General features: G+C 46.5%; 4 protein-coding genes across 6 annotated transcripts in view; 2 read left to right on the top strand and 2 right to left on the bottom strand.

The window, feature by feature from the left end:
* The window catches only part of kcnd3 (potassium voltage-gated channel, Shal-related subfamily, member 3), a 272,005-nt gene extending 222,946 nt beyond the window's left edge, over window positions 1-49,059 (top strand). Inside the window, 6 exon segments of the mRNA XM_078420887.1 lie at window positions 13,945-14,107; window positions 16,212-16,313; window positions 18,235-18,333; window positions 28,261-28,320; window positions 32,460-32,710; window positions 40,444-49,059. Coding sequence (XP_078277013.1) covers window positions 13,945-14,107; window positions 16,212-16,313; window positions 18,235-18,333; window positions 28,261-28,320; window positions 32,460-32,710; window positions 40,444-40,654 — 886 coding nt within the window. The 3' untranslated portion in view covers window positions 40,655-49,059.
* Window positions 49,060-87,509: 38,450 nt separating this feature from the next.
* On the bottom strand, window positions 87,510-92,810 carry LOC144605228 (5-hydroxytryptamine receptor 1A-beta-like). The gene is made up of 2 exons (XM_078420328.1): window positions 91,743-92,810; window positions 87,510-87,677 (listed from the first exon to the last, which is right to left on the bottom strand). Exons 1-2 carry the CDS (start codon window positions 92,808-92,810, stop codon window positions 87,510-87,512), a joined length of 1,236 nt encoding a protein of 411 aa, XP_078276454.1.
* A 3,720-nt stretch (window positions 92,811-96,530) lies between these two features.
* Window positions 96,531-138,053, bottom strand: ddx20 (DEAD (Asp-Glu-Ala-Asp) box polypeptide 20). 2 transcript variants are annotated; one of them, XM_078420883.1, is made up of 11 exons: window positions 137,935-138,053; window positions 125,140-125,234; window positions 123,299-123,467; window positions 121,388-121,502; window positions 115,601-115,743; window positions 112,160-112,298; window positions 111,172-111,230; window positions 108,873-108,955; window positions 102,777-102,882; window positions 100,343-100,444; window positions 96,531-97,943 (listed from the first exon to the last, which is right to left on the bottom strand). In XM_078420883.1, exons 1-11 carry the CDS (start codon window positions 137,957-137,959, stop codon window positions 96,586-96,588), a joined length of 2,394 nt encoding a protein of 797 aa, XP_078277009.1. In that variant the 5' UTR covers window positions 137,960-138,053; the 3' UTR covers window positions 96,531-96,585. The 2 variants fall into 2 exon arrangements, with proteins under 2 accessions (XP_078277009.1, XP_078277008.1); XM_078420882.1 differs by lacking the exon at window positions 137,935-138,053 and adding an exon at window positions 126,507-126,725.
* Window positions 136,758-143,272, top strand: inka2 (inka box actin regulator 2). Of its 2 annotated transcripts, none has more exons than XM_078420884.1 (2): window positions 136,758-136,793; window positions 141,969-143,272. In XM_078420884.1, exons 1-2 carry the CDS (start codon window positions 136,758-136,760, stop codon window positions 143,004-143,006), a joined length of 1,074 nt encoding a protein of 357 aa, XP_078277010.1. In that variant the 3' UTR covers window positions 143,007-143,272. The 2 variants fall into 2 exon arrangements, with proteins under 2 accessions (XP_078277010.1, XP_078277011.1); XM_078420885.1 differs by lacking the exon at window positions 136,758-136,793 and adding an exon at window positions 137,005-137,076.
* Window positions 143,273-144,179: the final 907 nt, after the last annotated feature.

Below are 144,179 nucleotides of genomic sequence, written 5' to 3'. Positions count from 1 at the left end.
CACATTCAGATAAAGCTTTGAAAGGGAATAGAAATCTCTGACACCTATCTCAGGGAATGTGTTGAAATGGACAGCGTGGGGTGGACCACTGTCGTTCTGGTGAACTTTACTTTAGACTTTAGGGATACAGCGTGGAAACAGGCCCTTCGGCCCACCGAGTCTATGCCGACCAGCGGTCACACTAGCACCATCCTACACACTGTGGACAAGTTACAATTTTACTGAAGCCAATTAACCTACAAACCCGCACGTCTTTGGAGCGTGGGAGGAAACCGGAGCACCCGGAGAAAAACCCACGCTGTCACGGGGAGAACGTACAAACTCCGTGCAGACAACATCTGTAGTCGGGATCGAACCCGGGTCTCTGGCGCTGTAAGGCAGCAGTTCTACCGCTGCGCCACCATGCCACCCACAACCCTGTTTGGAGAGGAATATTAAAATTAACATTCACTGGGCAATCTCTACTCTAACGAAACCAATTCCAGAATCTGCTACACATTATAAGATGATTATTAGGGAGACGTATCCAATCTATTTATCATTTAACAGAGAGGACTGGGACATGGCCAGCCTTCACAATTGTATCGCTTCAGATATTTGTTATGGTGTGCACATCTTCTCGTGCGTTGGCAAGCAGCCTCATGTACCCTCAGCCCCGGGCATCTCACATAGTCCTGCCTCCACCTCCTCCCTCATCTCCACTCCCCAGCCTGACACCTCACCTTCGCCCTCCTGCCCACTCCCTCACCTTCATCCTTGTGTTTCTTCTCCCCCTCCTCCACCTCACACCTCACTCCTACCCTTCCCCCTCTTATCCATCTCTCCCAGTTGCAACCCTCTCTCTCCGTCCCTCCTCCACCCAAGTCGTTGCTCTAGCTTCCAAGTCGTCTTGTTGTGTCTCATTGTCTGTAACTCGTTTTCACCTAGCCCACGGCTAACATTGGCCTCTGTCTCCTTTATCATCGTTACTTTTTTGCATATCTTTCATTCATTTGTTCTCTATCTCTCTATATCACCGTCTATATCTCTTGTTTCCCTTTCCCCTGACTCCAGAGATGCTGACTGACCCGCTGAGTTATTCCAGCTTTTTGTGTCCATCTTCGGTTTAAACCAGCATCTGCAGTTCCTTCTTACGGCGCTACTGGCCTGGAATCTCCAGTGAATTACTCACCGGGCTTTAGACTGTAGAGTTTAGCAAGACAGCGTTGAAACACAGACCTTCAGCCCTGCGAGTCCGTGCCGACCAGCGATCACCCCGTACACTAATTATACCCTACACACTAGGGACAATTTGCAGAAGCCAATTACCCTACAAACCTGTAAGTCTTTGGATGGTGGGAGGAAGCCGGAGCACCTGGAGAAAACCCACACGGTCACAGGGAGAATGTACAAACTCCACGTGGACAGCATCCCATAGTCGGGATCGAACCAGGGTCTCTGGCGCTGTAAGCGCTGTAAGGGACCAACTCTACCGCTGAGCCACCATTCAGCCCAGAGACTGAATGAAAAAAGCCTGCTAATCCCCTGAAAGTCAAATATGCAAAGCACCAGCACGAAAGCTTCAATCCTTTTGAGTGATTTCCAATTCTAATTACTTTAGAGTCATTGGGCCAGAGAAGATGAGACCTGGACTGCCCAATGTGCTAGAGTAATGTCGGCACCACAGGATGGGTAGGAATGTCTCTGTCAATTGGGGAGGAATGCAATCAAGGGAAAGTGATAGGACTGCATCTTCAGATAAGGTCTTTCCAGCCGCGGCAAGCTGAATAGAAAAATAGAAACATGGAAACGTAGAAACATGGAAACATGGAAACATGGAAACATGGAAACATGGAAACATAGAAACATGGAAACATAGAAACATATAAACAATGAAACATGGAAACATAGAAACATAGAAACATAGAAACATAGAAACAATGAAACATAGAAACATGGAAACAAGGAAACATGGATACATAGAAACATGGAAACATGGAAACATAGAAACATAGAAACATAGAAACATAGAAACAATGAAACATAGAAACATGGAAACAAGGAAACATGGATACATAGAAACATGGAAACATGGAAACATAGAAACATAGAAACATGGAAACATGGAAACATAGAAACATGGAAACATGGAAACATGGAAACATAGAAACATAGAAACATAGAAACATAGAACATAGAAACATAGAAACATAGAAACATAGAAACATGGAAACATGGAAACATAAAAACATAAAAACATAGAAACACGGAAACATAGAAACATAGAAACATGGATACATAGAAACATAGAAACAATGATACATAGAAACATAGAAACATGGAAACATGGAAACATGGAAACATGGATACATAGAAACATAGAAACATGGAAACATGGAAACATAGAAACATAGAAACAATGAAACATAGAAACATGGAAACATAAAAACATAGAAACATAGAAACATAGAAACAATGAAATATGGAAATATAGAAACATGGAAACATGGAAACATGGAAACATGGAAACATGGAAACATGGAAACATGGAAACATGGAAACATGGAAACAATGAAACATGGAAACATGGAAACCTGGAAACATGGAAACATGGAAACAATGAAACATGGAAACATGGAAACCTGGAAACATGGAAACATGGAAACAATGAAACATGGAAACATACATACATAGAAACATAGAAACAATGAAACATGGAAACATGGAAACAATGAAACATAGAAACTTGGAAACATAGAAACAATTAAATATGGAAATGTAGAAACATGGAAACATGGAAACAATGAAACATGGAAACATAGAAACATAGAAACATAGAAACATGGAAACAATGAAACATGTTAACATGGAAACAATGAAACATGGAAACATAGAAACAATGAAACATGGAAACATAGAAACAGTACCCCGTTCCTGCTTTCTCTCCATATCCCTTGATTCCGTTAGCCCAAAGAGTTATATGTAACTCTCCCTTGAAAACATCCAGTGAATTGGGCTCCACTGCCTTCTGTGGCAGAAAGTTTCACAGATTCACAACTCTCTGGGTGAAAAAGTTTTTCCTCATCTCAGTCCTAAATGGCCTACCCCTTATTCTTAAACTGGTGACCCCTGGTTCTGGACTCCCCAACATGGGGAACATTATTCCTACTTCTAGCATGTCCAATTCCCTTAAGAATTCAATATGTTTCTATAAGATCCCCTCTCATCCTTCTAAATTCCAGTGAATATAAGCCCAGTCGATCCATTCAGTCGATTCAGGTGAACACCTGTGTGAAGCTGAATGCCTTATTGCATTAATACTGCACAGCCATGGGAGGCGTTTAACAATCGAGGTGGCCCAGTATTTCCATGAAACCAAGGCCAGTGGAGATCAATAATAACCAGGCTTTGGAAGATTGCAGGAACTGATCACCACTAACATTTCTTACATTTGTATTACTATTTATTTTACCGATATTCGCATTTTCATTGCTTAACAACCCTCTACTTAGATTTTTTTCCCCTGTATAATTAGGTTTAGGTTTATTTTTGTCATGTGTACCAACGTACTGTGGAAAAGTTCATGTTCATAACTCGTAGAAGCAGAATTTGTCCATTCGGGTCTACTCCACCATTCAATCACGGTGGATCTATTGTTCCCTCTCAACACCATTCCCCTGTCTCCTCCCCTGGTCTTTGTGTCCTTAATTATCACCCTCCTGTAATTCTATCCCCTTCACCCTCTCCCCCCTTGACATGGGTTAATCTGCCTAACATTCTACATCACTCCTCAGTTCAACTATCACCTACCGACCCCTGTCTCACCCCACCTTCTTTCATAAGTTCGCGTTCATAAGTTCTAGAAGCAAAATTAGGCCATTCAGCCCATCAAGTCGACTCTGCCCATTCAATCATGGCTGATCTGTCTTTTCCTCTCGAGCTCTTTCTCCTGCTTTATCTCCATACCATTGATACTTTTACTGATCAACAATCTGCCAGTGACCGCCTTGAAAATACCCAATGACGGCCTCCACCGCCGTCTGTGGCAATGAATTCCAGATTCACCACCCTCTGGCTAAAGCAATTCTTCCTCATCTCCATTCTAAAGGTACGTCCTTTTATTCTGGGGCTGTGCCCTCTGGTCCTAGACTCTCCCCACTTTGTGCTCTGTTTTTGCACGCTATCCAAACAGATCTGATATATCATAAATAAATACAATCAAGTCAAGCTCAAGTTCAGCACACAGATCAAAAGGCAAGATGCAGAGTGCAGACTATAATTCACAGCACTGTAGCACATCAGTTCCATAGACAATGGGCAACATCGATGGAAGACATGGACAGGCAACGTTTCGGGTCAGGGTCTTTCTTCAGACTAAGTGCAGTGGTGGGGAAGAACACTGGAAAAGAGATATCGGGGTGAGACAAAGCCAGGCAGGTGATAGATGGATAGACACAAACTGCTGGGGTAACTCAGTGGGTCGGGCAACATCTCTGGAGACAAGGTAATGGGTGACGTTTCGGGTTGGAACCCTTCATCAGCCTGCAATCTGAAGTCTGAGAACGGTCCCGACCCAAAACGTCACCCATCCTTTTTCTCCAGAGATGCTGCCTGTCCTGCTGAGTTTTTTTTTTAGTTTAGACACACAGAGCCGAAACTGGCCCTTCGGCCCATCGAGTCTGCAACCGACCAGCGATCCCCAAATTGGAGGAACAGCACTTCATATTTCGCCTGGGCAGCTTGCAGCACAGTGGTATGAACATCGACTTCTCCAACTTTAGATAGTTCCTCTGTCCCTCTCTTCCCCCCCCCCCCCTCACCTTCCCAGATCTCCCTCTATCTTACTGTCTCCACCTATATCCTTTCTTTGTCCCGCCCCCTTGACATCAGTCTGAAGAAGGGTCTCGACCCAAAACGTCGCCCATTCCTTCTCTCCCGAGATGCTGCCTGACCTGCTGAGTTACTCCAGCATTTTGTGAATAAATGCCTGCACATTAACACTACCCTACATACACTAGGGACAATTTACAATGACACCAGGCCAATTAACCTACAAACCTGTACTCCTTTGGAATGTGGGAGGAAACCAAAGATTTAGAAGGATGAGGGGGGATCTTATTGAAACATATAAGATAATTAGGGGATTGGACACATTAGAGGCAGGAAACATGTTCCCAATGTTGGGGGAGTCCAGAACAAGGGGCCACAGTTTAAGAATAAGGGGTAGACCATTTAGAACGGAGATGAGGAAGAACTTTTTCAGTCAGAGAGTGGTGAAGGTGTGGAATTCTCTGCCTCAGAAGGCAGTGGAGGCCAGTTCGTTGGATGCTTTCAAGAGAGAGCTGGATAGAGCTCTTAAGGATAGCAGAGTGAGGGGGTATGGGGAGAAGGCAGGAACGGGGTACTGATTGAGAGTGATCAGCCATGATCGCATTGAATGGCGGTGCTGGCTCAAAGGGCCGAATGGCCTACTCCTGCACCTATTGTCTATTGTCCCACCCCCACTGACATCAGTCTGAAGAAGGGTCTCGACCCGAAACGTCGCCCATTCCTTCTCTCCCGAGATGCTGCCTGACCTGCTGAGTTACTCCAGCATTTTGTGAATAAATGCCCGCACATTAACACTACCCTACATACATTAGGGACAATTTACAACTACACCAGGCCAATTAACCTACAAACCTGTACGCCTTTGGAATGTGGGAGGAAACCAAAGATCTCGGAGAAAACCCACGCAGGTCACGGGGGGAGCGTACAAACTCCGTACGGACAGCACCCGTAGTCAGGATCGCACCCGGGACTCTGGCGCTGTGAGGCGGCAGCTCTGTCGATGCGGGAAGCATTGGCGGCTCAGGGTGGCACGTCACGTTTCACCCGCGTGAGCGATGAGAGAAATCATTCCAACCGAAAATAAATTTTTGTTCCGATTTTTCAGACATGATGTCGACTTTGCTCTGCGTAAACATTAATTAAACTGTGAGACGGATCAACGCAGAGGGAAGGCATTACAAGCTGATCAGTATTCCACAGCTGCAAGCGTTCAGGGATGCTCAGCGTCAACAGATGGTGGTTTTATCCACACTGGTACTCTCACCAAAGGGATGAGCTCACACACCCCTTCTTCGGGGCTGCGTTGCACCCCTGTTCATGGTGGCAGTGAAAATTAAAAAGTAATACGTTTTGGACAAAATTAAAAAAGGAAAGAGAATGACAGAAGGAGAGGGTCTCGACCCGAAACAGCCACCTCACCTGTTTTGTGCGTCTCCAGCTTGGTTGTTTAAATTCTCCACAGTCCTACCCCAGAATTATCTTTCTCCTCATTGCCACACATATCTCCAAGATTCAAGATTCAAGATAGCTTTATTTGTCATCCAATATTGGACGAAATTCAGTCACCCACAGTCCAACAATAAAAGCATTAAATAAGCATTAAAATTACAGTCCAGTCTGTTGTTTGTGCTTTACTTCTTACTGTGGAGTGTACACATCCCCTCTGTGTATATCTCCATAGAAAGCATCTCAGGAGAGAAGGAATGGGTGATGTTTTGGGTCGAGACCCTTCTTCAGACTGAAGACCCGAAACGTCACCCATTCCTTCTCTCGTGAGATGCTGCCTGACCTGCTGAGTTACTCCAGCATTGTGTGAAATAAATACCTTCGATTTGTACCAGCATCTGCAGTTATTTTCTTACACTTTCCATAGAAAGCTATACTGTAGATATATGTTCCATTGACCAATGCTGCCATTTGTTTCGAGAGGGCTTGTATCACAAGGCTCTGGTCAGGCCGCATTATTTTGGGCACCCTATCTGAGGAAGGATGTGCTGGCCCTGGAGAGGGTCCAGAGGAGGTTGACAAGAATGATCCTAGGAATGAGTGGGTTAACATATGATGAGCATTTGACAGCACTGGGCCTGTACTCGCTGGAGTTTAGAAGAATGAGGGGGGACCCTCATTGAAACGTACAGGATAGTGAAAGGCTTGGATAGAGTGGATGTGGAGAGGATGTTTCCACTAGTGGGAGAGTCTAGGACGAGAGGTCACAGCCTCAGAATTAAAGGACGTTCTTTTCTGAAGGAGATGTGGAGGAATTTCTTTAGTCAGGGGGTGGTGAATCTGTGGAATTCTTTGGTCAGTGGATATTTTTAAAGCAGAGATAGATAGATAGATTCTTGATTAGTACAGGTGTCAAGGATTATGGGGAGAAGGCAGGAGAATGGGTTTAGTAGGGGGATATACTGTAGATCAGCCATGATTGAATGGCGGAGTAGACTTGATGGGCCGAATGGACTAATTCTGCTCCTAGAACTTATGAACTTATGAGCGCTGTGCATTAAACTTGCCTAGCACCACAGAATATTGACATTCAAGCCACTTTGGTCGGTTCAGTTTAAGATTTTATTAAAGATTAAAATTGCATTTATAAGCTAATTTCTCGACTGAATGCTCTCGGAATAGGTTGTGGCTCGAGCTGGAAAATTATGACCGCACACACCTCGATTGTCCAATTGTTTAACTGAATCCGTGCAAAACTGGGCTGATTAGGCAATCGGCCCCGTGTCACCATATCCTTCAAGCACGATGATTCATGTGTGGCTTCCACTGAACGTTGGACATGCCTTAAAAAAGAAACACAAAGTGATACAGTGGGTTAGGCAGTGTTGGGTCAGGCCGGGCAGCACGGTGGCGTAGCGGTAGAGTTGCTGCTTTACACTGCCAGAGACCCAGGTTTGAACCTGACTACGGGTGCTGTCTGTGCGGTGTTTATACGTTCTCCCCGTGACCTGCGTGGGTTTTCTCCAGTGGGTCGAAGGGCCTGTTTTCACACTAGCTCCAAATTAGACTAAACTAAACTAAAGATAGACACAAAATGCTGGAGTAACAAGGCGTGTGTGTGTGTGTGTGTGTGTGTGTGTGTGTGTGTGTGTGTGTGTGTGTGTGTGTGTGTGTGTGCGCGTGTGCGCTGCGCGTATGTGTTCGTGCACGTGGGCGCGCGTGTGTGCGTGCGTGTGGGCGTGCGTGTGTGTGGGCGTGCGTGTGTGTGGATGTGCGTGCAAGTGCATGTGTGCTTGTGTGTGTGCGTGCGCGTGTGCGTGTGTGTGTATTGGTGTGTTTGTGTGTGTGTGTGTGCATGTGATTGTGCACGTGTGTGTGTGCATGGGTGTGTGCGTGCGCATGAGTGTGTGTGTGTGTGGGTGTGAATGTGCGCGCACATGTGAGTGTGTGCATGGGTGTGTGTAGGTGTGTGTGTGGGTGTGCAAATGTGTGTGTGTGTGTTTGCGCGTGCGTGTGTGTATGTAATGAAGTTCCTAATTTAACAGCATGGCGACTTGCAAAGCCAGCTACATGCGTCCATTGTTTATAAGGAACTAAACACAGCAGAACCTCACTAACGAGGATGAAAATAAAAAAAACTGCAGGTGCTGGAATTCAGAAATAAAAAGGGAAAATGATGGGCACACTCGGTAGATCAGGCAGCATCCAGTTAACATTTGAGATATTAGACTCTTCAAGATAAAATGTAAACTCTGTTGAAACATAGAGATATAGAAACAGAGAATAGCAGATGCTGGTTTATACCAAAGATAGACACAAAGTGCTGAAGTAACTCAGCGGGTCAGGAGGCTCCTCCTTCCAAGCGCAGGCTCGGCGATCGTTTCGCTGAACACCTTCGCTCAGTCCACCTAGCCCGACATGATCTCCCGGTCGCTAAACACTTTAACTCCCCCTCCCACTCCCACACTGACCTTTCTGTCCTGGGCCTCCTCCACTGTCAGAGTGAGGCCCAATGCAAATTGGAGGAACAGCACCCCATATTTCGCTTGGGCACCTTACAACCCAGTAGTATGAATATTGACTTCTCTAACTTCAAGTAACCCATGCTTTCCCTTTCTCTCCATCCCCTCCCCCACCCTAGTTCTCCGGCCAGTCTGACTGTCCTCCTGATTAAATCTTACTGATTGTATGCCTCATTGTCACCTTCCCCTCAGCTAATAATGATCTATTCTATGTTTTCCTTGCTCAACATCCCCTTTGATCTCTAATTTTCACACCTTATCCTTCCATATCCCTGTGCCTCCCTCTCCCCTGACTCTCAGTCTGAAGAAGGGTCTCGACCCGAAACGTCACCCATTCCTTCTCTCCAGAGATGCTGCCTGACCTGCTGAGTCACTCCAGCGTTTTTGGTCAATCTTATGGATAGGTGACGTATCGGGTCAAGACCTTTCTTCAGACCGGATGGAGTTCTTCTGTCATTTCCACCTCCGGGTCTTTCACCTCCCAGTCTCTAACATTCCCCCTCCTCTTGACTTGATACGTGCTGATCCTGGATAATCAGTTCAGTTCAGTTTCAGTTCTGTTTAATTTATTGTCAGGGGTACCGCAGTACAGTGAAAGGCTTTTTGTTGCGTGCTAACCAGTCAGCAGAAAGGCAGTATATGATTACAATCAATCCATGTACAGCTTACAGATACATCAAGAGTCAAGAGTCGTGTTTTATTGTCATAGTAGACCAAGTGGACCCGTTGGGCCCAAACCTCTCCTGTATTGGTACAGCACCTCTACTCCCCCGTTCCCCTCTCCCCCCCCCTCCTCCCCTCCCCCTCCCCCCCTCCCCTCCCCTTTCCTGCTCCCTTCCCCTCCCCCCACTCCATCCCCCTCAACTCCCCCTTATCCTCCCTCAACCCCCCTTATCCTCCCGCCTCCTCCATCGCTCCCTCCCCCACCGCCCTCCCTCCCTCCCTCCCCCCTCCCTCCCCCTCCCTCACTAGGAGATAGATTTACACTTTAAAATGTGAATAATTAAAAATATAACACCGATTTCAATGAAACTTCTTCCATTAGCACCAAAGGGACGACGGTGAGTACGCTGGGCCTAAAATTGTCACGCTGTCGTGTGCCGTTTTGGCTGCAGTTCAGGAACAAACAAACAAACGATAGTTTTAGTATATAGACTTCCCAGATAGAACAATGAAATTCGTACTTGCTGCAGCATAACAGAATATGTCAACAGTACACTGTAAATAATAATAATAATAATAATAATAATAATAATAATAATAATAATAATAATAATAATAATAATAATAATAATAATAATAATAATAATAATAATAATAATAATAATAATAATAATAATAATAATAATAACCATCATCATCATCATCATCATCATCATCATCATCATCATCATCATCATCATCATCATCATCATCATCATCATCATCATCATCATCATCATCAAGGTGGCGCAGCGATAGAGTTGCTGCCTTTCAGCGAATGCAGCGCCGGAGACTCAGGTTCGATCCTGACTGCGGGCGCCGTCTGTACGGAGTTTGTACGTTCTCCCCGTGACCTGCGTGGGTTTTCCCTGAGATCTTCGGTTTCCTCCCACACTCCAAAGACGTACAGGTTTGTAGGTTAATTGGCTGGGCAAATGTAAAAATTGTCCCTAGTGGGTGTAGGATAGTGTTAGTGTGCGGGGATCGCTGGGCGGTGCGGACCCGGTGGGCCGAAGGGCCTGTTTCTGCGCTGTATCTCTAAATCTAAATCATCATCATCATCATAATAATAATCATAATAATAATAATAGTCGTTTATTGTAGTTCTGAGCTTATTTGAGGTTGTAGCGTTTAATAGCCTGATGGCTGTAGGGAAGAAGCTATTCCTGAACCTGGACGTTACAGTTTTCAGGCTCCTGTACCTTCTTCCCGATGGCAGTGGTGAAGTCAAGTCAAGTCAAGTCAATTTTATTTGTATAGCAAATTTAAAAACAACCCACGTTGACCAAAGTGCTGCACATCTGATTAGGAAAAAAAAAAAAGAAACATACTGTGAGTGTGTGGCCAGGATGGTGTGGGTCTCTGATGATGCTGGCATCATGATGATAAATGATAAGGGAATAACGTTCAGTGCAAGGTAAAGCCAGCAAAGTCCGGTCACGGATAGGCCGAGGGACATCAAAGAGGCAGGTAGTAGTTCAGCGCTGCTCTCTGGTTGTGGTAAAGGGATTCGGTTGCCTGACAACAGCTGGGAAGAAACTGTTCCTGAATCTGGTGTTGTGCGGGTTCACACTTCAACGTTGAACTGGGTACGGCAGAGGTTAAAAGAAGTCAAGGGATGCCGCTTTGCACAGTCAGTCTGTGAAGAACAGCACTCAACTCAAGGAGCAGATTAGTCCCACACCCATGACAGCAAAGCAGTTTTGAAGAACTGTTGAAGAGGTATCAAATGAACCAGATGCGAACCTATCCTGACTGAGTGATGTGCTCAGATGGTCTCTGTTAAGAGATACTACCGCATTGTTGCACACACAAGCTCCTCTTCACAGCCGTGATAAAGAGAGGGGACTTTTAAATAATGAGACTGTTATCAACGAGAAATAGGATGCTGGAATTGGTTATTGGAATTGGAATTGTGGACGCAATCCAGACCATCACACAAACCAACCTCCATCGACTCATTTTACACACATGCTGCCTCGGCAAGCCCACCCCGGCCTCTCCCTACAATTAACCTACAAACCTGTTCTTTATCATATCATATTATATCATATATATACAGCCGGAAACAGGCCTTTTCGGCCCTCCAAGTCCGTGCCGCCCAGCGATCCCCGTACATTAACACTATCCTACACCCACTAGGGACAATTTTTACATTTACCCAGCCAATTAACCTACATACCTGTACGTCTTTGGAGTGTGGGAGGAAACCGAAGATCTCGGAGAAAACCCACGCAGGTCACGGGGAGAACGTACAAACTCCTTACAGTGCAGCACCCGTAGTCAGGATCGAACCAGAGTCTCCGGCGCTGCATTCGCTGTAAAGCAGCAACTCTACCGCTGCGCTACCGTGCCGCCCTTTAGTCAGAGGGTGGTGAATCTGCAGAATTCTTTACCACAGAAGGCTATGGAGGCCATGTCAATGGATATTTTTAAGGCAGAGATAGATAGATTCTTGATTAGGACGGGTGTCAGAGGTTATGGGGAGAAGGCAGGAGAATGGGGTTAGGAGGGCGGGATAAATCAGCCACGATTGAACGGCGGAGTAGACTCGATGGGCCGAATGGCCTAATTCTGCTCCTATCACGTATGACCTTGCGTACGTCTTCAGAGTGTGAGAGGAAATCGAGGCACCCAAATGCTTGCACTTTTTTAGCCTGTGTTTTTTCTTTAACTGTAACACTATTATCCTGTGACACAGTGTTCTGCACTCTTGTGTATTTTTCTCTTTGCACTACCGATTGTACTTGTCTATGACATAGTTATACTCATGTCTGGTACAATAGATTTGGCTGGATAGCACGTGAACAAAGTTTTCGCTTTATCTCGGTACGTGTGGCAATACTAATAGACGGTGTCGGTCCTTTGCTTATTAAGGGAATCAGTGGAATGAGGGGTTAAGGCTGAAGTGAAAGATTAGCTCTGACTTTATTGAACAGAGAGTCAGAAGAGGCTGAAAGGCCAACTCCTGTTTTTTAATATTTTCTTATTGTGATCTTGCGAGAAACCTTGCTAAGATCCAAGTAAGGTGGTGAATCTGTGGAATTCATCGCCACAGACGGCTGTGGAGGCCAAGTCAATGGATATTTTCAAGGCGGAGATTGGCTGATTCTTGACTAGTAGGGGTGTCAGGGATTTTGGGGAGAAGGCAGGAGAATCCCCCACACATTAACACCATCCTACACACACTAGGGACAATTTACTATCTTACCAAGCCAATTAACCTACAAACTGAAGAAGGGTCTCGACCCGAAACGTCACCCATTCCTTCTCTCCCGAGATGCTACCTGACCTGCTGAGTTACTCCAGCATTTTGTGAATAAATCACCCTTCAAACCTGTACGTCTTTGGAGTTTGGGAGGAAACCAGAGCTCCCGGAGAAAACCCACATGGTTACAGGGGGAACGTACAAACTCCGTACAGACAGCACCCGTAGTCAGGACTGAACCCGGGTCTCTGGCGCTGTAAGGCAGCAACTCTACCGCTGTGCCTCGATGCTGCCCTACATTGCACATTGAACAAGCTCGAACTTTTCTGATTTTACATTTTGATCGGTTGAAAGTGTTTTCATTGGATTTTAGTTTAGTTTAGTTTGGAGATAACAGCGAGGAAACAGGCCATTCGGCCCACCGAGTCCGTGCCGACCAGCAATCCACTAAGGGCCTCATTCTGTTCCTATGACTTATGAACCTATGAACATGTGGCAATAGAGCATATTCCAATGTACTCCAGACTGATATGGATTTGAGTAGTTACGGCATAACTATCTTCAACAGACAGATGGACTATCTGGAACAGCCTCGACCCGAAACGTCACTTATTCATGTTCTCCCGAGATGCTGCCTGACCTGCTGAGTAACTCCAGCACTTTGAGTCCTTTTGTGAATTAACCCGCATCTGCAGTTTCTTGTTTCCAGATAGAGTATATTTCCGGATCGAAATGAGTGATATATTGAAGACATAATGAAGTGCAGATGCTGGAGTTTTGAGCAAAACACAAAAGTGCAGGAGCAGGTCAGACAATTGTGTGGGAAAGAACTGCAGATGCTGGTTTAAATCGAAGACAGACACAAAATGCTGGAGTAACTCAGCGGGACAGGCAACATCTCTGGAGAGAAGGAATGGGTGACGTTTCGGGCCGAGACCATCCAGTCCGAAGAAGGGTCTCGCCCAGAAACGTCACCCGTTCCTTCTCTCCAGGGATGCTGCCTGACCCGCTGAGTTACTCCAACATTTTGTGTCCAGGTCAGACATCTTCTGGGGAGGGAATGAGTAGGCAATGTTTCTCCTTGTCATAAGGTCATAAGGAATAGGAGTAGAATTAGGCCATTCGGCCCATCAAGTCTACCCCGCCATTCAATCGTGGCTGAACTATCTCTTTCTCTCAACACCATTCTCCTGCCTTCTCCCCGTAACCTCTGACATCCCTGACGCCCATACTAATCAAGACTTGTTTCTCTTGTAGCTATGGCGATATGGTACCGAAGACGATCGCTGGGAAGATCTTTGGCTCCATCTGCTCCTTGAGCGGAGTGCTGGTGATCGCTCTGCCCGTCCCGGTCATCGTTTCCAACTTCAGCCGGATCTACCACCAGAACCAACGGGCGGACAAGCGCCGAGCACAGAAGGTAAACGTCCTCAATCAGCCCGTTCCCACGGCAACTCCCACCTCTCCCTCACCGGGGGGTCTACGAGCATTGAGCAGATCAATTAAAAGTCACGACGGTCACATTTGTCCCCACCCCCCTCCTCCCCCCTCCTTCCTCCAGCCTCTGCTATCTTTAAGGCAGAGACAGACAAATTCTTGATTAGAAAGGGTGTCAAGGGTTACGGGGTGAAGGCAGGAAAATGGGATTAGGAGGCAGGGAGCAGCCGTGATTGAATGGCGGAGTAGACTCAATGGGCCGAATGGCCTAATTCTACCTCTATAACTTGTAAACTTGTCAACATTTATAAGATTAACCCTCACCCTCCTGCGCTTAGGATTAGGAGGCAGGGAGCAGCCATGATTGAATGGCGGAGTGGATTCGACGGGCCGAATTGCCTAATTCTGCTCCTATAATTTGTGAACATGAAACCGAAATGAGCACCATTCTATCCTTCCTAGAGGTGGCACGGTGGCGCAGCGGTAGAGTTGCTGCCTTACAGCGCCAGAGACCCGGGTTCGATCCTGACTACGGGCGCTGTCTGTACGGAGTTTGTAGGTTCTCCCTGCGACCGCGTAGGTTTTCGCCCGGTGCTCCATTTTTTTTCCCGCATTCCAGAGACGTACAGGATTGTGGGTTAATAGGCTTCTGTAAATTGCCCCGAATGTGTAGGATAGTGCTAGTGTAGGGGGCGATCATTGGCCAGCACGGACATGGTGGGCTCCCAGAGGAGGTAGTTGAGGCAGATACTATACCAATATTTCAAAGGCAATGGACAAATACATGAATAGGAATGCTTTAGGGGGATTTGGGCCAAACTTGATGGGCCGAATGGCCTAATTCTGCTCCAAGAACTTATGAACCTAGCAAGAAGCACAGAAGCCATTAAAAAACATTTGCCCAGTATTAATGCACAATACTACCCTGTCACTTGTGAATTTATGTACTTATGAAACCAAGAAATCCTGTGAGAAAATTGGTATTGGTACTGGTACTGTTTCATTATTGTCATGTGCACCGTGAAAAGATACAGTGAAATTGTTTTGAATAGGATGAATGTAATGGGCATATTTTTCACAACAGCAAAGATGGAAATTTGGGATAATATTTCAGGAAGTGTACCGGAATGTACCTGGCATAGTACACTAGAAAGCTAGTAGGTAACGATATTAATGTTTAAAGGGTGATCGTAGTATAAGCATAAATTGAGGAAGATGAGAAGTGGTGTGTGTGTGTGTGTGTGTGTGTGTGTGTGTGTGTGTGTGTGTGTGTGTGTGTGTGTGTGTGTGTGTGTGTGTGTGTGTGTGTGTGTGTGTGTGTGTGTGTGTGTGTGTGGGTGTGTGTGTGTGTGTGTGTGTGTGTGTGTGTGTGTGTGTGTCCACATGTGCGTTTGTGTGTTAATGTGTGAGTGTGTGTGCATGTGTGTGTACATGTGTGAGTGTGAATGTGGGTGTATGTGGGTACATGTGTGTGTGTATACATGTATGTGTGTGCATGTATTTGTCTGAGTATGTGCGTGAGTGGGAGCATGTATACATGTGTGAGTGTGTACATGTGTGTGTGTACATGTGTGCGTGTGTGTTCATGTATATGTGCATGTGGCTGTGTGAGTGTATGTATGTGTGTGAGTGTGAACATGTGTGTGTGTGCATGTGTGTTCATGTGTATGTGCATGTGGCTGTGTGAGTGTATGTATGTGTGTGTGTGAACATGTTTGTACATGTGTGTGTTTGTGTTCATGTATATGTGCATGTGGATGTGTGAGCGTATGTGTGTGTGTGTGTGTGAGTGTGAACATGTGTGTGCGTGCGTGTGTGTTCATGTGTACGTGCATGTGGTTGCGTGAGTGTGTGTTCATGTGTACGTGCATGTGGTTGCGTGAGTGTGTGTATGTATGTGTGCGAGTGTGTGTGTGAGTGTCAGCGTGTATGTGTTAGTGTGTGTGCACGTGTCAGTGTGAGTGTGCTAGCCCTTTTCGTTGTGCACCAGGATTGTACCGAACACGCAGAGCGAAAGTGCGAGAGGGAGAGACAGTTGTAATTGATGTGGATAATTATTGCTGAGACAACCTTGTTTCTCTTCACAGAAAGCCAGGCTTGCGAGGATAAAGATAGCGAAAACTGGAAACGCCAATGCCTATCTGCAGATCAAACGTAACGGATTGATGAATGACCCATTGGAGCTCACAGTAGGTGCAACGTTACATTGTTCAGAGGTTCAGGGAAAATGGTAAAGAGCTCTTCGAAATGATTGAACTCTTTATATTGGAGGCCAATTTCACAAGAACGTAAATTGCGTGTGCCTGTCCCCTGTTTACGTCACTGGTGGGCAGTTCCTGGACGCATTCAAGCTCAACCAAGTACCCTTTCATACCTTTCATTCATTTGTTCTTCCTACCTTTTCATATCTCTAGTTTCCCTCTCCCCTGACTCTCAGTCTGAAGAAGAGTCTCGGCCCGAAACGTCGCCTGTTCCTTTTCTCCACAGATGCTGCCTGACTTGCTCCCTGACCCCGCTGAGTTACTCCAGCATTTTGTGTCCGTCTTCGGTGTAAGCCAAGACCTGCAGTTCCTTCCCATGCATATCCTATACTTTTATTGTGTAGGAAGGAACTGCAGATGCTGGTTTACACTGAAGACAGGCACAAAATTAACAGACAGACAGACAGACATAAAAACAGCTTTTTTTCCGCAAGTAGTAGCTCTACTCAACAACCAAAAGTCTGTAGTCTCTTTGTGCTCTGGTTTATTTCACTCACACCTTTAAACCCGTAATGATGTTTTAATGTTTTATGGTTTATTCTTAATTGTTTACTGTATGTTCGTGTTGTTACTTGCGGGCGGAGCACCAAGGCACATTCCTTGTATGTGTACATACTTGGCCAATAAAGGTATTCATTCAAAATGCTGGAGTAACTCAGCGGGACAGGCAGCATCTCTGGAGAAGAAGGAATGGGTGGCGTTTTGGGTCGAGACCCTTCTTCAGACTGAGTCGGGGGAGAGGGAGGCATGGAGATATGGAAGGGCATATCTCTAGTCTCCCTCTCCCCTGACTCTCTGTCTGAAGAAAAGTCTCGGCCCGAAACGTCACCCATTCCTATACTTTTATTGTTTGATTCTGCCATATATTACTTGATTTGGAATGGTAAGTGTTGACATATACTATCTATGGAGGTGTACACAGACAGGATGTGCACACTCCGCAGTAAGAAGTAAAGCACAAACTACAGACTGGAAATGTGTGTAGCAATGAAGAGAAAGAGAAAGAGAAAAGAGGAAGAGGCCAAATCGCTGGATGTTTTCAAGATAGTGTTAGATTTAGCTCTTGGGGCTAAAGGAATCAAGGGCTATGGGGGGAAAAGCAGAAACGGGGCACTGATTTTAGATAATCAGCCATGATCATATTGAATGGCGGTGCTGGCTCGAAGGGTTTATACCGAAGATAGACAGAGTATCTCAGTGCCAGAGTATCTCAGCTGGTCAGGCAGCATCTGTGGAGAAAAAAAGATGGGTGATGTCTTGGGTTGGGTCCCTTCTTCTGAAGAAGGGTCCCGACCCGAAACGTCACCAGTCCTTTTTACTCCAGAGATGCTGCCTGGCCCGCTGACATACTCCAGCGCTCTGAGACTGTCTTCAGCACTATTCGATCTTCGATATTCTGGGAAGAGCCTTGAACTCATAGCTTTCTGATTCTGAGGAAAGAGTTCCAACCATTGGTCCACAGGGAAGAGGACAAACGTTGATGAAAAGAAGTCCTGTCACGTAATGTCTAAAGCAGTTGGCTGCATTTTCATAGAAACAAAGAAACGTAGAAAATAGGTGTAGGAGTAGGCCATTCGGCCCTTCCAGCCAACACCGCCATTCAACTTGATCGCGGCTGATCATCCAGAATCACTACCCCGTTCCTGCTTTCTCCCCATGTCCCTTGATTCCGTTAGCCCGGAGAGCTAAATCTAACTCTCTCTTGAACACATCCAGTGAATTGGCCTCCACTGCCTTATGCGGCAGAGAATTCCACAGATTCACAACTCTCTGGGTGAAAAAAAAGTTCAGACCTTTCAACAAATGATGCCTGTTTTAATTTTTTTTCTTAACGTTGCTCTTCTTTCAGGAATCGGGCGAGAAGGAACAGCAGCAGTTCCCCAACGGAGCAGGCGCGGCCGTGGCCAGGCAACATCACCACCTGCTGCACTGCCTGGAGCGCACAACAGTGAGTTTGCAGACATGCAACCCCCCCCCCTTGGCTCCTTCCAAACCAGGGCTGTGGAAGCCCAGGGCGATGTGAGCATTGATGCAGGGCCGAAGATGGAGTAACTCAGCTGGACAGGCAGCTCCTCTGGAGAGAAGGAACAGGTGACGTCTCGGGAGATGCTGCCTGTCCCACTGAGTTACTCCAGCTTTTTGTGTCCATCTTCGGTTTAAACCAGCTTCTGCATGCAGTTCCTTCCAGGGCCTCAATCCCCTGCAGTTGAGCCACTGCAGCAAGCTCCAGGGGGCAGCACTGCGCCGCAGTGGTAGAGTGCGTTGGAGTGGGGTGCGTTGAGATACGTTGAGGGAGATGGGGTGAGTGCATTTAGATGGTTGGGGTTAGGATGGAGCAGGTGGAGGTAGGTGGCGGAAGAAGGTGGGTCAAGTTGCGTGGAGTAACAGGAACTGAACTGACGTAGGAACTGCCTCTACTACTTGATTTGGAATGGTAAGTGTTGACATATACTATCTATGGAGGTGTGTACACAGAGGGGATGTATGCACTCCACAGTAAGACGTAAAGCACAAACACCAGTGCATTGATGCAGAGCTTCCATGAGGATGGAGTAACAGGAACTGGTCTGGGGCGGCACGGTGGCGCAGCGGTAGAATTGCTGCCTTACAGCGCCAGAGACCCGGGTTCCATCCTGACTACCGGTGCTGTCTGTACAGAGTTTGTACGTTCTCCCCGTGACCCATACGCACTCTCTCCAAATACCCCAGTTTCCTCCAACACTCCCAAGACATGCAGGTTTGTAGGTTAATTGGCCTTCTGTAAGTGCATAGGATAGAACTAGTGTGAATGGGTAATCACTAAGAGTACCTAGGTGTGGTACAGTAGCACATTGGTAGAGTTGCTGCCATACAGTGCTAGAAACCTAGGTTCGATCCTGACTACGGGTGGTGTCTAGTTTAGTTAGGTTTATGGTCACGCACGTTTCTTGTCTTGTATGTTCACCCTGTACTCTCTCTCGTATGTTTTATTGTCTTGTACGTTCTCCCGGTGACTGTGTGGGTTTTCCCCGGGTGCACTGGTTTCCTCCCACACTCCAAAGACGTGCAGGTTTGTACGTTAATTGGCTTCTGTCAATTGTCACTAGTGTATAGGATAGAACAAGTGTACAGATGAGTATTGGTTTGCATGGACTCAGTGGGCCTGTTTGCACACTGTATCTTGAAACTAAACTAAACTAAAATCGAGCTTCACCTTCTCCCAAAACGTGTCTCAAACGTGCACTCATAGCTTTGAGGTGAGTTTAGGTTTAGGTTAATTATTGTCATGTTTACCCAGGTACAGTGAAAGGCTTTGTTTTTGCATGCTATCCCATCAGATCTTATAATACGATAGACTTTAGAGATAGAGCGCGGAAACAGGCCCTTTGGCCCACTGAGTCCGTGCCGACCAGCGATCCCCCTGTACACAGGCACTATCCTACGCACTATGGAGAATTCTACTGACGTCAATTCACCCACAAACCTGCACGTTTTCGAAGTGTGGGAGGAAACCGGAGCACCCGGAGAAAACCCACGCAATCACAGGGAGAATCTACAAACTTCGTACAGACAGCACCAGTAATCTGGATTAAATCCGGGTCTCTGGAGCTGGAGGGCAGCAACTCTACCACTGTGCCGCCCCTAATACCAGACCACAGAGAAAGATACAGGATATAGTTCTCAGCATTGTAGAGTAACAGTGCCAAAGACCAAGTCCAATATCCCCAGTGAGGTAGATTGAAGAATTGGGATAGTACCCTAGCTTATGGAAAGACCGTTCAGAAGCCTGACAAGAGATGGGGATAAAATGGTGATAGACACAAAATGCTGGAGTAACTCAGGAGGACAGGCAGCATCTATGGAGAGAAGGAATGGGTGACGTTTCGTGTCAGGACCCTTCTTCAGGCTTAGACCCTGGTGGGGTTTGCTTTCAAACTCTGTATCTTCTGCCAGATGGGAGGGGGGAGAAGGTGGAATGCCCAGTGGGAAAGGTCTTTGGTTATGTTGGCGTATTAGAAACATGGGTTTTGTAAACCCTTCCAACGTAACAAGCGGTCCTTCCCATTAAATATTATTTATGGAGACTTGCACCACCAGATGTGATGATGGCAGATTAGGTCCTTCAAATTAATGTATTTAGCACATTAACAAAGCAGCAGATTCTTTTGGAATTGTGTTAATATTCAGCAGACTAGCTACTGTTCTCCTGGGATATGCAACAATGAAATGGTAGAGTTAAAAATTAATGGAATAGAGGTAAATAAAAATCCCATTTACAACTGGAAATGTCCCTGAATAACCTTTCTGTGTTCACTCTATTCAATCTAGACTTAATTTAATGTTACTTTATTCAACCTCTCCAATTTTCAAGCTTTAATAATCAATTCTCACCTTCCTCATATTTATATTCCACTATTCAAATTATTTAGAGTTTTTCTTGCTAGAGTTCGATATTCGCAAAAGGTCAATGTTCTGATCTCGTACAATGAGCTCCACCGAAGGTCTGGTTAGAGTGGATGTGGAGAGGAAGCTTGCACTTGGGGGAGTCCAGGACCAGAGGCCATAGTCTCAGAATAAAAGGGCGTACTTTTAGAAAAGAGATGAGGCGGAATTTCTTTAGCCAGAGGGTGGTGAATCTGTGGAATCCATTGCCACAGACGGCTGCGGAGGCCAAATCAATGGATATTGGATATTGACAGATACTTGATCAGTCCGGGTGTCAGGGGTTATGGGGAGAAGGCAGGAGAATGGGGTTGAGAGGGAAAGATAGATCAGCCATGATTGGATGGCGGTGTAGACTTCATGGGCCGAATGGTTTAATTCTGCCCCTAGAACTTATGAATATGTTTGTGCATGCACATACATGCATGTGTGTGCTTGCACACATATGTCCTTGCATGTGCCCTCCTGTGCAGTGGGAGAGGACAGAATGTGCTCAGTTGTGGGACTATCACTGACAGTTACAAATGAAAGATGCTTCTTTGAATGAGGTGTTGGAAAGTGCATTGAGGTCATGTAGCTAACACCCCCCACCATGACCCTGCATCTTAGAAACATAGAAACATAGAAAAATAGGTGCAGGAGTAGGCCATTCGGCCTTTCGATCCAGCACCGCCATTCAATATACTCATGGGTGATCATCTAAAATCAGTACCCCGTTCCTGCTTTTTCCCCATATCCCTTGATTCCTTTAGCCCTACGAGCTAAATATACCTCTCTCTTGAAAACATCCAGTGAATTGGCCTCCACTGCCTTCTGCAGCAGAGAATTCCACAGATTCACAACTCTGGGCGAAAACCTTTTTCCTCATCCCAGTCCTAAATGGCCTACCCATTATTCTTAAACCGTGACCCCCTTGTTCTGGACTCCCCCAACATCGGGAACATTTTCCCTGCATCTATCTGTCCAATCCCTTAAGAATGTAATATGTTTCTATAAGATCCCCACTCATCCATCTAAATTCCAGTGAAGACAAGCCCAGTCGACCCATTCTTTCATCATATGTCAGTCCCGCCATCCCGGGAATTAATCTGGTGAACCTACACTGCACTCCCTCAATAGCAATAATGTCCTTGCAGATGCTTTCTCCAAATGCTACTTTCATAAGTTCATAAGTTGTCGGAGCAGAATCAGGCCATTCGGCCCATCAAGTCTACTCCGCCATTCAATCATGGCTGATCTACCTTTCCCTCTCAACCCCATTCTCCTGCCTTCTTTCAGGCACTTCCCTCTGGAAGGCGACTCCGGGCGGTCAAAGCAGCCACAGCCAGACATAAAAACAGCTTTTTTCCACAAGTGGTAGTTCTACTCAATAACCAAAGTCTGTAGTCTCTTTTTTGCTCTGGTCTGACTAAAGAAATTGCTTCCTCCTGCATTTTCGGGAGAAATAGAAGTTCAAAAGCGAAATATCAATTATCATCGTGTTGTGACCTCTGCACTGTTTAGTGGTAGTTTTGTTCTGTACAATTTCATTCTCAATTAAAAAGGCATTAACATCCATTTTCTGCGATAAAGAAGAAATGTTTTTGCCTCGCTGAAATGGACTGAACATTCTCAGGGGAGATCACTATCTCCACCAAAAGGTCTCCTCAATAATTCAATGTTCCAGCCTCGGCTTTTATAACATCCGCAAATAGTGGCGAGGCAGTGCGGAGAGCTTAACGTGTTGAAAGCCATTAACATGAATTATTCTGCAGTTTCTATTAAGCCACACTGCACCCGACGGAATTTGCCCACGACCACCGCTGAGCAAATTTTGCGTTCAACAATTGCCCCGAAACTATTAACTCTAACGAGAGAGTTAGAGTTGTAAATTTGTCATTTCATATTTGCTGCACGCTTGAGTGGGCTGCACCTCCAGGTAATTAAGTGTAAAAGGCATTTGCTCTGCAATGAGTGTGGACTATCACCGAGCACCTGGCACGACCTGAAATAACAGGCGCATCCAGCGCAATTTAAACCACTTGCCCAATTTAAAAGTATGGGAGGGTGATTTAATCGCAGGGCCCCTACACAAGGGGCGTGTAATTGCAATGGACCGCATCAGTGCAGACTGCAAACCTCTGAAACAATCAATCTGCAGTCAAAATACAGGAGTCTTACTCTTGGGGAAAGTCACAGATGTCCAAGAATTATGAAAATCAAATTATCTAGGAACATAAAACAAACTGGCGAAATATTCCAAAGGCTGATAAATGAAAGCAGGGAAGTCCCACTCGAGGTGGAGTTGCCGCCTCACAGCGCCAGGGACCCGGGTTCGATCCAGACCTTCGGGTGCTCTCTGAGCGGAGTTTGCATGTTCCCACTGGTTTTCTCCCACCTTCCAAAATACACAGGTTTGCACTGTAGGTTAGCTGGCTTCTGTAAGATTGTAAATTGTCCCTGGTGTGTGTGTGTGGGATATTGCTGGTGTTGTAGGGGGTGATTGCTGGCCGTCGTGGACTAGGTGGGCCGAAGGGCCTGTTTCCACGCTGTACGTCTAAAGACTAAAATGGTACCAAATAAAACGGATGCATTTACGACAGAAGAACCTGAGGGAGAAGGGAACGCAGGTTTCTGGTGGAGCTGGATGAGGAGGGTTTGGAAGAGATGGAACTAGAAAAGAAAGTATCAGGTGACTGGGCCAAAATACTTTTTCCTGCATTGTGTTTCAAAACCACCATGAAAACTGTCCCCAATTTCAAACACTTGATTCTCTGGATGCTTTCAAGAGAGAGTTAGATAGAGCTCTTAAAGATAGCGGAGTCAAGAGATTTGGGGAGAAGGCAGGAACGGGGTATTGATTGTGGATGATCAGCCATGATCACAGTGAATGGCGGTGCTGGCTCGAAGGGCTGAATGGCCTCCTCCTGCACCTATTGTTTATTGTCTATTGTCGATTGTCATTGATTACTATCACTGCCAACATAGAAACATAGACATAGAAACATAGAAAATAGGTGCAGGAGTAGGCCATTCGGCCCTTTGAGCCAGCACCGCCATTTAATATGATCATGGCTGATCATCCACAATCAGTACCCCATTCCTCCTTTCTCCCCATATCCCTTGATTCCGTTAGCCCTAAGAGCTATATCCAACTCTCTCTTGAATACATCCAGTAAATTGGACTCCACTGCCTTCTGTGGCAGAGAATTCCACAGATTCACAACTCTCTGGGTGAGTAGGTTTTTCCTCATCTCAGTCCTAAATGGCCTACCCCCTTATTCTTAAACTGTGACTCCTAGTTCTGGACTCCCCCAACATCGGGAACATTTTTCCTGCATCTAGCTTGTCCAATCCCGTAATAATTTTATAGGTTTCTATAAGATCCCCACTCATCCTTCTAAATTCCAGTGAATACAAGCCCAACATCCATGGGCGCTGCAATAAAAACTAAACTCAACATTCTTAGTGAAAATCGAAGATTGCAGATGCTGGAAATCTGAAATAAAACAGATGCAGGAAAAAGTCAGTAGTTAGCAAGTCTATACCCTGCACATTATTTATTTGTGTTCCATACATTTACCAATTAATTTCTTTTGACATTATGCCCAGATAATTCAAACTAAAAGTCACCTATATCTGTTGATAAATTTGCCGAGAAACACTGTACGTGGCTGTACACGCCATTTGGCCCTCAGCTAGATTGTGGCTGAACTGCATCTGAACACAATTCCCCCACTTTTGTTGAAGTCTTTTGCTTCACAATTTGGCTTAGCTTAGAGTTCCAGCATGGAAACAGGCCCTTCTGCTGACCGTGTCCACGCCGACCGTTGATCACTTGTTCACACTAGTTCTACGTTGTCCCACCTTCCCGACATGTGAGGGGCAATAAACAGAGGCCAATTAACCTACTGACCCGCTCATCTTTGGGTTGTGGGAGGGGAACCAGAGCACCGGAGGGTCACAGAGGGAACGTGCAAACTCCCCTCCCCTGACATCAGTCTGAAGAAGGGTCTCGCCCCGAGACGTCGCCCATTCCTTCTCTCCCGAGATGCTGCCTGACCCACTGAGGTACTCCAGCATTGTGTGTGTCTACGTGCAAACTCCACACTTGGGTCCCATGAAGGATTCCGGCTTGAAGAGTCAACCGTTCCTTCTCTCCAGAGATGCTGCCTGGCCCGCTGAGTTACTCCAGCATTTTGTGTCTGTCTTCAGAGAGATGCTGTCTGATCTCAGTTGTACCATCGCGTGTCACTTACGGTCCGAACATGCCTTGGAATCGAGGGGAGCTGTTCCTGAAACTGGGCTCTGCTTCCACTGACACACAGGGCCGCGGTGAGGTCTCGAGGCGAGGTTATCCTGTCAAAATGCAAATGGAGGACGGGTGGCCAAGTTATTGATGGGCTGTGTGGTTTGGTGGTGCAGTTAATGACACTTTCCATCACTTTACAGTGAGGATGCATGACAGCTGAGTAATTGTCCAGCTTATGTCTGCCTTGACTTCTATCTTTGTGGATTGAGCAATTTGTCACGTTATCAGCTAGATGCCAGTTTCACAGCAGCAAAGGAATAACTTTTCGAAGGGAAAATGATTGGGGCTGGGGGGGGGGGGGGGGGGGGGAGGGAGATTTTAATTTGCAAATCCCCTAATTTGCAATGGGGGGATGTGGTTGTGTAGGAAGGAACTGCAGGTGCTGCTTTACAAGGAAGGTATACACAAAATGCTGGAGTAACTCAGCGGGGTCAGGCAGCGTCTCAGGAGAAAAGGAATAGGTGACGTTTCGGGTTCGAGACCCTTCTTCAGATGTTGTTAGATGTGACAAAGGAAGAACATAACGGTGGGCGGCACAGTGGTAGTGCAGCTGCCTCACAGCTCCAGAGACCCGCTTTCAACACTGACCTCGGATGCTGTTTGTGTGGAGTTTACACGTTCTCCTCATGACCAGGTGAATTTCCTCCAGTTCCCACCCACATCCCAAAGACGTGTGGGTTTGTAGGTTAATTGGCCTCTGTAAATTTCCCCTCGTGTGCAGGGAGTGGATGCGAAAGTGGGATAACATAAAACTGGCGGGAAAAGATTTTGTTTAGTTTAGTTTACTTTATAGAAACAGTGAGGGAACAGGCCCTTCGGCCCATTGAGTCTGGGCCGACCAGCGATCCCCATGCACTAACACTATCATGCACAAGGGACAATTTACATTTCTACCAAGCCAATTAGCCTACAAACCTGTACGTCTTTAGAGTGTGGGAGGAAACCAGAGATCCCGCAGAAAACCCACACAGGTCACAGGGAGAACGCACAAACTCCGTACAGACAGCACCAGTTAGTATAAGAAAATAACTGCAGATGCTGGTACAAATTTATTCACAAAATGCTGGAGTAAATCAGCAGGTCAGGCAGCATCTCAGGAGAGAAGGAATGGGTGACGTTTCGGGTCGAGACCCATCCTCAGACTGATGTCAGGGGGGTGGGACAAAGGAAGGATATAGGTGGAGACAGGAAGATAGTGGGAGATCTGGGAAGGAGGAGGGGAAGAGAGGGACAGAGGAACTATCTAAAGTTGGAGAAGTCGATGTTCATACCACTGGGCTGCAAGCTGCCCAAGCGAAATATGAGGTGCTGTTCCTCCAATTTCCGGTGGGCCTCACTATGGCATTGGAGGAGGCCCATGACAGAAAGGTCAGACTGAGAATGGGAGGGGGAGTTGAAGTGCTCGGCCACCGGGAGATCAGTTTGGCCAACGCGGAATGAGCGCAGGTGTTGAGTGAAGAGATCGCCGAGCCTGCGCTTGGTTTCGCCGATGTAAATAAGTTGACATCTAGAGCAGCGGATGCAATAGATGAGGTTGGAGGAGGTGCAGGTGAACCTCTGTCAGCACCAGTGGTCAGGATCTAACCTTGGGTCTCTGGCGCTGTAAGGCAGCAACTCTACCGCTGCGCAACAATGCAGCCCATTGATGGTCAACGTGGACTCGGTGGGCCGAAGGGCCTGTTTCCATGCTGTCTCTTTCAATCAATCATTCAAAAACCATAAAACATTGAACAGTGCAGCACAGGAACATATCCTTGAGCCCACCATGTCTGAACAAGTTTAAAACGTCTAAACTTTAAACTGGCCTTGCAGTATTTAAAAATTAGGTGAGATTCTCTGGTGGAGATAATAAGAATACAAAGCCACCTACCTTCCCTCTCCCATCAGGCAAGAGGTCCAGAAGTGTGAAAACGCACACCTCCAGATTCAGGGACAGTTTCTTCCCAAGCCTGTTATCAGGCAACTGAACCATCCTCTCACCAACTAGAGAGCAGTCCTGACCTACCATCTACCTCATTGGAGACCCCAGACTATCTTTAATCAGACTTTACTGGACTTCATCTTGCACTAAACATTTTTCCCTTTATCCTGTATCTCTACACTGTGGACGGCTTGATTGGTGCGGGTGTCAGGGGTTAAGGGCGAAGGCAGGGGAATGGGGTTGAGAGGGAAAGATAGATCAGCCATGATTGAATGGCGGAGTAGATTTGATTGGCCAAATGGCCTAATTCTGCTCCTAGAACTTATGAACTTATGAACCGATTACAGTGCCGTCCATAATGTTTGGGACAAAGACCCATCATTTATTTATTTGCCCCTGTACTGCCCTGATATGGGGGGACTATGTATAAACACTGATGTAATTACTGCAGGGTGAATCCAAAATGTATAAAAATGACCTTTATTGAAATCTGACAATGTGCACTTTAACCACATGTGATTTTTTTTCTATTACAAATCTCACATTGTGGATTACAGAGGCAAATAAATAAATGATGGGTCTTTGTCCCAAACATTATGGAGGGCTCTGTATGTATAGTCTTTCAGGGAAGATGGGAGAGTGGGGGGTAGGGAGGGGGGGGCCATAAGGGGGGTTGAGGGTGCTACACCAATACAGGAGAGGCTTTGGGTTCAGGGCTCCTCGGTCACACCCTTTCCCCTTCCCTGTACCGCCTTTCATTGCGCTCCCCCTCCCCTGGTGGAGCACGGCACCACAGTGAAGGAGAAAGAAGATGGCCGCTGGCAGGACGGTGTCAGTGGCTCCCTCTCCCCTTTCCCCTCCCGCACCCCATTCCCCCCTCCTCACCCACCCTTCCCCTCTCCACCCCCCCCCCACCCCCCCCCCCCACCCTCCTCCAACCCCCCCCCCCCCCCCCTCCCATTGAGATTCTTTTCTTTTTTTTTAACAGACAATTTATTTTAAAGGAAAAACGCAATTTCCCCAGGTCGCAATGGAAACCCTATGAGGAATGGGCCCAATTTGGTCTAATAGTAACTAAAACTAAACCTTGGGATGAAAAGCAGGGTCATTAAATATGATAGCAAAATATATCACTCCTTGCTCTTCTTCGAGTTATGTCAGAATTACAATGTTTAAACTATTACATGGAATTTAAAATTGCACAGATAACGTATATTGTTTCTCTTCTGTTGATCTCATAGGGATTGTCGTACATGCTGGACGATCCTCATTTATCGGTCCGGACATCAACTTCCACCAAGGTGATTCTTTGCTTCTCTCTCTCGGTCGTCAGTGCCTCTCTCTATTTTATTTTTACAAGAATGTTCCCAGGAATGATTAGACCAACGTATGATGAGCGTTTGTCGACATTGGGCCTGTACTCGCTGGAGTTTCAAAGAATGAGGGGGGACCTCGTTGAAACGTACCGAATAGTGATAGGCCTGAATAGAGTGGATGTGGAGAGGATGTTTCCACTAGTGGGAGAGTCTAGGACTGGAGGCCATAGCCTCAGAATTAAAGGACGTTATTTCAAGAAGGAGATGAGGAGAAATTTCTTTCGTCAGAGGGTGGTGAATCTGCGGATTTTTTTGCCACAGAAGGCTGTGGAGGCCAAGTCAGTGGATATTTTTAAGGCAGAGATAGATAGATTCTTGTATCTAGTACAGGTGTCAGAGGTTATGGGGAGAAGGCAGGAGAATGGGGTTTGGAGGGAGAGATAGATCAGCCATGATTGAATGGGGGAGTATTCAATCATGGCTGATCTATCTCTCTCTCCAAACCCCATTCTCCTGCCTTCTCCCCATAATCTCTGACACTGTACTAGATACAAGAATCTATCTATCGATGGGCCAAATGGCCTAATTCTACTCCTATCACATTACCTTATGACCTATATATTTCCATCAGGTCTCCCCTCAGCCTCCGAAGCATTAGAGAAGACAATCCAAGTTTGTCCAACCTCTCCTTCTGACTAATGGCCTCTAATCCAGGCCATACTCCGGTAAATCTTCTCACCAACTTGTCACATCCTTCCTATAATGGGGCAAGCAGAACCTCACACAATACTCCAAATGTGGCCTAATCAAAGCACTGTAGAGCTGCAACATGACGACTGCAGATGCGGTCTTGCCCGCTGACGTACTCTGACGCACTTTGTGTCAATCTTTGGTGTAAACCAGCATCTGCAGTCCCTTGATTAGGTTCACCAGTTCTACGCTCTCCCACATTCTCATCCACTCCCCACACATTACAATTTGCAGAGGCCAATGAAGCTACAAACACACATGTCTTTGAGATGTGAGGGGGAAGCTGGAGCACCCAGAGGAAACCCACACGGTCCCAAGGAGGCAATTAAGAACATGAACGTGGCACGGTAGCGCAGCGGTAGAGTTGTCGCCTTACGGCGCCAGAGACCCCGGATTTAATCCTGACTATGGGTGCTGACAGTATGGAGTTCGTACGTTCTCCCTGCGACCGCGAGGGTTTTCCCCGGGTGCTCCGGCTTCCTCCCACACATCACAGACGTGGGGGTTTGTAGGTTAACTTGGCTTCGGTAAAGATTGAAAATTGTCCCGTCTGTAGGATAGTGCTCGTGTGCGTGTGCGGGGATCGCTGGTCGGCGCGGTCTCGGTCGGCCGACGCCCCGTTTCCGCGCTGTATCTCCAAACTGAACGTGCAAACTTCACATCGACAGCACCCAAGGTCAGGATTGAACCCCAGGTCTCCGGCGCCGAGAGGCAGCAGCTCTACCACTGTTCTTGGACCACTGTTGAAATATCTCCATTTAAATGAATAGGGAACCACGAGCCTTCACCAAGTAGAGCAGAGTAACAAAAGATCCATTGTCTATCACTCCTTTCACACAAGCTTACAGTCAGTCTGTGTAAATCCCAAGGTATACATCCTAGGAGGTGCCTCCTGTAAGTTGCTGAAATGACGGCCACTGACAATTCTTTTCAGCTCATTAAATCGTTACATTAAAAAATACTCTCATCTCTCTCCTGATTATTTTGCCAATTTTGTTCAGTACCCTTAAAGGGATATATTATTACAAATCAAATGAATTGCCAAAAGAACATTTAAAATACATAATAAGGAACAAGTCTTTAGGGAGTGATAAATACTCGAAATCATCTTCTAAACACATTGATAAAAATATTAAGTCTATTACAACTTTTGACTTTTCTTCGGGTAGGAATAGCACACATTCCGTCCAACCGGCTAGCTTTAATACCTTGATTCAGGTTCCGCGTTGATGGTTAGATCCTATGGGATTCAAGGAGAGATAGCTGGAAAATATTTATACAAAGTCATGTGAGGAATTGATCGGGTAGACGCACAGAGTCTTGCCCGGAGTGTGGGAATCAAGAATCAGAGGACATAGGTTTTAAGGTGAGGGGGGGAAAAGATTTAATAGGAACCTGAGGAGTTGGTGGTTTGTGGGTGTATGGGATGAGTTGCCCTTGGAGGTAATTGAGGCAGGTACTATCACAACGTTTAAGAAACTTTTGGACAGGTACATGGATAGGATAGGTTGGGAGAGATATGGGCCAAACGCAAAGCATCCTGATGCCCTTTGACCTGGAGCTGGAGCTGGAAGGTGACCTTTGCCCCCTGTCAAAAGTGATAACTCTCTGATATTTAAAATTCATGTAAATAAAGTCAAAAGTGAAATTATTTAAAACGATTAAAGAACGATAAGTTTGTGGGTTAAATGGCTTTGGTAAAATTGTAAATAGTCCCCAGTTCACAAGTTCACAAGTTATAGGAGTAGAATTAGGCCTTTCGGCCCATCAAGTCCACTCCACCATTCAATCATGGCTGATCTCTGCCTCCTAATCCCATTTTCCAGCCTTCTCCCCATAACACTTGACACCCGTTCTAATCAAGAATTTGTCTATCTCTGCCTGAAAAATATCCACTGACTTGGCCTCTACAGCCCTCTGTGGCAATGAGCTCCACAGATTAACTACCCCCTGACTAAAGAAGTTCCTCCTCACCTCCTTTCTAAAAGAGTCCCCTTTAATTCTGAGGCTATGACCTCTGGTCCTAGACTCCCCCAGTCGCCCAGGTGTGTCACAAGATCACAAGTGATAGGAGTAGAATTAGGCCATTCGGCCCATCAAGTCTACTCCGCCATTCAATCATGGCTGATCTATCTCTCCCTCCTAATCCCATTCTCCTGCCTTCTCCCCATAACCCCTAGCACCCGTACTAATCAAGAATCTATCTATCTCTGCCTTGAATTTATCCATTGACTTGGCCCCTACAGCCTTCTGTGGCAAAGAATTCTACAGATTCACAACCCTCTGACTAAAGAAATTTCTCCTTATCTCCTTCCTAAAAGAACGTCCTTTAATTCTGAGCCTATGGCCTCCAGTCCAAGACTCTCCCACTAGTGGAAACATCCGCTCCACATCCCTAGCGTATGTAGGATGGTGTGGGCGTATGGTGAGATCACTGGTCAGTGTGGACTCTCCGGTCCGAAGGGCCTGTTTCCACACTGTATCTCTGAGCTAAACTAGACTAAATTAAATAATCTTGCCTCCGATCCCACTCCAACTCCAGTGGTGTAGCTTCATGTGAACGTAAATTATTCGCGATTGGGACATTAAACCTTCTCTGGTTCTGTCTGAAGAAGGGTCTCGACCAGAAACGTCGCCCATTCCTTCTTTAGTTTAGTTTACGGATACAACGCGGAAACAGGCCCTTTTAGCCCACCGGGTCCGCGCAGACCAGCGATCCCCGCACATTAACACTATCCTATATCCACTAAGGACAATTTTTACATTTATCATATCATATCATATCATATACATACAGCCGGAAACAGGCCTTTTCGGCCCTCCAAGTCCGTGCCGCCCAGCGATCCCCGTACATTAACACTATCCTACACCCACTAGGGACAATTTTTACATTTACCCAGCCAATTAACCTACATACCTGTACGTCTTTGGAGTGTGGGAGGAAACCGAAGATCTCGGAGTAAACCCACGCAGGTCACGGGGAGAACGTACAAACTCCTTACAGTGCAGCACCCGTAGTCAGGATCGAACCTGAGTCTCCGGCGCTGCATTCGCTGTAAAGCAGCAACTCTACCGCTGCGCTACCGTGCCGCCCTTTACCAAGCCAATTTACCAAGCCAATTAACCTACAAACCTGTATGTCTTTGGAGTGTGGGAGTAAACCGAAGATTTCGGAGATAGCCCACGCAGGTGGAACGGGGAAAACGTACAAACTCCGTACAGACAACACCCGTAGTCAGGATCGAACCCGGGTCTCCGGCGCTGCATTCGCTGTAAGGCGGCAAGTCAACAGCTGCTCCACCTTCTCCGCAGAGAAGCTGCCTGTACCACTGAGTCACTCCAGCTTTTTTTTTGTGTGTCTTGATCTTCGCCAGAACCACGACTTCCTCGATGAGCCGGCCTTCGAGCAGAACTGCCTGGAGGGCTCGATGAAGAACTGCCCGTCCACCCACAGCCCGTCGCTCTCCTCCGAGTCGGGCACGGCCAGCACCTGCTGCTCCCGCCGAAGCAACAAGAAGTCCACCCACCTGCCCAACTCCAGCAGCTCCGCCACCAACCTGAGAAGCATGCAGGAGCTCAGCACCATCCACATCCAGTGTGGAGAACAGATATCCTTTAACACCAGGTAACGCCTGGTCACGTACTCCAGAGAAAAAATGGTTCCCGTGTTACAATAGGCAATAGACAATAGGTGCAGGAGGAGGCCATTCGGCCCTTCGAGCCAGCACCACCATTCAATGCAGTCATGGCTGATCATTCTCAATCAGTACCCCATTCCTGCCTTCTCCCCATACCCCCTGACTCCGCTATCCTTAAGAGCTCTATCTAGCTCTCTCTTGAAAGCATCCAGTGAATTAGACAATAGACAATAGGTGCAGGAATAGGCCATTCGGCCCTTCAAGCCAGCACTGCCATTCAATGTGATCATGGCTGATCATTCTCAATCAGTACCCCGTTCCTGCCCTCTCCCCATACCCCCTGACACCGCTATCCTTCAGAGCTCTATCTAGCTCTCTCTTGAAAGCATCCAGAGAATTGGCTTCCACTGCCTTCTGAGGCAGAGAATTACACAGATTTACAACTCCTTGACTGAAGAAGTTTTTCCTCATCTCCGTTCTAAATGGCCTACGCCTTATTGTTAAACTGTGGCCTCTGGTTCTGGACTGCCCCAACATTGGGAACATGTTTCCTGCCTCTAGCATGTCCAATCCCTTAATAATCTTATATGTTTCGATAAGATCCCCTCTCATCCTTCTAAATTCCAGTGTATACAAGCCTCTAGTCGCTCCAGTCTTTCAACAGTCTATGACAGTCCCTTCATTGGGGGAAGTCCAGGACCGGGGGAGGTCACAGTGTAAGAATAAGGGGTCGGCCATTTAAGGACTGAGATGAGGAAAAACCTTTTCACCCAGAGAGTTGTGAAACTGTGGAATTATCTGCCACAGAAGGCAGTGGAGGCCAATTCACTGGATGTTTTCAAGAGAGACTTAGAGCGCCAGAGACCCGGGTTCGATCCCAACTAAGGGGGCTGTCTGTACAGAGTTTATACGTTCTCCCCGTGACTTGCGTGGGTTTTCACTGAGTTTAGTTTAGTTTAGAGATACAGCGTGGAAACAGGCCCTTTGGCCCACCGAGTCCGCGCCGACCAGCGATCCCCGCGCACTAACACTGTCTGCACACTAGGGACAGTTTTACCAAGTCAATTAACCTACAAACCTGCACGTCTTTGGAGTGTGGGAGGAAACCGGAGCTCCCGGTGAAAACCCACGCGGGTCACGGGGAGAACGTGCAAACTCCGTACCGACAGCACCCATAGTCGGGATTGAACTCGGATCTCTGGCGCAGTAAGGCAGTGACTCTCCAGCTGCCTGCGTGGGCAAGTTGGGCCGAAGGGCCTGTTTCCACGCAGTAAGACTCTATGACTCTATGACTCGACACACAGGTAAATGGGACTAGCTTGGATAGACATCTTGGTCGGCATGGTTGAGTTAGGCCGAAGGGCCTGTTTCTGTGCTGTGGGACTCTTTGACTCTAAGGAATGGTAGAAGCAAATTCAAAAGCTGCTTCCAAAAGGGAATGAGATGAATATTTGAAGAGAAAGCAGTTCTCTGGGGCGAAAGACAGTGAGATTAATGGATGGCTCTTAGAAAATGCCAGCACTGGAAAAATAGTCCAGGCACCATTCTGCTGTGTAGTAAGATCTTGTGAGCTGATCTGATTAGTTTTCCGCAGGGATACGAATACCTTCAAGGGACTCAAGGGAGTCCACATTATCGCCATTCTACAACATGTCACCTAACCCATGCAGTTTTGACATCAGCAATCTAAGCAAAACAAAAATAAACACAGCCCAGGTGTTCAGTGGCATCTTCAAAGGCACCACAGTGGCACAGCAGGTAGAGCTACAGCCTCACAGTGCCAGAGACCCAGGTTCAATCCTGACCACAGGTGCTGCCTGTGTGGAGTGTGCACGTTCTCCCCGTGACCGCAAGGGATTCTTCTGGATGCTCCGGTTTCCTCCCACATCCCAAACTCGAGTGGGTTCTTAGGTTAAAATTGCCCCTCCTGTGCAGAGAGTGAATGAGAAAGTGGGAAAACATAGAATGAATGAATGAATAAATTAATAAGTTTATTGGCCAAGTATGTGCACATACAAGGAATGTGCCTTGGTGCTCCGATCACAAATGACAACACAAACATACAGTTAACAATTAAGAATAAAGAATAAACACATCAAAACAATAAGGATACAACATTACGGTCTAAACATGTGGGTGAAAATAAACCAGAGCAAAAAAATAACTACAGACTTTGGTTATTGAGTAGAACTACCACTCGTGGGAAAAAGCTATTTTTATGTCTGGCTGTGGCTGCTAGAATTAGTGCAAATGGGTGATCGATAGGCAGCGTGGACTTGATGGGACGAAGGGCCTGTTTCCTTGCTGTGTCTCTACACTACACTAAAAACACAGTGAAATTATTTGTTTCACATTCAATTCAGTGAAATCACACTATACATAAGCACAATCGTGCCTCAGTATTGGACAAGCTTGGATGGGCATCTTGGTCGGCATGGATGAGTTGGGCCGAAGGGCCTGTTTTTGTGCTGTAAGACTCTCTGCCTCTTCGGACTGGTAGAAGCAAATTCGAAAGCAATTTCCAAAAGCGAATGAATGGGAGTGCAACGATTATAATGTAAGAATATTATAATGCACATTGACACAGCGATAGAATTGATGCCTTGCAGTGCCAGAAACCCGGGTCCGATCCCGACTATGTGCGCTGTCTGTATGGAGTTTGTACGATCTCCCCGTGACCGCGTGGGTTTTCTCCGAGATTTTCGTTTTCCTCCCACACTCAAAAGACGTACTGGTTCGTAGGTTAATAGGCTTGGTATAGGAATAAGTGTAAATTGTCCCCAGTGCGTGTAGGATAGTGTTATTGAGCGGGGATCGCTGGTCGGCGCAGACTCGGTGGGCCAAAGAGCCAGTTTCACTAAACTACCCAAAACTAATAGCAGTACAAAAAGAGGTGTATCTCTAAACTGTAACCCACACTAACACTTGATATCTGATGCTCATTACTCACAGAAAGTAGTTTTCTTAATGAGGAAGTGGTCAATACCTTAAGTGGCATATTGTTCAGAAGACCGTTTCCCCTGGGTTGCTGCTTTTGGTATAATGGATACGTCCATGCATTTTTCAAGACCATTGTAACACCAAGTAGTTAATGATTGCTTTAATATCGACAGGAAGATGTGAAGAAATATGGATAAATACCGTGCTGTTTAATTGGCCAGAAAAAAATTATCACTAAAAATGACACCCTTGAAAATTTCCATTACTGAGGATGGTGCAGAAGACAGAGCAGAACCATTGAAAGGCTGACACAAATTGCTGGAATAATTCAGCGGGTCAATAGACAATAGACAATAGACAATAGGTGCAGGAGGAGGCCATTCGGCCCCTCGAGCCAGCACCGCCATTCAATGTGATCATGGCTGATCATTCTCAATCAGTACCCCGTTCCTGCCTTCTCCCCATACCCCCTGACTCCGCTATCCTTAAGAGCTCTATCCAGCATTCAGAGAATTGGCCTCCACTGCCTTCTGAGGCAGAGAATTCCACAGATTCACAACTCTCTGACTGAAAAAGTTTTTCCTCATCTCCGTTCTAAATGGCCTACCCCTTATTCTTAAACTGTGGCCCCTTGTTCTGGACTCCCCCAACATTGGGAACATGTTTCCTGCCTCATGTTTCAGGCAGTATCTCTGGAGAACATGGATAGGCAATGTTTCCGCTGATCAATGTTTGGGCTTCCTCATATCTGAGGAAGGATGCACTGGCTCTTGGTGAGGTTTACAAGAACGATCCCAGGAATGAGTGGGTTAACCCACGATGAGCGTTTGACAGCACTGGGCCTGTACTCGCGGGAGTTTAGAAGAATGAGGGGGGACGGACCTCATTGAAACTCACCAAATACTGAAAGGCCCGGATAGAGTGGATGTGGAGAGGATGTTTCCACTAGTGAGAGAGTGAGTCTAGTACTAGAGGTCATAACCTCAGAATTAAAGGATGTTCCTTTAGGAAGGAGATGAGGAGGAATTTCTTTAGTCAGAGGGTGGTGAATCTGTGGAATTCTTTGTCACAAAAGACTGTGAAGGCCAAGTCAATGGATATTTTTTTAAAGCAGAGATAGATAGATCCTTGATTAGTATGGGGGAGGCAGGAGAATGGGGTTAGGAGGAAAGAGATAGATCAGCCATGACTGAATGGCGGAGTAGACTTGATGGGCTGAATGGCCTAATTCTGCTCCTATCACATATGACCTCATGACCCAGGATCTGTCTTCAGACCGAAGATGGACACAAAATGCTGGAGTAACTCAGCGGGACAGGCAGCATCTCAGGATAGAAGGGATGGGTGACGTTTTAGGTCGAGACCCTTCTTCAGACACAGAGTCAAGGGGGGATGGAAGCACAGAGATAAAGAAGTGTAAGGTGCGAAAATGAGACATCAGAGTTGAGAAATCAAGGAAAATGTAGAATAGATCATTGTTAGCTAGGAGAAGGTGACAACAAAGCAAACAGAGATTAAATGTAATCAGGGACTGTCAGAATGGTCAGAGAACTGGGAAGGCGGAGGGATGGAGAAAGGGAGAAAACAAGGGTTACTTGAAGTTAGAGAAGTCAACGTTCAAAGCACTGCCCAAGCGAAATATGAGGTGCTGTTCCACCAATTTGCGCTGGGCTTCACTCCGATAATGGAGGAGGCCCAGGACAGAAAGGTCTGTGTGGGAATGGGAGGAGGAGTTAAAGTGTTTAGCAACCAGGAGATCAGGAAGGTTTAGGCGATGTCAAGTCAATTTTATTTGTATAGCACATTTAAAAACAACCCACGTTGACCAAAGTGCTGTACATCTGATTAGGTACTAAGGAAAAAAAAATGAAACATACAGTAGCACGCAAACAGTTCACAGCGCCTCCTCAATGAGCCTCAAACGCTAGGGAGTAGAAATAGGTTTTGAGCCTGGACTTAAAGGAGTCGATGGAGGGGGCAGTTCTGATGGGGAGAGGGATGCTGTTCCACAGTCTAGGAGCTGCAACCGCAAAAGCGCGGTCACCCCTGAGCTTAAGCCTAGACCGCGGGATAGTGAGTAGATGTGAGCGAAGCTGTTCAGCGGTGTCTCAGCCTGAAGTGTCTCGACCCGAAGCATCACCCATCTGTCAGATTTCCTTGTTTTTCTTCAAATAATGGAATGTTCCTTAGGCACTTATTGAAGTTGTAAAACTCCATAAAGGTTTAGACTCTATCATTACAAACTAGGTTACACTTTACACGGAGTGATTGCTGTATTGACCACAGTTTTATTACTCAAAGAAAGCACCAACATTGAGAGTGATTGATTTTAAAAGCTTTCCAAATGGGGGGGGAAAAAAACACATACACGCACACACAAAGGCCCTGGAAATCTGCAGCAAAACACAAAGTACTGGAGTAACTCAGCAGGTCAGGCAGCACCTGTGGAGAGAATAGACAGTACATGTTTCAGCCCAGGATATTTTCCTCAGTTTGAATACCTGTCATTTTTAGACATATATATTGGCCTCCAAATCCAATATATTCTTCAGAGAAGAGTTAGCCAATTCAGGTGGGAAATGAGGAAGCCATTTTCTCATGCAAAAGGGTGATGGAGATTTGAAACGCTTTTACCCAAAACAATTCCAGGGCCTGCAGTTTTCAACATGAAGACGTGGGATTGTACGAAGGAAAGTGAGGGTATGGGTCCGCAGAGGTAGAGTTGCTGCCTTAGAGCGCCAGAGATTCAGGTTCGATCCTGACTACGGGTGCTGTCTGCAAGGAGTTTATACGTTCTTCACGTGACCTGCGTGGGTTTTCTCCGGGTGTTCCGGTTTCCTCCCACACTCCAAAGTCATACTCCAACACTACAAAGTCATACTCCCACACTCCAAAGTCAAAGTCAAGGGCGTGCAGCGTAGGTTTACTAGGATAATTCCCGGAATGGCGGGACTGTCATATGTTGAAAGACTGGAGCGACAAGGCTTGTATACACTGGAATTTAGAAGGATGAGAGGAGAACTTATCGAAACGTATAAGATTATTAAGGGGTTGGACACGTTAGAGGCAGGAAACATGTTCCCAATGTTGGGGGAGTCCAGAACAAGGGGCCACAGTTTAAGAATAAGGGGTAGGCTATTTAGAACTGAGATGAGGAAAAACATTTTCAGTCAGAGAGTTGTGAATCTGTGAAATTCTCTGCCTCAGAAGGCAGTGGAGGTCAATTCTCTGAATGCATTCAAGAGAGAGCTAGATAGAGCTCTTAAGGATAGCGGAGTCAGGGGGTATGGGGAGAAGGCAGGAACGGGGTACTGATTGAGAATGATCAGCCATGATCACATTGAATGGCAGTGCTGGCTCGGAGGGCCGAATGGCCTCCTCCTGCACCTATTGTCTATTGTCTATTGTCTATTGTCTATTGTCTATTGTCATACAGGTTTGTAGGTCAATTGGCTTCTGTAAATTGTAAATTGTCCCTGGTGCGTTAGATAGTTCTAGTGTGCTGGATAGATCGCTGGTTGGCACGGACTCGATGGGCCGAAGGACCTGTTTCCACGCTGCATCTCTAACATAAAGTCTAAAGTTAAAAGAGAAAATGGCAAACTCAGAAGGTGAAGTGAGGGGTTAAACAGAGTTAAACAGTATTAACTTCAGACTTCTAGCGCCAGTGCTATTGGTAGTCGATTGGTGAGAAGGACTGAGAATAAACCTGGGGTTACTGTTGCACTCCTTGGCTAGGAGTGCTTTGGTAACGTGGAGTGAGAGAGTAAGGACATGTGTAGAAGACGGATTATCCTTCAGAAGACTTGTTTTCTGAAGTAGTTTAGCGGGCCAGGCAGCATCTCTGGAGAACAAGGATAGGTGACGTTTCGAGTCGTGGCCCATCTCCAGTCTGAAACGTTGCCTCTCCATGTTCGCCTGAGATGCTGCCTGACCTGCTGCGTTACTCCGGCACTCTGTGTCTTCTTTCATAATCCAGCAACTGCAGTTCCTTGTTTCTGAACTGTAATTGAAGTTCAAACTAATAGAAAAGTAGAGTTGCCTTGAGGGTTGGACACGCAATGTTGGAGTAACTCAGCGGGACAGGCAGCATCTCTGGAGAGAAGGAATGGGTGACGCTTCCGGTCGAGACCCTTCTTCAGACTGTGTGAAGAATGAGTCTGAAGAAGGGTCTCGACCCGAAACGTCACCCATTCCTTCTCTCCAGAGATGCTGCCTGACCCGCTGAGTTACTCCAGCATTTTGGTGTCCATCTTCGGTGTAAACCAGCAGTTCCTTCGTACACATGAAGAGTTGGATAGCCTGGTCTTGTCCTCAGCTCCTATGGCTTGATTGAATGGGTTAATAAAAGCTTGGAAATGAAGAGCCATCTCCATTTTTCCAATGTTCCCATGACAAGAGAGTCAAGTCAAAGTCAAGTCAAGTCAAAGTCAATTTTATTGTCAATCCTCTGCCAGTTTACACAGACAGAAAATCGAAATATCGTTTCCCACAATCCCGAGGAACAAAGTGCATAAAACTAAGTTAAAATTAAACTTAGCTAGATAGAGCTCTTAAGGATTGCGGAGTCAGGGGGTATGGGGAGAAGGCAGGAACGGGGTACTGATTGAGAATGGTCAGCCATGATCACATTCAATGGGGGTGCTGGCTCGAAGGGCCGTATGGCCTACTCCTGCACCTATTGTCTATTGTCTATAGTCTATTGTCTATAGTCTATTGTCTAAAGCCGTTTGTTGGGCAGCGCATGGTGACTTGAGTCTTTTTTTTCTCTCGTTGGCAGTCGTTGCAGTCGCTCCAGCCTGAATGACAAGTCGGAGGAGGAGGGAATGAGAATCAACTGCAAGAGCTCGCAGTTCACCACGGCGATCATCAGCATCCCCACGCCTCCCGGCATCAGGGGCGAGGGGAACGTGCGACCCCCCGTCCCCAACCAGTCCAGCGGTAGCATGAACACCGCCAGCTGCAACATCATCAAAGTGTCCGCCTTGTAGAACAGAGAGCAGCCGCCCTCGCTCGCTCTCGGTCACTTGACACCCCCTCTCCAAGATCACACAAGAACACTGACAGACAAGCACATTGGGGGGCAAGAGTCAAGGGGGGGAAGCCGAGGAAGAGTCCAGGAAGCCCGGCGGTAACGGGATCACGGGGTGGCCTGGCGTCGCCACGTTACGCTTGCATCTCGGTGCACGGTCCACCGTTCCAGTCCAACGTCCATTTCCCGGTTCTCTTTCTTTTGCGCGAGGGGGAAAAACGTCGGGGGAGGGAGGGGGTTGGTTGGAGGAGTGGTTGAAGGATCTCCCCCCCCCCGACTCAAGAGGAACCAAGGCTCAATGCGGGACTGCAGGAGGAAAGACACGACCCCCCCCGCCCCGCCCCGCGTTGCTTCATTTTTAAGCACCTACCTTAGGTGGCGTTGAAGATGGATAATATTTATTCACAAACTGCGAACCTGACTAGAAAAAAAAACACGCGCACAAAAAAAAAGGCAGGCCCGCTGTGTACATACAGGGAGACAAAGGATCTTTACCTTTCTTTAATTTGTTTTCATGTGCGGAAAAGCAACAAACGAAAAAGTGAACTGTGTCCCGCGAAGGAAGCAACTTCGGGGCTTCTTCAGATGTGGCGGTGGCCAGCTAACATTTTTTTTTTTTTGGACACGTTTATCAGCGAGAGTACACTTCACTCCGAATTAGAAGACCGCTTTTAACTGTTGACGCGGAAGAGTTCACCGGCTCTGATGTCTTTAGTATCAATAGGAGCTTTCATTTCTGCTGTGAAACAAACAAACCCCCCCCACCCCACCCCACCCCACCCCAGTGACATTTCAGTGTGTGTGTGTGTGTGTGTGTGTGTTGCTCTAGTGAAGCAACGTCGCGTGAAAATTGTGTTTTGTCGGTTCATTGTAGTCTGTGTGCATAGTTTCAGGAGAATACAGTATCCAGCCAATTGCCGAATTCCCACACACTCATTCCTTCACTTTCTCGGTTTCACCCAAACCCTCCCTCACCCACCCCTCTCACTTTGCGTAGCGTGACTTTACTAGTACTAGTTAAGGGAAAAAAAACATTTATGTATTTTGCAACAAAAAAAAACAAAAACTCGTGTGGATTGAAGATAATGGAAACTTGCCTTGTGCTGAGAGTGTGTCGCCATCTCCTTTTTTTCCCCCCGAACTGTGAACTTCAGGCTTGAGTTGAATGAAATCCTCGGTCGGTAGGGTGGAATATTTAGGCCCCACATAGTTTCGCAGCGCAGGGGTCGGATCATGAGTGATAAGGAGCAGAATTAGGCCATTCGACCATTCACGTCCATTTCCGCCGTTCAATCATGGCTGATCTATCTTTCTCTCTTAACACATTCTCCTGCCTTCTCCCCGTAACCCCTGACACCCGCACTAATCTAGAATCTGTCGATCACTGCCTTAAAAATATCCACTGACGTGGCCTCCACAGACTTCTGTGGCAATGAATTCCACAGATTCACCACCCTCTGACTAAAAAAAATCCTCCTCATCTCCTTCCTAAAGTAACGTCCTTTAATTCTGAGGCTATGACCCTTGGTCCTAGACTCTCCCAATAGTGGAAACATCTTCTCCACATCCACTCTATCCAGACCTGAGGATCCAATGATCCTGAATCCATCAATGAATGAAGAGGTAGTTTTCTGGGATTATGACTCTTGGTTTGAGCAGATGCGTGGAGGAGCCTGAAGATCTGAGGTGATAAAGAACCTTTTCCCTCTCTCAATGAAATTTCAAGAGAGCACAATTAAAGAGAGGAAGGAATCAGTGTGGATTACAAACAGGTAAAATTTAGAAAGAGAACGCAAGTGAGGGAAAGAAGGGTGATGTTGTATAAGAGAGAACGAGAGATCAGAAAAGAAAATTACAAGAACAAATTCATGTAACATCTCTATATCTACCATGAATTTCCAGCCTAATAACAGAAAAAAATGCTGAGAGAAAAGAGAGCGAGATAAGAGAGAGAAGAGAGCGAGATAGAGAGAAAGAGGAGGGAGAGGGAGGGGGAGGAGAGAGATGGAAGAAAGAGTTCAGTTCAGTTTGGCTTATTGTCATGTGTACCGTGCAAAGCTTTTTGTCGTGTTTTTATCCAGTCAGCGGATATCCAATACATGATTACAATCGAGCCATTAGCGTGTATAAAAATACTTCATAAGGGAATGACATTTTGTGCAAGGTAAAGCCAGTAACGTCTGATCAAGGATAGATAGTCCAAGTAGGAAAATAACTGCAGATGCTGGTACAAATCGAAGGTATCACAAAATGGTGGAGCAACTCAGCAGGTCAGGCAGCATCTAGGGAGAGAAGGAATGGGTGACGTTTCGGGTCGAGACCCTTCTTCAGACTGATGAAGGATAGTCCGAGGGTCACCAATGAGGCAGAGAGTAGTTCAGGACTGTTCTATGGTGGTGGTAGGATGATTCGGTTGCCCGATAACAGCAGAGAGAGAGAGAGAGAGAGAGAGAGAGAGAGAGAGAGAGAGAGAGAGAGAGAGAGAGAGAGAGAGAGAGAGAGAGAGAGAGAGAGAGAGAGAGAGAGAGAGAGAGAGAGAGAGAGAGAGAGAGAGAGAGAGAGAATACGCTCTAGAAGCTACTGATTAATTTTTTGAACTCGACAGCTTGCTTTGTAGAAAGTTTAACCTCTCTGCTGGATTTACACATTAATTGACAATTAAAATTCAGTCTGATTCTAAAAGAGCAAATCCCCTTTTTATCAATGTTTAGTTTAGTTTAGAGATACAGCGCAGAAACAGGCCCTTCAGCCGATCCCCGCATATTAACACTACCCCACACACACAAGGGACAATTTACATTTATACCGAGCCAATTAACCTACAAACCTGTACGTCTTTGGAGCGTGGGAGGAAACCGAAGATCTCGGATAAAACCCACGCAGTCATCGGGAGAACGTACAAACTCCATGCAGACAGCACCCGTAGTCAGGATTATATGATTAATTATTATTGATGGTATCTGGCGCAGAAAGTAAACAATTTAACCGTGGAGTCAAATTCTTTCAAGTGAATGGTTTTCTAAAGATGTTAAAAATTATTGCATTTTTAAACGTTTCATTTGTCTTGTAGCTATTCCCTTGTCGATTGTTGGATCATTGAATTCTCAATGATTCTCCGAGTCCAGCGGTGGGGTTTAAAACATTTGTCATTCAGGGTAACTCCCGGAATGGCGGGTCTGTCATATGTTGAAAGACTGGAGCGACTAGGCTTGTATACACTGGAATTTAGAAGGATGAGAGGGGATCTTATCGAAACATATAAGATTATTAAGGGGTTGGGCACGTTAGAGGCAGGAAACATGTTCCCAATGTTGGGGGAGTCCAGAACAAGGGGCCACAGTTTAAGAATAAGGGGTAGGCCATTTAGAACGGAGATGAGGGAAAACTTTTTCAGTCAGAGAGTTGTAAACTGTGGAATTCTCTGCCTCAGAAAGCAGTGGAGGCCAATTCTCTGAATGCATTCAAGAGAGAGCTAGATAGAGCTCTTAAGGATAGTGGAGTCAGGGGGTATGGGGAGAAGACAGGAACGGGGTACTGATTGGGAATGATCAGCCATGATCACATTGAATGGTGGTGCTGGCTCAAAGGGCCGAATGGCCTACTCCTGCACCTATTGTCTATTGTCTATTGTCTAACTGTACATTGTGTCAGTGTGAAGCATTACAACACAGACTAAAAGATCTGTAGACCTAAAAGACTGCAGAACAACAAATTCAGTAGAATACAGCTCAAAGCATGCTTTAATTGGCCATATATTAAGATACACAGGCACTCCCCAACTTACATAAGGGCTACATTCTGTGAACCCTGACGTAAGTCAGACTTTCCGTAAGATAGACACAGAAAACTGGAGTAACTCAGCGGGTCAGGCAGCATCTCTGGGGAAAAGGAATAGGTGACGTTTCGGGTCGAAACCCTTCTTCAGACTGAGAGTCGGGAGGGGAAAGGGAAACGAGAAATATAGAAGGTGAAAGAGAGAGATAAATGAATGAAATGAATGAAAGACATGCAAAAGAGTAACGACGATAAAGGAAGCAGGCCATTGTTGGCCGTGGGCTAGGTGAGAACAAGTTACAGACACTGAGATGCAACAAGATGACTTTGAACCCAGTAATACCACTTGGTTGGTGAGGGGCAGAGAGAGAGTGAATGCAAGGCTCACGTGCCATTAGATAAATCAATATTCACACAACTGTGTTGTAAGCTGCCCAAGCGAAATATGAGATGCTGTTCCTCCAATTTGCGTTTGACCTCCCTCTGATAATGGAGGTGTCCCATCATGACAGAAAGGTCAGTGTGGGAATGGGAAGGGGAGTTTAAATGTTTGGCAACCGGGAGATCAGGTACGCCCAGTTTCGTGTTCTTGTTCTATGCCTGGATGAAACTTTGCGAGTCTTCAAGGTACAACAGAAGTCTTTATTACAGTAACTCAATGCTGGCAGCAAGACAACTAAAATGGCTGCAACCCCACAATCTGACTTCACACTTTCACTGTGTACAGCCAAGTAACTATGTACAAAACATCTCCCTTTGTCCTGTGCAGCGCCACCTGCTGCACGGGAGGAGCAGCAGGTCCTCCCACCCCACACAGTCCATAAAACATCACACCCAGGCGGACTGAGCGAAGGTGTTCAGCAATATGTGCACCCACTCTACGTTTGGTCTCACCGATGCATAAGAAGCAGTTAGAATCACCGACCCTCAATGGTAGGGCACTTTCTACAGTGAGGGCCTTCTGGGTAAGCAGAGCCGCCATTGCTGGCTAGTTTCCGATGTAAACCTGAATGATTGTACGGTGTTGTGAAAATCATAAACCGCATTGATTGCACTAGGGACTGAGTACAAGATGGTCTTCATAAGTGCGAGTTTACACGTCACTTATTGTGTAAGTCGGTGGGTGTCTGTATTAGGCTGTCGATAGTTAATTGATATCAATAGGGTGGGTGGGCATTACCTCAGTACCTTCTTCCTGAGAAAGGTTTGTCAGTCACAGCTTTGTTCTGATCAGTTGTCACCTTGAGTCCACAAGCTGTTTAGTTTGAAGATGGACACAAACTGCTGGAGTAACTCAGCGGGACAGGCAGCATCTCTGGAGAGAAGGAATCTCTCGATAGGGAAACGGGAAGGATGGTCAAAATCGTTCGCATCCCGAGATCCAGCAGGACTTGGCGGACAAAGCCGGGCAAGTGACAAGTGGAGATGGACACAAAGCACTGGAGTAACTCAGCAGCTTAGGCAGCATCCCTGGAGACAAAGGATGGGTGAGGTTTCAGGTCGAGCGAGACCCTTCTTCAGACTCTTCTGAAGAAGGGTCTCGACCCCAAAACGTCACCTGTTCCTTTTCTCCAAAGGTGCTGCCTGACCCGCTGAGTTACTCCAGCTTTTTGTGCCTAACTTCGGTTTAAACCAGCATCTGCTGGGGTAGGCCATTTAGAACAGAGATGAGGAAAAACTTTTTTAGTCAGAGAGTTGTAAATCTGTGAAATTCTCTGCCTCAGAAGGCAGTGGAGGCCAATTCTCTGAATACATTCAAGAGAGAGCTAGATAGAGCTCTTAAGGATAGCGGAGTCAGGAGGTACGGGGAGAAGGCAGGAACGGGGTACTGATTGAGAATGATCAGCCATGATCACATTGAATGGCGGTGCTGGCTCGAAGGGCCGAATGGCCTCCTCCTGCACCTATTGTCTATTGTCTATTGTCTATTGTCTATTGTCTTCCTACACAATTGACAAGTGGAGATAGACACAAGGTGCTGGAGTAACACAGTGGGTCAGGCAGTGTGGGTCAGTGCTGGAGTAACACAGTGGGTCAGGCAGTGTGGGTCAGTGCTGGAGTAACACAGTGGGTCAGGCAGCATCTCTGGAGAAAAGGGACGGGTGATGTTTCGGGTCGCGACCCTTCTTCAGACTGAAAGTGCATAACCCAGCATCTGTAATTCCTTTCTACACAAGTGATGAGCAGATGCAGGTGAGGGTTTGATTGGCAACTGGGTGGAGTGTGTTCGGTGAAACGTTTGCCGAGTCTATGCTTAGTCTTGGCGATGTAAGGAAGTCTAGAGTTGCCAAGGCCTGCTGGATCTCCCAGTTGCTAACCATTTTAACTCCCCTTCCCATTCTCATATTGACTTTTCAGTGCTGGGCCTCCTCCACTGTCAGAGTGAGGCCACATACAAAATGGAGGAACAGCACCTCAGATTTCGCTTGGGTAGCTTACAACCCAAAGGTATGAACATTGAATTCCCCAATTTCAAGTAATAACCTTTAGTTTAGGTTAGTTTATTATTGTCACGTGCACCGAGGTACAGTGAAAAGCTTATTTTGTTGCGTGCTATCCAGTCAGTGAAAAGACTCTACATGATTCCAATCAAGCCGTCCACAGTGTACAGATACAGGACAAAATAAATAATGTTTAGTGCAAGATAAAGTCCAAACTGTGGATGGCTCAATTGTAATCATGTATAGTCATTCCACTGACTGGTTAGCGCGCAACAAAAGATTTTCACTGCACCTCCGTAAACGTGACAATAAACTAAACTCAACAAAACTAAACTAAACTAAAATAAACAATAGGCTGATTAAAAATAGTCCAAGGGTCTCTCTCCAGTGAGGTTGATGGTAGATCAGGACTGCTCTCTAGTTGATGGTAGGTTGGTTCAGTTGCCTAATAACAGCTGGGAAGACGCTGTTCCTGAATCTGGAGGTGTGCGTTTTCACACTACTTTCCCTTTTGCCTTACGGGAGAGGGGGGAGAAGAGGGAGTGGCCGGGGTGAGACTCGTCCTCGATTATGCTGCTGGCCTTGCCGAGGCAGCGTGAGGTGTAGATGGAGTCAATGGAAGGGAGGTTGGTTTGTGCGATGGTCTGGGCTGCGTCCACATCTCTCTGCAATGTCTGGCGGTCTTGGATGGAGCTGTTCCCAAACAACACAATACAATATATCTTTATTGTCATTGTACAACGAGATTGGGAATGCGCCTCCCATACGATGCAATAAATTAATTAGCTAGTCAGTATTAATTTAAACAACCCAATGAAACAAATCAGAACAGTTTTAAAACAGAATAAAGTGCAAGTAGATCTGTGCCGGATCACTGTGCGATGTGACCATCCGGCTCAGCAGGATCGGTTCATAGCAGCTATGGCCCTGGGGATGAAGCTGTTCCTGAGTCTGGAGGTGCGGGCGTAGAAGGCCTTGTATCGTCTGCCTGATGGTAGAAGTTCGAACGGACCGTTGCAGGGGTGTGAAGAGTATTTGTGGATGCTGGTGGCTTTTCTGAGGCATCGTGTGTTGTAGATGCCCTCCAAGGCTGGTAGGTGTGATGCATCCCGTTAAAATGCTTTCTGCGGCGCATCTGTTGAAGTTGGTGAGAGTTGTCGGGGACATGCCGAACTTCCTCAGCCTTTTAACCCAACTACTTTCCTCTCCCTTCCATGCCCCCCCCCCCCACCCCACTGTGCATACATCTGCCCCATCATATTCACCCCGCCCCCCTATTCGCTCTGCGCCTTTCCCCTTCTTCATACACTCATCTCCTCTCTCCGAGTCTCCCATTTTCCTTTTATCCCCCCCTCTTGTTCCTCCCCCTGTTCCCTTCCAGCCTTATCCTTCCCTCCGGCTTTACATTTCACCCCTCTTCTCTGCTTATCTGACACTCTCTTGATCCTTCCCCCCTCTACTCTATGTTACTTATTCTTCCCCCATCTGCCTATCAACTCCTCCCTCGCCTGCATCCACCTACCTCTGTATCCATCTATCAGTCTGAAGAAGGGTCTCGACCCGAAATGTCACCCATTCCTTCTCTCCAGAGATGCTGCCTGTCCCGCAGAGTTACTCCAGCATTTTGAGTCTACCTTCGATTTAAACCAGCATCTGCAGTTCTTTCCTCCACCTATCTCTTGCCAGGCCTTACCCTGCCCTCAGCTCCCTTCTCCAGTTTTCTCCCCCATACACCAATCAGTCTGAAGTAGCATCCCGACCCGAAATGTTGCCTTTCCATTCCCTCCGCGGATGCTGCCTGACCCCGTTGAGTTCCTCCAGCATTTTATGTTTTGCTCAAGATTCCAGCATCTGCAGTTCCTTGCGTCTCCATGTAAATACGACATGTTGTTCTCGTTAATGTTCATTGAGGACAAAAGATCTTCTCGGAGCGAGCTAAGGAAAATGTGGAGGAAATCCAGGCCCAACATCTATATACTAAAACTCTCGTTTGTTATCTTGTTTGTGACTGAACTTCAGCCATAACGGTACGCGATAGCGCGACAATTTTAGGCCCACCTTACTCACCGTTGTCACTTTAGTGATAATGCAAGTAGTTTTATTGAAATCGGTGTTATATTTTTAAAGTTATTCACATTTTTAAGTTTAAAAGGAGGGGAGGGGAGGAGGGAGGGAGGGGGGAAGGGGGGGGGGGAAGGGGGAGAAGGGAGAGGGAGTTGAGGAGAGTGGGGAGGGGAGGGAGACAGGGTGCTGCACCAATGCAGGAGAGGTTTGGGCCCAGCAGGTCCACTTGGTCTAGTGTAGTTATTGTAACTGAGTGGGGTGGAGATCAGGCAGTACAGCTTCATAGAAACATAGAAACATAGAAACATAGGTGCAGGAGGAGGCCATTCGGCCCTTCGAGCCTGCACCGCCATTCAATATGATCATGGCTGATCATCCAGCTCAGTAACCTGTACCTGCCTTCTCTCCATACCCCCTGATCCCTTTAGCCACAAGGGCCACATCTAACTCCCTCTTAAATATAGCCAATGAAATGGCATCAACTACCTTCTGCGGCAGAGAATTCCACTCCTGTGTGAGGCGTAGAGGCTCACGGGTGTAAAGGACGGTATAAAGATCAACAAAACACCCCCACTTAAAGATGAAAATCTAAATTTGCAAAGCCGTTAAGGTTTGCCCAGTTACATTGGGTAATCTTGAATATCAGCATTCTTGAAGGGGCCCTTTGCCTTACTTAAATTTTTATCCTCGAGTTTTGTTTTTTTGTCGACGTTCACACTGTCCTTTGTACTCCTGACCCTCCCCGACTGGGCGACAAGGTGGCGCAGCGGTAGAGTTGCTGCCTTACAACGCCAGAGACCCGGGTTCGATCCTGGCCAAGGGTGCTGTCTGTACAGAGTTTTATGTTCCTCCCACTGACCTGTGTGGGTTTATTCCGGGTGCTCCGGTTACCTCCCACACTCTAAAGGCGTACGGGTTTGTAGGAAACGCGTTCGGCTGACAGAGGAGTCAGGAATTGGTGAATAAGGTGGCAAAAATGTATGCACTAACTACTGCTGGAGGAGAGAGGGCCACGAAGTTGGACAAGATGGATGACCAAGAATCTAGCATCATATCTGCTTCTCCCACCACCCCTGTTACTGCATTCCAGGCACTCACTGCTCTCTATCTATAAAAACCTTGCCCGCACATCTATACACTAAAACTCTCGTTTGTTATCTTGTTTGTGACTGAACTTCAGCCAAAACGGTACACGATAGCGCCACAACTTTAGGCCCACCTTACTCACCATTGTCACTTTAGTGATAGTGCAAGTAGTTTTTATTGAAATCGGTGTTATATTTTTAAAGTTATTCACATTTTAAAGTTTAAAAGGAGGGGAGGAGGGAGGAGGGAGGAGGGAGGGGGGAGGGGGGGGTAAAGGGAGAGGAGAGGGGGGGAGAAGGGAGAGAGGGGGGGTTGAAGAGAGAGGGGAGGGGGGGAGGACAGGGTGGTGCACCAATGCAGGAGAGGTTTGGTCCCAACGGGTCAACTTTGTCTAGTGTCCTTTAAACTTTCCCCTCTCGCCTCAATGTTTCAGATATTGCCACTTGTACCAAGGTTCAGTAAACTTCCCCTTTTACATACAGTTCAGTAAATATCATTCTCTACATAGGTGAAATCACACTTAAGTACAGGAGTGTAAGACTAGTAGATTACACTGAGGCTTCAGAGGCTTCCAAGTTCTAAGTTGTTAAAAATGTAGTCTTAACGTGGCCGTAAAGGCCCGTTGACCTTAAACTTATGACCTCTAGTCTTTGACACTTGCCCCTTGGAATAAAGACTCTGACTGTCTACCCTTTCTGTGCCTCCCATAATTTTATATCCTTCTATCAGGTCCTCCCCTCAACCTCCGATGCTCCAGAGAAGACAATCCAAGTTCTTTCAGTTCCTCCTGCAGAGCTGATGTCTGAAGAAGGGTCCCGACCCGAAACGCCCCCTATCCATGTTCTCCAGGGATGCAGCCTGATCCGCTGGGTTACTCCAGTACTTGGGGTCTATTCATTGGAAACCAGCATCTCCAGTTCCTTGTCCCCACAAGCTCTTTCATATATGTGTCTTTCTCTCTATAAAATTGTAAAGGGTATGTTGAAGTCAGTCTCACCCTCCCGATCAGTGACAAGATCTTTTCCATTGACTTGCCATAATCAGTTGAACAGAATAGTGTTATCCCAACACAGATACTACCCATCCATACCATTCTTGTGCGATATGTACCTAGACTATTAGAATTGCTTCACGGTCTTGCGTTTTCTGATCTGTGTGCTGTGTGTATTATTTTAGTTAGTCCCATTTTTAATCTTTGTATTGAAATCTTCCTGTTGGAAAATAAGAAGATGAACCATTTTGAAATCTCCATCACAGTTCCACAGGAAGACGCTGTAGGGAAAGTGCCTATGATCATATATTCTCAACGTCAAATGATCTCTGTATTCATTGTGGATGAGGTCAATAAAATTGATAGTGATGAGACTTTATCTCCTGTGCTACCTCTTTACACTAGTGCTTGGGGATCTGTTGGCGAAGGACCTCGCAGTTCTTCTGTGTGTAGATAAGGCGGCACGGTGGCGCAGTGGTAGAGTTGCTGCCTTGCAGTGCTGTAGTCCCAGGTTCGATTCCGACTACGGCTGCTGTCTGTACGGAGTTTGTACGCTCTCCCCGTGACCTGCGTGGGCTTTTCTCTGAGATCTTCGGTTTCCTCCCACGCTCCAAACAGGTTTGTGCAGGTTCGTACGTTAATTGGCTTGGTGCGGATGTAAATTGTCCCTGGGGTGTGTAGGATAGTGTTAGTGTGCGGGGATCGCTGGTCGGCGCGGACTCGGTGGGCCGAAGGGCCTGTTTCCGCGCTGTATCTCTAAACTAAACCAAACAAGGGCAGGAGGTTCAAAGGAACATCACGATTATCTACAGCATCAGCACCGTGCTTTAACTTGCATTAGTCACCCTTTCATAGTCTCTGGTTCAAAATTCTGGAATTCCTTTTCCCTAAGAGCCTAGTGGACCCATGGAGTTGTAAAATCAAAAAGGGTAGAACCAGGCCCTTTTATCTACTGAAGGTAGACACAAAAACCTGGAGTAACTCAGCAGGTCAGACAGCAGCTCTGGAGAAAAGGAATAGGTGGCTTTTCAGGTCGAGACTCTTCTTCTTGAGGGGGGATCTTATTGAAACACATAAAATTCTTAAGGGGTTGGAGAGGCTAGATGCGGGAAGATTGTTCCCGATGTTGGGGAAGTCCAGAACCAGGGGTCACAGCTTAAGGATAAGGGGGAAGTCTTTTAGGACCGAGATGAGAAAACATTTCTTCACACAGAGAGTGGTGAGTCTGTGGAATTCTCTGCCACAGAAGGTAGTTGAGGCCAGTTCATTGGTTATATTTAAGAGGGAGTTAGATGTGGCCCTTGTGGCTAAAGGGATCAGGGGGTATGGAGAGAAGGCAGGTACAGGTTACTGAGCTGGATGATCAGCCATGATCATATTGAATGGCGGTGCAGGCTCGAAGGGCCGAATGGCCTACTCCTGCACCTATTTTCTATGTTTCTATGTTTCAGACTTCTCAACCCAGAACATCATCTATTCCTTTTCTCCAGAGATGCTGTCTGACCCGCTGAGTTACTCCAGCGTTTGGTGTATATCGTCGGTTTAAACCAGCGTCTGCAGTTCCATTCTACATCTTTTACCCACTGAATCCGTGCCAATCTTTGAACCATCCAATCTACACTAATCCTATCCCAATGCTTTTTATTTTCCAACATTATCATCGTGAGGGGAACAGGTCGGGTGAATGCACAGGGTCTTTCACCCAGAGTAAGGGGGACCAAAACCAAGAGGGCATATGTTTAAGGCGAGAGGGGAAAGATTTAATAAGAACCTGAGGGGCAACCTTTTCACTCCTCAGAGGGTGGTGGGTACATGGAACGAGGTGCCAGAGGGGACAGTTGAGGCAAATACTATAAAAGAGCACTTGAACAGGTATGTGGATGGGACGGGTTTGGAGGGACTTTGGCCTAATGCAGGCAGGTGGGACTAGTGTAGATGGCCGGTGTGGGCAGGTTGGGCTGAAGGGCCTCTTTGCATGCTGGATGACTCTCCGAATCTGTGACTACGAAGGCTTAGGTGGGGCACTTTGGTTGGCATGGGTAAGTTGGGCCTGTTTCTGTGCTGTTTGACTCTATGACTATAACACTATGACTCTTCCCAGCCCCCCCAGCCCCAGCCCCCCCTCCCCCAGCCCCCCACCCCCCCATAAAGCACTACCACTCATTAACACATTGCTTGTAATTGACAATGACCAATTAACCTAGCAACCAGCACATCTTTGGCTTTTTGGGGAGAGACCAGAGCCCCAGGAGGGGGCAGTGCTGCCGGAGGTCACCGGAGCGCCGCTCCTGGCACCTCTGTAAAACCAAATCCAAAATAAACAGCGGGGAATTTTAACTAAGCGGGGAACTTAACAGCAGCCGCACCGGCACCAGTAACAGCTCCGGTACCTAAACAATTAGCCCTGCACCACTGCAGAGCACCCAGAGAAAACCCAGTGCAATCTCTTGGAGAACATGTAAACTCCATACAGACGGCAGTGGAGGTCAGGATTGAACCTGAGTCACTGGAAGTGTGAGGCAGCTGCTCTGCCAACTGCACCACTGTGCAACCGGACAACTGTACCACCCTAGCTAGCATGGGATGCAATAACTATCACTGCATTGGGCGGCACGGTGGCGCAGCGCTAGAGCTGTGGCAATACAATGCCAGAGACCCGGGTTCGGTCCTGACTTCGGGTGCCGCCTGCAGATCATAATTTAGTACGATCTCTCTGTAACCGCGTGGGTTTCCTCCGGGTGCTCCGGTTTCCTCCCACGCTCCAGAGACGTACAGTATAAAATCACGAGAGGAATAGATCGGGTAGATGCACAGAGTCTCTTGCCCAGTGTTGGGGAATCGAGGACCAGAGGACATAGGTTTAAGGTGAAGGGAAAAAGATTTATTAGGAATCTAAGGGGTAACTTTTTCATACAAAGGGTGGTGGGTGTATGGAACAAGATGCCGGAGGAGGTAGTTGAGGCTGGGACTATCCCAACATTTAGGAAACAGTTAGACAGGTACAGGGATAGGACAGGTTTGGAGGGATATGGGCATTGGGACTAGTGGGCAAGTTGGGCCAAAGGGCCTGTTTCCACGCTGTACGACTCTATGACTCTAGGTTTGTAGGCTAATTGGCTTCTGTAAAATTGGCGCAAGTATGTAGGATATTGCTGGTGTTCGGGGGGATCGCTGGTTGACACGGACTTGGTGGGCCGAAGGGCCTGTTTCCCCGTTGTATCTCTGAAGTGTAGAGTCTAAAGTAAAGGCTGGGCTAATAAAGACAGACAATGAGTAACAGTCCAGCCAGCAATATCCATGATGAGATTTTTTATAGAGAATTTCTATGAGACAAAAAGTAATTTAAAAACTAACAGAAAGTAAAAATACCCTTTGGAAGCTTGCCAGGAAACGCTCAAATGTGTTTGCCTGGGGCATATTCTTTACTGACGATAGATTCTTACCAACACTTCTAAGTTTGAATAGTTTCAAATCAAAGCTGTATACAGTGAGCAAAGACTAGTGTAAAATAGGTTGATTCAACTGGTAAAAATGAGAATTACATGAAAAAAAAACTTCAAAATATGAACACCTGTCAGAATTAAATGTTCGCCAATATGAAATAATGAATACACCAGAAATATTCACCAGGGCAAGCAGCATCTATATAGAAAAAAAGGAAGAACCAAAGAGTTCTGACCTGTCATGTTCCTTTGTCTGGTTTTATTAGAGTTATAGAGACACACAGGACTTAACCAGGCCTTTCGGCCCAATTAGTCATAGAGTCACACAGCGTGGAAACAGGTCCTTCGGCCCAACTTGCCCATACTGACCGACATGTCCCATCTACATTAGTTCCACCTACCTGGCCCATATTCCTCTAAACCCACTCTATCCATGTACTGTCCTAATGTTTCTTAAACGTTGCGATAGTGCCTGCCTCAACTAACTCCTCCGGCAGCTTGTCCCATACACCCACCACCACCCTTTGTGTAAAATGGTTACCTCACAAGTTCCCGTGAAATCTTTCCTCCCTCACCCTAAACGCATGGGGTGGCACGGTGGTGCAGCGGTAGAGCTGCTGCCTGACAGTGCCACACACTCGGGTTTGTTCCCGACTACGGGGGCTGTCTGTACGGAGTTTGCACGTTCTCCCCCTGACCTGTGTGGGTTTTCTCCGGGATCTCCAGTTCCCTCCCACACTCCAAAGACGTGCAGGTTTGTAGGTTAATTGTCCTGGTATAATTGTAAATTGTCCCTAGTGTGCCTATCTCAGCGTGTGGGGATCACTGGTCAGCGTGGACTCGGCAGGCCGAAGGCCCTGCTCCCTATCTCAAAACTCGACTAAACCTATCTCCTCTGGCTCTCGATTCCCCTACTCCATGTGTTTACCTGATCTAATCAATGCCAGCCAAGATGTGCCATCCAACTTAGTCCCATATGCCCACACCTGGCCCATATCCCCCTAAACCATTCCTATCCATATACCTTCCGAATGTTTGGCTTCATTCACATTTTCAGCATCAGCTTTTTTTTAATGTTTGGTATAGAAACATAGAAACATAGAAAATAGGTGCAGGAGGAGGCCATTTGGCCCTTCGAGCCAGCACCGCCTTTCATTGCGATCACGGCTGATCATCTACAATTAGTAACCCGTACCTGCCTCCTCCCCATAATCCCTTGATTCCACCAGCTCTTAGAGATCTGTGTAACTCCCTTTTAAATTCATCCAGTGAATTGGCCTCCCTGGCAAATAATTCCACAAATTGCCCTTAGATTGTTGGTGAGGTTTCGGGTCGAGTGCCTTCTTCAGACTCTAAAGAAGGGTCTGGACCCGAAACGTCACCGATTTCTTCTCTCCGGAGATGCTGCCTGTCCCGCTGAGTTTCCTCCAGCATTTTGTGTCAATCTTCAGTTTAAACCAGCATCTGCACTTCCTTCCGACACATGCCTTAAGATTGTGTTGTGTGCTGCCCTTTTGAAAGACATTTGATGTGCCTGAGCGGTTGGCTCATTTATTTCCGAAAAAAAATCGAAAATGTGGAAATGGAGTCGCAAGTAGGCATAGAGGAAGAAAGCCTCCTGAAACTCCTATTCATTTTCTTGAGCATTGCAACAGAATTTCATCAGCAACCTGATTAATCAATGCAAAAGGTATTTCTTTCACAAAATGCTGGAGTAACTCAGCAGGTCAGGCAGCATCTCGGGAGAGAAGGAATGGGTGACGTTTCAGGTCGAGACCCTTCTTCAGACTGAATCAATGCAAAAGGACAATTTGTTCTACTGGTAGCCCATTTCCAGATTGTACATTTTTGGAACTCCTTGTCTTTGTGTGTATTTATATCTGCAAAACCTGCTTGGTTTAGTTTAGAGATGCAGTGCGGAAACAGGCCCTTCGGCCCACCAAGTCGGCACCGACTAGCGATCCCTGCACAGTAACGGCACGGTGGCGCAGCGGTACAGCGCCAGAGACCCAGGTTCGATCCCGACTACGGGTGCTGTCTGTACGGAGTTTGTACCTTCTCCCCGTGACCTGCGTGGGTTTTCTCCGGGCGCTCCGGTTTCCTCCCACACTCCAAAGACGTTCACGTACGTAGGTAAATTGGCTTGGTAAATGTAAAAATTGTCCCTAGTGTGTGTAGGATAGTGTGGGGATCGCTGGCCGGCGAGGACCCGGTGGGTGGAAGGGCCTGTTTCCACGCTGTATCTTTAAACTAAACTAAACTAAAGTAGCACCCTCCTACACACCAAGGCCAATTTACAATTATACCAAGCCAATTAACCTGTGCGTCTTCGGAGTGTGGGAGGAAACCCACGAAGGTCACAGAGGGAACGTACAAACCCCGTACAGACAGCACCCGTAGTGAGGATGGAAACTGGGTCTCTGGTGCTGTAAAGCAGCAACTCTACCGGTGCGCCACCGTGCTGCGCTAATGTTGCCGCCCTATAGTTCTACCGCATCACCGTGAAACGTCACTGCATGGAAATCTCGTCAACACTATCGTGGACATCCAGTGCAGGAACGCTTTGGCACACGTCTTATTGTCCTGCCCCATCTCCCTTCCAGCCTTCTCCCCCCCCCCCCCCCCCCTACTAAAATTTGTCTAAAGAAGGGGCCCCAAACCAAAAAGTCAGCTGCCTGACCCACTGAATTACTCCAACACTTTGTGCTTTCTGCTCAAGAACATAGAACATAGAACAGTACAGCACAGGAATGTCACAAAGGCCATAAGGAATAGGAGTAGAATTAGGCCATTCGGCCCATCAAGTCTACTCCGCCATTCAGTCATGGCTGATCTATCTCTCCCTCCTAACCCCATTCTCCTGCCTTCTCCCCATAACCTCTGACTCCTGTACTAATCAAAAATCTATCTATCCCTCGTAACAATATCCACTGACTTGGCCTCCACAGCCTTCTGTGGCAAATAATTCCACAGATTCACTACCCTCTGACTAAAGACATTTCTCCTCATCTCCTTCCTAAAACAACGTCCTTTAATTCTGAGGCTATGACCTCTAATCCTAGACTCTCCCACCAGTGGAAACATCCTCTCCACATCCACCCTATCCAGGCCTTTCACTTTTCTGTACCTTTCAATGAGCCCCCCCCCCCCCCCTTCATTCTTCTAAACTCCAGCGAGTCCAGGCCCAGTGCTGACAAACACTCATTATAGGTTAACCTACTCATTCCTGGTATTTATTCACAAAATGCTGGAGTAACTCAGCAGGTCAGGCAGCATCTCAGGAAAGAAGGAATGGGTGACGTTTCGGGTCGAGACCCTTCTTCAGACTGATGTCAGGGGGGGCGGGACAAAGAAAGGATATAGGTGGAGACAGGAAGATAGAGGGAGAACTGGGAAGAGGGAGGGGAAGAGAGGAACAGAGGAACTATCTAAAGTTGGAGAAGTCAATGTTCATACCGCTGGGCTGCAAGCTGCCCAGGCGAAATATGAGGTGCTGTTCCTCCAATTTCCTCCAGCACCTCATATTTCGCTTGGGCAGCTTGCAGCCCAGTGGTATGAACATTGACTTCTCCAACTTTAGATAGCTCCTCTGACCCGAAACGTCGCCCATTCCTTCTCTCCTGAGATGCTGCCTGACCCGCTGAGTTACTCCAGCATTTTGTGAATAAATACCTTCGATTTGTACCAGCATCTGCAGTTATTTTCTTACACAACTCATTCCTGGGATCATTCTCTTGACCCACTCTGGAGCCAGCATGTCCTTCCTCAGATACGGTGCCAGAGGTGGCACAAAATGTCCGCCTGACCTACTGGAGTAGTTTTAATGTCACCGCAATACAACGGCAAACTTCTGTTCAAAAATACAATATTGCCCGTAAAGTGCTTCGAACAGCCTGAAATCATGAGGAGCGCCATATAAGTGCTTGTCTTCTATCTTTTTCAAGCTATCATTAATCTTAATTGGCTGTTATCAAAAATCGCTCACGGCCTGAGTATAACATGCAGGGAAATAGGTCTGTTGGTTGGTGAGGAAGCAATTCAGGAAAGATTGGGGGTGAGAGCTGGGAAATAGTTTAGTTTAGTTTAGTTTAGTTTAGTTTAGTTTAGTTTAGTTTAGTTTAGTTTAGTTTAGTTTAGTTTAGTTTAGAGATACGGCACAGAAACAGGCCCTTCGGCCCACCGAGTCCATACTGACCAGCGATCCCTGCACATTGACACTACCCTACACACACCGGGGAACATGTTACATTTATACCAAGCCGATTAACCTACAAACCTGTACGTCTTTGGAGTGTGGGAGGAAACCGAAGATATCGGACACCCGTGCTAATCGAGAATCTGTCTGTCTCTGCCTTAAAATATCCACTGACTTGGCCTCCACATCCTTCTGCGGCAATGAATTCCACGGATTCACCACCCTCTGACTAAATAAATTCCTCCTCGTCTCTTTCCGAAAGGAACGTCCTTGTATTCTGAGGCAGTGCCCTCCGGTCTTAGACTCTCCCACTGGTGGAAACATCCTGTCCACATCCACTCTTCTGTGGCTGGCACGCCAAATGGTCGCCTGGGTTGGACACTATCTTGTGCCCCAGTGTGTTAAACTAACACTGCACGGGGGACCTGCCCTGGTGGTCTACTGGTGGTGTGTGATTTCCACCGGCGTCTCGTGCACGTGGGCAAGTGTGCTTGAAGGCAGCGGTCATCTGTTCACGCTCTATGAGGTACGAGCGGTTTCAGGAGACCTGCATCTCGACTGGAATTAATCGGTGCTGACTGATCGGTCTCCTGTCCCTTAAAGGCAACATGACCACGGAGTCAAACCTCCACAGGAAGCCGTCGTACACATTGGGAAACACCCACACGAGGGGAGGCAAAGAATTGGATCTCTGGAAACTAAGGCTAAAGTAAACCTGCAGACAAACCTGTGACCATTGGAATTTCAAGAGTCAAGTGTTTTATTGTCCTAGGTTCCAAACAGGACAATGAAATTCTTAATTGCAGCAGCACAACAGAATATGTAAACATAGTACACAGTAAACAGTATAATAAACGAGAGAGAAAAAAAAACATATACAAAAATGCATACTCACAAATACACACATATATATATATAGGGTAGTGTTAATGTGCGGGGATCGCTGGTCGGTGTGGACTCGGTGGGCCGAAGGGCCTGTTTACACACTGTATCTCTAAACCAAGCTAAACTAATAACTAAACAAGAGGACTTAGCTTCAAGGTGAGCAGATGCTTTAAGGGAGATCTTAAGGGAACATTTTAAGGGAATAAACAGGTATCGGTTTAGGTCAGGACCCTTCTTCAGTGATTTGGGTGACATCGTGACACAGCAGGTAGAATTGCTGCCTCACATCGTCAGAGACCCAGGTTCGATCCTGATCTCTGGTGCTGTCTGTGTGGAGTTTGCACACGTCTCCCTTGGACCACATGGGTTTCCTCCAGGTGCTCCGGTTTCCTTCCACATTGCAAAGATGAGAGGGTTGGTAGGTAAATTGGCCTCTGTAAATTGCCCCCTTCCGTATAGAGAGTGCATTAGAACTAGTGTGAACGGGTCACCAATGATCAGTGTGGACTCAGTGGGCCAACATGCCTGTTCCTATGCTGTTCCTCTTCATTCAATTCAATTCAATTCCAGGAAGGGTCCCAACCCGAAAAATCACCTGTTCATTCCCTCCACAGTCGTTGCCTGACCTGCTAAGTTCCTCCAACACTTTGCGTTTTACCCACGATTCCAGCATCTGCAGTTCCTCGTGGATGAAACCAGAGCATCCGGAGAAAACCCACACAGTCACGAGACGAACATGCAAACTCCACACGGGCAGTACCCAGGGTCGGGATCGAACCCGGATCTCTGGTGCTGTGAGGCAGTAACTCTGCCACCGTGCCACAGTTGAAAACTCCACATGAAGCGTTTCCTGTTATTCTCCATACAAAATGGGTGACAAGGTGGCGCAGCTGTAGAGTTTGGTGGAAACCGGAGCACCCGGAGAAAACCCACGCAGGTCACGGGGAGAACATACAAACTCCGTACAGACAGGATCGAACCCGGGTCTCTGGCGCTGTAGGGCAGCAACTCTACTGCTGCGCCACCGCGCTGCTTTGAAAAGGATTTGCTGACCTCAGGCAGACTGCTGCAATCTCCAAGTTACACAAGTCATTGCACTACAAAAGCACATCAATGTCTGTTGCATCTCAACAGCCTCTCTCACCCGGAGGATGTGGCAGATGCTAGTGAAATGCAAAATCCTTGTTCTCCAAATCCAGGTGAATGATGAGTTATTTTCAGATCAACGAGTGTCAATACCATCTGTTTTTGACGAAATGCAGCAATTTTATCATTTTATCTTTTGTTCCGAAGCAGACTCTGGCAACGGATGGCTAACTTTGATCAGGCTGATAGTCTGTAAACAGCCTGCTACCTACGCAAGTAGGAAACTGGGCTGCATATTCAAGTGATTAAGGGCGGCACGGTGGCGTAGCAGTAGAATTGCTGCCTCACAGCGCCAGAGCCTCGGGATCGATCCTAACTGCGGGTGCTGTCTGTACCGAGTTTGTACGTTCTCCCTGTGACTGCGTCAGTTTTTAGTTTAGTTTAGAAATACAGTGCTGAATTACTGCAAAGTTTTGTGTCCATCTGTTCGTTGCCTGACCTGCTATGTTCCTCCAGCACTTTGTGTTTTACCCAAGATTCCAGCATCTGCAGTTCCTTGTGGAGGAAACCAGAGCATCATGAGAAAACCCACACAGTCACAAGGCGAACATGCAAACTCCACACAGGCAGTACCAAGGAGTCAGGTATAAACCAGCATCTGCACTTTCTTCCTACTGATATTGACTGTCGACTTTACACTACCACTGTCCCACACAATAGGGAATTCACTGAAGCCAATTAACCTACAAACCTGTACGTCTTTGGAGTGTGGGAGGAAACCGGAGCACCCGGAGAAAACCCACGCAGTCGCAGGGAGAACGTACAAACTCCGTACAGACAGCACCCGGAGTCAGGATCAAACCCGCGTCTCTGGTGCTGTGAGGCAGCAATTCTACCGCCGCGCCACCGTGCCGACTTTAATCTGAATATACAGTCCAGTCAAATAGAGAAGGCATAAGAGGGAAATGTGGGAAATCAGGGCTGAGAGTTGAGCCTACGGGGGGAGAGGAAAGGAGCGGAGTGATTAGGGCGATTGGAGATGTTGAGAGAAACCAGAGATGCTGTTCGATCCTGACCTGCGGGTGCTGTCTGTACGGAGTTTGCATGTTCTCCCTGCGACCGCGTGTTCGATCCTGACCTGTGGGTGCTTGTCTGTACCGAGTATCTTGTACGTCCCCCCCATGGGTTTTCTCTGTGCTCTGATTTCCTCCATATATTTAAGAGGGAGTTAGATGTGGCCCTTGTGGCTAAAGGGATCAGGGGGTATGGAGAGAAGGTAGGTACAGGTTACTGAGCTGGATGATCAGCCATGATCATATTGAATGGCGGTGCAGGCTCGAAGGGCCGAATGGCCTACTCCTGCACCTATTTTCTATGTTTCTATGTTTCTATTCCAAAGACAAACAACTTTGTCGGCTAATTGGCTTGGTAAAAGTGTAAATTATCCCTAGTGTGTGTAGGATAGTGTTAATGCGTGGGTATCGCTGGTAGGACCTGACTCGGTGGGCTGAAGAACCCATTTCCGCGCTATATCTCTAAACTAAAAACTAAAAAGTCGCCTAAACTGCGAATGGTCTCGCCAAAGTACAGGAGGCCACACCATTTAGTGCAAGGTAAAGCCAGTAAAGCCCGATCAAAGATGGGACTTTGAAGACAGGCACAAAAAGCTGGAGTTACTCATCGGGTCAGACAGCATCTCTGGAGGAAAAGAACAGGCGATGTTTCGGGTCGAGGCCCTTCTTCAGACCCTTCTTCAGACGGCACCTCTGGAGAAAAGGAATAGGTGATGTTTCGGAAGGGTCACAACCGGAAACATCACCTATTCCTTTTACCCGGAGATGTCTTCTGACCTGCCTGGGTTTTCTCAGAGATCTTCGGTTTCCTCCCACAGTCCAGGCTTGTAGGTTAATTGGTTGGGTATAAATGTAAACATTGTCCCTAGTGTGTGTAGGATAGTGTTAGTGTGTGAGGATCTCTGGTCGACACGGACTCGGTGGGCCGAAGGGCCTGTTTCTGAGCTGTATCTCCAAACTAAACCAAACTAAACTACAGTGAGTTGGACCTATGTTACTTTACCCAATTGGTAGACTGGGCTGCCATCAAGTGGTGATTACTTGCAATTACAGATTCTTCTGTAGAGAATCTGCAACAGACACACTGACCATTGTCATACAGCGCAGAAACAGGCCTTTCGGCCCAGCCTGCCCACACCGACCAACGTGCCCCATCTACACTAGTCCCACCTGTTTGGCCCATATCTCTCTATACCTATCCTATCTATGTACCTGTCTAAATGCTTCTGAAACAATTGTACCTGCCTCAACTACCTCCTCTGGCAGCTCGTTCCATACACCTGGCACCCTTTGTGTGAAAAAGTTACCTCTCAAGTCTCTGTTAAATCTTTCCCCCCTCTCACCTTAAACCTATGTCCTCTGGTTCGCGATTCCCCTACTCCGGGCAGGAGACTCTGTGCGTCTACCCGATCTATTCCTCTCATGATTTTGTACACCTCGACAAGTACACCCCTTGTCCTCCTGCTCTCCAAAGAATAGAGTCCCAGCCTACTCAACCTCGCCCTGTAGCCCAAGCCCTCGAGTCCTGGCAACATGCTCGTAAATGTTCCCTGCGCCCTTTCGAGCATGACAGCATCTTTCCTATAACATGGTGCCCCAAAACTGAACACAATACTCTAAATGTGGCCTCACCAACGTCTTATATAACTGCATCACGACCTCCCAACTTCTATACTCAGTACTCTGGCTGATAAAGGCCAATGCGCTGAAAAGCCTTTTTGACTACCCTTTTTGACGCCACTTTCAAAGAAGATTGTTGTGGAGACAGATTGGGAGAAACATTTTCTAGCAGTTTATTTTTTTTGCTCCAGATTCCAGCATCTCCAATCTCTTGTGGCTCCAAGCCACAGATAGCAGCTGATCATAGGAAGTTTGCCAAGCGAGAAAATTTCGGAATTCCGCAGAGGACAAAAATATTGGCATGTATATGCAGAAAGTAGCAACTCCAGATTCAGAGACAGTTTCTTCCCAGCTGTTATCAGGCAATTGAACCATCCTACCGATGACTAGAGAGCAGTCCTGAGCTACCATCTACCTCATTGGAGACCCTTGGACTATCATTGATTGGACTACACTGAACTTTTTCTTACACTAAACGTCCTTCCCTATATCATATATCTGTACACTGTGGACGGCCCGATTGTAATCATGTACAGTCTTCCCACCAACTGGTTAACACACCACAGAAAAGCTTTTCACTGTACCTTCGGTACCCGCCTTCAGTCACAACCCGAAACATCACCTATCCTTTTTCCCCAGAGATTCTGCCTGACCCGCTGTGTTACTCCAGCAATTTGGTTTGATCTTTGGTATAAGCCAGCATCTGCAGTTCTTTTTTTTTAACTTCTTTACATCGGCGAAACCAAACGCAGGCTCGGCGATCGCTTCGCTCAACACCTGCGCTCAGTCTGCCTTAACCAACCTGATCTCCCGGTGGCTGAGCACTTCAACTCCCCCTCCCACTGCCAGTCTGACCTTTCTGTCATGGGCCTCCTCCAGTGCCATAGTGAGGCCCACCGGAAATTGGAGGAACAGCACCTCATATTTCTCCTGGGCAGCTTGCAGCCCAGTGGTATGAACATCGACTTCTCCAACTTTAGATAGTTCCTCTGTCCCTCTCTTCCCCTCCCCCTTCCCAGATCTCCCTCTATCTTCCTGTCTCCACCTATATCCTTCCTTTGTCCCGCCCCCCTGACATCAGTCTGAAGAAGGGTCTCGACCCGAAACGTCACCCATTCCTTCTCTCCTGAGATGCTGCCTGACCTGCTGAGTTTCTCCAGCATTTTGTGAATAAATACCTTCGATTTGTACCAGCATCTGCAGTTATTTTCTTATATTACCAGCCAGGCTTGCACCTGCCCCTAAGATAGACACAAATGCTGGAGTAACTCAGCGGGCCCGGCAGACTGTACACGTGACAATATACTGATCAGCCAAAACATTATGACCTGATGAGCCAAAACATTATGCCCACTTGCCTAATATGCTGTTGGTTCTCCGTGTGCAGCCCCATACGCAGCAGGGTGCGATGCACTGTGTATTGTGACACATTCCTCCCGTGACCAATAGACAATAGACAATAGACAATAGGTGCAGGAGTAGGCCATTCAGCCCTTCGAGCCAGCACCGCCATTCAATGCGATCATGGCTGATCACTCTCAATCAGTACCCCGTTCCTGCCTTCTCCCCATACCCCCTCACTCCGCTATCCTTAAGAGCTCTATCCAGCTCTCTCTTGAAAGCATCCAACGAACTGGCCTCCACTGCCTTCTGAGGCAGAGAATTCCACACCTTCACCACTCTCTGACTGAAAAAGTTCTTCCTCATCTCCGTTCTAATTGGCCTACCCCTTATTCTTAAACTGTGGCCCCTTGTTCTGGACTCCCCCAACATTGGGAACATGTTTCCTGCCTCTAATGTGTCCAATCCCCTAATTATCTTATATGTTTCAATAAGATCCCCCCTCATCCTTCTAAATTCCAGTGTATACAAGCCCAATCTCGTTGAACTCCCCCTCCCCCTCCTCCTAACTTGACACCATTCAGATAATAATCTGCCTTTCTATTCTTACTTGTGACACAGTCGACCTTCTGTCAGTTCGGACCAGACGGGATAGCCTTCGTTGCCCTCACGCATCGATGAGCCTTGGGCGCCCAACACCCTGTCGCCGGTTTGTGGTTTGTCCCTCCTCGGACCACTGTCGGTCAGTACTCACCACTGCTGACCGAGAGCACCCCACAAGCCTTGCCGTTACAGAGATGCTCTGACCCAGTCGTCTGGCCATAACAATGTGGCCCTTGTCAAAGTCGCTCAGGTCTGTACTCCTGCCCATTTCTCCTGCATCCAACACATCAACTTCAAGAACTGACTGTTCACTTGCTGCCTAATATATCCCACCCCTTGACAGGTGCCATTGTAACAAGGTAATCAATGTTATTCACTTCGCCTGTCAGTGGTCATAATGTTTTGGCTGATCGGTGTATACTAAACTAAACTAGGGTGTCACAGTGGCGCAGGGGTAGAGTTGCTGCCTTACAGCGCCAGAGACTCGAGTCCGATCCTGAATGCGGGTGCTGTTTGTATGGAGTTTGTACGTTCTCCCCGTGATCTGCGTTGGTTTTCACCAGGAAGCTCCGGTTTCCTCCCACACTCCAAAGACAACCAGGTTTGCAGGTGACTTGGCTCGGTATAAATGTAAAATAGTCCCTGGTGTGTGTAAGATAATGTTAGCGTGCGGGGATCGCTGGTCGGCGCGGACTCGATGGGCCAAAGGGCCTGGTTCTTCGTAGTATCTCTAAACTAGAATCTGAGAGCAATCAAATGAGAAGCATGAAAAACAAAAATGTAAATGCTTCTACAGAGGAAAGGTTTGGCAAAATTTAATGCTGGTCCTTGAAGACTGACAGGAGATAGTACGTTTGGGAACAAGGAAATTGCAAAGAAATTAAAGAAATATTTTGTGTCTGGCTTCATAGAAGGAGACACAAATAACCGCAGAGAATAGTAAAGAACAACTCGTTCTAGAGACAACGAGGAGCTGAATAAAATTAGCATGCATTAAACAAAAAGTACGGAATAAATTATTGCCATTTAGAGCCACTAACTCCCCAGAACTATATGATTTGCATCTCTGATGGTTTTATAAGAGGATGAAAGATGTTATTTTCCAAATTTCAATAGATTTATTCTAGTTTTGAGATACAGTGCGGAAACAGGCCCTTTGGCAATTGCAGGCCCGATCAGTGATCCCCACACATTAACACTACCCTACACACTCACTAGGGACAGTTTTTACATTTATTCCAAGCCAATTAACCTACAAACCTGTACTTCTTTGGAGTGTGGGAGGAAACCGGAGTAAAACCCACGCAGGTCACGGGGAGAACGTACAAACTCCGTACAGACAGCACCCGTAGTCAGGATCGAACCCGGGTTTCTGGCGCTGTGAGCCACCAACTCTACCGCTGCGCCACCGTGCTGTACACCATAAGGTCATAAGAGATAGGAGCAGAATTAGACCCATCAAGTCCACTCCGCCATTCAATCTTGGCTGATCTATCACTCCCTCCTGACCCCGTTCTCCTGCCTTCTCCCCATAACCTCCTGACACCGTTGCTAATCAAGAATCTGTCAATCTCCACCTTAAAATTTCCATTGACTTGGCCTCCACGGCCGTCTGTGGCAATGAATTCCACAGATTCACCACCCTCTGACGAAAGAAATTCCTCCTCACCTCCTCCCGAAAGGCAAGTCCTTTTATTCTGGGGCTGTGCCCTCTGGTCCTAGACTCTCCCGATAGTGGAAACATCCTCTCCACATCCACTCTATCCAGGCCTTTCGCTATTCTGTACATTTCAATGAGGTCCCCCCCTCATTCTTCTAAACCCCAGTGGAATTTAGAAGGATGAGAGGGGATCTTATTGAAACATATAAGATTATTAAGGGATTGGACACGTTAGAGGCAGGAAACATGTTCCCAATGTTGGGGGAGTCCAGAACCGGGGGCCACAGTTTAAGAATAAGGGGTAGGCCATTTAGAACGGAGATGAGGAAAAACTTTTTCAGTCAGAGAGTGGTGAATCTGTGGCATTCTCTGCCACAGAAGGTAGTTGAGGCCAGTTCATTGGCTATATTTAAGAGGGAGTTAGATGTGGCCCTTGTGGCTAAAGAGATCAGGGGGTATGGAGAGAAGGCAGGTACGGGATACTGAGTTGGATGATCAGCCATGATCATATTGAATGGCGGTGCAGGCTCGAAGGGCCGAATGGCCTACTCCTGCACCTATTTTCTATGTTTCTATGTTTCTATAGAGCTCTTAATGATAGCGGAGTCAGGGGGTACGGGGAGAAGGCAGGCACGGGGTACTGATTGAGAATGATCAGCCATGATCACATTGAATGGCGGTGCTGGCTCGAAGGGCTGAATGGCCTACTCCTGCACCTATTGTCTATTGTCTATTGAGTCGAGGCCCATTGCCGACAAGTGCCCAGCGTCTCCTACTCAAGGCCCTACCCTTTGTGATTTACTGTAAAATCTCCTTCAGAGATCTGCCGACCAAGTGAAGCAGTCTTCCAACGCCACATCACACAGAGTTTTCGGCAATCCATAACAGTTTGGGGAACGTGTGCCTCAATAGTTTAAAAAAAAGAGCAATATTCGAAAGGGGGAAAAAAAACCTCCTCGTATTTATTTAACAGCCTACACATTATTCAGCATGTCCCAAAGCACTTCACAGCCACTGCACTAAATATGAGGTGCCATCACTATCAGTTCTGCAGGCAAACATAGCAACACAATTTTAACAAGGCATGGTCCCACAAATAGCATTCCAATGGCACTTTTAGCTCTTAGCTTCACGGTTGATGCAACGGGAAAAATTACTAATCAGGGCTTGGATAGAGTGGATTGGATGTGGCGAGAATGTTCCCACTCGTGGGAGAGTCTAGGACTGGAAGTCGTAGCCTCAGAATTAAAGGACGTTCCTTTAGGAAGGAGATGAGGAGGAATTTCTTTAGTCAGAGGGTGGTGAATCTGTGGAATTCTTTGCCACAGACGGCTGTGGAGGCCAAGTCAAAGGATATTTTTAAGGCACTTAAGAGATAGGTAGATTCTTGATTAGTACGGGTGTCAGAGGTTATGGGGAGAAGGCAGGAGAATGGGGTTGGTTGGGAGGGAGAGATACATCAGCCATGATTGAATGGCGGGGTAGATTTGATGGGCCGAATGGCCCAATTCTGCTCCTATTACTTATGACCTTAGGACCTTTAATCCGCCCTCCATGAATAGAATCTCTCACACGTTATCCCAGCTCCATCTGGAACATTTCTGAGTAAGATGACTGGATATTTTCATAACTTCACACGTCATTGGAGCAGAATTAGGCCATTCTGACCATCGCCTCTACTCCGCCATTCAATCATGTTTCTTTTTCCCTTCAACCCCATTCTCCAGCCTCCTCCCTGTGTAATCTTTGACACCCGTACTAATCAAAAATCTGTCAACCTCCACTTTAAAAATACCCCCCCATTGACTTGGCCTCCACGGCCCTCTGTGACAATGAATTCCACAGATTTGCCACCCTCTGACTAAAGAAATTCCTCCCCACCTCCTTTCTAAAGGTACATCCTTTTGATTTTGAGGCTGTGCCCTCTGGTCCTAGACTCTCCCACTGGTGGAAACAATGCCGTCAAGCGCTCATCGTATGTTTACCCAATGTTTACCCTGGGATCATTCTCGTAAACGTCCTCTCCAACGCCAGCACGTCTTTCCTCGGAAATGGGGCCCAAAGCCGCTCGCAGGACTCCAAATACAAATCAAGTCAAGTCAAGTCAAATTTATTTGTCACATACACATACACGTTGTGCAGTGAAATGAAAGTGGCAATGCCTGCGGATTGTGCACAAAAAAGAATTACAGTTACAGCATATAAATAAAGTTAATAAAGTTAATATAGTGTAGACAAAATTTAGTCCCTGCAGTTATAAAAGTTGACAGTCCCTGATGGCCTGTGGGAAGAAACTCCGTCTCATCCTCTCCGTTTTCACAGCGTGACAGCGGAGGCGTTTGCCTGACCGTAGCATCTGGAACAGTCCGTTACTGGGGTGGCAGGGGTCCCTCATAATCTTGCTTGCTCTGGATCTGCACCTCCTGATGTATAGGTCCTGCAGGGGGACGAGTGTAGTTCCCATGGTGCGTTCTGCCGAACGCACTACTCTCTGCAGGGCCATCCTGTCCTGGGCAGAGCTGTTCCCAAACCAGACTGTGATGTTGCCGGACAGGATGCTCTCTACAGCCCCAGAGTAGAAGCAATGAAGGATCCTCAGAGGCACTCTGAATTTCCTCAGCTGTCTAAGGTGGTAAAGGCGCTGCTTTGCCTTACCCACCAGTGCGGCAATGTGCGTTGCCCATGTCTGTGATGTGGACTCCCAAGTATTTAAAACTGCTCACCCTATCCACAGTAGACCCATTTATCTCCAGTGGCGTGTACGTCCTTGGATGTTTAGCCCTTCTAAAGTCCACAATCAGCTCCTTCGTTTTAGTGACATTCAAGAGGAGGCTATTGTCTGACCAGTCTGACCAGTGCCTTATAAAGCATCAGCATTACATCCCTGTTTTTATATTCTAGTGCTCTCAAAATAAATGTGAGTATTGCATTACCATCCCTTTTGTAAAAGCAGGACAACTTCCAGAGAAGCCATTTGCAAGAAAGGAACCGACCCTCCTGGGCGCCGCCCGGGACTGGAAAATGCAGGCTGATCTAGGCCAGAAGCTCATCTTTCCACCAGAGATCATCACAACTAATCTCAGGCCGGACCTGATCTTGTGGTTAACCTCACAGAAGTCCCTGCACATCGTGGAGTTAACTGTGCCTTGGGAGGCTGCAGTTGGCGGAGCGCATGAATGCAAATGCCTGAAGTATTCAGACTCAGCAGCCGAGGCAAAACGACGCGGCTGGCGTGCCCAGGTGCTCCCTGTCGAGGTTGGTTGTTGAGGGTTGGTAGCCATGTCGACAACCAGACTCCTGAAGGGAATGGGAGTCCGAGGACAGGCCTCCCGGCAAGCCGTTAGGTCGCGGTCAGAGGCTGCCGAGCGAAGCAGCAACTGGCTGTGGCTGAAGAGGAAGGGCTCCAACTGGGCTGCAAAATGACCAGCAAGAAGGGTAAAAACAGAGGGGAGCGCACCTGGGACGGCAGGTGTGGCTGTTGAGCCCTCTGGAGGTGTCGTGGGCCGATCAACGACACACCAAGGAAAGAGGGTGGCCACCTGATGACCCCAATGAAGTCTTTACCCCGACCCCCCACTCAAGAGATTAAGAAGGTGCCGATTATAGTAGGGATTGTAATATCAAGTCCTATAAGCTCAACGATCACTACCGATTCGTCCTGCAAATGAACCTTTTGCCGATCCTGCACCAGCCCGGTTTGTTGTCCGGACAGGCGGCACCCGCGGTCAGGATGGCACCCGGGTCTCTGGCGCTGTGGGGCAGCAACTCTATCGCTACGCCTCCGTGCCGCCCCAAGCACTTTGCGTTACGTGTGAGCGCCACGCGGCGGCAGAAAGCGCGAGCTTCGCCAAGATTGTTGCAAGCCGTTATCCTGCAGGCAACATGAATAGTTAAAGCATCGCGCAGTTCTTTCAGAGAGACTGCCTGGCGAGTGTCAGTTCACTTTAGCATCTCTCTTTCCACTGACGAAGCTTGGTGATGCTACAGAAGAGCTGGGAAAGAAACGGAAAAAAAACCCTTTGAATTTATTTTGAAAGCACCCCCCTCTTCCTTTGATCAGAAAAGCTTTGAAGATGGAACTTAACAAACACTCAGCTCATCAAAATGGTGCCTTTGTCCGGGAAGCATCGTCTCACTCATGATTACATTACCGCCACGGTGATTTTACACCCGAGGAAATAAATTAAATTGTTACACCCGGTTGTCAGTGGGCAGAATCCACGTGAAGTAGCAAAGCCCTGCCGACCTCCCACAGTGGCATTCAGTGAAGCTCAAAATAACACATCAAACGATCAATCCCATGCCTTTCGGGGTAAGTAAGCTACTTCTAAGGCACTTGGAGGCTACATCTTGCCACCTCCTCCCAGTTACAAGGCATCTCTACATCCGAAGATCGCTCGGGAAGGACAAAGTCTCGCACAGACTGCACGGAGGCAAGAAGGGGAGGGGGAGTGGGAAAGACACTGTGATCTGAACACAAAGGAGACGCAAATCAGTGCGTCGGAAAACTGAAGCCGTGCACAGAAAATGACGGACTTAAGTAGTATAAGAAGATAACTGCAGATGCTGGTACAAATGGAAGGTATTTATTCACAAAATGCTGGAGTAACTCAGCGGGTCAGGCAGCATCTCGGGAGAGAAGGAATGGGTGACGTTTCGGGTCGAGACCCTTCTTCAGTCTGAAGAAGGGTCTCGACCCGAAACGTCACCCATTCCTTCTCTCCCTAGATGCTGCCTGACCTCCTGAGTTACTCCAGCATTTTGTGAATAGATGACGGACTTAGTTTAGTTTAGCTTAGTTTATTGTCACGTGTACCGGGGTACAGTGAAAAACTTTTGTTGCGTGCTAAGCAGTCAGTGGAAAGACAGTGCATGATTACAGTCGAGCCATTTACAGTGTGTAGATACATGATCAGGGAATAACGTTCAGCGCAAGGCGAAGCCAGCAAGAAGTCCGATCAAGGATAGTCCGAGGGCCACCAATGAGGTAGATAGTAGTTCAGCACTGCTCTCTGGTTGTGGTAGGATGGTTCAGTTGCCTGAAAACAGCTGGGAAGAAACTGTCTCTGAATGTGGAGGTGTGCGACTCGATGACTCCACGGCCAAATCTCCACTTAAGTCTCTCTGGTCTAAACTGAGGGACTCCTTTTGTTCGTTCAGAAACTGCTCACGATACTCCAGATGTGGTCTGACCAGTGCCTTGTCAAGTCACAGCCATGATCGAAAGGTGGAGCAGACTCAATGGACTGAATGACTTAATTCTGCTCTCATGCTTAGTTTAGTTTAAGAAAATAACTGCAGATGCTGGTACAAATCGAAGGTATTTATTCACAAAATGCTGGAGTAACTCAGCGGGTCAGGCAGCATCTCAGGAGAGAAGGAATGGGTGACGTTTCGTGTCGAGACCCTTCTTCAGACTGAAGACTTAGTTCAGTTTAGTTCATTTAGAGATACAGCACGGAGACAGGCCCTTCGGCCCACAGAGTCCGCGCCGACCAGCGATCCCCGCATATTAACACCACCCTACACCAAGCCAATGAACCTACAAACTGGTTCGGCTTCGGAGCGTGGGAGGAAACCGAAGATCTCAGAGAAAACCCACGCAGGTCACGGGGAGAACGTACAAACTCCGTGCAGACGGCGCCCGCGGTCAGGATCGAACCCGGGTCTCTGGCGCTGCGCCACCGTGCCGCCCGACAGCTTATCCACTTATAAATTTATGGCCTGCTGAATGGTTAAAAACGCATGTGCTACCCCCAGCTCTGCCTCCATGGTTGCAAGTGTTTGGCAAATGACGCAAATAGTGACATTTACGCAAGCCGTTCTTTGTGAAGATGCACTTCAGTCCATTAATGACTGATTAGTATCTCTTATGATTTTAATGCAGATTGTATCGACAATCCTAATCACAGCAGGGCTGGTTTTAAAATCACTGTACAGCTGATTAACCTCTTCATTTTGTGTAAGAAAATAACTGCAGATGCTGGTACAAATAGAAGGTATATATTTCACAAAATGCTGGAGTAACTCAGCAGGTCGGGCAGCATCTCAGGAGAGAAGGAATGGGTGACGTTTCTGGTCGAGACCCTTCTTCAGACTGATCATTTTGATCATTTGCCACTGAAATGAACCTTTCAAAGCTGAAGGCTTTGAGTTTGTCCAACTTCTCCCTGTAGCTAATATCCTCAAAACCAGGCATCATTCTGATAAATCTCCTCTGCACCCTTTCCAAAGCCTCCACATCCTTCCTGTAGTGGGGGCAGTCAGAGTAATGCACACATTACTTCAAATGAGTTACGATATACTCAAAAAGCTGGAGTAACTCAGCGGGTCAGATAGAATCTCTGGAGAAAAGGAATAGGTGACGTTTCGGTTCGAGACCCTTCTTCAGACTGAGAGTCAGGGGAAAGGGAAACGAGAGATATAGATGGTGATACAGAGAGATATAGAACAAAAGAATGAAAGATATTCAAAAAAGTAACGATGATAAAGGAAACAGGCCATTGCCAGCTGTGGGCTAGGTGAAAACGAGTTACAGACAATGAAACTCACCAGGGTGACATTGAAACTAGTACGTGTTGGAAGGAACTTCAGATGCTGGTTTAAACCAAAGGTAGACACAACATGCTGGAGTAACTCAGCGGGTCAGGCAGCATCTCTGGAGAGAAGGAATGGGTGACGTTTCGGGTCGAGACCCTTCTTCAGACCGAGAGTCAGTGGAAGGGGAGATACAGAGATAAGGAAGTGTAAGGTGTGAGAACGAGACATCAAAGGTAATCGGGGACTCTCAGACTCGTCAGAGAACTGGGAAGGGGGAGGGATGGGGAGAGAGAGAGGGAAAGCAAGGATTTAGAGAAATCAATATTCACACCGCTGAGTTATAAGCTGCCCAAGCGATATGTCAGGTACTGTTCCTCCAATTTTTCGTTTGGCCTCACTCTGAGTCAAATAAGTTCATTTAGCTTTCCTTTTGGTAAACCTCAAATCTGGCTCACACAACCGGGATTAAAAACCAAGGCAATAAACTCATACATCGAGAACGTATGTTTTTCATTGAGTGAAGTTAGAACATAGAACATAGAAGAGTACAGCACAGGAACAGGCCCTTCGGCCCACAATGTCCGTTCCGAGAATAATGCCAAGACCAACTCTTATCTGCCTGCACATGATCCATTTCCCTCCATTCACTTCATATCCAATGTGCCTATACAAAAGCCTATTAAATATCACTATCATACCTGCCTCCACCACCAGTACCAGACACACACTGCACTTCATGTAAAAAACTTTCCTGCACACCTCCTTTAAAGTTTGCCCCTCTCATCTTAAAGCGGCTCCATATAATATTTGATATTCCCCTCCCTGGAAAAAAATGATCTGACTGGCCACTCTATCTTTGCCTCTGGTACTTATGCACACTTCTGTCAACCTCCTGCGTTCCAGAGAAAACAATCCAAGTTTGTCCAACCTCTCCTTGTAGCTAATATCCTCTAATCCAGGCATCATTCTTGTCTACCTCCTCTGCGCTCTTTCCAAAGTCTCCACATCCTTCCTGTGTTGGGGCCACCAGAACTGCACGCAATACTCCAAATAAGTCGATTTACCTTTTCCTCTTCTTCTGGCAAACATAGACATGACGGGCCAAATGGCCTTCTTTGTCCAGTTCAGTTTGGTTTGGATTATTGTCACATGCACCAAGGTTCAGTGAAAAGCTTTTGTTGCGTGCTACCCAGTCAGCGGAAAGTCAATACATGATCACAATCGAGCCACGCACAGTGTACAGATAAACGAAAAGGGAATAAGGTTGAGTTCAAGGTAAAGCAAGCAAAGTCCAATGAAAGATAGACCGAGGGTTACCAATGAGGTAGATTCAGTAGTAGTTCAGCACGGCTCTCTGGTTGTGGTAGGATGATTCAGTTGCCTGATAACAGCTGGGAAGAAACTGTCCCTGAATCTGGATGTGTGCGTTTTCACACTTCTATACCTTTTGCCCGATGGGAGAGGGGAGAAGGGAGCGGGGGGGAAGTGAGAGTGGCTTTGACTCTTCGATTCGATGACGTACGATTAGCCACATGGAGATCCCAATTTGCCACATGCAACTAGCCGCTAACATAATGGACAACCTTTGACCCAGATAATGCCCTCAATTCTTAGATTGAAAGATACAGCACGGAAACAGGCCCTTCAGCCCACTGAGTCCATGCTGACCATTAATCACCCGTTCACACTGGTTCTGTGTGCTTCCACTTTCTCATCCACTCCCGACATATTAGGGGCGATTTTACAGGCACCAACTCACCCAGCAACCTGCACGTCTTTGGGGCGTGGAAGGAGGCCAGAGCACCCTGAGGAAACCAACCAGGTTACAGGGAGAATGTGCAAACTCCACACAGACAGCACCCGAGGTTGGGATTAAACCCGGGTATCTGGGGCTTGGAAGCAGCAGCCGTCTTATCAAAGCTTGAAAAATACGAAGTTCCTACCCCAGGTCTGAATGCCACAGGCCGAACAGTCATTTAAATTAAGTAACCAAATGAATTAATAAAATGATTTATTAACTTAGTAAATTAATAACCAAGCTCATTAAGAATGCGGTAAATTAATAATACACTCTATTATGTGTACATAATAAATACATATTCAGTCGATTCATGTTTCAGAACATTAATAACTGAGCAAGCTGGTACATTTTTCATGTCCCCAATGCTGACGGGCTAAAAGGATGGTGAACCTTGGGTAGCGGTAGAGTTGCTGCCTCACAGCACCAGAGACCCGGGTTTGATCCTGACTATGTGTGCTGTCTCTACTGAGTTTGTACGTTATCCCTGTGACCGCGTGGGTTTTCTCCGGGTGCCCCGGTTCCTTTCCGCGTTCCAAAGACGAGTGGGTTTGTAGGTTAATTGGCTTCGGTACAATTGTAAGTTGTCTCTTGTGTGTGTAGGGTAGCGTTAGTGTACAGTGTGGAGTTTAGAGGGATAAGGGGGGACCTGGAAAATTACTGGATAGTGAAAGGCTTGGATAGAGTGGATGTGGAGAGGATGTTTCCACCAGTGGGAGAGTCTTAGGACTAGAGGTCACAGCCTCGGAATTAAAGGACGTTCCTTTAGGAAGGAGATGAGGAGGTGTTTCTTTAGTCAGAGGCTGGTGAGTCTGAGGAATTCATTGCCACAGAAGGTTGTGGAGGCCAAGTCAATGGATATTTTTAAGGCAGACGTGGATCGATTTTTGATTAGTACAGGTGTCAGGGGTTATGGGGAAAAGGCAGGAGAATGGGGTTAGGAGGGAGAGATAGATCAGCCATGATTGAATGATAGAGGAGACGTGATGGGCCGAATGGCCTCATTCTGCTCCTATCACTAATGACTATCCTACATATTAGGGACAATTTACATTTGTGCTTGTGAACTTATGAACCCAAACAGTATTATTTTGCCTCAGTGAGCTGAAGAACCTGTTTCTGGCGTTCATTGTTCATGGCTGGGAAATACTGTGTACCTGTTATAGACACAAAAAGCTGGAATAACTCAACGGGACAGGCAGCATCTCTGGAGAGAAGGAATGGGTGACGTTTCGGGTCGAGACCCTTCTTCAGACTCTGTACCTGTTGTCAGAGGATGCGATAGGCAGTGAATCTGCAGCCTAGTTTCAGAACCGAGAGCTGGCAGTGTTCCCGACTTTCCTATTTAAACATCGAGCGTGGGCAGGTGAAGAGATCGGTGGGAGTGGAGAGAAATCAGCAATTACTATGTGGGCTTCAACAAACATCCATCACAACTAATTAGAGCTAAACATGCTAAATAATTTACTGGTCTCAAAAGCTCATCATCACCCTTTGACGTGTAACATTAACGTTGCCTTTCATAGGGATTGCAACCTCTTCTTCAAGATGAATAAAAAGATCCTTGCCTTTGTTTTACAATTTGGAGACATTTTTAACAAATTCCGTTCGAAAATCCTTCAACTTCTCTTCCATCAACAATGTTAACTCTCACCAGTGTCCAAGTCGTACAGTTTAGTCTCGTTTAGAGATACAGCGCGGAAACAGGCTCTTCGGCCCACCGAGTCAGCGCCGACCAGCGACACCAACACTATCCTACACACACTTGGGGACAATTTTACATTTATACCAAGCCAATTAACCTACAAACCCATACGTCTTTGGAGTGTGGGAAGAAGCCGAAGATCTCGTGGAAAAACCCCACGCAGGTCTCGGGGAGAACGTACAAAGTCCGTACAGACAGCACCCGTAGTCGGGATCGAACCCGGGTCTCCTGCGCTGTAAGGCAGCAACTCTACCGCTGCGCCACCGTGCCGCCGATTGAGTTTGCGTTGTCCATACATTTTGGAGACTTTCTCCTAATTCTGTTCGAAAATCTCTCAATTTCTGTTCGATCGACAACATTAGTTCTCACCAGTGTCCAAGTCGTTCAGGATCTGATCTCATCCTGTGACTGCATGGATTTCCCCCGGATGCTCCGTCTCCCTCCCACATCCCCAAAACGAAGCTGTTTTGTAGATTAACCGGCCCTCTGTAAATTGCCATTGGTGCGTGGGGGGTGGATGGGCAAGTGGGAAAACGTAGAACTACAGTGGACGAGAGATTGATGGGCGGTGTGGACTCTGGGAGCCAAAGGGCCAATTTCCTTGATATATGTTTCAATAAAAATTCAATCAATCTCACTCAGTACTATAAGAAAATAACTGCAGATGCTGGTACAAATCAAAGGTATTTATTTCACAAAATGCTGGAGTAACTCAGCAGGTCAGGCAGCATCTCAGGAGAGAAGGAATGGGCGACGTTTCGGGTCGAGACCTGGGTCTGAAGAAGGGTCTCGACCCGAAACGTCGCCCATTCCTTCTCTCCTGAGATGCTGCCTGTCCCGCTGAGTTACTCAGTACTATGTTCATCAGTTCATAAGTCTTGTGGGTCGGCCCGCGGTCAACGGTCGACGAGAGCGTGAGGGGACCACCGTGAAGGAAGGGGAAGAACAATGGAGGACCCGGTGTGGGGTGGACCGCCGTGAGGGAGAACAAAGGACAATGGGGAACCGGCGTGGCAGAACCGCTGTGGGGAGGAGATCTAGAGGAGGAGCCGGCGAGCTTTGTAACTTTGTCATCTCCGTAGGTGGCCGCTATTTGTATACATTGGGTATGCAAGCAAAGAATTTCAATGGGCCTAGTCACATGTGACAATAAAGTATTCCTATTCCTAAGTGATAGGAGCAGAATTAGGCCATTCGGCCCATCAAGTCTACTCCGCCATCCAATCATGGCTGATCAATCTTTCCCTCTCAACCCCATCCTCCTCCTGCCTTCACCCCATAACCCTTGACACCCGCACTAATCAAGTGATGACGAGCTTGTGTGTGAGCCGTGAGTCTTGACATAAAACTTTCCTCAAGTCCACACTCACTATCGCTCTTCTCACGCCCAGCCAGTTTTCCGAGTAGTTCAGTTTAGTTTATTGTCATGAGTACAGGGCAGGTATTTTACACAGCTAAGAGCAGTGTGTGCCTGCAACGCACTGACAGGGGTGGTGGTGGTGGTGGTGGGGGTCTAATTCTGTTCCTGTGTCTTCTGGTCCAAAGACGTGTGGGTTTGAATGTTAATTGGCCTCTGTAAAATTGCCCCTGGTGTGCAGGACGTCGATGAGACTCGCTTTTCAGTCAGAGAGTTGTGAATCTGTGGAATTCTCTGCCTCAGAAGGCAGTGGAGGCCAATTCTCTGAATGCATTCAAGAGAGAGCTGGATAGAGCTCTTAAGGATAGCGGAGTCAGGGGGTATGGGGGGAAGGCAGGAACGGGGTACTGATTGAGAATGATCAGCCATGATCACATTGAATGGCGGTGCTGGCTCGAAGGGCCGAATGGCCTCCTCCTGCACCTATTGTCTATTGTCTATTGAGACAATGAGATGAGTAAGACAATAACTGCAGATGCTGGTACAAATCGAAGGTATCACAAAATGCTGGAGTAACTCAGCAGGTCAGGCAGCAGCTCTGGAGAAAAGGAATGGGTGACGTTTCGGGTCGAGACCCTTCTTCAGACTGAGATGACATATAGATGAGTCTCAGACAATGAGATGACATAGAAATAGTCTGTCTTGGTGATCAGTGGGCCGAAGGGCCTGTTTCCATGCTGTATCTTAGTTTAGATACAGCATGGAAACAGGCCCTTTGACCCACTGAATCACTCTGACCAGTGATCCCCGCACACAAACCCTATCCTACACACACTTGGGACAATTTACATTTATACCAAGCCAATTAATCTTCAAACCTGTATGTCCTTGGAGTGTGGGAGGAAACCAGAGCTCCCCGAGAAAACCCACACATGCAGGAATATAAGTTTAGAGGTCCAGAAACACTTGATGTATGCCTGAATCGACATTATAATTCAAATAAATTAATATCCTTTATTTATAATACTCTCCTAGACACTGACATTCCGTCATCAGAATCTTATAGACGAGCATGGGAGGACGAATTGAATCAACTCATAATGCAAGATATATGGGATGAAAGTTTACAACATATACACCAATGGTCAGTAAATACTAGACATTCCTTAATACAATTTAAAATAATACATAGATTACATTATTCGAAGACGAAATTAAATAGGATTTTTCCTAGTATCTCTCCTATTTGTAATAAATGTCAATTTCAAGAAGCTAATTTAACTCATATTTTCGTAACTTGTATAAAAATGCAAAACTTCTGGTTGGAGATTTTTAAAATAGTTTCTAAAGTTATTAACAAGCAATTGGATATGGATCCAAAATTAATTATATTAGGATTATCAGAACATACTACAAACTTTACAACAAGTCAGGCACATTTTCTTGATTACAGTCTAATAACTGCGAAAAAATTAATACTTAAATTTTGGAAAAAAACAATAATCCCCACAATTAAAATGTGGACTACGGAAATGACAGAGACCCTGCATGTGGAAAAAATAAGATTTGCCTTCATTGACAAACCTGAGTTCTTTTTTAAAATATGGTCTCCATTTATTGAATTTTTAGAAAAGTAAATGGGTTTGGCACAGGACTAAAATAAAATTTTAAATTTAAAGTTGAAACTTGAGTTAGGGGTTGGATGTACTGCTATTGTCTCCCGGATCTACTCCCTTTAATTTTTATAGTTATATCTTTTTTTTTTTAATCCTCTTATTCTCTCTTCCCAATAGTTTATAGTTTGTTTTTTTTGTTTTTTTTTTCCTTTCTTCTTTATTTTTTTTATTTTCTCTCTTTAAAAATTTTAAAATTGAAGCTATGTAAGAACTCTGTAACAAATGTGTCTTTTATTTCTATTTGTACATATGCTTTTCAAAAATTAAAAAAAAATTTTTTTTTAAAGAAAACCCACACTGGTCACTGGGGGAACGTACAAACTCTGTACAGACAGCACGCGTAGCCGGGATCGAACCCGGGTCTCTGGCGCTGTAAGGCAGCAACTCTACCGCTGCACTACCATGGCGGCCTAGAGTAAACCATCTCCAAACTAAAACTAAAACTTTGAACTTGAGGGATACAAGATGGCGTCAGAAATGTGGCGATTCTTGTGTACTGCCTTAGTGTAATCTACTATTATTACACTCTTATACTTCAGAGTAATTGTGCTTATGCATGGTAAACTAAATGCAAAAAAAGAAATTTATTATATACTGAACTATATAGAAAAAAGAAATTTCACTGCAGCTGTGAACATATGAGAATAAAGTACCTTTGGACCATTAATAATAATAATAATAATTCATTTATTTTATATAGCGCCTTATCGGGTGCTCAAAGCGCTTTACAAAAACAATCAACATAAAAACAAACAGACAAACTATCCTAACGGAAAAGCGGCGAATAAACAACGCCAGCGTCCTCTCACGTCAGGGTCCGGCAGTAGACAACAAAAAGCACAGGACACACAGATACAATTTTTACACAAACAGCCATCACAGTGATTGCTATGTAAGATTGCACACCCTCACTGTGATGGAAGGCAAAGTCTTATCTCCTCCTCATTCTTCTCCCGTGGTGCCACGAGGTGATCGAGGCTCCCAACTTTTTGAAGCCCCCACCGGGCGATGGAAAGTCCCAGGGCCGAGCCGAGCAGGCCGATGAAAGTCCTGAGCCCCCACCGGGCGATGGAAAGTCCCAGGGCCGAGCCGAGCAGGCCGATGAAAGTCCTGAGCCCCCACCGGGCGATGGAAAGTACTGCGGCCGAGCCACGCAGGGTGATGAAGGGCCTGCGAGCGGGTCGATCGTACCTCGCGCTTCGGGGCGGTCGAAGCTGCTACGGCTGGAGCTCCCAAAAACCGGTCGCCAGCCAGGGACCTGCGAACTCCCGATGTTGCGGTCTGCAGGGCCCACGGCCGAAGCCTCCGAGATGGTAAGTCCAGGCCCTGCGACCGGAGTCTTCAAGGTCGATCCCAGCTGGAGGCCGCCGACTCCACGATGTTAGGCCGTAGCGCGAACGGAGATACGACATGGCAAAGGTCGCATCTCCGTTGAGGAAGAGATTAGAAAAAAAAGGTTTCCCCCACATACACAGAGTTAAAAATAGAACAAAACGTACATTAAACGATGACAATAGACAAAAAACAAAAAAAAGACAGAGAGACTGCCGGTGAGCCGCAGCTGCAGAACACAGCCACGCCCCTTTTCATTGATGTGGAGACGACATTTAGCCTTACAACGCCAGAGACCCAGGTTCGATCCTGACTACGGGTCTGTCTGCATTCTTCCTGTGGCCGCATGGGTTTACATAGAAACATAGAAACATAGAAAATAGGTGCAGGAGTAGGCCATTCGGCCCTTCGAGCCTGCACCGCCATTCAATATGATCACGGCTGATCATCCAACTCAGTATCCCGTACCTGCCTTCTCTCCATACCCCCTGATCCCTTTAGCCACAAGGGCCACATCTAACTCCCTCTTAAATATAGCCAATGAACTGGCCTCAACTACCTTCTGTGGCAGAGAATTTCACAGATTCACCGCTCGCTGTGTGAAAAAAAACTTTCTCATCTCGGTCCTAAAAGAGTTCCCCCTTATCCTTAAACTGTGACCCCTTGTTCTGGACTTCCCCAACATCGGGAACAATCTTCCTGCATCTAGCCTGTCCAACCCCTTAAGAATTTTGTAAGTTTCTATAAGATCCCCCCTCAATCTTCTAAATTCTCCTGCAGGTCCGGTTTCCTCTGACACTAAAGACGTCCAGGTTTGGAGGCTAATTGGCTTCGGTGAAAATTGTAAATGGTCCCTAGTGTGTAGGGTAGTGCTAGTGCAGGGGGTGATCGCTGGTCGGCGGGCCAGAGCGGTCTGTTTCTGCGCTGTATCTGCGCTTGTATACACTGGAATTTAGAAGGATGAGAGGGGATCTTATCGAAACGTATAAGATTATTAAGGGGTTGGACATGTTAGAGGCAGGAAACATGTTCCCAATGTTGGGGGAGGCCAGAACCAGGGGCCACAGTTTAAGAATAAGGGGTAGGCCATTTAGAACAGAGATGAAGAAAAACTTTTTTAGTCAGAGAGTTGTGAATCTGTGGAATTCTCTGCCTCAGAGGGCAGTGGAGGCCAATTCTCTGAATGCATTCAAGAGAGAGCTAGATAGAGCTCTTAAGGATAGCGGAGTCAGGGGGTATGGGGAGAAAGCAGGAACGGGGTACTGATTGAGAATGATCAGCCATGATCACATTGGATGGCGGTGCTGGCTCAAAGGGCCGAATGGCCTACTCCTGCACCTATTGTCTATTGTCTAATGTCTATTGTCTATAAGTCTGAAACCTAAAGCCACAAGAGCAAAGTTAGTTACACCTCAGAATCCCGAATCCTCTGTCTTTGTTCGAACCAAACCACAGATGGTGATGAGAGCTCTTGTGGAATGAACGCACCGTGGAAACACCAGAGACTTGAACTGTTTGTTGGGACCAATTTATTCTGATGTTTTCTACATTGTCACTCAAGTGGGCCCCATGCTGTGTGACCAACTCTGCAGATGACAGTCACAGCAGTCCTTCCAGGACGGTATTAATGTATAATTCAGCACAAGGCAGAATATTACTTCAAGAAATTAAGTAATTTAGTCAAGAAACTCTTCGATATTTAAAGTGGCCTTTTAATCTCCATCCAAAATGGCAAATCGGACATATTTTGACCAGTTATTATAACTTTCACTGAGTATACCTCTACTATACTGTCTCTACTGCTGAGTTACTCCAGCATTTTGTGAGATCTGAATATAGCTCTACAGTGTTCAGAGTTTATGAAGTCTACCCCTGCATGCTATGCAGTTTCACACAATGACAACACTTCTACAATTATAAATTGTAGCGTAAAAATGGGTCTGACGGTTTATCAGCAGTTTCAGATTTGTAGGTTAATTGGCTTTGGTAAAATTGTATATTGACCCTAGTGTGTGTGGGATAGTACTAGAGTGCAGGGATCAAACTAGTGCACTGGTGATCGAGGGTCGGTGTAGATTCGGTGGGCCGAAGGGCCTGTTTCCGTGCTGTATCTCTAAACTGAACTAAAGGAAGCCATTCAGCCATTTTAAATATATCATCTTCAATCAATCAATCAATCAATCAATCAATCAATCAATCAATCTGCTGTTCCCAACCTTGAACTTGTACATCCCAGAAATTTTCTTTTTTCTTTCAAGTATATATTTGAATTCATTTTGAAGGCCATTCTTGAATCTGTATCCTCACGTTCTCTAATATAAAGATTTAGAGTCGTAGAGTTGGCCAAAATGGAAACAGACCATTTGGCCCAACTCGTCCATTTCATTCGCCTGTGCTTGGTCCATATCCCTCTAAACCAGTCCAAATTTATTTTAAAAGTTGCAGTGAAACTTGCCTCTCCCATTTCCTCTGGCAGCTCGTTCTATGTACCTGTCATCCTCTGTGAGAAAAAAATTGCCTCTAAGATCCCCTATAAATCTTTCCCCTCTCACCTGTGCCCTTTAGTTTCAGACTCTCATGCACTGGGGAAAAAAGCTATGACTATTTACCCATCTATAACTATCATGATTTTAAATCAACTCTCTAAGGTCACCCGTCACCTTCCTTCCTTCCAGAGAAAAGAGCTCCCATCTATCCAGTCTTCCTTCATAATTCATGCCCTCCAATCTTGTCATTGTTTTTGTGAATTTTTCTGTACTCCCCCTCACTCAACCTGACACTATACGTTCTGTGGACACAAAATGCTGGAGTAACGCAGCAGGACGGGCAGCATCTCTGGAGAGATCTCCTGAAATGCTGCCTGTCCCGCTGCGTTACTCCAGCATTTTGGATCAACTCGATTTAAACCAGCATCTGTAGTTCTTACCCACACTGTATGTATATGTTCTGTGGTGAATATGTAGAAGCTTGTAAGAGTCATTGGTGACATGCTGAATTTCCTCCGTCTCCTAAGAAATTGGAGGCATTGGTGTGCCTTCTTGGCTGTTGCTTCAAGGTGTTTGGTCCATGACAGATATAGTATAAACGCCACGAAACCTGAGCTGTCGGGAGAGGTTGAGCAGGCAAGGACTTTCATTCCTTGCAGTGCAGGAGGGTGAGGGGGGTGATCTAATAGAGGTGTATACAAACATGAGGGGACTAGACAGGGTAAATGCACAGAATCTTTTACCCAGAGTAAAGGGATCAAGAACCAGTGGACATAGGTTTAAGGTTAGAGGGGAAAGATTTAATAGGGACCGAGGGAACAGCTTTTTCACAGAAATGGTGGTGTATGAAACGAGCTGTCAGAGCAGGTAGTTGAGGTATGTACTATATAACATATTATACTGTACAACTTCTATTAGTGGAATCAAGGGATATGGGGAGAAGGCAGGCACAGGTTACTGATTGTGGATGATCAGCCATGATCACAATGAATGGCAGTGCTGGCTCAAAGGGCCGAATGGCCTCATCCTGCACCTATTTTCTATGTTTCTAACATTTAAAAGACCGTTTGAACAGCTACATGGATAGGAAAAGTTTAGCTGGCAGATGATCCAAACCGCAGACAGGTAGGAGTAGTGCAGATGGGGCGTCTTGGTCAGCATGGGCAAGTTGGGCTGAAGGGCCTGTTTCCACGCTGTATCACTATGACTCTGTGACATTAAAATTGGCAGGAGGTAAATAAAGCTGATAATCTGGGCTAAGTGATATAATGCCATTGCCAGAATTCATAGAATAATTGAGTCATACAGCGTGGAAACAGGTCCTTCAGTCCATTAACGCTCACGGAACACCAAGCACCCACTCATATATTACTCTTACAATAATTGCATCTTGTTCCCCCCACACTCCCATCAACTCTATCCACTTCAACCACTCACCTACGCACGAAGGGCAATTTAGCATCCAAATAATCTGCCAAACTCCACATCTCTGGGATGTGTGGGAGAAAACCGGGCCACCCAGGGGAAGCCAATGTGATCACATGGAGCACATACAAACTCCACACAGACAGCACCCGACGTCAAAGGTTTGTTTATTGTCACGTGTACCAATTAAGGTACAGTGAGACTCGAATTACCATACAGCCATACTGAAAAAAAGCAACAAGACACACAACTACTTGAATGACAATAGACAATAGACAATAGGTGCAGGATTAGGCCATTTAACATAAACATCCACCAGGTCAGGTTGCAGCTCAGAGGCAGTAGCTCTACCACCTGTACCACAGTGCCACCCTAATCTAGGGTGTTTAGAGTAGGAAAATAACTGCAGATGCTGGTACAAATCGAAGGTATCACAAAATGCTGGAGTAACTCAGCAGGTCAGGCAGCATCTAGGAGAGAGGGAATGGGTGACGTTTCGGGTCGAGACCCTTCTTCAGTGTTTGGTGTGTTACCTTCCAGCAATACAAATTCAGCCGCAGTCTCAATCTGTGAGGAACATGCAAGGAAGAGGTTTATACATTTCCCAGAAAATGATTTTTTTTGTTTAGTTTTAGTTTAGTTTAATTTAGAGATACAGTGCGGAAACAGGTCCTTCGGCCCACCGAGTCCGCACTAACACTACCCTACACACACTAAGGACAATTTTACATTTATTCCAAGGCAATTAACCTGTACGTGTTTGGAGTGTGGGAGGTGACCGAAGATCTCGGAGCAAACCCGCGCAGGTCACGGGAAGAACGTACAAATTAAATACGGACGACACCCGTAGTCAGGATTGAACGTGACCCGCGTGGGTTTTAACCGAGATCTTTGGTTTCCTCCCACACTCCAAAGACGTACAGGTATGTAGGTAAATTGACATGGCTTTGTCCCTAGTGTGTGCAGGGTAGTGTTAGTGTGCGGGGATCGCTGGTCGGTGTGGACGCGGCGGGCCGCATGGCCTGTTTCCGCACTGTATCTCCCAACTAAACAAAACGATTTGTTTTCCATCATCTCTCTTTGGTTAGCCTGAGGGTCGACACTTCTTTGCAAAATGGTCTCTTTTTTTTCTCCACACTTTCTGCACGTTTGACCCTTGGCTGCACAGCTTGAAACCCTGGCAAAATGTCTACAAATCCCACATCTAAAACACTCACACTCCTCACTGCAGTCTTGTGTCAGTGAAAGCAGAGCGCCTTTTCAAAGAGCAGCTCCTCTCGACTCCAAGGCAGATTCTGACCAACAGTGACACGTGCGATGGTATAACTGAGATCAAGCAACATTTCTCTGAATGGGCCAGAAATGATGCATCTTATCGGGATGCATCACAGCACGGTTTGGAAACAGCTCCATCCAAGAAATCGCAGAGAATTGTGGACGCAGGTCAGAACATCACACAAACCAAGCTCCCTTCCATTGACTCCATTTATACCTCAGGCTGCCTCGGCAAGGCCAGCAGCATAATCAAGGACCAGTCTCACCCCGGCCACTCCCTCTTCTCCCCTCTCCCATCAGCCACGAGGTACAGAAGTGTGAAAACGCACATCTCCAGATTCAGGGACAGTGTCTTCCCAGTTGTTATCAGGCAACTGAACCATCCTATCACCAACTAGAGAGCAGTCCTGAGCTGACCAGACTTTACTGGACTTGCACTAATCATTTATCATGTAGTCTCTCTGCTGACTGGATAGCATGCAACAAAAACTGTACCTTGTGTAGGAAAATAACTGCAGATGCTGGTACAAATCGAAGGTATCACAAAATGCTGGAGTAACTCAGCGGGTCAGGCAGCATCTCAGGACTGAAGGAATGGGTGATGTTTCGGGTCGAGACCCTTCTAAAGACTGATGTGTAGGAAAATAACTGCATATGCTGGTTGTAGGAAAATAATTATACCTCGGTACACATGACAATAAACTAAACTAAACCAATGATCAGCAATGTCACCTTTTGCTAGCAGGTAACAGCTGGGAAGAAACCCTTGGATAGCTTTTGTAACGCAGGTTAAACCAGCATCTGCAGTTCCTTGTTTCTGTATTAAATGAAACAAATGCAGCAATGGGCTTGTCCCACACTGAGGGGTGTTCCTGTTATCTCAATAGACAATAGGTGCAGGAGTAGGCCATTCGGCCCTTCGAGATCTCGGGATCAAGGGCCTCCAAAATGAAGGTTCTTAAGCTCTGATACCCAGACATTTGCATTTGCAGCAAAATCTGGTGAGTGCTTGCTGGATTTCAGAGTGAAACTGTTTGTTCAGCATGGTGTAAATGAAAGGGTTAACAGCGGCTGGAACGCAGGACAAGGCAATAGCAAAGGTCTGGATCTCCAGGAGTAGCTCCATCTGTGTGAGAAAGGCAGAGTGGACATGGTTAGAATCATGCCTCCTTATACTGGACTTCCCCCACCCCCGTAACCGTTCCACGCAGCAGAGCGACAATGCTATGGGAAGGAACTGCAGATGCTGGTCTACACCGAAGATAGATACAAAATGCAGGAGTAACTCAGCGGGACAGGCAGCATCCCTGGATCACAATGTACAGGCAGCCAAAGTAGAGTTGATTGAGAAATCTCTCTGTTAATCAACGTTAGAGGCACACTGTTGTGAGAGACCGAGATTGATCATAGGTACATAATTTATATGTAACCTCCACTGTCAGAGTGAGACCACACACCACTCCCACACTGATCTCTCTCTCTGTCCTGGGCCTCCTCCACTGTCAGAGTGAGACCACACACCACTCCCACACTGATCTCTCTCTGTCCTGGGCCTCCTCCACTGTCAGAGTGAGACCACACACCATTCCCACACTGATCTCTCTCTGTCCTGGGCCTCCTCCACTGTCAGAGTGAGACCACACACCACTCCCACACTGATCTCTCTCTGACCTGGGCCTCCTCCACTGTCAGAGTGAGACCACACACCACTCCCACACTGATCTCTCTCTGTCCTGGGCCTCCTCCACTGTCAGAGTGAGACCACACACCACTCCCACACTGATCTCTCTCTGTCCTGGGCCTCCTCCACTGTCAGAGTGAGACCACACACCACTCCCACACTGATCTCTCTCTGTCCTGGGCCTCCTCCACTGTCAGAGTGAGACCACACACCACTCCCACACTGATCTCTCTCTGTCCTGGGCCTCCTCCACTGTCAGAGTGAGACCACACACCACTCCCACACTGATCTCTCTCTCTGTCCTGGGCCTCCTCCACTGTCAGAGTGAGACCACACACCACTCCCACACTGATCTCTCTCTCTGTCCTGGGCCTCCTCCACTGTCAGAGTGAGACCACACACCACTCCCACACTGATCTCTCTCTGTCCTGGGCCTCCTCCACTCTCAGAGCGAGGCCACACGCAAATTGGAGGAACAGCACCTCATATTTTGCTTGGGCAGCTTACAGCCCAGCGGTATGAACACTGATTTCTCTCATTTCAAATAACCCCTGCACCCCTTTCCTCTCCCTCTGTTGCCCATTGCCCCACCCTAGCCGGAGTACTGGTTCCACTGTTTGTATCCTGTATCCCTGTCGTTAGCGCATCTTCTCCAGCCAACAATGGGCCATTGTGGGCTCCACCCTTCCTGAGGTCATCTGTTGCCAGCCCTGTTTCCTTCTGGCCTTCTCTATCTTTCAGTCCGAACAAGGGTTTCCGACCAGTAACGTCATCTATTCCTTTACTCCAGAGATACTGCCTGACTTGTTATGTTACTCTAGCATTTTGTGTCTATCTTCGGTATAAACCAGCATCTGCAGTTCCTTCCTACACTAATTGTCAAGAACGTTTAATTGTCACATGTGCTAACAACAGAACAATGAAATTCTTACTTGGAGAAGCTTACACACATAAATGCAATACACACAGATAAATATGATAATCCAAAAAATCACTCAATCAATCACCGTAATACGATTTCAAAAAATACCAAAACCCATAATGCAATCAAACCATAGTTCCTAGTTGGGGTTAGTGTTGTGTCGTGTTCAAGAGCCTGATGGTTGTGCGGAAGACGCAATTCTTGAACACTGAGTCACGGCTTTATTTAGACTTTAGCCTTTAGAGATACAACTTGGAAACAGACCCTTTGGCCCACCAGGTCCGTGCTGACCCGCTGCACTAACACTATCCCACACATTAGGGACAATTTGCAATTGCACCGAAGCCAATGAACCTACAAACCTGCACGTCTTTGGAGTGTGGGAGGAAACTGGAGCCCCCCCGAAGAAAACGTACACAGGTTACGGGGAGAACGTACGCACTCTGTACAGACAGCACCCGTGGTCAGGAGCGAACCCGGGTCTCTGGCGCTGTAAGACAGCAACTCTAACGCTGCGTCACTGTGCTGCCATGTCCGGTCACAAGTGTGGCAAGTAAGATGGGTATTAAGATGTACAAAATAATCTCTTACGGCTCTCGAGGTACCATTGTAGTTTTTATTTCGAATTTACAGTATGTGCAGATGATTTATTTTTCAAAAATTGTAGTTTAGTTGAGCTAAGCACCATGTCTCTGTTTTAATTTGTGCCTTTAAAGTATCAGTGCGATGTTGCGAGCTGGATTGCTTAGAGTCTTGGATGGCTTAGAGACTCCATTCATAATCTATGTTAATTAAAATTGTGTAAAATGTCAAGGTACCTGTTTGAGAAAACAAACCAGAGTGGAGTATTGATTTAGCACTCAGAGACCACGGGGCTGTTGGAAACAAAAACTCAGGTACTGAGCTAATTAAAGTAAATGCAAATAAATATGTGTAGGAAGGAACTTCAGATGCTGGTTTACACCGAAGATAGACACAAAATGCTGGAGTAACTCAGCGGGACAGGCAGCATATCTGACGAAAAGGCATAGGTGAGGTTTCTGGCCGAGACCGTTTCTTCAGACTGAGTGAGAGTCGGGGGAGAGGGAAACTAGATATATTAAGAGCTACAAAGAACAAATGAATAGACAATAGACAATAGGTGCAGGAGGAGGCCATTCGGCCCATCGAGCCAGCACCACCATTCAATGTGATCATGGCTGATCATTCTCATGAATGAATGAAAGAAATGAATGAACGGTGTGCAAAAGGACAAATCAAAGCCAGCAACGAAGATCAAGAGAAGGCTGGGCCCACAATGGTCCATTGTTGGCTGTGGGGAAGGTGATAACGAGTGAAACCAAGGAGTGATACTAAGCAGATCGACAGTGAAACTAGCACGACGACTAGGGTGGGCGAGTGACAGTGAGAGAGGGAATGCAAGGGTCACTTGGTTAGGGAAATCAATGTTCATACATCTGCTATATCAGGTGAGGAAAGACTAGATGTGGAGGTACAAGAGGCTGCAGATGCCGGAAACTTGTGCTGCAGGAATTCAACGAGCCGGGCAGCACCTGGGGAGGGAATGGAGAGATGACGTTTCAGGACGGGACCCTTCTTCAGACTCCTAAAGATAGGACACGATCAGGTTCAGCAGCTTACTTTGTTTTTCCACAGAGTGGGAGGTGTACCTGGAATATGCTGTTGGGGAGGCGGGAGAAGCAGATGTGGTAGCAGTGCGTAAGATGGGCGTGTGGGCAGGTGGGGACTAGAGGGATGACAATAGACAATAGACAATAGACAATAGGTGCAGGAGTAGGCCATTCAGCCCTTCGAGCCAGCACCGCCATTCAATGCGATCATGGCTGATCACTCTCAATCAGTACCCCGTTCCTGCCTTCTCTCCATAGACTATAAACAGAAACATAGGGTTGGTTAGATAGACAGTCAGTGCAGCCATGGTGGGCCTAAGGGCCTGTGTCTGTGTTGTACTGTTCTGTGTTGCAACCATACGTGACAGAATTCAATGATACTTTGTTGTCAGATCTAGCTAGGCACAGTGAAATGCTTTGTTTTGCATACAACCGGGTAAACTCACACAGCAGACCTCACCAAGGCAGTAATAAAACATAGAAGCATAGAAAATATGTACAGGAGTAGGCCATTTGGCCCTTCGAGCCAGCCACCGCCATTCAATGTGATCATGGCTGATCCTCCAAAATCAGTACCCCGTTCCTGCCTTCTCCCCGTATCCCTTCATTCCGTTAGCCCGAAGAGCTAAATCCAACTCTCTTTTGGGAAACATCCCGTGAATTGGCCTCCACTGCCTTCTGCAGCAGAGAATTCCACAGTACGCAAGAGTTGCCAAGTTTCTGGCAGCAACAACGTTACAAAAGTTCACCAAACAGTTTTATCTTCTGCCTGCCGCCGGATCGTCCCTTCATTCTCTGCCACCCCACCCCCACCCCCACCCCCACCAGATCCCTGACCCAATGCCCTTCGAAAGACCTCACCCATTCATTCCACTTCCTCGCCTTTTGCCCCCCCCCCACCCCCAAAGCCCTGCCCGCCGTGTACTTTCTTTTTTAAAAAGGTCCACAACCACTTACCGAATGTCGGACCAACATGTTCAACAGCAAAACAGTGACCAGCGGCATCCAGCACACCAGGAAGGTTAACATGATGTAGCCAAAGCGTTTGGCAAGCTTGCCCTCCATTCGTTTCTTGGCAGACTCCCTGCATGACCTGCTGATGAGGCACACCGCCCCTATTATGTTGGGGGCATCAGGAGGTTCACCCTGGGGGGGCGTGGGGGCTCGGCCGTCCGTCGAGACCACCTGGCACGGGACGGCGCGCGATGCCTGCCCTGTCTGATGAACGGGGCAGAGCTCAACTGGTGGACATCCGCCCTCCCCTCCAGCCACCGCCTCGGCTGCTGTCTGCTGCCGCCCGCTGTGCCCAGGTAGGTGTAGAACACGCTCCTTTGGTGAGCTGGGCACTGTCCCCCTGTCGAAGACTCTTTTGTTGTGCCTCCTGACCAGAGCAAATATTCTCAAGTAGTGGCCAACTATCAGGGCCAAGCTGATGGTCCAGGTGGGAACAAGGATAAAAGTACCAAAAGGGTCAAAATACCTTTCAGGGTTTATAGATAGATGCCTGCAGCGCACATAGGTAGGTGTCTCCTTGGTCAAGGTGACGGATAGCACTGATACCATAAAGCCCATGGACCAGATGATAGGGCCCCATCCCTGGATCCTAATCTTCTTCTTGGCTGCCTGGAATGGGTGGGCGATGGCTTGGTAGCGCTCCGCACTGATGGCCACCAGTGTAGCAAGTTGGACACAACTGCTCAGGGAGTAGGTGAACGGTTGCAGCAGGCACGGCGTTTCCCCCAGGTCCACCCGGCTGTTGCCCCAGATGCCGACGGCCAGGAGCAAAGGGATGTCCACCGCGCACTTCAGGAGGTCGGTGGCGGCAAGGTTGAGAAGGAGGGCGTTGATCGGAGTGCGCGGAGACTTGTCGGTGTAAAGCAGGCGGCAGGCCAGCCCGTTCCCCAGCACGCCGATAACACAAGTGAAGCCCAGGATCAGAGAGCTCACAGCCAGAGAGGCGGGGTGGAGCGGAACGTCAACCTGGGAGTCGGTCTCATTGCATTCTATGGAGAGGGGACCGAGCATCACTGGGCCCTCAGCGCAGGACTAAACCTTCGTGGGTTTGCACTGAATGGCGGTGCCTAGATACATCCCAGGCACACGCTACAAGAAGCCAACCAACCATCGCCTCACCATGTAGACGTTTCTCCACGTTTTCTTTGGGACACGTTGCATCTAATCACGCATCTTTCATGATAAACTCCGATTCACTCCAGCATCTGTCCTTTAAGTGCTTATACCCCAACCCCATCGATTGTCGAGAAGGGGTGTTGAAATTGGCCAACGGCAGCTAAAAGTCGACCTCCAGCAGAGCCAGATGTTCTTACTCTGGATAACTCAAATCTTCATTTTCCTCACCGAAGACTTCTCTCCAAGAGCTGTCGCCTCCCTGTGTGTTTTTACAATCGAGCTAAGCAGGGTTAAATCCATTTGGTACTCTCACCGATCTGACCACTCCTCACAGAATGACAAGAGTCTTTGAACGAGCTGCACAATTAGTCTCTCTCTTCCCTCCCACCGTTTAAGTATTTAGCAAATTCTCTCTCAGCGAGCACTTCAATCAGAAATTGTTCTTCTGCCTTTTCCCTCTCCAAGACCCAGGTCCACCCTTTTATTTTTACAAAATTAAATCTATTCAATTATTTACAGCGATAATTACCTCAAAATAATTTTAAAAACACCCACCACCATAATACAAAAATTGCCAAGTATTCTAAACATCAAATTACTAGATTACAATCCTGATAGAAACATAGAAAATAGGTGCAGGAGTAGGCCATTCGGCCCTTCGAGCCTGCACCGCCATTCAATATGATCATGGCTGATCACCCAGCTCAGTAACCTGTACCTGCCTTCTCTCCATACCCCCTGATCCCTTTAGCCACAAGGGCCACATCTAACTCCCTCTTAAATATAGCCAATGAACTGGCCTCAACTACCTTCTGTGGCAGAGAATTTCACAGATTCACCACTCTCTGTGTGAAGAAATGTTTTCTCATCTCGGTCCTAAAAGACTTCCCCCTTATCCTTAAGTTGTGACCCCTGATTCTGGACTTCTCCAACATCGGGAACAATCTTCCCGCATCTAGCCTGTCCAACCCCTTAAGAATTTTATATGTTTCTATAAGATCCAGGATTCAGTCAATGCCCCTGCGGTGCCCAGCGATCCCAGACTCCTCTATGGTGCCTGTGGACACCACCTATTATTTTTCAAAGATGGCACAGTGGCACAGCAACTGTAGAGTTGCTGCCTCACAATGCCAGAGACCCGGGTTCAATTATGACCTCGGATGCGGTCTGAACGGAGTTTGCACGTTCTCCCTGTGACCACCTGGGTTTCCTCCCACATTCCAAAGACGTGCGGGTTTGTGGGTAAATTGGCTTCGGTAAGATTGTAAAACAATTGTGCCTAGTGTGTAGGATGGTGCTAGTGTACAGGATGATCGCTAGTCGGTGCGGACCCAGTGGGCCGAAGGGCCAGTTTCCGCGCTGTATCTCTAAAAAATATATATCTATGGACACCCGGGCACGGATATAACCCAGGAAAAGGGGCAGGCAGTCAGCTTGGGTGGAGCCCTTGTTTGCCTGGTGCTGTGAACCACGGATGGCCAGCTTGGCCAGGCCCAGGAGCAAACCAACCAGGACATTGTCTCATCTACCCACTCACCCAGCCAGGCCCATCCTTGGTCGTTTTCTACAACAGACTATGTGTGTTCCTCTCCAGGACTTGGGGCATAGCCTGTGCCAACATTATGAAGCAGTGAGTCATGCTGTACGCTGCACTGTCGAGTGTGTGGTCTCACATCCTCGTCTTTGCATCATTGTCCTTTGCCCAACCAAACATGCTCCAATTTCTCCCCCCCCCCCTCCCCCAACCTTTACGTGTAACCACCTACACTTTAAAAAAAAAGACAAAGTGCTGGAGTAACTCAACAGGTCAGACAGCAGCCCTGGAGAACATGGCTAGATGACGTTTCGGCGAGACGTAAACGTCACCTATCCATGTTCAGACCCAAAACGTCACCTATCCATGTTCAGACCCAAACCGTCACCTATCCATGTTTTCCAGGGATGCTGTCTGACCCGCTGATTTACTCCAGCACTTTGCGTCTTTTTTTGCTAAACCAGCATCTGCAGTTACTTGTTTCTTCATCCATCACTTGCCAGGATTTGTCCTGCCCCCATCGCTCTTCCAGCTTTCTTCCCTCCTACTAGTTAGTCAGAAGGGTTCCATCCGGAAACATCATTTATCCATGTTGGCCGGTCCATCACGGGTACTGAGCTCCCCACCATCGAAGGGATCTACAGGAGTTGCTGTCTCAAAAAGGCAGTCAGCATCATCAGAGACTCACACCACCCTGGGCAAGGTCTAATTTCACTCCTGCCATCGGGATGGTGGTACAGGAGCCTGAAAACGATACCGTCCAGGTTCAGGAACAGCTTCTTCCATACAACCATCAGGCTATTAAACACTACGACCTCCAAACAGGCTCTAAACTATAGACTTTGTTATGGGGTTTACAGAGTTCTATGTATTTAATTTAAAATTAAAATTAAATTAAAATTTAATTTTAATTTATGTGCTGTAATTGTAATTCTTTTGTAATTGTAATTCTTTTTTTGCACAATCCGCAGGCATTGACACTTTCATTTCACTGCACATCGTGTATGTGCATGTGACAAATCAACTTGACTTGATATTTGTTCTGCTGCTGTAAGAATTTCATTGTTCCATTTCAGGACATATGACAATAAAACATAAGAAAATAACTGCAGATGCTGGTACAAATCGATTTATTCACAAAATGCTGGAGTAACTCAGCAGGTCAGGCAGCATCTCGGGAGAGAAGGAATGGGTGACGTTTCGGGTCGAGACCCTTCTTCAGACTGACAATAAAACATTCTTGACTCTAGTCTTGTCTTGACTTAAAACAGTGAATGCAACTTCACATTCACCAATCTATGGTGTTTTTTCTGGTGTGTGATTCCCTGAACCAGTCCAACCTATCTGCAAGAGTCAGAGGACTTTTCACTAGCTCCAAACGTGGACCTTTGTTGGGCCTTGAGGGCCCTCTCCTGCCACAAAATGTGTATTTTCCGACTCCAAATCATTGAATTGCCTCGGATACCAAAACAGATCACAATGACAAAATGTGTAGGAACGAACTGCAGATGCTGGTTTATATCCAAGATTTCACACAAAAGGTGGTGGGTGCATGGAATGTGTTGCCGGAGGAGGTTGTTGATACAGCGACTATTGCAATGTTTAAGAAGCAATTAGACAAGTACATGGATAGGACAGGTTTAACTGGATATGGGCCAAACGCAGGCAAGTCGGACTAGTGTCGGTTGGTCGGTGTGGGCACGTTGGGCCGAAGGGCCTCTTTGCACACTGTATGACTTGATGGACGCAAAATGCTGGAGTAACTCAGCGGGTCAGGCAGCATCTCTGGAGTAAAGGAATAGGTGACGTTTCGGGTTGGAACCATTCTTCAGACTGAAAGGTATTGGGGAAGGGGACTGGAGGCAAGAAAAGGCCAGAACAAATCAAGGCCGGTAACAGATGACTTCAGGACGGGTGGAGTCCATAATGGCCCATTGCTGGTTGGGAAGGTGCGCTAACTAGGGGGATACAAGGATGCGAACAGTGGAACTGGTAGGAAGACTAGGGTGGGGGAGGGGGAAAGGGAGGGAATACCGGAGTTACTCAAATTAGAGACGTCAACGTTCATACAATGACATAACCTTTATTGTGGCAACATAGCTTTAGTACAAACGTTTTGCAAACCAAGCAGGATATTTATGGTTTGAACAGCTCCTTAAGATACACAGAGTTCATCTGGTAAGCTTTCAACCAATCTGAATTTCTCTCCGAGCTTCCATAGTAAGGGTAGCCAATGGTCGCATAGTAACTCCGCCAGGCATGATAATAAGACTTCCAGTAATCACCTGTATTTTCAGGGTCAGTGGGTAAGTGTGTACTTTCACTGTGAGGGAATGATGCATCCTTGGCATTCGTCTCCATGACACTAGGCACTTTGCCTGTCCTAGTTGACCCAAACTTAGGATCGCCTTTCAATCTTTTCACATCACACTGAGGAGACCTGCCTCTCACGGAGGGGCTTTTGTGCCCTAACCCTTTGTCACTTTCAAGTGGCCTCGTGGAAGATGTATTGGAAAAATAATCAGAATGGGCACTACCTGGAAGCCCACCTTGCCCGCCAAGAGATTGGATAGTTGGAAAGCTCTTCTGGTTGGGGTGGAGAGTGTTCAATGTCACTGGGCTCTGGTCTTGCATCAGTAGGTCTTCTTTAGAGACTTGTACAATCACCGGCATCTCGGCCTCCGTGGACGATTCTCTACTGCTGGTCCTGCTTCCTGTTGATGAGCTAGTACTGGAATCAGAATCACTCAGGTCTTGGCTGTCAGACCCAGGTGGTTCCGTGCGTTTTTGAGAGGTATGCAAACGTACCATATCACTTTTGCTCAAAAATAGTTTGCTGTTTTCCTCCCTGCTCATCTGCTCCACATACACCAGCTCCGCGGTCTCCGCATCTTCGCTTTCATCCGGTGACTTCTCCTTCAAGAAACCCTTCCACTGCCTGACTATTTCCACCGGCTTCTCGTTCCGTTCCGTGAGAAAGCTCTCGTAATCCTTCACGATTTCCAAGAAATTCAGCAACCTCTTCTCACGTTTCAGCCTTTTCTTAAACAATGTCAATGGTGAGATTTTCGGAAGGGCTTCCTGCAAAGCCTTCTTCTCTTGAAGTGTGATGGCGGGCTCCATAGTTATTGGCTGAAGCCCCTCAAGGGACAGAGCGCCGGAGAGATTTGACTGCACTTTCATTTTGATGTCCCTGTCAGGTATGTAGCCACCACTGACCTCCGCTGTCCTTCCAGCATCTCCCCCGAGTAGAGCCTGATCTTCTTTTGCAGTTGGCATCTTCCTCGATTTCTGAACCTTTCTATTTGCGAACTTCTTTCCAGCAGGTTCAATTCTGGAGAGGGATAATAGCTCGGAGTCTGTGGACTGCTGCTTTGCAGTGGCTAAAGATTCAGCTTCAAGAGGTGGTGTGGGAGCTGCAAGGGACGGATCCTCAGCCTCTTGCTTCATGTCCCAGTCAACTGGCTCTTCCAGTAATCCAGACGGAATCGGATCTGTGCAAACAAAAAATGATTAAAGTTTTTCAATGCTATTAATTCTTGAAGCCGTTTGATGGCAAGCAGATTGTAATGGAATCCTATGCATTGCACAGTCCACAGATATGCCAAAAGGAAAAGTTCTACTGAAAATCATAGACTAGTGTAGATGGGGCAAGTTGGCCGACATGGGCAAGTCGGGCCGAAGGGGCCATTTCCACGCTGTATGACTAGCACTCTATGAAAATCAGCAACATGGTTGATATCTTCAACCCAGGAACTGGTGGAAATGAGTTAACATGGGAATCAAACCTCTACTTACACAAGTCATAGCATTTCAGTTTATTATCCCAATTCAATCACGGGGAGCCACATTAATGAATAACTGATACATATCTAATGATGCACTAATACCAGTTGAATTTAATATTTAGTCCAACAGTTCTTATTCGTTACAGTTTCTTATTTGAACAAGGTGTTTTATAGAGGATATCAAGTCCATCTCTGGAGAAAGAGGGTCTCGACCCAAAACGTCACCTTTTCCTTTTCTCCAGAGTTGCTGCCTGACCCTCTGTGTTACTCCAGCTTTTTGTGTCAGTCTTTTTGTGAAAATAAATGTTTTGTTTATTTATATTTATACAAGGTCATTGCAGCAACATTCTCAGATTTGGCACTAAATGTATGGCAAGTAGAGCCACTTTATTTCTGTTGTACTGTCTACCCTTTATTACATAAGGTCATAAGGAATAGTAGAATTAGGCCATTCGGCCCATCAAGTCCACTCTGCCATTCAATGATGGCTGATCTATCTCGCCCTCCTAACCCCATTCTCCTGCCTTCTCCCCATAACCTCCGACACCTGTACAGACCCCTTTATAATGGATTTTGGTTATAGTTAATGCAGTAATCAGACACCACTGCCTGCAAGAACACAGGCTGTAAGTTACACCACGGATGACACTGAAATTGATAACAATTGCTTCGGTCGACACAAAACTCTTAATAAATAATGTAATAAACAGCCTTTAGTATTTTTAGCTTGCAGCATACAAAAATACATTTTTAGCTGTTTAAAAATAACTCTGTACACTCGGCAGGTTAGGAATGGTTTTTGGAAGAAGAAACGGAGTTAACGTTTAAGCTTGATGTCCTTTCACCGTGGGCGGGCGGCTGGCTTGTCGAGGGAGTCTCACTGAGAGCGGGACAGGGGGTCCTCACCCTGCCACACCAACGCCCCAAACCTCCCATTTTGTTCTCAATCACTGAACGTGGGAATCAGCAGCTGGGGCGGTGGTTGTTGCCGTTTCCCCGGCTACACTGGTGATGCCGGGAGGCCTCCTCGGCCCACTGCGCTTCGTGTGGTGAGGGAGGTCCCATTGGGCTCTCAGTGACTGGGCTCCAGGATTCTTACCCGGTGCTCGGGCAGTGATGTCAATGGGGAGAAAACCCTTTACCTGATTTTCACGTACAATCGGTAATAACAGACATCATTCCCCACCCCCATTGTCCTTCTGTAGTTGTACAGGGCCCTAGTGAGACCGCACCTGGAGTACTGTGTGCAGTTTTGGTCTCCAAATTTGAGGAAGGATATTCTTGCTATTGAGGGTGTGCAGCGTAGGTTTACTAGGTTAATTCCAGGAATGGCGGGACTGTCATATGTTGAAAGACTGGAGCGGCTAGGCTTGTATACACTGGAATTTAGAAGGATGAGAGGAGATCTTAACGAAATGTATAAGATTATTAAGGGGTTGGACACGTTAGAGGCAGGAAACATGTTCCCAATGTTGGGGGAGTCTAGAACAAGGGGCCACAGTTTAAGAATAAGGGGTAGGCCATTTAGAACTGAGATGAGGAAAAACATTTTCAGTTAGAGTTGTGAATCTGTGGAATTCTCTGCCTCAGAAGGCAGTGGAGGCCAATTCTCTGAATGCATTCAAGAGAGAGCTAGATAGAGCTCTTAAGGATAGCGGAGTCAGGGGGTATGGGGAGAAGGCAGGAACGGGGTACTGATTGAGAATGATCAGCCATGATCACATGATCAGCCATGATCACATTGAATGGCGGTGCTGGCTCGAAGGGCCTAATGGCCTCCTCCTGCACCGATTGTCTATTGTCCATTATAATGAGGGTTTACTGTGTTTTATATCAATACTGTTTAGCCTTAAAATGTAGAATTGTAGAATAAAACATTGTCATTCAAAAGGTTAAGATGACCACATGCAGTTTATCAATATAAAGGATTGTGTCTAGAATATTAATATGTGATGTACAATATTTTATTTCATGCAACTTTGATCAGATGCTAATCGAAAATACCTGACTGTTAATATTAAGGCGAAGCAGGCACATTACAAGCCGGGTATAGCCAAAAATAATTTAACAGATTATACGGGCGTCATAATTGAGCTTCCACCTACCAGGAAGGGGTAGAAGATGAAGATTACAACGCTGTGCAATCAATCCCAATTCATTCTCCTCTTCACCACGGCAACTGTACGTCACAGCTATACCCTGAGTGCCTGAAAGAATAGCAAACAATTAAATTGCTGAAGGTTTCTCCTCCATTCAAAGCACTGATTACACCAATTTAATTTAAAAAAAAGCAAATTCAACAAATTTTAGTTTAGGTTAGTTACAACATGGAAACAGCCGAGTCCACATCAACCATCCGTTCATACGAGCTTTGTGTTACCCCACTTTCCCCACCCACTCCCTGCACGCTGCCTGGGGTCAATTTAGAGGCCAATTAATCTACAAACTGTCACATCTTTGGAAGGTTGGGGGGGTGGAACCAGAGCACCCAGAGGATTACTCCAGTTTCCTCCTACATCCAAAGGATGTATACCCCAAAGATGTGCATAGTGGCCCAGCTGGTGGAGCTGCTGCCTCACAGCACCAGAGACCCAGGTTTGATCTTGACCTTGGGGGCTGCCTGAGCCGAGTTTGCATGTCCTCTCTTGTGACTGTGCAAACTCCACACAGACAGCACCGAAAGTCAAGATCAAACCTGGGTCTATTGCACCTGTTAGGCAGCAGCTCCACTTTGCTGTGCCACTTTGCCATTGCTTCCATTTTTCTAAAGGAACGGATTAGAATAATACATGATTTAATGTGAAGTACAATGTCATTCTAATGGAAAGACTTCACAATTAAGCTCAATGCCCACTGCGCATATTCCCCACCATGTACTCGCCAGCAGAGCATGGCTACTTAAAAAAAATAATGTTTAGATAGTGTGGAAACAGGCCCTTGTCGGCCCATCGAGTCTGCCTGACCAATGTTCCCCACACACCAACACTATCCTACACACACTAGGGACAATTTACAATTATTCCAAACCAATTAACCTACAAACCTGTACGTCTTTGGAATGTGGGAGGAAACCGGAGATCCCAAAGAAAACCCACACAGGTCACTGGGAGAACGTACAAACTCCGTACAGCCAGCCCCCCTTAGTCAGGATCGAACCTAGGTCTCTGGCGCTGTAAGATAGCAACTCTACCTTGAGTGTATGAAAAGCGCTATATAAATGTAATGCATTATTATGCCACTGTGCCACTCTACTTGACTCAAGTCCATAAAGACCTGGCAATGCGTTGAGTTTGGTTTGGATATAAAGATTATAGGCCCTTATCAGAATGATTTTGTATATTTTTTTACACAGTACCGAGTACTTTTACAAAGGCACGATTAACATACCTGACATGCACTGAAAGTTACCATCTGCACATTATTAAATCTAATAAGCATTTATGGTAAAACAACAAAAGCTCCATGTGTAGAAAATTAGCGAAAAATAGAGGCTTCAATTTAGGGATTTGCGTCAGTTTTCCTACTGGGGTTACTGTTTTGTAAATATCAGAAAACCAATAAACCATCCACCTGGGATTTTTTAGCAAGCTGCCATTGCAATATCACAAAATGTCACCTCTCAGCCTACCTCCAAGTCAGCAGTCTTCACTTATTAGGACAGCTCGGCCTATCTAGTCCATGCCAGCTTCCAGTAAAGCAATCCCATCAGTGCTCCCCCCACCTCCCCTTCTTGATTTCTCTGCAACCCCGCAACTTACTCTATTCCATGCCTATCAAGCTCTGATTCATTTGCCACATACCTACACTAAGGGGTAGCTGACTGTAGCCAATTCATCTGCCTGCATTGAGATGTGAGAGAAACCTGGAGCAGGCTACAGTAAACTTTATGAGCACAGGGAAAAAGCGCTAAATTCCATCAATTGCAATGCATTCAGAGCCAGGATTGAACTCGGGTCTTTGAAGGTGTTGTGCACTAATCGGCCTTTTCACCTCCCCAAAAGAAAACCTTAGTGAAAATATTTTCACTTTTGTTTTCTTGCTCGCCCGATTCCACACACACCAGGCAGGGAGACAATTCCGTTGAATATAAACGAGTGTAAGAGTCATCCATAATGCATACATCTCTTTTTTTTTTAACCTTGGTGACTATGTAACGTCATTTGTGACAAGTCAAGAATTTCCCTTAACTCATCTCTGATGATCATAAGGAATCGCAGTAGAATTAAGCCATTCGGCCCATCAAGTCTATTCCGCAATTCAATCATGGCTGATTTATCTCTCCCTCCTAACCCCATTCTCCCCATAACCTCTAACCCAAGATGACCCAGAGTTGCATTTTACAGTTTTTGTGAATCCCCTTTTTGCATTTTCAGAGTCACAACACATCTTCAATATGTGTGAGAGAGAGAGAGAGAGATAGGAAAGCAGACGTTGGTGGCAAAGCAGAGAAACAGTTCCCCCTTTTTGCATTAAAACAAGAGCGTGAGCCAACTGGGCAAATAGTCAGTTTGTGTGTTGTAAATGTAAAGTAATTCATACCAAAACGGCCAGCTCTTCCAATGCGATGCATATACGTCTCCCAGTCTTGAGGAATATCAAGGTTAACAACTAAATTCACTTTTTCTGCATCAATTCCTCGGGAGGTCTGAAAAAGCCACATTAACAAAATCTTTATGTAGGAACAAAATATAAACATGGAAGCAAAATCTACTTGGTGCTAGAAAATTGATGAACAATACTCAGCAAGACATTCAGCATTCATTCATGTGTTAAGAGCATTTCCAGAAAGACCAGTCTTTATCATCTATACCAAACTGCCTTCACAAAGCTGCCATCTTCTGGAAAAGTGCTATTTTTCAGTCGCTGAATATTTTAAAGGCAGATTGATGGATCATGAAGAAAATCCAAGAACATCAGGATCAAGTGGGAGAGTGAACTTTGAAGTCTGCCGCAACTCTGCTGAATGGTGGAGTAGATTCAGGTAGTGGAGTAGATTCTTGTTATTGTTTCTTCGGCACATAAACCTACTGAGTCCATGACGTGAAAATACTCAGTGCAAGTGGGAGTGTGAACTTTGATATCTTGCACGATTCTACTGAATGGTGGAGCAGATTCATGTTTTTGTTTCTTCTACGCATAAACCTCTGGAGCCCATAACGTAAAGATACTCAGTTCAAGGAGTACTATTGGGTAAGAACTTCCCAGATTCTGACTCAACAACATTGTGAACACACATCCAAGCAATAACGATGGGCATCTTGCAGGTTGTATAGGAAAATAACTGCAGATGCTGCTACAAATCGAAGGTATCAAAAAATGCTGGAGTAACTCAGTGGGTTAGGCAGCATCTCTGGAGAGAAGGAATGGGTGGCGTTTCAGGTCGAGACCCTTCTTCAGACTTGCAGGTGGTACTGTTCACATTACAGCTGCCAATGATCTTGAAGGTTGCCAATGGGTGACAATAGACAATAGACAATAGGTGCAGGAGTAGGCCATTCAGCCCTTCGAGCCAGCACCGCCATTCAATGCGATCATGGCTGATCACTCTCAATCAGTACCCCGTTCCTGCCTTCTCCCCATACCCCCTTACTCCGCTATCCTTAAGAGCTCTATCCAGCTCTCTCTTGAAAGCATCCAACGAACTGGCCTCCACTGCCTTCCGAGGCAGAGAATTCCACACCTTCACCACCCTCTGACTGAAAAAGTTCTTCCTCATCTCCGTTCTAAATGGCCTACCCCTTATTCTCAAACTGTGGCCCCTTGTTCTGGACTCCCCCAACATTGGGAACATGTTATCTGCCTCTAATGTGTCCAATCCCCTAATTATCTTATATGTTTCAATAAGATCCCCCCTCATCCTTCTAAATTCCAGTGTATACAAGCCCAATCGCTCCAGCCTTTCAACATACGACAGTCCCGCCATTCCGGGAATTAACCTAGTGAACCTACGCTGCACGCCCTCCATAGCAAGAACATCCTTCCTCAAATTTGGAGACCAAAACTGCACACAGTACTCCAGGTGCGGTCTCACCAGGGCCCGGTACAACTGTAGAAGGACCTCTTTGCTCCTATACTCAACTCCTCTTGTTACGAAGGCCAACATTCCATTGGCTTTCTTCACTGCCTGCTGAACCTGCATGCTTCCTTTCATTGACTGATGCACTAGGACACCCAGATCTCGTTGAACTCCCCCTCCTCCTAACTTGACACCATTCAGATAATAATCTGCCTTTCTATTCTTACTTCCAAAGTGAATAACCTCACACTTATCTACATTAAACTGCATCTGCCATGTATCCGCCCACTCACACAACCTGTCCAAGTCACCCTGCAGCCTTATTGCATCTTCCTCACAATTCACACTACCCCCCAACTTAGTATCATCTGCAAATTTGCTAATGGTACTTTTAATCCCTTCGTCTAAGTCATTAATGTATATCGTAAATAGCTGGGGTCCCAGCACCGAACCTTGCGGTACCCCACTGGTCACTGCCTGCCATTCCGAAAGGGACCCATTTATCCCCACTCTTTGCTTTCTGTCTGTCAACCAATTTTCTATCCATGTCAGTACCCTACCCCCAATACCATGTGCCCTAATTTTGCCCACTAATCTCCTATGTGGGACCTTGTCGAAGGCTTTCTGAAAGTCGAGGTACACCACATCCACTGACTCTCCCTTGTCAATTTTCCTAGTTACATCCTCAAAAAATTCCAGTAGATTTGTCAAGCATGATTTCCCCTTCGTAAATCCATGCTGACTCGGAATGATCCCGTTACTGCTATCCAAATGCTCAGCAATTTTGTCTTTTATAATTGACTCCAGCATCTTCCCCACCACTGATGTCAGACTAACTGGTCTATAATTACCCGTTTTCTCTCTCCCTCCTTTCTTAAAAAGTGGGATAACATTTGCTATCCTCCAATCCACAGGAACTGATCCTGAATCTATAGAACATTGAAAAATGATCTCCAATGCTTCCACTATTTCTAGAGCCACCTCCTTAAGTACTCTGGGATGCAGACCATCAGGCCCTGGGGATTTATCAGCCTTCAGTCCCATCAGTCTACCCAAAACCATTTCCTGCCTAATGTGGATTTCCTTCAGTTCCTCCATCACCCTAGGTTCTCCGGCCCCTAGAACATTTGGGAGATTGTGTGTATCTTCCTCAGTGAAGACAGATCCAAAGTAACGGTTTAACTCGTCTGCCATTTCTTTGTTCCCCATAATAAATTCCCCTGCTTCTGTCTTCAAGGGACCCACATTTGCCTTGACTATTTTTTTCCTCTTCACGTACCTAAAAAAACTTTTGCTATCCTCCTTTATATTATTGGCTAGTTTACCCTCGTACCTCATCTTTTCTCCCCGTATTGCCTTTTTAGTTAACTTTTGTTGCTCTTTAAAAGAGTCCCAATCCTCTGTCTTCCCACTCTTCTTTGCTATGTTATACTTCCTCTCCTTAATTTTTATGCTGTCCCTGACTTCCCTTGTCAGCCACAGGTGTCTCTTACTCCCCTTAGAGTCTTTCCACCTCTTTGGAATAAATTGATCCTGCAACCTCTGCATTATTCCCAGGAATACCTGCCATTGCTGTTCTACCGTCTTCCCTGCTAGGGCCTCCTTCCAATCAATTTTGGCCAGCTCCCGCCTCATGCCTCTGTAATCCCCTTTGCTATACTGTAATACCGACACTTCCGATTTTCCCTTCTGCCTTTCCATTTGCAGAGTAAAACTTATCATGTTGTGATCACTGCCTCCTAATGGCTCTTTAACCTCTAGTCCCCTTATCAGATCAGGATCATTACACAACACTAAATCCAGAATTGCCTTCTCCCTGGTAGGCTCCAGTACAAGCTGTTCTAAGAATCCATCTCGAAGGCACTCTACAAACTCTCTTTCCTGGGGTCCATTTCCAACCTGATTTTCCCAGTCTACCTGCATGTTGAAATCTCCCATAACCACCGTAGCATTACATTTTTGACACGCCAATTTTATCTCCTGATTCAACTTGCACCCCATGTCGAGGCTACTGTTTGGGGGCCTATAGATAACTCCCATTAGGGTCTTTTTACCCTTACAATTTCTCATTTCTATCCATACTGATTCAACATCTCCTGATTCTATGTCACCCCTTGCAAGGGAATGAATATCATTCCTTACCATCAGAGCAACCCCACCCCCTCTGCCCACCTGTCTGTCTTTTCTATACGTTGTGTACCCCTGAATATTCAGTTCCCAGCCCTGGTCCTCTTGTAGCCATGTCTCAGTGATCCCTACAACATCATACTTGCCCATGACTAACTGAGCCTCAAGCTCATCCACTTTATTTTTTATACTACGCGCATTTAAGTACAACACTTTAACTTCTGTATTTACCTCCCCTCTCACATCGTTCACAATTGGCCCTGCCCTTAATTTCTTTTCCGCTCTAGAACTTCTGTTCCCATTCTTCCGAGAGTCTTTTGCAATATCTCCTGTATTCCCTTTTACCTCATCTTCATATTCACAATTTGTTAACCCCTCCCCCCCACTACTTAGTTTAAAGCCACAGGTGTCACACTAGCAAACCTGCCTGCCAGAATGTTTGTCCCCCTGCTGTTAAGATGCAACCCGTCCCTTTTGTACAAGTCACCCCTAGCCCAGAAGAGATCCCAGTGGTCCAGAAATCTAAATCCCTGCTCTCTACACCAGCCCCTCAGCCATAAATTCATACCCTCTATCTCTCTGTTCCTGGCCTCACCAGCACGAGGTACCGGTAGCAGTCCAGAGATAACTACCTTCGACGTCCTACTTCTCAGTGCTTTTCCCAACTCTCTAAACTCCCGCTGTAGCACCTCCTTCCTCTTCCGCCCGACGTCATTCGTGCCCACGTGCACAACGACTTCAGGTTGATCGCCTTCCCTCACTAGGGTGGCATCAGAGTCCTGAAGAAGTCACTGCAGTGCTTGTTTTTGGATAAGATACACTGCTGCTGTGGTGCACTAGTGGTCATTTTGATAACAAAATGCATCCAGGAATGTAGGGAGAATGTAAGCCCAGGTCAATATTCTGAAAATGGACAACTTTACTTAAGTAAAACACAAACTGCTGGAGTAGCTCAGCGGGTCAGGCAGCATCGCTGGAGGACATGGATAAGCACATTTCAGGTCAGAACCGTCAAAACCTTATGAAGCCGGCTGTACCCAAAATATCAAAAATTGATTCTGCTTGGAGCACCTCTTTTAAATACCGTACTCCCCACATCCACAACCCGGTTCAACCAAAGGAAATCAGAGAGTGCTTCACGGAATACCATGACATTTGAGTGCAATAAATAAAGTAACCACTAGCCACCACTAGAGGATGTCCATGAGCTGTCTAACCAGTGCCCAATGACAAAAGCCGGCTTGCACTCTACAGCTTAACTGCAGTTTGACCCACTGAGTCCAAATGCTAAATTCACATTCAAAGTAAACCTCAGTCTTGGGCCCAAACACTGGCAGGTTCTGAACCATTAATGTCAGAAGGAACTGCAGATGCTAGTTTAAACTGTAGATAGACACACAAAACTGGAGTAACTCAGCGGGACAGGCAGCATAACTGGAGAGAAGGAATGGGTGACATTTCGGGTCGAGACCCTTCTTCAGACTGAAAGACATGGGAAAGGGAAACAAGAGATATAGAACAATGAATGAAAGATATGCAAAAAAGTAACGATGATAAAGGAAACAGGCCATTGTTAGCTGTTTGGTGAAAACAAGAAGCTGATGCAACTTGGGTGGGGGAGTAATGGTGAGAGGGAATGCTGGGGTTATTTGAAGTTAAAGAAATCAATATTCATACCACTGCGCCGTAAGCTGCTCAAGCGAAATATGTCTATCTGCAGTCCTAACCATTAGTGTTAGTTTCAAGCTCCCAGAACACCGTGGCCTGCAGGGGGAGCCGCTGAGCCAGTGCCCCACAGCCGAACACAAACTCGTTTATTATAATGTTTAGAGTACTATGCTTACAAATTTTAGACACAAAAAGCTGGAGTAACTCAGCGGGACAGGCAGCATCTCTGGAGAGAAGGAATGGGTGACGTTTCGAGTCGAGACCCATCTTCAGTCTCGATCAATTGACACCCAAAGAGGAAAGTGTAAAGAGTGACAATGGGATGCAAGTGAACAGCTGAGTCAGAATATGTATTTGCACAAAAACAAAGACAAGCAGGTTTAATCTTAATCACAACTTTACTCGTGAGAAATTGGCACTCGTTTTTTCTTTGTATTTGTGCTCCATTTTCATAAAGAAACGTAACTTGTTCGCTCGGTTCAAACACTCCCGTACAACCCAACTCCCCATTGCCTTGGGATCGTAACAAAGTGTAAAAAGCAATCTACCAAGCAGGCCACAGGTACACCGCTCGCAGCTTAATCTGCTAAATTAATCTAAATCCTTTTTAATGAGGTTAGGTCATAAATTATAGGACCAGAATTAAGCCATTCGGCTCATCAAGTCTACTCCGCCATTCAGTCATGGCTGATTTATCTTTCCCTCTCAACCCCCTTCTGCATTGTCCCCATACTTGGGACAGTACTTCGGGAAGATTCAGTCATTGGTAGCAGGGCACTCCCTGCTTTACAATCTTAGCTTCGAGATTAATCCATAAAACTCACCAAGTCAGTGGAGATGAGAACCCGACATTTGAACTGTTTTAGTTTCGACATGGCCTCAAGCCGCTGGTTCTGGTTCATGCTGCCTGAATGAAAGCAAAATGAAACACAGATGAATGCAGATGGAAACACATTAGGAGTTGTTAGTAGAAGCAGTAGTCCGGATCAATATGTTTAACAGCATTACAATTAAATTGTGCTCTCATTAAGTCTTCCCAATAAATATCTGAGTGTGAAACAGATAGACTCAAATTTGATAGTCCCACTCACCCATGCAAAGAATTAACAACGTGGACAGCACAGAGGCTTACATCTCGCTTCAATATCTTTAGATAAGTTTATTGTCATGTGTACCGAGGTACAGTGAAAAGCTTTTGATGCGTGCTAACTAGTCAGCAGAAGGATAATACATGATTACAATCGAGCCATTTACAGTGTATAGATACATGATAAGGGAATAACGCTCAGTGCAAGGTAAAGCCAGTAAAGTCCAATCAAAGATAGCCCGAGGGTCACCAATGAGGTAGATAGTAGTTCAAGAATGCTCTCTAGTTGTGGAAGGATGATTCATTTGCCTGGTAACAGCTGGGAAGAAACAGTCCCTGAATCTGGAGGTGTGTGTTTTCACACTTCTACACCTTTTGCCTGATGGGAGAGGGAAAAGTGAACGGCCAGGGTGCGAGTCGTCCTTGATTATGTTGCTGGCCTTGCCGAGGCAGCACGAGGCATAAATTGAGTCAATGGAAGGTTGGTTTGTGTAATCAATGATGAATATCCCATACTGGATACTGCCCTGTTAACTCCCTGCTGAAAAATATATGGGCACTGGGGAAGGACCCAATCTGATTTGAGCTATGATTTTCTCGATCGGATCATGATGGCTCTAACAAACTCTCATCCTGCCTTCATGCAAAATGAAAGTATATTTCCACAGAACTGGAAAACTCCAAAATGTCAGCAACTTCAAGAGGAAAATAATCAGGTGGCTTTGGATTTTGACTCGTCTCATTTGAAAATCACCAAATCATCAGAGACCCACACCACCCTGGCCACACACTCATTCCACCTCTGCCATCGGGAAGGTGGTGCAGACTAACATCCAGGTTCAGGAACAGCCTCTTCCCTGCAACCATCAGGCTATTAAACACGACAACCTCCAAATAAGCTCTGAATTACTTGGACTCGGGGGCATTAGTTTTGTTATTTTGCACCATTATTGTTTTTTGCGTTTGCGTGTGCATATGTATGTGTGTCTTTGTATATATTTTCTCGTTTATTTTACTATATTGTTACCAGTTTACATATTCTGGTGTCCTGTCGCAAGTAAGAATTTCATTGTTCTATCTTGGACATATATGACAATAAAGCACTCTTGACTTGAACTTGAGAACAATCAATTATACACCAATCAGCCAAAACATTATGACCACCTGCCTAATATGCTGTTGGTCCTCTGTGTGCCGCCAAAACAGCGCTGACCTGCCGAGGCATGGACTCTACAAGACCCCTGAAGGTGTTCTGTGGTATCTGGCACCAAAACATTAGCAGCAGATCCTTCGGGTCCTGTAAGTAGCGAGGTGGAGCCGCCGTGGATCGGACTTGTCGATCCAGCCCATCCCACAGATGCTCAATCGGATTGAGATCTGGAGAAATTGGAGGTCAGGGCAACACCGTGAACACTTCATCATGTTCCTCAAACCATTCCCGAACAATGTGTGCAGTGTGGCAGGGTGCATTATCCTGCTGAAAGAGGTCACTGCCATCAGGGTATATCATTGCCATGAAGGGGTGTACCTGGTCTGCAACAATGTGCAGGTAGGTGTCAAATTAACATCCACATGAATGGCCAGACCCAGGGTTTCTCAGCAGGACATTGCCCAGAGCATCACTCCCTCATCTTCCCAGATGGGATAGCCTTCATTGCCCTCACGCATCGATGAGCCTTGGGCACCCAACACCCTGTCGCCGGTTTTGTGGTTTGTCCCTCCTCCGACCACTGTCGATAGGTACTCACCACTGCTGACTGGGAGCACCCCACAAGCCTTGCCGTTTCAGAGCTGCTCTGACCCAGTCGTATGGCCATAACAATTTGGCCCTTGTCAAAGTCGTTCAGGTCTTTACGCCTGCCCATTTCTCCTGCATCCAACACATCAACTTCAAGAACTGACTGTTCACTTACTGCCTAATATATCCCACCCCTTGACAAGTGCCATTGTAACAAGATAACCAAACTTATTCACTTCACCTGTCAGTGGTCATAATGTTTTGGCTGATTGGTGTACATCATTACCAGATCACCCACCTGAAATACAGACAGCAGGAAGTCCTCTTGAGGTGAGAATGTCTGCAAGACGTTGAGCTCTATTCCAACACAAAAGCCAAAAAATACTTAGTAACATTGGAAAAAAAATATCTCAGTAATTTCTGAACAAAAGCACACAAGTTGTTGAAAAGCTGATCAAACAAAGAGTACAACTTTACTTTAAAAAGAACAATGAAAACCAAAGGAACACTGTCAATTACATCAAAAATAAAATCTTTATTAACACAGAGAAGAATGCCTTAAAGGCACCAGGGTGGAATATGATTTTGAATTGTAATGACATGACTTTGTTGGTAAATATTGTGCAACATGAACAGACCCGTAAAAGTCACGGATGTTCCCTTTCAAATATAGCTCCCATAAAATCCTCTTCATTTACAGAAGCACTAGCTTTCAAAAGAGGTTAATATACAAGGCCACCATAGATTTTCCAGCAACCAATGGTCTGGTGCCTCCCTTAATTGAGACAAAATCACGAGGGCACAGGTGAAACCATCCCCGGAAGTCCCCCCAAAAATGTGGTGCCTAGGCCGGGTAAGGCGGCCGATCTCAACCTCATCGGGACTTCCGCACTGATCGGTGGATCGAGTTTGCCCCCTGCAGCCAGTGGTCTGGAACTCCGGCCCGGGCTGAGCCAGCCAATCCATTCCCACAGCCAGCTTCCGAGGCCAGCTTTGCGGACCGTAATCTCGGCTCCGCGATGGCCGAGGCTGACCGTTGCGGTACCTCTGTACTCCACTTCCAGGCCATGACCTCTGTTAGTCCTACAAAACAAATAATCCAGACAGGCTCTGGAACCAAGGGTGCTGCACCTGCAATACCTAGATAATGAAATATTGCAGTAGTATCGGGGAATAGGATTAATTCACAGGGCTCAGAGAGTAAGGACATATAACATGAGAAAGGCCACCTGTGAATATGCCATGATCGTAACACACACAGAGGAAGAGTCAACATATCCACTTACCTACTGTGGAGATTTGAAAAGACCAGGGCCTGATTGAAGGGGATTTTGCTGAACAGTTCCAGTAAATGTTGCACTTTCTCCTCAAATATCTTGTGTGGAAGTGGGTAGAAATTTACAACCTTATAAAACTGCTTCAGCCCTGTGGTATAGAAATATTAACAAAATATTGCCTTGCTTCAGTGTGGTCCCATACAAGTTATAACATCAAGGACATTAACAAAATACTACATGAAAATAAAGTTTGACTGAATAAACAGGCTTGAATCCTAAGCAATGGACTGCAGTAATTATACTCAATTTGTTGTCTCAATCTGCTCTGTTTAGATTTATTTTGAAGCACTAACCCTAGAGTTATGGAGCTACAAATGCTTTATTCAGTCAAAAACCAACCCTAGACGGGCTAAACAGTAAGAGAATGAAAAAGTCGTAAGTTCAGCTAGGAACAATACAAAAATAAATCAGTACGGAAGTAATTTTCAACCAATACGCTGCTCTGTGACAGATTGAAATACAAAAGAACTACCAGATGTTTAAAGTTACTGCTCTAACACCATGTCAAATGTAGGTATCACTCTTAACCTCTGTGACTGGAATAATACAATTAATAGAATTTAATTAAACAAAAACACAACAGGGAATCCTTGGTGTCAGCTCATTAGCACTTGCAGAAAGAAATGATGAATCAATATTTCAGGTTTTGGTATCTTACAGCGTGCAGCCTTTGGCAAATACCCTGCCACCCAGTATCTAAACTCCAATATAGCAGTTTGGTGAATTAACTATTGACAGCTGTGGTGAACCATGTATATTGTCACCAGGATGATAGGAAAAAGGCAATCAAGTCAAAAGATCTGTAACCTCTCCCCACTCCATTCTGGGAGTCCAACCTGCTTTAAGACCTGAAGGCCTTACGACTGTAAGCAGCTTGGACTGTGTAAGCAGCTGGGATGCCAAAATCTGGCAACTATTACAATATGGACCCAGTGGGCAGTTTCCATGTATGGGGTACTTGAACAGGGATTGTCTTTATGTACAGCAATAATAGCACTGATCAATATGCAAAAAAATATATATATTTCACTGTACCTTTGGTACATGTGACAATAAAAGAACCTTTGAAGACGACCACTCCCACCTCAGTACCAAGGAAAAGCAAGGTACCATGCCACAACAACTACCGTCCAGCGATTCTTACATCCACCATCATGAGTACTTTGAGAAATTTGGCCAAGATGCACATTAACTCAAGCCACCCAGATAGTATTGATTCACTGCAGTCTGTCAAACATCACAACAGGTCCATGGCAGATGCCATCTCGCTGGCTGTACACTTATCCCTGGAACGTCGAGACATCAAATGGTCTCCCCACTATCAAATCTATCTGCGTTTCACATTGCCTCAAAGCAGCTAACATAGTCATGGCCCTTTTTCACCCTGGTCATTGGCCAGAAGTTATAAAAGCTTGAAGGCACGTATTAACAGATTCAGGGTCGGCTTCTTCCCCACTATTCCCTGCACTTTTTCTCTGTAAATGTCATGATCTAATGCTGCAACACTACATTCTGCATTCTTGTTCTGTGTTTTGCTGTACCTGTGTATGACTTGATCGTACTCATGTATTGTATGATTGGATTATAAAGCACCCAAAGCTTTTCATTATATCATGATATGCACGACAATAATAAACCAACACCAAACAGATAAGAGCTAAGGAATCTATAGGATCTTGTCATACAACTGGAAAATCCAAAAACCGCATGACTCACAAATTTAATCATTACCCATCTCAAGTGAGGGCTGTTAAGGAAAATGCTCTTATCTTTCTCCATCTTGTTTCCTTCTTCCCCTTCATAAAAACTGAAGGGTTTTTCACCCTTTACTCTCATGTACAGCTTTCAGAAAACTTATCCAAAGTAGACGACAAGACACAAGAGGGAAAGGCCAACACTTACAAAAATGGAAAATGTAAATGTAAATGTTTCCCATCACTTCCATAAAGGAGACATTAAAGACATGTCCTCCTTATCTGCTGAAGTTGCCGTTAACAATCCCATGGCATTAATCAGAGCAGAGGTGGGAGTGTGTTCCATATCACTGCCTACATTCCATCACGAGGGAAACAAAAATGGGAATTAACCTTGCATTCCTTTTGTGGTAAGCCTGCTCTGTCTACCAAAGTTGAAGCATTGACCACACGTACAAAATAATTTGTTATGGAACAAAATGTCACTTTAGCAAAGTGAGAATGTAATAAATAAATTCCAATTCTTATGAAAAGGTTTATTTTCTGCTGACTCAGTGATTATATTGAAGCAGACAAGTATTAGCAATTCCAGGCATGGCAATTAAAATTCACCACCCCATCCCTCAATCACAAAGGATCCGTGTAGGGGCCTTCAAGCACGCAATCATAATCTGGTTTGGACTTAAATCTGGTTTGCACATCATTGCTTCAGGTATGGGACAGCTCTCCATTCACAGTAACAAGAAAACCAAACCAGATAAATGGGAGTTAAAACACAGATCAACTGATTTGGTGAAATAGGCCCAAAGGTTAGCATGAGAAGATGAACATTTCAGATGGGTAATGATTTCTGCTGCCTAACAATGTGCATCCATAAGTTCATAGGTTTTAGGAGCAGAATTGGGTCATTCAGCCCATCAGGCCTACTCCGCCATTCAATCATGGCTGATTTATCTTTCCCTCTCAACCCCATTACACCTGATACCCGTACTAATCAAGAATCTGTCAATCGCCGCCTTAAAAATATCCATTGACGTCCCCCACAGCCTTTTGTGGCAATGAATTCCACAGATTCACTACCATCTGACTAAAGAAATTGCTTCTCATCTTCTTTCTTAAGGTACATCCTTTTATCCTGAGGCTATGACCTCCGGTGGTCACATCCTCTCCACATTCATTCCATACAAGGCCTTTCACTATTCAGTAAGTTTTAATAAGGCCCCCCCTCGTCCTTCTAAACTCCAGCAAGTACAGACCCAGTGCCTTCATACGCTCATCAATGATCCCAATCATTCCGGGGACCATTTTTATAAACCCCCCCCAAGAATTAACACTAGGAAGAGCAATGAGCATGCAAGGTGTAGGGTAAAGCTTTGTCCACTTCCGCCCAACATCCCAGAAGCATAATTTAACTAACAGTGCGATGCTTCATTTCATTCTGTTGCCAAAGTTTACTGGCATGAACTTGCAATTTAGGAAACGGGGTTGAGTTGAATTAAAACTAGAGAAAGTGAAAGACAGAAGCCCTGCATTCCAGCAGTGGCAAGTCAAAGCAGCACTGGAGAGAATCAGAGGCAATGCCTTAAATAACTGTAACAACAGGGACAAGTAATCCTCCCTTGTATTAATTTTGAGATTCCAAACTTCACACCTGTTAGCTTTCTACTGAATACATTACACGTCAAGGAATACTCACCAATCAGAGCTGGATCTGTAGAATTCAGTCGAACAAAACTGGGATCCCTCATGTACCTCATTAAGTGCTGAGCCAGTGATTCCGGGTATGTTGCAGACAACGCCAGCATTTGCTTGTTTGTTGGCAGCGAGGAATAAATCCAACTGTACAGAAACAGCAAACAAAATCCTCAAGAACCGTTCTGCTGCTCGGTTATGACTTCCCTCTCCCTCCAGGATTAATAGAAGAATGCCAAAATGCTGGAGTAACTTAGCGGGTCAGGCAGCATCTCTGGAGAAGAGGAATAGGCAACAATTTTGGGTCGAGAACCTCCTTCAGACTGAGTTAGGGGAGAGGGAAACTAGAGGCACCTCTAGGAAGAGCAATGATCATGCAAGGTGTCGGGTAAAGCTATGTCCACTTCCGCCCAACTTCCCAGAAGCAATGAGCACGCAAGGTGATCTTATAGAGGTGTATAAAATCATGAGAGGAATAGATCGCATAGATACAATTTAGGAAACTGGTTGAGTTGAATTAAAACTAGAGAAAATGAAGGACAGAAGCCCTGCATTCCGGCAGTGGCAAATGAATTCAAAGCAGTGCTGGAGAGAATCAGAGGCAAAGCCTTAAATAAATGTAACAACAGGGAGATGTTATCCTCCCTTGCATTAAGCTTGAGATTCCAAACTTCACACCTGTTAGTTTTCTACTGAATACATTACAATCAAAGCTGGATCTGTAGGATTCAGTTGAACAAAATTGGGATCCCTCATGTAACTCGTTCGACCTGAAATGTCACCTATTCCTTTTTACCAGAGATGCTTCCTGATCCGCTGAGTTACTCCAGCATTTTGTGTCTATCTTTGGTGTAAATCAGCAACTGTAGTTCCTTCCTACACATTAATGGAAGAAAGTTTTGCAACTCTAGCAGCTTTAGTTATTAGAGTAAAATAAAACTTTAACTGAGAAATTAAAAAATAAACTTTTATTAGTAATTTTGAAGGAGTGTGTATGGGTGGTCAAGAAGCAGTTCAAATTTTATTTCATGGTACATATTCCCGTTATCAAGAGATTGGTACACAATCATTTAATTGAATAGCATTTTGATGCATAAATCTAAATCATGAGATATCACAGTGAAAATAAACTAACCAAAGTGCACCTCAAGTTGAAATACCAGCTGCCAAGTTGCATGGATATTCATATCTCAAGGACATGTTTTTATAGGTAATCAGACAAGTGCATTAATTAGTTTTAAGATCGTTTTACTATTTAAAAGACACTTGAACTTGTGCATGGATAGGAAAGGTTTAGTGGGATATGGTCCAAATGCGGGCAAATGGGACTGGCTTAGATGGGGCATCTTGGTCGGCATGGATGAGTCATAGAGTGATACAATATGGAAACAGGCCCTTCAGCCCAACTTGCTCACACCGGCCAACATGTCCCAGCTACACTAGTCCCACCTGCCTGCGTTTGGTCCATATCCCTCCCAAACCCGTCCTATCGATGTACTTGTCTGTTTCGTAAATGTTGGGATAGTCTCAGCCTCAACTACCTCCTTTGGCAGCTTGTTCCATATACCCACCACCCTTTGTGTGAAAACGTTACCCCTCAGATTACTATTAAATCTTTTCCCCTTCACCTTTAACCTATGTCCTCTGGTCCTCGATTCCCCATACTCGGGGCAAGAGACTTGGTGCATCTACCCGATCTATTCCTCTCATGATTTTATACAACTCTATAAGATCACCCCTCATCCTCCTGCGCTCCAAGGAATAGAGATCCAGCCTACTCAACCTCTCCCTATAGCTCAGTCCTTCTAGTCCTGGCAATATCCTCGTAAATCTTCTGAGCCCTTGCAAGCTTGACAATATCTTTCCTATAATATGGTGCCCAGAACTGAACACAATATTCTAAATGTGGTCTCACCAACGTCTTATACAACTGCAACATCACCTCCCAACTTCTATACCCAATACTCCGACTGATGAAGGCCAATGTGCCAAAAGCCTTTTTGACCACCTTATCAGCCTGCGACTCGACCTTCAAGGAACCATGCAACTGCACTCCTAGATCCCTCTGCTCGGCAACACTCCCCAGAGGCCTACCATTCAGGGTGCAGATCCTGCCCTTGTTAGACGTCCCAAAATGCATCACCGCAAGTTGGGCTGAAGGGTTGTTTCCGTGCTGTATTACTATATTTATGTACAGCTTTGCTTTAAATTATTTTGGGGGATATCATCCCACTATCCCAATGCCTAAGGGTCTCTGCAGGCAAGATACAGTTGAAGCACAAACCATGCCACTGTTACCACGAGGGAGTCACGTTACTCCAAGTGACACGAGTTTTATTTGCTTTACCAGCCGGAGTGACAGTGGTTGTCTTTTATATTGCAGATGCAGGCTTATTTTTGTGGCTAGGTAACAATCTGTTTTGTCATAGAAATAAACACCCTCAATCTCCAGCCGGGCCACATATTCTGAAGAAGGAACTGCAAATGCTGGTTCATACCAAAGATAGACACAAAGTGTTAGAGTAACTCAGCGCGTCAGGCAGCACCTCTGGAGTAAAAGGATGGGTGATGTTTCAGGTCAGGACCCTTCTTCAGGCTGAAGACGGGTTGCGATCCGAAATGTCACCCATCCTTTTTTATCCAGAGATGTTGCCTGACCTGCTGAGTTACTCCAGTACTTTGTGTCTATGAGGCTCATATTCTCTTTGGTTTCAAATGCCTTGTTTATGGGCAGTGAAAACACCACAAGTTTCCAGGCATTACGAGTGCCGGCCTTGTGCCGGCCTTGTTAACCTAGAATCCAAGGTGAAGGGTGTGTGCAAGAACATACTTCATGGCCTCAACGACGAACAAGATGAAAGGTTAGATTATGAAAAGTCCAAAAGGTGACTGGTATTTTTGTCACGTTTATCCTGACATCCCCCTGCCCTGTCTCCAACCTGTTCCCACCAATCACTCAATTCTACCCAATCGCTCAGGGAAGGGCAGCACGGTGGCGCAGTAGTAGAGCTGCTGTCTTACAGCGCCAGAGACCCGGGTTCGATCCAGACTATGGGTGCTGTTTGTACGGAGTTTGTACATTCTCCCTGTGACCGCGTGGGGTTTCTCCGAGATCTTCGGTTGCCTCCCACACTCCAAAGACGTACAGGTTTGTAGGTTAATTGGCTTTGGTATTAAGTGTAAATTGGCCCTAGTGCGTGTATAGGAGAGTGTTAATGTGCGGGGATCGCTGGTGGCCTGTATCTCTAAATTAAACTAAAAGTAAGTTATTCTCAGACTTCCATCAGCACGGTCCTTTAGTCAGCCGCTGGCTGGCGATTCTGAAACACAGCTGACATTTGTTGACATGGCGGTTTCCAGGAGCGACACAGTGATGATCACAAAAGCACCATGCAGGAATGCCTGGGGCAAAGGCCAGACTTCACACATCCACTCAGTGAATACCACTTGTCACCTGTACAAATTGCTTCTTCGGCATCGGGATGCATGCTCGCCTATCTGACGATTGACAAAAGGAGTTAAACACAGCAATGCTGCAGTGACAGTTTATGTATAACCACTTAATCAGGTTTTAAGCTTTGAGAAATGTCATCAACAGTAGTCACTCTTTAGAAAACCAAAGCATGTATGCACAGGACAGAGGGCTTCATTTGTAGAGGATCTCCACTGTTGAAAGCTAAACAGTTTTGTTCAAACATTCACTTATCATGTCTAATCAAGCAGCCACCAACCTGTGTAAACAAGTGTGTGTGTGTGTGTGTGAAGAGATAAGTAGTTTCCTTGGTTCCAAGGCAACACAGCTGATAACAGTGGCAAGCTCCATATATTCGGGAGAACTTTAATCAATGGAGCACTGGGTACATAACTTATTTTACACAATAGACAATAGGTGCAGGAGGAGGCCATTCGGCCCTGCGAGCCAGCACCGCCATTCAATGTGATCATGGCTGATCATTCTCAATCAGTACCCCATTCCTGCCTTCTCCCCATACCCCCTGACTCCGCTATCCTTAAGAGCTCTATCTAGCTCTCTCTTGAATACATTCAGAGAATTGGCCTCCACTGCCTTCTGAGGCAGAGAATTCCACAGATTCACAACTCTCTGACTGAAAATGTTTTTCCTCATCTCCGTTCTAAATGGCCTACCCCTTATTCTTAAACTGTGGCCCCTTGTTCTGGACTCCCCCAACATTGGGAACATGTTTCCTGCCTCTATAGTGTCCAACCCCTTAATAATCTTATACGTTTCGATAAGATCCCCTCTAATCCTTCTAAATTCCAGTGTATACAAACCTAGTCGCTCCAGTCTTCCAACATATGACAGTCCCGCCATTCCGCCATTTTCTATCTATTTACAAGACATGGTGTCTTAAATAAGGCGAGCACCAATAATTTGTCAGCCCTCATCCAGAAAGCAACCTGGACTTATTGGATTAAAATCTGCCACATTTCTTTACATTCAATTGATCAATGTAACACTAATTTAGAGAAAGACAAAAAGCTGGAGTATCTCAGCGAATCAGGCCGAATCTCTGGAGAAAATGAATAGGCGTTTCGGGTCGAGACCCTTCTTCAGAGTGAGAGTCAAGGAAAAGGGGAAAGAGAGATAGAGACAGTACTTAGGACAAATGAGATAAGCAAAAAGCACCAATAATCAAGGAAATGTGGAGCCCACAAGGGTCCATTGTTGGCTGTGGGACAGGTGATAACGAGTCATACAGACAGTGGAACTCAACAGGACAACAGGAAAACTAGTACAACGTCTAGAGTGGGGGAGAGACAGAGAGAGGGGATACAGTTTAACTTGGGTCTATACCTTGTTTGAGAGAATTAGATTCCATGAGAAAAGAAGCAAAGATTATTTCTCTGTGGCAGTTTTTACAGACTTACAATGGCTGAAGCAAAGCCCATGAAAATGTAGCTGTCCAGTTCTAACATTGAATGTAACCATGTGAAAGAAGTCTTTCCCTCAGAGGGCACAGCGTTAAGATAACTGGCAAAAGCCCCGGACGTGGCAGGTGGAAAAATAATTTTACACCATAACTGGCTCAGATCTGGTTGCTGAAGATCCAACTGCAGCTTTCAAAAGTGAATCCAGCAAAAAAATATTTGCTAGGTTACGCGGAGAGAAAAGATTGTTCTCAACGATGTGCACTTGAATCACCAAAGTATAGAAAGCTACAGACCAAGTGTTGGTAAATGGGATTGGCATGGATAGATATTGGACAGCATGGGCCAAAGAACCCGTCTCTGTGCTCTATGACTAGTTTAGTTTAGAGATACAGCTCAGAAACAGGCCCTTCAGCCCACCACGTCCGCACCGACCAATGATCCCCGCACATTAAAACTATCCTACACACTAGGGACAATTTTTACATTTATACCAAGCCAATTATGTCTTTGGAGTGTGGGAGGAAACTGAAGATCTCAGAGAAAACTCACACGGTCACGGGGAGAACATACAAACTCCATAAAGACAGCACCCGTAGTCAGAATTGAATCCGGGTCTCTGGCACTGTAAGCGCTGTAAGCCAGCAACTCTACCGCTCCGCCGCCATGTGGCCCCAAATTAGGAAAAATAAAAATCTCCCGGAGGACAGTAGGTGACAAGAAACCACTGAGCAGACAGAGAACCTCAGCATGATTAGTCGTTCTCCACGACCTGTAAGAATGCAGATCAACTGCTGCCACATAATGATAGCTAGATTTTTTTTTTTTAAGTTTAAAAAAAATTAAACCAGTAGCTTCAAAAGCAAGTCCCACAAAGATTATTTTTAAATCCCCTACTCACTTGATTTGTTCCTGGAAGCTGCCCTCTTCCAGCAACTTATCCGCCTCATCCAGTACAAAAAGCCGTATACTGGCCGTAGTCAGAAAGCCGATCTCAATCAGTTGCTTAATGCGACCTGGATTAGGGGAAATAATTCACCAGTAAATATGGGGATTACTCTCAACTGGAAGGTGCTTCAATGGGGCTAAAGTAGGTTTGTCCATTTGCATTAATATTTATTGTAAATACCAACTACCCATTACCCCCCTTTTCCAAAGGCAGTAGTTCTTTTCTCAATCGTTAACCTTGGAAAAGCAGACTAGTAAATGTTCTCTTAGTCAATTACATTATTTTGCACATAGTTGAGGCACACAACTAAAGCTTTCCACTGTACCCCAGTAATTTATTGTACACAATAAATTCCACGTGATAATAAATTAAAACTAAAACTAAACTTGCAAGTAAATGAAGTGAAAACAGAGGCCGTAATCTTAATGAATAGATGTCAAAGGGCTCAATAACCCACTCCTGCCGTTACTCCCTCGAATACCATAGCATTCAAACATGCAGACCAAGCGGTATTGTGCCTGTGATATCACTTCAAATGATGCTTCCCATGCATCAGCCAGTCCAATTCTTACCTTCAAGACCATGTGTGCTTGGCAGAGAGCATAGTATCACAGGCTGACACCACCCATGAAATATTGGAAGTGTTGTACTGTCAGAGGTGGATTTTTAAATATCACCAATGATCACACTCTACTGCGAGCAAATCAGTACACAGGCAACACAGAGAGTGTAGGAAAGAACTGCAGATGCTGGTTTAAATCGAAGGTAGACACAAAATGCTGGGGTAACTCAGTGGGTCAGGCAGCATAATAATAATAATATTCCTTTATTCGTCCCACACCGGGGAAATTTATAGTGTTACAGCAGCAAAGTGGATCGCAAGAGAGCATTCATTATAAATAGAAGATACATAAATTGTCGTCAGTTTTCCGTGTGTTCTTAGCTGTTATTATTGACTCGTCTGCTGGGAGCGGTGCTGGTTGTGCAGTCTCACAGCAGTGGGAAGGAAGGACCTTCTGTATCTCTTCTTCACGCACTTGGGGTGAAGGAGTCTGTCACTGAAGGAGCTACTCAGTGCAGTGACAGTGTCCTGCATGGGGTGGGAGTCGTTATCCAGCAGCGATGTTAACTTTGCCATCATCCTCCTCTCTCTCACACCTGCACTGAGTCGAGGGGGCAACCCAGGACAGAGCCAGCCTTCCTGACCAGCTTGTCGAGTCTCTTCCCTTCCGCCGCTGAGATGCTGGTGCTCCACTCCATAGAAAATGGCCGATGCAACCACCGTGTTGTAGAAGGTCCTTAGGAGTGCCCCCTGCATTCCAAAGGACCCGAGTCTCCTTAGCAGATATAGAGTCTGCATCTCGGGAGAGAAGGAATGGGTGGCGTTTCGGGTCAAGACCCTATCACAAATTCATGTTTAGCTAACGAGTTTATAAAATTGACTGTTTTAATGTGGTACATGGGGCAGCACGGTGGCGCAGCAGTAGAGTTACTGCCTTACAGCGCCAGAGACAGTTTCGATCCACTATGGGTGCAGTTTGTACAGAGCTTGTACGTTCTGCGTACAAAATGTGTACTGCGTGGGTTTTCTCCGGGTGCTCCAGTTTCCTCACACACTCCAAAGACGTACAGGTTTGTAGGTTAATTGGCTTCTGTAAATTGTCCCTGGTGTATAGGATAGTGCTAATGTACAGGTTGATCGCTGGTCGGCGCGGACTCAGTAGACCGATGGGCCCGTATCCACGCTATATCTCTAAACTAAAGTAAACATGGTGTGAACGTGGCCTGCAGGGCTCACTACCCACAAAACCGTGTGAATTTTGTTTTCCCCAACCAAGAACATCCCTATTGACCTGTTCTCACCTGGAGATCCAACTGCAATGTGACATTTTCTAAGCCGAACTTTGTCCAGGCTCAGCGGAGTGCCTCCAATGAAAACATGGCATTCTAAGCCCTCCATTTTGATGCCAATAGCTGTTATGACGGAATGGATCTGCACAGCAATTTCCCTGGTCGGGGCCAAAACAAGGATCTGTAAGGAACAGAAAATGGGAGAGTCAAAGGCAAAATGAAATTACTGTGAATGGATAAAACCACAGCTTGGGAAAAATAATTAATCGTATTAGAACGACAATTAAGTGAAAATAAATATAAATATAGAAATCAAAGACCCGATTAGGTGTTGTATATTTAGCTCAGACCATCACACAGACTAGACTTGCCACCACTGACACAATCCACACTTCACGCCGCCTTGGAAAAACAGCCAACATAATCATAGATTTGACCCGCCCGATCATTCATACTTCTCCCTATTCACATGTGGCAGAAAGTACAGAAGCTTGAAAGCATGCACTGCCAGACTCAAGAACAGCTTCTTTCCCTCCCTTCACAGGCTGCTGCATTGTCCTTCCATACACAAAGGTACTGTTCAATTCTGCACTACCCCATTGCGGACAATGGATTTTGTCAAAGAAACTGATGTGTTACATTGCTGGGAACTATATTCTGCACTCGGTATCGTCCCATTTGCTCCATCTATTGTACCCGTGTTTGAACTGATTGAATCTATGTATGGCATATCTGATCTGTTTGGAGAGCATGCAAAATAAAGCTTTTCACTGTACCTTGGTACATGTGGCAATAATTAACCTAAACAAAACTGGAGAGCAATTTATCCTCTGCTTAAAAGTAGACATCTTGCATTATCAAACATGCCACCCCTCAGATGACAAATCAAACCCATTGTCTCAAAATGCTGGAGTAACTCAGCGAGACAGGCAGCATCTCTGGCAAAAACGAATGGGTGACGTTTCGGGTCGAGACCCTTCTGCGGACTAGTCTCGACCCGAAGTGTCACCCATTCCTTCTCTCCAGAGATCCTGCCTGTCCCGCTGAGTTTTGTGTCTACATTTTGTGTCTCCCTTCGGTTTAAACCAGTATCTGCAGTTCTTTCTTACACAAACCCATTGCCCCCATCTTCTCTCAGATGGAATAAAAATACCCCGATACAATTTTGAATTCAGGATGGCACTCCCAATTATTTCAAACACAACATGCATACCTTGACCAAATCACCAAGATTGCAACTAGCCATCTTTTATAAAATGGTAGGCACGTTGCGAATCATCATTTTGAACCATCTCTGACACCACACTCCCGTTTCTTGATCTCACAGTCCTCATCACAGGAGATAGACTATCAACTGACATCTATTATATACATTCGCAACAATTCTCCTTCCGTGCCCTTTTAAAAAAATTAAAATGGTGAGACCTACAACAGGGTGCACCGACAGGTCAATAACTGGAAGGCAGTGATTGGCGTTAATTGATTGAGAAGCAAATGGCAGACGACAAAATATGTTTTCACCCTGAGTGGCAAGGGACAAGAATTAATACTTTATAACGTAATGAATGAATAAGTTTATTGGCCAAGTATGCATATACAAGGAATGTGCCTTGGAATAAAAGCAGAAACACTCACTACATTTAAAAGGTTCCCAATGAGCATTTTAAAGAGCAATAACCTCTAATGCTATCTCTAGAGAGCGGGGGGACGAGGGGGTTATCAAAATAATTCCGTTTTGGGCCTACATATATATATAATTTTCTTCTGTACTGTAAATTTCTATCATTCTTTGATTATCACAATGGGCTGCACAAATTTGTTTATGTACTGCCCAGTTTGGAACAAACACCAACCTGTGTTGCTGGATTTTCCAATATTAGCGAATCCAGTGCAATAGTGGAAAATACGCATGTTTTTCCTGTCCCAGACTTAGCTTGCACAATCAGATCTGAAAGGGACAATATGCGACTTTTAAAAAAATCACCCTGCATAAAATTGCCCCAAAGTGTAAAATACTAAACATTCATTCAGAATTGTTAACAGTGCATATTTGTTCCCACGACACATTCAACACATTGTTACTAGTTAAATATTATAAACAACCAAATAACTGAATGCTCCACAATACTCAATTTTAAAGTCCTCTCATTAGTGGCAAAAGCTACAACCCAGTAATATCCAAGAGCAGCTTGAGCACCCACCTACACTAGGAGCAATTAATTATTAATTACTCCTTCGAGAAGCCAGAGAAATACAAGATAATTATCCTGAAATATTTCTGTGAGAATTTTGCTTCTCTTGTTCCTTGCCCCTCCGCATCTGCACCTCTCCCCCTGCTTCCCTCCTCTACCCCTGCTTCCCTCCTCTACCCTCTCTACTTACTTCCCCCCCATCCCTTTGGCTCCCCTAGCCTCTCTCCAACCTTTGACATATCTCCCCCCACCCCCCTTTGCCCAACCTTGTTACCTCACCACCCCCTTACCACCCACATCCCCCTAACTCCTTACCTCGCACCCCACCCCCTAACTCCCATTCCCCTTACCTCCTCTCCCCCCTCACCTTCCCTCCCTCACCTTCAGGTTACTTCCTTTCCCCGCCTCTAGTTCGCAATCAGCTCCCTCCTCCCCGTTCCTTCCCCCCTATCCTCCCTATTCTTTCTTTCTTCCCTCCTCCTCCTCCCCCTGACCCTCCTTTTCTCCATGCTCCCTCCCTCCTTCTTCCCTCCGTCCCCGTTATACCTCCTTCTTCCCTCCCTCCCCCCTCTCATCCCCCTCCCTCCCCTCTCATCCCCCTCCCTCCCCTCTCATCCCCTCATCGTTCCCTCTCATCCCCCCCCTCCTCTCATCCTCCCTCCCCCTCTCACGCCCTCCCCCTTCCCTCCCCTCACATCCTCCCCCCTCCCTCCCTCCCCCTCCCTCACCTCACATCCTCCCCCCCTCCCTCCCCCCCTCACATCCCCCCTCCCTCCCTCCCCTCTCATCCCCCTCCCTCCCCTCTCATCCCCTCATCGTTCCCTCTCATCCCCTCATCGTTCCCTCTCATCCCCTCCCTCCTCCCCCCTCTCACGCCCTCCCCCTCCCTCCCCCCCTCCCCTCACATCCCCCCCTTCCTCCCCCTCCCTCCCCCCCTCCCCTCACATCCCCCCCTCCCCTCACATCCCCCCCTCCCTCCCTCTCCCCCCCTCCCTCCCTCCCTCCCTCCCTCTCCCCCCCTCCCTCACCGAGGCCGCAGCGCCCGAGCGGGATGGCCTTCAACTGGATGGGAGAAGGCCGCTCGAAGCCGGCCTCCTTCAGCCCCTGGAGCACGGGTGGGCTGAGGAGCAGCGCCCCGAAGTCGACGCGCTGGTCTTGGGGCAGCAGCACGTCCCCGGTGCGGATGCGCCGGTCAATGCTGTGAGCGGCCCGGCTCCCGCCTAGCGCCATCTTGCCCACGTGACCGGCCTTCCACAGCCCCGCCCCCGGGCTGTGGCCAACGTGACCACGCCGCCCCCAGGCCCCGCCCCCTGGCTGAGGCCCACGTGACCGGCCTTCCACAGCCCCGCCCCCGGGCTGTGGCCAACGTGACCACGCCGCCCCCAGGCCCCGCCCCCTGGCTGTGGCCCACGTGACCATCCAACTCTGGGTGTGCTGACGTAACCACCCCAGCCCCTGCCCGGGCGTGCCGACGTCACCAGCCGCAACTAGGCCCCGCCCCCCGAGGGTGATCATCCCGCCCCCATCCCCCGTTCTGATACGATGTGATGACGTCACCAGACCGCCCCTGTCTGCTCCGATCATGTGACCAGTTGCCCCCCCCCGCCTCCAGGGCTGCGGACCACGTGATCCCCAGCTGTCAATCAACCTGGGAGCCGGCGTGCAGACCCAGGATAATGGAAATAATATGAATAACATTCAGTGCAAAATAAAGTCCAGCTCAGCCCGATCAAAGATAGTCCGAGGGTCTCCATTCAGGCAGATAGTAGTTCAGGTCAACTCTCTAGTTCCGATGGGATGGTTCAATTGACTGATAGCAGCTGGAAACTGTACTGTAAATTGTAAACCGTACGAATATATATGCACATACATAAATAAATTTATATACATGTACATACATATATACATTTATATACATGTACATACATATATACATTTATATATATGCACCTACATAAATACATTTATATACATGTACATACATATATACATTTATATACATGTGCATACATATATACATTTATATACATGTACATACATATATACATTTATATACATGTACATACATGTTTTGCCCTTTATTCTGTATCTGCACACTCTGGATGGCTTGAGTCCATGCCCACCAGCGATCTCCATATACTAACACTATCCTGCACACACTAGGGACAATTTACAATTATACCAAGCCATATATACAATTATATACAAACCTATACGTCTTTGGAGTGTGAAAGGAAACCGGAGCACCGGAGAAAACCCACGCAGTTCACGGTTTAGAGCATGCAACTTCCGTACAGACAAGCACCCGTAGCCAGGATCGAAACCCGGGTCTCTGGCGCAGTAAGGCAGCAACTCTAGCGCTGCGCCACCATGCCGCTGAAAATCTGGGGACGAAAGCTGCTCACAATACAGCAAATGCACTCTGCCCAGTGCCTTAATGATGTAAAGAACTGAGGCGTTAAACATACCAAAACAGTCGCCACTGTTTCTGTTTAGAGAAGAGAGGAATTCCAAGCAATTCATCATGTCAAGCGCTCTCATGTGCTTAACAACGATTACAATACAGGTCAGAGGTGAATGAGAGGTGATGAGTGAAATGATAGGGTGCCGAACCGATGCCACAATATCCATTAACGTGTGATTAGTGTGATTTATTGTACAATTTTCTGGTTCATGTAACTTCATCTATGAACAAAGAATTCATTCATAACCTTGCAACTTGTCTGTTATTAAGCAAACAACACACTCAATAACCATCCCACCCGACATGCAATTCGTCACTAAATCTTTCTCTGGCACAGGTTTTGCACTAATTTATGAATGATAGCATGAGATGGCGTTTTAATCGTATAAATTTAGAGTCAAGGCTCACTGGTGACTTTATGAGGAATCACACTGTGCTTTGCTAAATCTTTAGGGCTTTAAATCTCAAGTTCATGTCACCTAATCACTGGAACATAGAACATGGAACAGTACAAGCACAAGAATAGACCGTTCAGCACACAACGTCTGTGCTGAACATGATGCCAAGTTAACCTAATCTCCTCTGCCTGCACATGATCCATATCCCTCATTCCCTGCATATCAATGTGCCGGAGCTTAAACGTCACTATCGTATCTGCCACCACAATCATGTTCCAGGCACTCACCAATCTCTGTGTATAAAATTTGCCGCACACTTCTCCTTTAAACTTTGCTCCTCTCACCAAGTGGTATTCGAGTCCCGATGGCAGATATTTCTGGGGTCCAGTCCAATCTCAGGGACTTCACAAAATTCCCTCTCCCCCTCCCTCCCTCCCACCATCCCCACTCTCTCTTCCCCCTCTCTCCGCCCTTCTCCAGTATTTATTCAAATGTTTAGACTTTACTTTACTTCAGACTTTAGAGATTCCACTGCGTGAAAACAAGTCCTTCAACCCCCTGAGTCCGCATCGACCCCTACACTAGCACTGTCCCCCCCACTCGGGATAATTTTGTAGAAGCCAATTAGCCTACAAAGCTGTACATCTTTGGAGTGTGGGAGGAAACTACAGCACCCGAAGAAAACCCACATGGTCACGGGGAGAACGTACAAACTCCGCACTGACAGCACCCACAGTCAGGATCGAACCTGGGTCTCTGGCGGTGTGAGGCAGCAACTCTACCGATGCCCTCCTGTGCTTAGGATAATCTACTATCCTTGCACTCTTGTACTTAAGTTCGAGGGTGCAAATGCACCATGAGATTTTTGCTGAATTATATGAAGAAAGGGATTCCACAGTTTCTAGGTACATGTGACAGTAAAGTACCATTGAACCTTTGAGCACAGGGTGGCACAGTGGCACAGTTAGTAGAGTTGCTGCCTCACAGATCCAGGGTCCCGGGTTCGATCCTGACCTCGGGTGCTGTCTGTGTGGAGTCTTCACGTCCTCCCTATAACCATGTGGGTTTCCTTTGGATGCTACGGTGTCCTCCCACATCCCAAAGACATGCGGGTTTGCAGGCGAATTGGCCTCTGTAAATTGCCATTAGTCTGTAGGGAATGGATGAGAAAGTGGGTTAGCATATAACTAGTACGAATGGTTGATCGATGGTTGACATGGTCTTAGTGGGCCGAAGGGCCCGTTTCCATGCTGTATCTTTCAATGAATCAATCAGTCAAACTAGCATACTTGGTTGAAAGATGGTCAGCGTGGTCCATTTCACTTAATCTATTATAACCTTGATCAACCAGGGGCCACAGTTTAAGAATAAGGGGTAGGCCATTTAGAACGGAAATGAGGAAAAACTTTTTCAGTCAGAGAGTTGTAAATCTGTGGAATTCTCTGCCTCAGAAGGCAGTGAAGGCCAGTTCTCTGAATGCATTCAAAATAGAGCTAGATAGAGCTCTTAAGGATAGCGGAGTCAGGGGGTATGGGGAGAAGGCAGGAACGGGGTACTGATTGAGAATGATCAGCCATGATCCCATTGAATGGTGGTGCTGGCTCAAAGGGCCGAATGGCCTACTCCTGCTCCTATTGTCTATTATCTATTGACTCGTTAGGCCGAAGGGCCTGTTTCTAAGTTATGTCTCCAAACTAAACTAAACTAGAGAGATTAGAGAAGCCTGGATTGTTGGCCTAATAGTAGAAAAGGTAAAGAAAAGATACATTAGAATTGATCAAGGTTATAATAGATTACTGAAAGTGAAACGGTTTTCACTTGTAGCTCAGCAATCAAAGAATGCACATATAATATAATTAACAAAAAGAGCAGAGGAGAAATGTAGTGAATAATTTTTATGGAAAAAGTACTCATTTCGAGTACATAGCCCAAGGGAGCGATGGAAGCAGATTAAGTGATCTTTTTTTATAAGAAGATGTATAAATGAATAAAGGAGAAATGATTTAATGGCTGTGGGGAAAGAGGGTCTAATTGGGACCCTTTAAAGGGCTGGCACGGAAATGATGAACCAAATGGACTCCTTCAGTTATATTTTGTGTAATTCTATTTTATTGTTTATCGTGAAAATGAAAAAAAACTACATCTGTAGTTTTCTAACCAGTCTGAAGAAGGGTCTCGACCTCTTCCTTTTCTCCATAGATGCTGCCTGACCCGCTGAGTTACTCCAGCTTTTTGTGCCTATCTTCGGTTTACACCAGCATCTGCAGTTCCTTCCCACTCATTATATTTTTCAAAGCCTTTTTTTCCTCGTAGGTTGTTTGCAGATGCTTATTTTTTTTAATTCCTGGGTTCTCAAGGGCAAGGATAGGGAGATGGAACACACACACACACACAGGCAGAGTTTTGACTAGAGAGAGCAACACTAAGATTAATATTAACCCCAGACAATTCAGGGCCTCTCTCAAAGCGCTCACAGGAACAAAACATCTCAAATACTACCAGAATAAAAGTCAAAACCCAGGCATAAAGTGCAGCAAAACCCTTTACATTTTCTCATTGGAATTCTTAACTTGCTTCCAATTCATGCACAGTCTGCTAAGGGCTTGTCAGATAGAATTTAGTAAAAGTATGAAGATGGTAATGGAAAGAAAAATGTAGGTTAATGCTGCCTTTGCCTAGAGGGAACTTATTGCGCAAGTAAAAAGCGACCCATACAAAACCAGGATTACAGATACAAAAATGTATATTTGCACAGTGGCTTTCACAACCTCAAAGAGTCCTCAAAGAATAATTACAGTTACAATGCGGAGAAAGCTGGTGACAGATTGTGAATCGCAATTTCACCCAAACAGTAATATAGTAATATTAGACCATTTGTACTTTAGGCTTTAAGAGGCACAGTGTGGAAACAAGCCCTTCGGCCCATCTAGTCCTCGCTGACCAGCGATCACCCCTTACATTACATTATCCTCCGCACTAGGGACAATTTACAAATGTACAGAAGCCAATTAACCCACAAACCTGCACGTCTTTGCAGTGTGGGAGGGAACAGGAGCTCCTGGAGAAAACGCACAAGGTCACGGGGAGAACATACAAACTCCGCACGGGCAGCACCCGTGGTCAGGATTGAACCCGTGTCTCCGGCGTGTCGTAAGGCAGCAACTCTACCGCTGCGCCACCGTGCCACCCAAAAGCCTTTTACTTATTTTCCCACCTAGGGCCGAGTACTGGCCAGAATTCTACACTTTTATTCAAAAATAGTGGTAATATAAATATTTTATGTCCACTTAAGAAGGCAGAGCAAGTGTTGGGTGCAGAGAGACACAAGGATGCTGATTTTTACAGAAATGAACGCTAAGTGCCAGAGTAACTGGGCGGGTCTGTGCAGTAGAAAGCATTTTATGGGGATGCATCACAACATGGTTTGAAACATAGAAACATAGAAATGTCAAAAATAGGTGCAGGAGTAGACCATTTGGCCCATTGAGCCAGCACTGCCATTCAATGTAATCATGGCTGATCATCCAAAATCAGTACCCAGTCAACCCAGTCGACTCATTCTTACATCATGTCAAGTCAAGTCAAGTCAATTTTATTTGTATAGCACATTTAAAAACAACCCACGTTGACCAAAGTGCTGTACATCAGTTCAGGTACTAAGAAACGAACATACAATGGCACACAAACATAACAGCACATACATAAACAGTTCACAGCGCCCCCTCAGAGAGCAGGGGAGTAGAAATAGGTTTTGAGCCTGGACTTAAAGGAGTCGATGGAGGGGGCAGTTCTGATGGGGAGAGGGATCATATGTCAGTCCCGCCATCCCAGCCCCACCCAAGTTATACCAGCTTCAAAGATGTCTTGTTGACTCATTATCTGTACTTGATCTCACCTAACAATCAGCAATCAATGGCCTGTTTCCTATATTATCGCTACTTTTTTGCATATCTTTCATTCACGTGATCTAAATCTCTCGACATCACCTGCAATATCTCTTGTTTCCATTTCCCCTGACTATCAGTCTGAAGAAGGGTCTCGACCCGAAACGTCACCCATTCCTTCTCTCCAGTGATGCTGCCTGTCCCGCTGAGTGACTCCAGCTTTTGTGTGTCTGTCTTCGGTGTGTTGGTGGTGAGTTTGACAAGGTCAAGGGGAGGTGTTTAGTCTCTGTCATTTGCAGAGGTTGGTATTTCTGATGATTGTTAGGCACAAATGCCACTTGAGTTCACACCAAGGATGTCCAGATCTTTACTGTAATCTGAAGCCACTGGCAGTCACCTTCATGCTGCCTCAGATCAAGTCAGTAAGTGTGGGCTTGCAAGAGCTGTGGTTCAGTCTAGCATACACGCAGCGCTGCTTGTGAAGGGATTATAATAAGAAGTCACCCTGCTAACAGGGCTCATTTATTATTAAAATACACTCGGTTACACTGACAGCAGTTGTCAAAAATTAATGTTCCATTCACTGGGATATGAAATGTGCAGTGTTCCGCCCCCTTGCAAATTTCAACGATGGTTTGAAGCAAAATAATGACTGTATCACCTCTTGGCTCCAAGATAGACGACTTCTTGTGATGTGTAGAGTAGGCAGTACTCCGGGTAGTGATGTACAAAGGAGCAGAGGAACATGCAAACGTGCACTGGCCATTCGGCCCCTCCACCATTAGTCAATCCCTTCAAAGCTCGCCAGATAATAAATATGCCGCGGGATTTTTCTCTGCTCGGCGGGGGCTTCAATGTCGGGAGCCCCGAGCGCCCCGACGTGCAGCGGCAGCGGCAGCGTCTTCGCCCACCCTGGATCGCGGGGCTTGGGTCGGCCCACCGCGGACATTTCACCGTCCGGCGCGGCCTGGAACGTGGCAACTACAACAGCCTGACCGCGGGAGAAGACGGCAGGGGAAGAGAAAAGACATTCTGGCCTTCCATCACAGTGAGGAGGTGACTGGAGGAGACTCACTGTGATGGATGTTTCTTTTTTTTGTGTTTTGTGTTGGTTGGGGTTGTGTAATTTGCTTATTTTTTTGCTCTTATTGTTGGACTGTGGGTGACGAAATCTCGTCCAAAAAACTTGTTTTTTGGATGACAAATAAAGATATCCTGAATCCTGAATCCTGAATAATGGATGAATGCATGCCCATCAAGTCTACTCCGCCATTCAATCATGGCTGATCTATCTTTCCCTCTTAACCCCATTCTCCTGCCTTCTCCCCGTAACCCCTGACATTTGGAGGCAGAAACTTGAAACTCCAAAACAATGGGTGAGTGGATGAAGAAAGTCTTCTGCCCAACGCACCCCATGTTTCTCAATGTGAACCAGGGTGTAGAGATGGGTCAGGTCAAGCTGGAATCCTGGTCCTAGATCTTGCCAGTGGGTCCTGCCCACTTGATCTTCGGCCTCCAGGGGATTGCCTACATACGTGAAGTAAACTTTGGGAACTGGTGAGCCAAGGTTACTGGCTGGACCGGGCGCCTCTCCAAGAGGCCGAGCACGTAGACCGCACACGGCCTACAGCAATGGAGCAGCGGCGGAGGGCACCAATGGCTACACTTGGCCAGGCCAACCCTGCAACGCCGCCAAGACAACAGACCTTCATGGTCAGGGCAAGATCCCTGCACTTACAACAAACGGGACTTGAAAGTGGTGCCAAACTGGCGACTCTGAATACTGTCTCGGTGTACTACTGTTACGCTCTTGGACTCTATCTGAGATGCTTATCTAAGATGTCTCTAAGTGCTTATGTATGGTGATATTTGTACTGAACTGAATACAAAAATGAATTTGAGTGGGGCCTTGGTACATGTGACAAGTAAAGTGCCATCGAACCATTGAATAGCTGAAGGCACAAGGATTAACGTCTTCTGTTTCCCCCACATTCACCAATTCACCAAGGGTGGCACGGTGGCGCGGCGGTAGAGTGGCTGCGTTACAGCACTTACTGCGCCAGACCCCGGGTTCGATCCCGGCTATGGGGGCTGTCTGTATGGACAATAGACAATAGACAATAGATGCAGCAGGAGGCCATTCGACCCTTCGAGCCAGCACCACCATTCATTGTGATCATAGCTGATCATTCCCAATCAGTACCCCGTTCCTGGAGTTTGTACGTTCTCCCCGTGACCGTGTGGGTCTTCTCCGAGATCGGTTTCCTCCCACACTCCAAAGATGTACAGGTTTGGCGCAGTAAGCGCTGTAACGCAGCAACTCTACCGCTGCGCCACCGTGCTGCCCTTGGTGAATTGGTGAATGTGGGGGTATAAATGTAAAAACTGTCCCTATCGTTTGTAGGATAGTGTTAATGTGCAGGGATCGCTGGTCGGTGGACCAAAGGGCCTGTTTCCGCACAGTGTCTCTAAACGAACTAACTAAACTAAGCAATATTGCAGCACCTCCACCCAATATTTAAGGCATTTAGGCACTTGTTTCCTACCTCCAAGAGAATCCTTGGATCAATTAAGTTGCAGAGCTCAGTGTCTAGGCTCCAGTTGTCTGAGATACAAGAAATCACCCGGGAGCTGGTGTTCCTCGTGGGAGCTGCGAGAGATTATTTCCCTTTAGGTTTATTTTAGTAGATCTTGCCTAATCCATACCTAAACTCATCTCTTTCCCAGTTCTGTAACCATTACTGGTCGGGCCTAACTTTGCAGCACTACATTGATCTTTGTAGTTATTGATTAATCGATTGATTGATTGATTGAAAGATACAGCACGGAAACAGGCCCTTTGGCCCACCGAGTCCACGCCGACCTGTGGAGCACCCATTCACACTAGTTCTACATTATTTCCCCCCCCCCTCCCCCCCCCCCCCCCCCCATTTGCACCCATTACTTAACACACTAGAGGCAACTTACAGAGGCCAATTAACCAACATCTTTGGGATGTGGGTAGAAACCGGAGCATCCGGAGTAAACCCACGCCATCACAGGGACAATGTGCAAACACCACACAGACCATCCGAGCTCAGGATCGAACCAGGTTTTCTGGCATTGTGAGGCAGCAGCTCTACCAACTGCGCCACTGTGCCACCTCCTTTGCGCGACACTTTTTTTTCCAGGATGATAGATTTTGCTTCAAATATCCTTTGTGTGACAAAATGACATTCAGCTAACAACGGGCAAAAACAAGACGACCAAAAGATAAGATGTAGAAGTGAAGGAACTGCAGATGCGGGTTTACCAAGAAACGACACAAGAGTGCTGGAGTAACTCAACGGGTCTGGCAGCATCTCTGGAGTAAAGGACCAGGTGACCTTTGGGATCGGGTCCCTTCTTCAGACCAAACGTCAGCTATCCATGGTCTCCAGGGATGCTGCCAGGCCCGAAATGTTGGAGTAACTCGGCAGATCAGGTAGCATCTCTGGAGAAAAGGAATAGATGATGTTTTGGGTCGAGACCTTTCTTCAGACTGAGAGCATTCTGAAGAGGGGTCTCGACCCGAAACATCGCCTATTCCTTTTCTCCAGAGATGTTGCTCTACCCGCTGAATTACTCCAGCATTTTGAGTCTATCTTCTGTGTATTTTCTAACCAGCATATGCAGTCCCTTCCTGCACAGCTTAGTTACTCCCTGATTTATTCACAAAATGCTGGAGTAACTCAGCAGGTCAGGCAGCATCTCGGGAGAGAAGGAATGGGTGACGTTTCGGGTCGAGACCCCTCTTCAGTCTGAAGAAGGGTCTCGACCCCGAAACGTCACCCATTCCTTCTTTCCTGAGATGCTGCCTGATCTGCTGAGTTACTCCAGCATTTTGTGAATAAATCGATTTGTACCAGCATCTGCAGTTATTTTCTTATACTATTAGTTACTCCCTGGCCAGCTTAGTTACTCCAGAATTTTGTGTCTTTTCTGACCGAAAGATTACACAATTTTAGAACTTTTACACTGGGGCAAGAGGTAGTGGGAAATGTGTGCTTGTGTGTGTGTGTGTGTGTGTGTGTGTGTGTGTGTGTGTGTGTGTGTGTATGTGTGGGGGGGGGGCTGAATTTTTACTGGGGGTGAGATGGAAGATTGGATCTGCGTTAAAAATAAAACACAAGTTGAAATGACTGCCAAGTCAGGAGGAGAAAATAATAGAGTGAACTGCTGTGGAAATGATCAATAGGTCATAGCTGATAGAAGTGTAATGTGACACCAAGCACTTAGACGACTGTACAGATTCGAGCAAACATCAGTGGATCCATGTAAAAGACTGCCTCTCAGTTCTATAGCAGCCCCCCACCCACCCCCCTCCTATTTTGTCTTATTCAGACTCGTTGGCACACTATACCGGAGACACTGCACTCGGTATTTAATGGACACGTGGAGTGTATTAAGTTCTTTCGGGCGCTGATTTTTTTTTTTAATACAGTTTTTAAACTTTTTCTTCTCACCCCCCCTCTCTCTCTCTCTCCACTGTCCCACGATTAGAAAACAGGGATCATGGACAACAGCCTGCGTCGTTTGAAGCAAGAATTGGTAAGATGGATTACTTACTGTATAGGAGGAGAGGGGGTGGGTTTTTTGTTGTTGGTGTCTGATGTTTTTGCATTCTACTGTAACGTGGATGGTGAAGTTATCCATCGTGTGCAGTCGCGGTTATGAGAACCAGCGCCTATTTATTTATACATCAAATATCAGACCACTGGCTCCCTGCCTCCTTCACTTAATTACTCTCGGGATAATAGACCGTGAGGAGGTTGTTACGATCATTTCCATCTGCCCCTGAATTTAAACGGCAAACGAACGCTGCTCTGCAAATGTAAGTCGTTTTCGCGGATTTGTGGAGTTAAAATGCAAATGAAACGCTCTCTCGGCTCGTTAACACTTGTCCTTTTTTTTTCCTTGCGGGGAGAGAAGGCGTGATTACTATCATGTATAAATTAACACTAAAGGATTGCGTGCTAATTTGGTTGTGTTATTAGTTTGGTGGGACTCTGTGGTTGTAAGGGGTGGGACTCAGCAGTGAATTCCACATCCCTCGACTAAACCAAGAGCCTTTCGTACCAGCTTCTCTTTCTCACCCAAAGAACAGCCCGTTTCCTTTTATCATCGTTACTTTTTTTGTTTGCGTGTCTTTCATTCATTGTCCTGTGTCTCTCTACATCACTGTCTCTATCTGTACTTTCCCCTTCCCCCTGACTCTCAGTCCGAAGAAGGGTCTCGACCCGAAACGTCACCCATTCCTTCTCTCCAGAGATGCTGCCTGTCCTGCTGAGTTACTCCAGCTTTTTGTGTCTCTCCTCTCCCATCTCTTCCCTCCCCCCCCCTTCATTCCCAACTCCTCCTCCCCCCCCCCCCTCCCTTCCCCTTGTCTCCCCATCTCCCCACTTGCAAGGATAAAGAGGCTGATAAAACGATTGCCCCTCCAAAAAAAAACATTGGGTGAATATAGGGGAACCAAACGAGGACAATTGTCCCTTCTGGTGCAGTCGAGCAGGGAGGGGTGGGGGAGTGGGGGTGGGAGGGAGTGGAGGGGAGGGGGAAAGAATACAGCTCATTTCTAAACAAAACAATTCTTGCAAGACTTGGAAGCTGGTGCAATAATCAAGCTCCCTTGAAATATAACCCAGCGATAAATTTAATTTCCTTTCTGCTTTCTGGGATTTTGCAAACTTACCAGCACGTTGTAAACAAGAAGTCATCACTGCTTTGTTAAAAAAATAAGATTCATGGCCGCACAGAAGAGAGCGTCTCTAGTTTTCGCTTTAATGCTTACGGAATAAAAGTATTAGCGTGCAAACATTCCGCTATCCCTCTGTCTCGCCACTGTTTACAGTCGCTTTTGTGATCTGTATGCCGTTAAAATCACACCACATACACGCACAGACACGCAGACAGACAGACACACACAGACAGACAGACACACATACGCACACACACACACACACACACACACACACGAACAGACACGCACACACACACACACACATATACACACAGACACATACACGCACACACACAGACACACATACACGCACACACACACACACACACAGACAGACACATACACGCACACGCACACATATACACACACAGACAGACCCATACACATATACACACACGTGCAGACACAGAAAGGCACACATAGACACACGCACACACAGACAGACACACACACACGTACGGTCACAGACACACACACACACACACACTGACACACACACGCGCACACACACTGACACACACACGCGCACACACACTGACACACACACACTGACACACACATGTACGGACACATACAGACATACATACACACACATTGACACACACACTGACACACACACACACATGTACGGACACATACAGACCACACACGCACACACTAACAGTCCCCTTTGAGCCCAAATAAAGACAATTTCCAAACTCTCCCCCTCCCCATTCTACCCCCGAATATTATCTCACATTTTTTTTTAAAAACAGTTCGTTTTGATTTCAGCTGTTTGAACAATGCAGGAAAAACTTCCACATGAAGTGTTCGAACACTATATCCCGGGGCAGTCCAGATCAGCAGCGCCTGGAAAATTAACACGGAGCTACAACTGATACATTCAGGCTGCATTTAATATACAAAGCAAAGCAAAACAATAGTTTATTTTGGTTGAAATGGGGGCGGGCGAGCTTCTGTGGGACATTAATACCTGGATAAAGCTTTTGATTAGACATGTTAAGTGTTAAATAAATAACGCGATTCTAATTAATCAAACGACACCCTTCCAATGTATTACCCCCACCCCCCTCTCATCCCATCCCCTCTCCTCTCCTCTCCTCTCCTCTCCTCTCCTCTCCTCCCCCTTTGATGGGGCTTGTCTTTGTAAGCAGGCTCCGTGTCAATCAGCAGAATCTTATAAATAAAACAAGGGTTCCCTTTGAAAAAAAAGACCTGCATTCGCCCTCAACAGTGTGCTGGATGCGTGCATTAAATCAGGAACCCTATTGTCAATTAAACAAGAGGTAGGATAACGAAAGAGTGCGTGGCTTTGTTCTGGTGGGGCTGTTTAAGACTTGTTCAGTCGAAAGAGCGAGTCAGTGTGCAGGATAATATCGCTCCCACTGCTGTGCGCTGCATGCGAGAATGCATTAGTGTCAGTGAAGTGGATTGCAAGTGCCGTAACACGTTTTATATATATATATAGAGAGAGAGAGACGGGCGTGTGTATGTGTGTGTGTGTATGTTCAGCTCAGCTAGAGAGGCATCTGAACTATTCCCCGTTTGCTGGAGGAGTGTGTGTATCCATTGCTATTTTTTTTTAATCAAGTTTCAAAACAATTCTTCATTGAAACGGGTGGGTGACATTCACATGGTCATTGAGTGATACAGTGCCCCCAGCTTGCCCACACCGGCCAACAGGACCCAGCTACACTAGTCCCACCTGCCTGAGTTTGGTCCATGTCCTTCCAAACCTGTCCTATCCATGTTTCCTGTCTAACTGCTTCTTAAATGTTGCGACAGTCCCTGCCTCAACTACCTCCTCTGGCAGTTCGTTCCAAACGCCCAGCACCCTCTCTGTGGAAAAGGTACCCCTCAGGTTCCTTTTAAACCTTTTCCCCTCCACCTTGAACCTATAGACAATAGACAATAGGTGCAGGAGAAGTCCGTTCGGCCCTTCGAGCCAGCACCGCCATTCAATGTGATCATGGCTGATCATTCTCAATCAGTACCCCGTTCCTGCCTTCTCCCCATACCCCCTGACTCCGCTATCCTTAAGAGCTCTATCTAGCTCTCTCTTGAATGCATTCAGAGAATTGGCCTCCACTGCCTTCTGAGGCAGAGAATTCCACAGATTCACAACTCTCTGACTGAAAATGTTTTTCCTCATCTCAGTTCTAAATGGCCTACCCCTTATTCTTAAACTGTGGCCCCTTGTTCTGGACTCCCCCAACATTGGGAATATGTTTCCTGCCTTTAACGTGTCCAACCCCTTAATAATCTTATACGTTTCGATAAGATCTCCTCTCATCCTTCTAAATTCCAGTGTATACAAGCCTAGTCGCTCCAGTCTTTCAACATATGTCCTCATGTCCTCAATTCCCCTACTCTGGGCAACAGACTCTGTGCATCTATCTACCCGATCTATTCCTCTCATGATTTTACACATCTCTCTAACATCACCCCTCATCCTCCTGCACTCCAAGAAGTAGAGTCCCAGTCCACTACATCTCTATTCATCCAATTTGGCAACAGCACTGGCCCGTGGTCCCGGTTAGAAGTTAAAACGCTAATGGTATTCCCTTACTGAAAACCAGACCCTTAGAAGTGCTGGTCACACATGTCCCACTCTGAATTTCTTATTATTTAAAAAAAGACACAAAGTGCTGGAGTAACTCAGCGAACAAGCAGCATCCCTGGAGAACTTGTATACACTGGAATTTAGAAGGATGAGAGGGGATCTTATCGAAACGTATAAGATTATTAAGGGGTTGGACACGTTAGAGGCAGGAAACATGTTCCCAATGTTGGGGGAGTCCAGAACAAGGGGCCACAGTTTAAGAATAAGGGGTAGGCCATTTAGAACTGAGATGAGGAAAAACTTTTTCAGTCAGAGAGTTGTGAATCTGTGGAATTCTCTGCCTCAGAAGGCAGTGGAGGCCAATTCTCTGAATGCATTCAAGAGAGAGCTAGATAGAGCTCTTAAGGATAGCGGAGTCAGGGGGTATGGGGAGAAGGCAGGTACGGGGTACTGATTGAGAATGATCAGCCATGATCACATTGAATGGCGGTGCTGGCACGAAGGGCCGGACGGACTCCTCCTGCACCTATTGTCTATTGTCTATAACACAAAAACACCCACAAAGTGCTGGAGTAACTCAACGGGTCAGGCAGCAATCTGGAGAGCATGGATTGGCGACGTTTTGGGTCGGGACCCTTCTTCAGACAGTGAAAAGCTTTTGTGCAGGAAAGAACTGCAGAAGTGTAGGGAGGAACTGCAGAAGCTGGTTTACACTGATGATAGACACAAAATGCTGGAGTAACTCAGCGGGACAGGCAGCATCTCTGGAGAGAAGGAAAGGGTGATGATTCAGGTCGAGACCCTTCTCCAGATTCCCGATCCAGAACTGCAGAGGCTGGTTTACACCAAAGATAGATGGCGCGGTGGCGCAGCGGTAGAGTTGCTGCCTTACAGCGCCAGAGTCCTGTTCGATCCTGACCCTGGGGGATCTCTGTATGGAACTTTGTACATTCTCCTCGTGATCTGCGCTTGTTTTCTCCGAGGTCTCCGGTCTCCTCCCACACTCCAAAGATATGCAGGTTTGTAAGTTAATTGGCTTGGGATAATTATAAATTGTCCCTAGTGTGTGTAGGATAGTGTTGATGTACGGGGATCGCTGGCCGCCGCAGATTCGGTGGGCCGAAGGGCCTGTTTTTGCGCAGTATCTCTAGACCAAAACTAAATAGGCACAAAACGCCGAACTGCAGATGTTGGCTTTAAACCGAAGACAGACACAAAAGGCTGGTGCAACTCAGCGGGTCAGGCAGCATCTCTGGAGAAAAGGAATAGATGATGTTTCGGGTCGGAACCCTTCTTCAGACTGACAATCAGGGGATATGGAAAGGTACAGGGCAGATTAGAGCCAGCACCGATGGCCATCGGTGAGTTACTTGCGATGCCTCTGGTGATACGATGTGCTAACGGTGTGAATGTGTTTTGACAGCAGTCCATGAAGGAAGCAGGAGATGGCCTCCAGGATCAGATGAACAGTATGATGAGCGCCCTGCAGGAACTGAAACTTCTCCAGGTGCAGACAGCTTTGGAACAGTTGGAGATCTCAGGACTGCAGAGCCAGCCGCCGCCTCTCCTCCCTCGCCAACCGCGGCTGAAAAATGGGAAGGAGGAACCCAAGGTCAGGCAGCGTGGGCTGGGCACCAGACTGGAGGGGAAGTCCAGCCATCCCGGTATCAGTGGCGCCGTCCCGTCTCCGAGCGTGGCTTCACCTGGGCGGGCGGACATACCCTCAAGCGGCTGGTCAGGGGGTTATCCGAAAGAGGTCCCCCGCCAAGAGGTGCCGACGTCAGCAACGTCGCCCATGGCTTTGGACTGTCTGAAGGACGGAGCAGATACACCCAGAGTGGACCCTGGACCGGAGCGGGGCTTGGCGGCCGCAACAACCCAGGTGCATCGGCCTCCCGCGGCCAGCAAGGCAGTTGTCGGTGGGCCAACCCCGGCCAGTGACGGGTCGAATGACTGGACCTCCTCTCTGCTCTCCCAGAGCAGGAACAGGCAGCCCCTGGTTCTAGGAGACAACGTCTTCGCCGACCTGGTGGGCAACTGGCTGGACCTGCCCGAACTGGAGAAGATGTCCCAGGCCGCCCCGGCGGATGGGCGGGCTCGGCGAGACCACCTCCCCCTCTTCACCAGGTCTCAGGAGTTCCAGAAGAAGTTGACCCTCACGGCCAACATCTTCAAGAAGCTGCTGAGGAGCGTGCGGCCGGACAAGGCGAAGCGAGCCCAGGCGCCACCCGCTAACCCTTCCGAAGCCATCACCAAGCGCTCCGGCAAGACCACCAAGCAGAAGGTGACTTTTTACTTTGCACTGCGAGGCAACGGCACTCAGATCAGCCGGCCTGTGGATGGGCCTGGGATTGGAACCACTCTCCCAGCTGAACACAACCACCATGCCAGCACGTGCACCAGGAAGCCCACCGTCGGCAAGCACTCTCAGTTTGACTACAACACAGTGGTCTGGGTCTGAACATTAATCTCCACAACAGACATTAACAAATTTGCACTTAATTTTTCTTTGCCATGTTTCACGGTTCCCTCCTCCCCCAACTTCATAAGTTCGTAAGTGATAGGAGCAAAATTAGGCCGTTCGGCCCATCAAGTCTACTCCGCCCTTCTCTACATCGGCGAGACCAAACGCAGGCTCGGCGATCGTTTCGCTCAACACCTTCGCTCAGTCCGCCTTAACCAACCTGATCTCCCGGTGGCTCAGCACTTCAATTCCCCCTCCCACTCCGAGACTGACCTTTCTGTCATGAGCATCCTCCATTGTCATAGTGAGGCCCACCTCAATTTGGAGGAACAGCATCTCATATTTTGCTTGGGCAGCTTATACCCGAGTGGTATGAACATTGATTTCTCCAACTTCAGATAGTTCCTCTGTCCCTCCCTTTCCCCTCCCTCTTCCCAGTTCTCCCACTGTCTTCCTGTCTCCCACTACATCCTATCTTTGTCCCGCTCCCCTTCCCCTGACATCGGTCTGAAGAAGGGTCTCGACCCGAAGGGTCACCCATTCCTTCTCTCCTGAGATGCTGCCTGAGTCACTCCAGCATTTTGTGATACCGCCATTCAATCATCATTCGGCCGATCTATCTTTCCCTCTCATCCCCACTCTCCTGCCTTCTCCCCACAACCCCTGACACTGGCACTGTTTACAGTACTTTAAAAAAAAAAATCAAAACCTTTTTTGTTTCGAATGTCAGACTGTCCCTGATTGAATCCCATCAAGACTATTTAGTGGGTCGTTAGCAGACAAAATGTGTTTGGACTTTATGCTGATCCCCTTTGTGGAAGTTCCAGAAGATATACCGGTACTGTGACCCCTCATCAGGTAACTCAGCGGTGAGGCTATCAGATGCCAAATAGCCCTCGTTCCACCACTTCAGTCAAAGGGGCATTTGGTGCAATGTCCAATGATCCTCTTCTACATCCGAGAAACGTCCGACACACTGGCCCTGAGCCTCAAACCGCCATTCAATATGATCATGGCTGACCATCCAAAATCAGTACCCCGTTCCTGCTTTCTCCCCATATCCCTTGATTCCGTTAGCTCTAAGAGCTAAATCGAACTCTCTCTTGAAGACATCCAGTAAATTGGCATCCAATGTCTTCTGTGGCAAAAAATTCCACAGATTCACAACTC

The sequence above is a fragment of the Rhinoraja longicauda genome, chromosome 24 (assembly GCF_053455715.1).
Source record: "Rhinoraja longicauda isolate Sanriku21f chromosome 24, sRhiLon1.1, whole genome shotgun sequence".
In the NCBI taxonomy this organism is placed as follows: Eukaryota; Metazoa; Chordata; class Chondrichthyes; order Rajiformes; family Arhynchobatidae; genus Rhinoraja; species Rhinoraja longicauda.
This window is presented reverse-complemented; position numbering and strand designations above follow the sequence as displayed.

Excerpts from the sequence above, each read along its gene's own strand:
- LOC144605228 (XM_078420328.1), bottom strand. The coding sequence starts at position 92,810 with ATGCTCGGTCCCCTCTCCATAGAATGCAATGAGACCGACTCCCAGGTT. Across the intron at positions 87,678-91,742 it reads ACATGTTGGTCCGACATTCG|ATGGAGCTACTCCTGGAGAT; the intron begins GTAAGTGGTTGT and ends TTTCTCACACAG.
- inka2 (XM_078420884.1), top strand. The coding sequence starts at position 136,758 with ATGGACAACAGCCTGCGTCGTTTGAAGCAAGAATTG. Across the intron at positions 136,794-141,968 it reads GTCGTTTGAAGCAAGAATTG|CAGTCCATGAAGGAAGCAGG; the intron begins GTAAGATGGATT and ends GTGTTTTGACAG.
- ddx20 (XM_078420882.1), bottom strand. The coding sequence starts at position 126,708 with ATGGCGCTAGGCGGGAGCCGGGCCGCTCACAGCATTGACCGGCGCATC. Across the intron at positions 125,235-126,506 it reads GCTCGGGCGCTGCGGCCTCG|ATCTGATTGTGCAAGCTAAG; the intron begins GTGAGGGAGGGG and ends TGTCCCTTTCAG. Across the intron at positions 111,231-112,159 it reads TTTTCAAATCTCCACAGTAG|AGCTCAACGTCTTGCAGACA; the intron begins GTAAGTGGATAT and ends GTGTTGGAATAG.